General features: G+C 44.9%; 1 protein-coding gene across 5 annotated transcripts; it reads right to left on the bottom strand.

The window, feature by feature from the left end:
- Nucleotides 1-7,841: 7,841 nt before the first annotated feature.
- Nucleotides 7,842-74,937, bottom strand: BOD1 (biorientation of chromosomes in cell division 1). Of its 5 annotated transcripts, none has more exons than XM_033139964.1 (4): nucleotides 74,536-74,937; nucleotides 72,491-72,615; nucleotides 68,135-68,329; nucleotides 7,842-7,866 (listed from the first exon to the last, which is right to left on the bottom strand). In XM_033139964.1, the coding sequence occupies exons 1-4, from the start codon at nucleotides 74,725-74,727 to the stop codon at nucleotides 7,857-7,859; spliced, it is 522 nt and encodes a 173-aa protein (XP_032995855.1). In that variant the 5' UTR covers nucleotides 74,728-74,937; the 3' UTR covers nucleotides 7,842-7,856. The 5 variants fall into 5 exon arrangements, with proteins under 5 accessions (XP_032995855.1, XP_032995852.1, XP_032995853.1 ...); XM_033139961.1 differs by lacking the exon at nucleotides 7,842-7,866 and adding an exon at nucleotides 19,171-19,351; XM_033139962.1 differs by lacking the exon at nucleotides 7,842-7,866 and adding an exon at nucleotides 42,809-42,887.
- Nucleotides 74,938-144,179: the final 69,242 nt, after the last annotated feature.

Genomic DNA, 144,179 nt, shown 5'->3' on the forward strand with positions numbered 1-144,179 from the left:
TTTCAGCTGGCGTATTGTTGTGGAAAGTGTGTTATTTGGGAAGTTTGCCTTTAAATGCAAACTGAATCAATTTTTTTCCTCCCTCCCTCCCTCCTAGTAAGTGTGTAAACAACATGCATGCAATGATCAAGCAGCAGCCCAGGAACCCTTTGTCCAATCTTATCCTGATAACGAGGGTTGAGGTTGTGCTTTGTTGCTTTCAAATATGACTTTTTTCCAGCCTAGTATCACTAGTAATTTCTTGCTGATGTGCCTTGTGGCATTTAAATTCATCCACCCATGTACGGCTTTCACACCCATACATAGTGGAGAGTGATTTACGAGAGTAAGCAGTGGAGCCCGAAGGCCAAATTACCTTTTGCATATTTGGCTTCCCTTAATTTACCCACCCCGGGATCTGTTTGCACAATCCATTTAATCCCCACCACTGTGGCGCAACCCTATTTTGGTGCAACGGGTTCATGCACAGAGACATGCCAAGGCTTAATCAACAATCAGAGATGTAAAGGAACATTCAAAGTGCTATTTGGCGCCATTATTGCTGCTGCTACAGTAATGTCCTTTTGCTCCCAGAGTACAACCTTATATTATGCAAGTTTTGTTTTTGTGTTCAGTGAAGAGTGTAATTGTCCCTTGTTTGACATGGAGTACCAGGAATGTTCAAAGACCAAGTGGAGGCACAGGGAGGGAGAACCACCCTAAATTGAGCAGGTAAGTGGCCTGTTTAGACAAGGTTCATGCTGATGTTAGTTTCTGTTTATATTGTGTAACCACCTCTAATACAGACCATTCCAAGTCCTGGTTCCTGCTATGAAGATGGCCAATAAGATGACTAGGGTCTCTTAATAAACATTTAGGATTTGTTTCCATTTCTAGTATTCTGTGACTATGAAGATATTGTTTTGCACAGCCAGTGCTATTTTTCTAGAAAAAGAGGTACCAGAACTCACCATGTACACCTCCCTCTTAGAACAGCAATGGTGCCCACCTGAGAGGTGCCGGAACTGAGTTCAAGCGGAAAACCCCCCTGTGCACAGCCCGATCTCTGTGTGGTGAGAAACTTTAGGGGCACCAGCACATAGCTTGGGTTCAGTTTCCTTGGAATATAGGTCAATGGAGACTTTATTATATATGAGTTTATGTACACATACAGTGGAACCTTGGTTCTCGAACTTAATCCGTTCCGGGAGTCTGTTTGACTCCCGAAATGTTCAAAAACCAAGGCGTGGCTTCCGATTGGCTACAAGAGCCTCCTGCACTCAAGCAGAAGCTGCATCAGATGTTCGGCTTCCAAAAAACGTTCAAAAACGGGAACACTTACTTCCGGGTTTGGGAGTCGATTTGTTCATCAACTAAGCAGTTTGAGAACCAAGGTTCTAATGTACAGTGGTACCTCGGGTTACAGATGCTTCAAGTTACAAACGCTTCAGGTTACAGACTCCGCTAACCCAGAAATAGTACCTCAGGTTAAGAACTTTGCTTCAGGATGAGAACAGAAATCGCATGGTGGTGGCAGCGGGAGGCCCCATTAGCTAAAGTGGTACCTCAGGTTAAGAACAGTTTCAGGTTAAGAACGGACCTCCAGAACGAATTAAGTTCTTAACCCGAGGTACCACTGTATATACCGGTACAACCTGAGCAGAAGATGGAAAGGGTCACATGAACACATGAACTCTACAACAGAACTTGCTTCTAGAAGTTGCTTTCCTATTAGGTTTCTTGTTTGGTCACCAAAGTCATAGCTTTGGTTTCAGCACAGAACACAAGTCAAGGGTTTGACCACACTGGAGCAAAAGGTGGATTCGCACCCGCCTGCCTTTGTACCTGGAGCACAAACAACTAGCAAAATATTATGGTGCAGGTTAAAGCGATTTGAACATCAGACTGTAAAAACTAAACTACATATTACTCAAATCACATGTATTCTCCAGGTCTCTTTCTCATCACCTCTTTTTCCCATGGAAGTTGCAATCTGAAGCAGAAGATCAGTGCAGAAAAGACAGCCAGCTTATAAAAAATGGGAGAGGGGAAAACAACAGAGATAAAGGAGACATAACTGAGCATCGTATGTTAAACTTTGGTACATAATGCTGTATACACTTACTTGGGCGTCAGCCTCATTGAACGGAGTGGAACGTAGTTCTAAAGTAAATAAGCTTAGGACTGGGCTGTGATTTATTCAAAGGAACTGCAGCGTGCTTAGGACTTTTCTAAAGAGGCAACTTTCTCAAATCCATTTTTAGATATGAAGCATTATCACTTAACAAGCAAGGTTGCTTATTTGTGGAAGTGATGCTGATAGGTTTGTCAGCACAGTGTGCTGGAGAGAGCAGGTGGGGGAAACTCGGCGAGTGTTGGTCAGATAGAGCTGGGTGTTGGGAGTTGCTTAAATTTAGGCATTTTCTTTCTTAGAATCATAGAATTGTATTCTTTTGGCAAAGGAGAGTCAGTGAATACATTCGTCTCCAGTGATCTGATTTTTCAATTCCTTGTGCTTAAACCTCCCTTGCAAGGACGTATGGCAAAAGTATCCCGTGTAGTTCCAGTTGATTCTTTTTCATTTATTTTTATTTTTCATTTATTTTTCAAATAGGAAAACAAGCTGGACCATGGTACAACTGCCATAACTGTCCATGCTGCCATCTGAGAGGTACCTGTCTGCTGACAGTTTCCAGGCAGCCTCAGTACTTCCAAAACCGTAACGACTGGCCTCTACTTAAACTGTGAAACTCTTTATTAAATGTTCAGAGTCTTTCGAAATTAGTTAGGGATTTATGGGACTCAGATCATGTCGCCTGTTTATTTGCACACTGCAAGGGTGGCCACAGAGTTTGGCAGCAAAAGCCCCATTTGCTCACTTCTTCAGCAAGCAGGTGACGCTAATAGAAAGAAAGAAACCTCAGGTTTCAGCGTGCTAGAGCCTCTTTACTCAGGTTTTGGCTGGCGCAAGGCACTGTGTGCCAGATCGGAATAGCTACTTTGGGCCATCTTTCTGCATTACAAATGCTTCGGGTGAGAGGTGTGATGTAGATGTTTCTCTGGCACCTTCATCCTAAAAATCTGACGCTGTCATCCTATCCAATGAGAAGCTGGCTGGCGGATTATCATGTGTGGCGGCCCAGCAATCTGAATGTTGGAGGGTTGTCATATCAACGTTTTTCTTTTTCTTAAAATTGCAGGTACAGAGAGTCCTGTCGATGTCTAAACTAAACACAAGCATCACACACACACACCAAATAATGGAGCAAGTGGGACCAGCTGAGCTTAAAATTGCAATTACTTTTGCAGGCCCACAAGCAAGAGAGACCAAGCTTGAAAAAGCGAGTGCTGTCAGTCTGAGGTAATATTGGTGAATTTCCTAGTGATGCAGTGAGGACCTCTTATTAAGTGGGATTTGCAAGTTACAAAATACTGCACTGGAGAGAGTGCTCCTGTTCCCATTCAGGTTTCCAGCCAACTCCCTGTGATCTCCCAATACTCCTTTCTCTCTCCTCCATTTTCCTTTCTTTTCCAACTGGTAGTCAGCACTCTGTGGTTACTGAACAGGGTCAGTCTTCACATTGTTGTTTTTGGGGTGTTTTGTTCCCCTTAGGTTTCTTTTTTAAAAAAATGATCTGTGCCCCCCAATTTTTCCTTCCTTTGTCTTCCCTCATGTCACCCTCATTTTACCTCCATATTTATTTTTATTTTTTTTGCTTTTCTTCTCCCCCCTCTTCCCTCAGCAAGTAATTTCCCCCTCTTTTCCCCTCCACAGGCCAGATGCACTCACTTGTTTCGAGTGAGTGGAGCAGCTTCGCATTTCCAGATTCAATCTCTGCTTTGGTTCCTTCCTTCTGCACAACAACACAAATGCAATGAATTTCTATTTTCTGGTTTTTGGTGTGTGTGTACTCCCTTCCTTTCACCACTGCTGGTGTGGGTAGACCAGTCATGCCAGAGGCTGTGAAGGAGGCTGCCCTCTAGCTCCAAACGGGAGTGCTTTCTGGGGAGATAGTTACAACGGGAAGCAAAGATAACATCCATCTTACCTGTCCCTCCCTAGAGACCAAAGTAATTTGTTTTTCTATGCCAAATTCCACTCCCTCACACACACACATGGTATGAACTAAGTGACTAGATATGTGAGAGCTTAGAATAACCCAATAGTTTTGGTAAAAATCCATGCAAAACCCTAACGATGGCATTTATTATTAATAATAATAATAAAAGAAAGGATGAGGACAAGTGGAAGAGGGAGAACGTTGCTTTGAGAAAACAACAAAATATCACATTTTAGTTCAACTCTATCTAGTCATAGCTACTTGCAAACAGGCCTCTGGTCTCCTCACATGTAGCAGCGTAGATGGCCAGTTGAGGGACTGAGACACAAAAAGACTGTGGACCACAGACCACTTCAAAGAGTTTTGGTCTTGACTGACAGCTGGCACTATCCAGCCAATCGCAAGGCAGTCATGTAGCCAGGGAAATGCCTAGGTGCTTGGGGCTGAAACACTCAGGGTGACATTAGGCCAGAGAGGGCCCATCCAGGTGAGGAACAGTCGCCTTTCCTCAGTTCCTGGATGTGGCTACTGCATTTATAGTAGATGGAGGACTGGGGAGACCGAGTAATTTTAGAGTACCAGGTTGGGGAGAGCAGAACAGAGCCATATATATTTAATTTATTTAAATGTTTATAAACAACACTTTCACAGGAAATATAGCAAGGCAGCACACAACGTAAAAACATAATGCAATAATAACTGGTTAAAAAAAACTTCAGTAACATGTCAATAAAAACTAGTTTTCTAAAATGTCAAAATCAAAATTTCTGTCTAAACAGTATGGTTTTAAAAATATGTCTAAAAGAAAGCAAGGATGGCTCCTGCTGGACATCTATTGGCAGGGAGTTCCACAAGGCAGCACCTGCCACATTAAAGACATGGACCCTGACCAAGCCTCAGGAGACCACTAAAAGTGCCTTGCCAGGGATTAATGTGGAGAATAAGGAATTCAGCAGCCCTTATGTGCCCCAGTTGTTTAGGGTTTTGTGAGTTAACCCAAGGATCTTGAGCCTGTTTTAGTAGCAAATTAGCACCCAATTAGCAATTGTATCCCCTAAGGAATTGTTTTCTCAATATTTCTTTTTTCTATTTCTGTAAACCTTGAGGTTCTGTGAACATTATGTCACATCACTTGTTTTCCTGGGTTTGTAATGATTAGTGTGTGTGTGTGTGAGAGAGAGAGAGAGAGAGAGAGAGAGAGAGAGAGAGGGAGAGAGAGAGAGAGAGAGAGAGAGAGAGAGAGAGAGAGAGAGAGAGAGCACATCTCTCTGACTATCAACTTCTTTTGTTATTGTTGTTGTTGTTTAGTCCTTTAGTCATGTCCGACTCTTCGTGACCCAATGGACCAGAGCACGCCAGGCACTTCTGTCTTCCACTGCCTCCCGCAGTTTGGTCAGACTCATGTTAGTAGCTTCAAGAACACTGTCCAACCATCTCGTCCTCTGTCGTCCCCTTCTCCTTGTGCCCTCAATCTTTCCCAGCATCAGGGTCTTTAAAACTGGCAGTGAACTCTGTGTTCATAGAGCACTGATTCCTCCCATTCCCAGAAGGCTGATCATGGCCCTTTGTCTGTATGGGTTTCTTCCTTCACTCTGTTGACAGAAGTTTTTGCATGTCAGCCACACTGTACTTTGAAAATATTTATAATAATCTCAAAGAGGAAACTACAATTTGGCATTCCCAATGCACTGAGGCAGAACAAGTTCACAGACCTATGCAATGCCCCTCTTCCGCTTTATAGTTCATTGGGTGCTCACGAAGGACTTGTCCACACTTTCACTTTACCTGTAACTTGATTGTAGCATGTAATGATTAATTCCCCTGGATCCAAGTATTTTTTTCTCTTTGTTCCAATCTTACCTGCTGAATGGGAAAGAATTTATCAGGTGCGTAGAAAATCCAAATGGGTATTTTGCTTCCCAAGCTTCAATTCCACGGGCAAGATCAGATTTTTGCAAGGCGCAGCCATGGAACAACGAGAAAAGCTCTCAGACCTGGGAGAATTAATCGGTACACAATACGATAAAAATACAGGTGAAGGGAAAGTGCGGATGATCCGTAAAGGTGTTGTGTGGCTTGAAGAGATCAAGCAGGCTTAAATGGACATGTAAGTGGGCTGGGAAAACTATTGTGTAGTAAGTTGTGGAACTGAAAACCTGAAAATTCTCCAACTTTCTTTTGTGTGTGTTTGAAATGCAATCCTACTGGTTAACCGAAACTCTTCATTGGTCTGGTATCGGATCCAAACGAGTTGCATGTGTGCACATGGGCTGTTTTTCTCTCAGAGCAAGCAAAGCTCTGGCTACCATGGAAGAGAAGGCATGGTTGAGTTTTAAAAGCAGTTTTTTTTTCTTATTTTCTGCAGAGTGGAGGGTTCTCCTGTGAACGAGCGTGACCTTTCTCTGAATCCTGGCCGCCTTATGTTGCCAGTATTAAGTAAGCAAACAGCAAGAACTGGTATAAAAATGAGTTCCTCATTAAGATAGTAAAATGTAAGATTTGTTTTATTTGTTTTGTGGCCTGTTACCCTTCAGTTGTATTTTTCCTACTTTCTTTACAACCATAATGGCTAAGAAGCCCTTTTCTTTTTTCTTTTATATGAAATTGGGTTAGTCATGATGACTCCGGGAACTGAGGTTTTCAGAGTGACGCCAAATATCACAATAAAATGGCGAGGGTTGACTGCCCCTTTGTGAATCTGGACTTTAGCAAATCATTTTAATGTCAGTTTACTCACAGTTTTTTTTGTTAGGCAAGCAGATTGTTGCGTAATGACCCCCCTGTCAAAATTGCCACATAAGACAGTCTGCCATGCTGAACACATTAAGTGGGACGAAGCGCTTTGACTAATAAAGGAGGTCATGCTGAGCAACAGCTGGCTGCCCCTGTTGCAATTTGAATATATATATTTTTTAAGACTCCAAAAGGAAAGTTTGCATTTTTAGGAGAAAAGGAATCTGCAGCTCATCAGCATTTTAATGTCGCATCTCCAATGAAGAAGTTGGAAGATGCTGGTTTGAAGTGTTTGTAGCTAAGAAAAAAAACACATAAATGACTCTATGAAAAGGGAACTCAGTGGGTCCATATTTTTAAAGCTTAAAACAAAGTTAGACGTTATTTAGGACTGTATGTATGCAGTGATTCATTATCACCACCATCATTAATGCAGGACATCTTACTTCGGTGTAATGGATTTAAGATCAGGATGTAGGACTGCAATTAGCAAACTGCTGGTTTAGGGCAGGGGTGGGGAACATTTCTTTTTAGCCCAAAGCCCCATGCACTCGTGGGCAATTTGGGACGCGGGTGGCGCTGTGGGTTAAACCACAGAGCCTAGGGCTTGCCGATCAGAAGGTCGGCGGTTCGAATCCCCGCGACAGGGTGAGCTCCCGTTGCTCGGTCCCTGCTCCTGCCAACCTAGCAGTTCGAAAGCACGTCAAAGTGCAAGTAGATAAATAGGTACCGCTCCAGTGGGAAGGTAAACGGCGTTTCCGTGCGCTGCTCTGGTTTTGCCAAAAGTGGCTTAGTCATGCTGGCCACATGACCCGGAAGCTGTACACCGGCTCCCTCGGCCAATAAAGCGAGATGAGCGCCGCAATCCGAGTCGTCCGCGACTGGACCTAATCTGGTCAGGGGTCCCTTTACCTTTACCTTTACCCATGCACTCGTGGGCAATTTGCTGGGGGCCATATACCTGTGGTGGGCTGGGCCAGATGCAAAGATGGGGTGGGACAGAGGTGAAGCAACAATGGTGACTATTAAGCAGTAGGCTACATTCCAGCTGGATGAAAGCTGTACATCTCATAGATTAGAACCTCATTCATGCCTGCAAGACGTGCAAGGAAAGCATTTGTAAAGCATGTTCAGTCTTGTGGCAACCCATCACCACATGGTGCAGGCATAGCCCAGAAAACAAGTTTACTTCTCAATGAGAAGTAGCCATCTTAAGATAAAGAGGATACATCAAGGGATGGTGTAAGAAACTTGTGGCAATGGAGGAAATACTGGTTGAAATGTGATGTCAGATTCAGGTTAATGTCTCTATTTTTTTATTATTATAAAGGAGATGATAATGAAGAACAAAAGGCTAGGGTTAGTTTTTAAAATAAACTTCCCAAGCACTTGTGGTTCCTACCACAACCCTATACATTTCATTGAAAAATGAACTCCACTGTGTTGTGTGGAGCTTTTTTATGAAAGGAAGCATTAGCCACTCCCCTGTGACCTCATTGGCCACCCCCTGTGACCTTGGTGTCATGCCTCCCTGTCAACCTAGCAGCCCCACCAGGTCTGTTGGGTACCAGTTGCCTCTGTATTTTAAATATTCTTTTGTATGGGCCTTTATGTATGCTGCCCTTCAGCATGGTTCATACCCTGGGGGCTTCCCCATTCCATAATGATAATATTGCTATTTATACCCCACACATCTTACTGGGTTGCCCCAGCCACTCTGGGCAGCTTCCAACATATATAAAAACATAATAAAACATTAAACATAAAAAACTTCCCTATACAGGACTGCCTTCAGACAGCTTGAGGGTGAGATAATGCCATACCTTCCAACATTTATCCAATATAAATAGGGACATCCTAAGGAAAAGTGGGACATTCCAGAGATGTCCGTGGAAAATACACACATTTGAAGGGTCTGCATAGCTTACATAATCAAAATATAATAAGCCATTAAAATACAATTAAAATAAGACACATAGCTGTAAAAGCAGAAATGTTTACTCCTATATAGGATATAATCTTCATAAATCACCCCCTCTCCATGCACACGCGCACACACACACACACACTGAAATTTAGACTTTAAATGGTGTCATACTTTAAAGACGACCCCTAATTTCTGTGAGAGTACATGGGAGAACTACAGAAGCACTTCTCCCTCAGTTCCAAGGAGCCTGGGAACATTTGCAAACGCTGGCAACAGGAGAGACTGAACTATAGAAGCTTCCTTTTCAGCAGCAGGGAGGGAAAAAATGCATTCCCTTCCTCTTTGGCAAATTATACATGTTGCACTTGGCTATTTCTCTGAGGGGGGGTAGGGAAGGGGGGGTCAACCAAATCTAATTAAAGCAGCCTCGGATGAATGGCTGGTCTGTCTGATAACCCCTTGCCAGCGTCTCTTCAGGTGCTTTCTCACTGCTCATTTGCAGAAGTTGATGCTTATCACCTGTGCTGGGGGAGGGGAGCGGGGGGACTCAGAGCAGCTGCAGCCGTGGTGCCTGGTGTCTGGCTCGCAAGCGCTTGCCCGACACTTATTTCGTCATACTCCGCTTGTTGGCCTTGGGTCAGGCCAGGGCTTCCCTTGGGAACCATTGTAATAAAAGGCCCTTCACATCATCCACACAGCTGTACAAACTGCGGCCACCTTAGCCCTCTTGTCTGCTCTGGAATGTGGCTGGGATTTGGGAGGCTGTGTCTGAGCGCAGCCTTTCGGATTTGGCCTTTGGAGAGACCGGGTGATTCCTTTCAGTCTTCCTTATCCGATCTCTGCAAAGGATTAGGCTGAGCTTTTCAGACGGTGTAAAAAAGAGAGCAGGCAGGCAGCTCTAATTCACGGGGTTGAATGAGCTGTTTCAGTCCTGCCACATCCTGCTGTACACATGTGAGCAGGGTGAACATGAGGTGGGCTGATGGCTCGGGTTCGGAGGGAACATTGGGCGGTGTAATTTAGGGTCAGCAAATTTTGATAGTACTAGCATTCCTATTCCATGTATATTCCCTAGAACTCCTCCTTTAGGATGGCACCATCTGTTGCTGTAAAGCAAGGGTGGCCAATGTGGTGCCCTCCAGTTGCTGCTGGACTACAACTCCCATCATCCCTCCCTGTGTCTAATTCCCCTGCTCCCTGACTTGACAGTTGGAAAAGGGGAAACTGCAAAGAAAATATATAGGTCTGGTGCAATCCTGGAGGCCCACCTATCTCCACACTGTTGCTGTTGCAAAAGAGACCAAGCAGGAGCAGTGTGTCTGTGTGTGATTATGGAGGAGATGGATCTGGGTGGGTGGGTTTTTGCATCTTAGTTTTGAACCTCTTTTAAAAAAAGATTTTTATTTATTTTGCAAAAAATACAAGAAACAAATTATAACAAACACAAATTATAACAAACACAAATAAAGAAGGCTGATCGCCAAATAATTGATGCTTTTGAATTATGGTGCTGTAGGAGACTCTTGAGAGTCCCATGGACTGCAAGAAGATCAAACCTATCCATTCTGAAGGAAATCAGGCCTGAGTGCTCACTGGAAGGACAGATCCTGAAGCTGAGGCTCCAGTACTTTGGCCACCTCATGAGACAAGAAGACTCCCTGGAAAAGACCCTGATGCTGGGAAAGATTGAGGGCACAAGGAGAAGGGGACGACAGAAGATGAAATGGTTGGACAGTGTTCTCGAAGCTACTAACATGAGTTTGGCCAAACTGCGAGAGGCAGTGCAGGATAGGCGGGCCTGGTGTGCTCTGGTCCATGGGATCACGAAGAGTCGGACACGACTGAACGACTGAACAACAACAAGGTGCTACTGGAAGGAATTTTTTATTTTATTTTGTTTGGCAAATACAAACACAAATACAAATACAACATTCAAAAAAACAAAAAACAAAGGAAGTTCTTATATATCCCTAACATAATTCCACTTACGGTACATCTTCTAGGTGACTTCCCTCGATCTCCTCCCTCTGGATTTCATTATCAATCTTTGTTGGCAGTTCCCAATACATATTATCACCTCCTATTATTATATATTATCTCTCTATTTTATACAAACCATTTCAATACTGAAGACCTATAACTAACTCCTTAAGGGTATATAAATTTAAATAAAACAATATTTTTTCAAGTAACATCTAAATTTTTTCCAATCTTCCTGCACCAATTCTTCTCCTTGGTCACGTAGTCTCGCCGTCAGGTCAGCAAGTTCCATAAAGTCCACCATTTTCATTTGCCATTCTTCTACTGTAGGAATGTCTTGGCTCTTCCAATTCTTGGCAATTAACATTCTTGCTGCTGTTGTGGCATAACGAAAGAAAGTAATGTCCTTTTTGGGAATTTCTTCCCCTATAATTCCCAGTTTTGAACCTCTTTTAGGGAAAATGTTAAGTTTAGCCTTCGTGGGCTCCTGCTGTTGCATGCAGCTGGCACAGATCAGCTGGCATGGGAGCATCAGAGGTTTTCTCCAGCAAAGCGAGTTCTCCTTCATGGAGAGCACGTGTTGCGGTGGGGGCCAACAAGACACCCCTCTGTTGCTGGGCGGGATCGTTTAGATGGCCAAGGACTGTGATTGGATTCTGCGGGTTGTTGGGGAGAATTTAATGTTGCAAGTTTTGATGGACAGCCCAGAGGCTATATATGTTTCTGGCATGCAGCGTGAGCCCCTCTTCGCTGCGTGCATCGGATCACCCTCCCTCCCTATATTTTAGGCTTCTGTGTTGACCTTGCTATGCCTGTCATGGGGTCGTCTGCTTTTGGGGCAGGGGCCTGGTAGGAATTTTTCCATTTGGCTGATTGGCTGGTGCCATTTGGTTTTCGCCTACTGCGTAGCAATTAGTCACAACTTATAAGGTTGCGGTTAGGCATTGGTTATTAAATTAGTTGGTGGAGGGGAAAGGATTGGCTGTGCCTGCCCCTCCAATGCTGCTGCTGCGCGGGGAATTCCATTAAAGGAATCCAGGGGCTCACCATGCTTTTGTCCGTACCCCCTGGTCAGGGGCTAGGGCCAAGCAAGAGCCCCTGGGAACATTAGGGGAGAGGCAAGGGTGTGATCCCCCGGCCCCCATTCTCTCCCCAAAGTGTTTTCCCTTTACTGACTTCCGCAAGGTGGAACCAATGCCTAAGCAACCACTCACATTTTGTATTTTAATAAAGTTATGGCCAAAATTATGCCAAAAACCTTAAACTTTAATTTCTGTGTGAAGTGTGTGTTATTTGAGGGGTGGCTTGGGGACCTCGACACGCAAAGGAATTTCAATGGGAGACCTTAACTGGCTAAATTAGAACTTGTCCAGAAATTTGATTCTTGTTGTTCAGGCTTGACTCCGGACAATGGTTTCTTGTGCTTCTGCAGGTGTTGAGAAGAGCCTGCTAGATCAGGCCAATGGCTCATCTACCCAGCATCCTGTTCTCACAGTGGCCATCCAGGTGCCCCTAGGAAACCTGCAAGCAGGATTTGGGCACAAGAGCACTCTCCCCACCTGTGGTTTCCAGCAACTGGTTTTCAGAAGCATTACTTTCACCAACTGAGAGAGAGAACATAGCTACCTTACCATGGTTAGTAGACATTGATAGCCCTCTCCTCCATGAATTTGCCTAATCCTCTTTTAAAGGATATCATAGAATAATAATAATAATAATAATAATAATAATAATAATAATAATAATAATATCCCACCCATCTGGTTTACAGCATATATAAAAACATAATAAAACTATAGGCTTCGTGAAGAAGTACTTACTTTTATTTGTCCTGAATCTTCTGACATTCAGCTATGTTGGATGTCTACGAGTTCTAGTGTTATGAGAGAGGGATAAAAATACTCACTATTATAAAATAAAATCAGAATGAATGCTCAATGAACAGGTTGTCTGGAAGTTTCCTGTGTCAGACAGCACTAAGTAATTGCTGCTGTTGTGAATGGCCACTTTGCTTATCTTTAGCTTTACTGAAGATAATTTTTTGTCACAGAAGGTACTTACAAGCTTGTATGTACACCAAACATCTGATGAATTACAAAAGCTTAAGCATGATAAATCTGTAATTCTTGACAGTTCCACAAGACCCTTGGCTGTTTTTGAGGCAAGAGACTAATGGCCAAATTGGAAGTGATGTTAATTGAATGCAATTAACATCTAGGTTTTTGAAAAGAATTAAATAGCACCCCTCCTCAGGGTAAATAGCAGCTTTAGCAGCTGATTTTTATTGGGACTCCCTCTCCATCCCCTGCTATTTGGGTGCTGTTGGTCCAGGGCCCCTGCAGCTATTTAAATTTTAAAAAAATGAGAGCACCACTGGCATCCACACAATTAAATTCTCACTTGATGCTAATATGCCTACCACTCTGGAAGTTAGCTCCATCAAAGCCACTTTTGATCAGCAGAGGGTATGACATTTTGGCTTTAATAAATCTGGCACTTTTGATTTCTTTCATTAACTCATAGCTGATTTCATTACCATGTCTGGCAAAATTACAGTCTTGAAGTTGCAAGCAGAAAGTGCAACTTGATTCCACTCAAAGCTGAGGAAGAAGGAAAATGTGGTGGTTATGGTCTTCAAACTAGCAATTGCTTAATTAAGTCTGAGCTTATCTTTCTTATCTTGTCTCCCCTCCCTTCCCCTGCTGGGCCCCTGGTAACATGTGGCTCAGTCAGACACTCAGCCCCAGTTCTGCAGGGAAATTTACGGTTTGTGTTTGACAGTGGCCATCCATTACGCTTCTGTGCAGCTGTTCATGTGAAGACAACTTTAAACTCTTCCAGAAATTGCTTGCATTCATCTGTAGGCATTCCTTGCTGGACCAGGAATGCGGGAAGCTAACTGCCTCCTCTTCCCTGGCAAAGAAGAGCAAGCTTCTGTCCCTTGCATCACTACAATTGTTCATTGACAAGGATGGACGTGGAGAATACTCTGTCATCCTGGGGGCTGCACCCTTCAGAACACAACTGCCTTACGCAGAGTCAGATCACAGCTCCGTCCAACTCAGTCTTGTCTGCACTGACTGCCAGCGATGCTCCAGGATTGCAGTCAGGGGCCTTTCCCAGCCCTTCCTGGAGATCTTGGGGATTGAAGCTGGAGCCTTTTGCACACAAGGCAGATGCTCCACTGCTGAGCTATGGTCGTTCCCCATTGGCACCTCCAATTCAGGGGTCTCCTTTCAGCTTGACATCAGGTGGCTTTTATAATGTAACACCTATGTTTGTTTTTATGCAGTTCATAAAAGGCACACAACTACATATTCTTACAGCACTCTCATACCCATGCACACACTTGAAGTTACTCTACTGGTGAGGCAATATTTAGACAACTGATTTCTCCCCACTATAAGATTATTTTTGAAGTTGCTTTGGGTTTCTGTGATGCAAAGATACGAAAGCCACAATGAACACTTCTAGTGTGCTCCCATACTACCACATGAAAACTTGGGGTTAGGAAGCCCAGTATATGTTGCACTTGGATCTTAAACTACTTTGTGCCTTATAGTTTCAAAATTTTCAAATGGAAAGGTATGTTTTGTATGTGATATAGTATTGATAGTTGATGTGTGGCATTCCTTATTGCAGTTGTTTTCAAAATTTCTACATTCAGGGATTACTTTCGTACTGATATCTGCCAGGAGACCTTCTTCATTTTAGGTTTTAAAACAGAGGTTGGGTGGCTGTCTTCCAGGGATTCTTTAGCTGTGATTTCTGTATTGCATTGGGGTCTCTACCAACAGGTATGAAAGTCTAGGGATCTTCCACAGAATCTGCTTCTGGGGATTCTGGGGTATTCTCTAGGACATAATGCTCAATGGCCCACTGTGAACAGGTCCACAGCCAGGATTCCCCTGTGGCAGAAGTGGCAGTCTTTCAATATTGAGCAAACTTTCATAAGCTTCTAAAGAGTTCTCTAGAAAACAGTTATAAAGCCAATGATATTTCTTACCTGACCGTTATCTGATGGAAACCAGCCTAAAGCCAGCCCAAAGTCAGCTGAGGAGCAGAAATGCCACTTTGCCCCACCGTGTGCCTGTGGAAAGCTTTGTGGGGGTAGGCATCCATTCAATGGCAGTTATCCCACCATCGGTGAGGGCCAAAATGGAGCATGTTGGGGCAGCCAAACACCTGCCTCCTCTCTCATTCTACTGGTATGCCCCAAATGATGTCCAAAAGTTGGTGTAGTCAATAACTGACCAGAATGGGAGGAATATTAGAACAAAGAGAACCAGGGAGAAAAGGGAAGGAAAACATCACCCCACCATCACCAATACCTCCCATTCTGGCTGCAGCAAGGTATAGTCAGTGGTTACTCTACCACCACCAGATCGTTCTCTAAAACTTGCAGCCTGTCCATGATTAACCATTTTAATAGCGCCTTTTCAGTATCCAAAGTGCTTTACCATTTTTTATCACTTTCCTAGCTTATTTGGAATCTGGCAGATTTTGCTTGCAAGGGAGCTGAGATTTCCAGTGAGCAGATGGGAACAAAACTATCTGGCATTTCTGAAGTTTATTTTTATATAATCCTTCATTCTTTTTATATACATTTGGAGCTTTCCTTATGGCAGCCCTTTCTCCACTCAGGAGGTGATGACAGTATACGAGAAATCAATATTCATAAGCACTTGGGGCAGATCATGTTAAAAGTAAGCATGATTCAGCAAAAATGCAAGCACTTTCAATGAGTGAAAATAAGTCTCACAAGGCCAAACTACACATTATGTTAAATATATGGTTTGACATCATGTGAGTCTTCCCCTATCCTCAAATTAAATAGCTGGGGTGGGTGGGAGTCAGGATTGGACCGTTGTAAAAAGGAGTGATGTGAGCATTTTTATGTATTCAGTGGTCTGTGTTTGCCTGAGCTTGAGTTTGGACTAAGGATTCTGAGTTCCTGTGTTCTGATTTGATACATGATGTCCAATCACAGAACATTTCAGGATTTGGGCCTCTGTTATTGGCCCTTGAACTGTGAGTCATGATTCGCAGCTTGGAACTTTAGACAGCCAATCACATTGGGAGTGGCCCAGGCTTTCAGGGTTGTATATAAGCAGTTGCTTTGCCCCTGTTTACCAGCTATGTAGTTCAATACAGGTTCTTGCTGTTATCACCGTGTCTTGCCTCATGGGAACCCACCTACACTTTAGGCATGTCCGGTGATATATTCTTTCTGGTCTTATAGTCAGTATCCAGGCCCATGCAGAGGGAGGCACAGCTGGGTACATTTGCCCCAGGCGTTGGAGGGCTAAGTTGACCAGGGGCCTCCACCAGGGACCAGCTGCATTTTTGTTTGAGTTTCTAACTTTATTCTAACAAGACTCCTGCCCCAGGCCTCAGACAAGCTCTGCATGCGCCTGTCAGCATCAGTTTTGTACTAGTGAAATCCTTGATACTTGCTGATGTCCGTGCACTTTTAAATTATACTCTTGTAGTATGGGGATCTTGACCTGTTCATAGCTTCCCTGAGTAATTCAAGCCCCTTCGCCACGACAAGGCAGTGATCCATGAAGGGGAGCAACTGACTGGTTCAAAATTGGGAAAGGAGTACGACAAGGCTGTATATTGTCTCCCTGCTTATTTAACTTATATGCAGAATTCATCATGCGAAAGGCTGGGCTGGATGAATCCCAAACCGGAATTAAGATTGCCGGAAAAAATATCAACAACCTCAGATATGCTGATGATACTACCTTGATGGCAGAAAGTGAGGAGGAATTAAAGAACCTTTTAATGAGGATGAAAGAGGAGAGCGCAAAATATGGTCTGAAGCTCAACATCAAAAAAACTAAGATCATGGCCACTGGTCCCATCACCTCCTGGCAAATAGAAGGGGAAGAAATGGAGGCAGTGAGAGATTTCACTTTCTTGGATTCCATGATCACTGCAGATGGTGACAGCAGTCACGAAATTAGAAGACGCCTGATTCTTGGAAGAAAAGCAATGACAAACCTAGGCAGCATCTTAAAAAGCAGAGACATTACCTTGCCGACAAAGGTCCGTATAGTTAAAGCTATGGTTTTCCCAGTAGTAATGTATGGAAGTGAGAGCTGGACCATCAAGAAGGCTGATCGCCGAAGAATTGATGCTTTTGAATTATGGTGCTGGAGGAGACTCTTGAGAGTCCCATGGACTGCAAGAAGATCAAACCTATCCATTCTCAAAGAAATCAGCCCTGAGTGCTCACTAGAAGGACAGATCCTGAAGTTGAGGCTTCAGTACTTTGGCCACCTCATGAGAAGAGAAGACTCCCTGGAAAAGACCCTGATGTTGGGAAAGATGGAGGGCACAAGAAGAAGGGGACGACAGAGGATGAGATGATTGGACAGTGTTCTCGAAGCTACTAACATGAGTTTGGCCAAACTGCGAGAGGCAGTGAAGGATAGGCGTGCCTGGCGTGCTCTGGTCCATGGGGTCATGAAGAGTCGGACACGACTGAACGACTGAACAACAACAACAAGTATGGGGATTAATGGCAGGACAACAAAAGTGCATTTAGTGAACAATGATGGTTGCTAAGACACTTATACTTTGAGTTGGAAGGATAAACAGTCACTGTCTATTATGCAATAATCTGAAGGCCTCACTGACCTTGCTGCATGTGAACAAATTTATTATAAACGTCAGTCTTGTCTGAATACCTATCTGGAAAGGTGGGTGGCCTATATCAGCATATATGTTTAAATTAAGATGGGTGTCTTGATAGCTATTGTATTTTTGATGTGAGCTAGTGTGTTGTTCCCCCCTCTTTTCTACCTCCCTGTTTTTGTTTTCTTTCTTTTTTTTAGACTTATGTATATTAAACAAACAGAATCTCAGGTAAAGCCTTTTGGGGGGTGAGGGTGATACCATTCTCAATAGAAAATTCCACCACAGGCAGCTATTTGGCCTAGGAATATTTGGCCTTGCCGTTGGAGGTGGATCTCCAAGCACAGCCATTGGAGGGGGGAGTGTTATGTATTGAAGTTCTCACCCTGGGCCACTAGGGGTGTTGTGTATATAGTTTCACTCTGCCTACCCTGGCTGCAGTTCTCACTCAGGTCCACACATGCAAATGAGGGATTGAGATTGCAGCCCACGGATTGGGTAGCTAGAGAGAGAGTTGCTACTGTTGCGTGTTACTGAGTACTATATAAGCAGGCTGGCTCAGCCTTTCAGTTCAGTTCTGTTCCAGCCTGAGAATAAAGAGAGCTGCTTGGAGAATCACTGTGTTGTCTGCTATGTCCACCCACTATTTAATAGGGAGGCTTCTCCAGGAGGGAGAAGACCTATAGAATAGGAGGAGGAGCACCATGGTGGTGTGACACTCTTTCTCAAGTATACACTGACTCCCAACAAATTATGGGAACTGTCTGTTGCAGTGGCTGTCCATGGCATATTATTGCCGCCACCACTCTCCTGTGTTTCTCTTGTCTCCCCACAAAGCCAATCGACCTGCACAGGGGCAAAGGCTCTTCTTACCTCCAATGCTATGGAAATCACAAGCAAAATGTGCAGCAGCAGTGACAAGTGGGAAGCCAACTCTCTCGCTCTCTGTGGAATTCTAGCAGGGCTCCTGCGCCTACTCAGATTTCATGGCTGGTGGCAGTCTTTCATTTATGCACTTCATTCCGAAATAAATTTTAAAAATATTTTTTGGACAGATCATTTCATTGCTATCTGTTAGTGAGAAGGCCTTATCATTAATCCAGATGTAACATGACTTGTTACCTGGAAATGAAACATTACACAGAGAGCACTTGTGCAGAAAACTGGAGGGCAGTTCCTTAAAGCAAGGTTGTCTAAGGCTACAACATTCATTTAATGCATCGTTTGCTGTTCCTTTTGAGTTATAAACCACAGCAGGATGTAATTGACCTGCGCTGCAAACTAATATTGACAAATAAACAGTGAATTTCTTTCGTCAGCGTTCCTTGTTTTTTTGCATGCGTTCATACTTGCTCATTTTTCTAGCCAGCACTCTATTGATTTGTTAGCCAACATTTTCCTTCTTGAACCACCATTCAGTTAAGGCCTCTAAAGTATCCAAGAACATTTACATCTAATCTCATGCCGGACTTTGTGCAACTGGTATCAAAGGCGTACCCCGCGTTCACCACGTGTGCTGTGGGTTCTTATATAATTAATGCAAACGATATGCTCATATAAATATGGGAAATAACCACATTCTTCTGGCTCAAACACTGGCCACCTGGCCTCTAGCAAACTGCTCACACAGAAACAGAGCATCATTTGAAACTTGCAGTGCCTCTGAATAATTTCTGAGAGAAGGTTATCCATTTCCCTGGAAAGTTAAAACTTAGCGGAGCTGTTAAGTGTGCTCGTTGACATATTGAGTGCCATCCAGAGCAAAGAAGAATGCCCACTCTGTGCTACTTGGTTAGTTCAGTCCTGACAGAGGTTTACACTTCTTTAACAAGAATGGAAATGACAATAAATAGGCACTTCTCACCTTGTCATCGCAGTTGCACCACTGCTATATCCCAGTAAATTCGGTGGTTTGAAAAACTTGCAATAGAAGAGCATATGTTCCTGGTTGTTGTTTTCTGTGATGTCTCTTTCCAGGTGGAATTCTTGAGCCATCAGTTCCCATGAGAGTTTTATGCCACATACACTGGTAAGGAAAAGAGGAATCCTCTCAAAGGAATCCTCTCAAAAGTCAGCAGCAGCACAAATCAAATATGTGGCACATTTTTAAAGTGCAAAGTGGGGGGGGGGGAGGCACTTTATAACAACACTTATCAGCAAGTAAATATTATTCCGATTTTGCAGAGTCTGAAAGATGGTGATGTGCCCTTGGATGCTCTCCTGAGTGCACAGGTAAATAATATATAGCTAAAGCTGGGACAAGATGTCGCAATTCTTCCCAGTATGTTGACTACTTGAACTCTTTACAAACTGGCTACAATAGATGTTGCAAAAATCAGCTCCCATCATCCCTGAGCATTGCCCATTCTGCTGGGAGCCAATGGTATGGAGACGTTTTAAGTTCCCCTTCCCTCCCACTACAGTCATAGGAAGCTGCCTTACACCAAGTCAGATCATTGGTCCACTTAGCTCAGATGGCCTTCCCCAATCTCCTAGCTTGAATCTCCTGTTGCTGTTTTAATTGTGGCACTGTTTTAATGGGCTAGTTTTATTTTACATTTTAATTGCGGGTGTCTAATTTAATGTTTGGGTGAACTGGTTGTATTGCATATTTTAAATTATGTGTGTTTATAATTTTTTGTAATGTGTTTTATTCTTGTAAGCCACTTAAAAGTCACACTGGCAATTAAGCAGTATGATAATGATAAAAATAATATTATAAAGTGCATTGCCGATCCGCAAAATAACCCAACTCTCTTCTCCCACAGCTATTTTGCATTATCCAGTGAAGTTGATCTGTTTCTGCCTGTTTGCTTTATTTGTCATATGGCACTGGTAAAGCTCAGTGGTGCGATTGACGGAACAGCCGTGCTGGCAGGAGGAATGCCCAGACAGTTCCTGAAGAGCACCATTCATATATGTAGAGGTACAGGGTGTATTTTTCCTTGAATGCAGGGTCTGTGTGGGTGCACTGCATGTGTTCCTGGGAAAGCTGTCTGAGTAGCTGACGCATCCCAATTATACATATGTTCCTGAGGAAGAACTGAGCATCTGTGAAGGTCCACTGAGAAAGTTAAAAATACCATGCTGGTCTCCTCTGCCAAATGAAAGCACACAGATGTTTCCAGTATCAGAGGGTTAATGCTTTGGCAGAAAGTCCAGTCTCCAGAAGCAGGAAGAGATGGCCCAAGGCATCCCAGTGTCTGAGGCAAAGAATGCAAATGTTGCCACACCACTCTTGTGGGGAGAAAATGCAAAGTGACAAAGCAACAGGGCAATCCTAGGGATCTCTACTGACCCCCACGGAGTTGACCAGGGCTTACTCCCAAGTAAATGGACATAATGGATTGCAGCCTAAATGACCCGTCATTTTCGGTCCTTTTGCAATGGCCCTAAATGTTCTGCCTTAGGGAGGGTAATCAAAACAATCTAAGGGAATGGATCATCTTTGGTACAAAGGAAGGTGGGAATGGTTGGGACTTTTTAGAGCAGAAACAAGATGACTGAGCGGGAATATTGTAGAGGTTTGAAATATGGGCTCCAAGAGTATATAATTACTGCAGAAGAAATCTGAAAATATGATGGGGTCATCCAGTCCATAGGCAGGAGGGCTTTTGATAAAGCAGAAATACTCCTTTGAACAATGCATGAGAACCAGTGGGCCGTAATGGTTAGAATGTCAGACTATTGATACCTGGGTTCAAATCCTATTCCACCATTAAGCACACAGTGTTACCTTGGGCTGGTCACTGTTTTTCACCCTAGCCCACTTCATGGGATTTGTTGTGAGGATAAAAGGGGAGTGGGCTGAGAGAACCGTGTATGTTGCTCTGGCTGAATTCTTTAGAGAAAGATGAGATAAAAATGTAAGGCGTAAATTACAGTTGCTGTGAGACGTTAACATAAATTTCTTTTTTGCCACTATCATGCCCTAACTGTGAACTTCCTGGGCAACTGGCCCCTGTCTGAAGGCTGGGTTACACAAGCAACCACTGCGCTGACCCGCTGTGCCAACCATTATGCTGCTTTTTTTCTGCGGCTTATGAGTCTAACCCTCAAAACAACAGGCCTGGCATAGGTTTTGCTAGAGCCCTGGCCATTTGTCAGGACTGTGGATACCCAAAGATTTCTGAATAATGGGACTTGCAGTTATCAGGAGACTTGTTTGTTGAGCTGGGCAACAGGAAAAGGAATTAAAGACGGACAATTAGAAGTGGCAGATTTGCTTGGCAAACTGAGCATCACCAAAGGAGCTTTTTCTGTATATTTTGGGTGGTGGAATGGCAAGTCAGCTCAACCACCATGAGGTGTCTTCCACCCATCCAAGAACCACACACTATTTATGAGGAAATTGGATGCTCTAAGTCAGGAGCAAAAGCTCTTCCCTTTTGTAATCTGGCTCTTTGCCAGTCTTCTGTATCTGAGCCTTGGCCTACGTAGCATATCACATGGGCCATTCCTTTTCCTTACTGGCTTTCATTAATGCCATTTTTGTAGAGGCACAAAGGCTGCCAGCTCAAGAGAGGGGGGGGGAAGTGGGCAATTCATGACATTTTGACTGCTGTGTCATGGAACCAAACCGTACAAGCAAATGGGCAAAAAATCTGATCCCTGGCTCCTGAGGCAAATAGAAATAAAATACCGTTTGAATGAAAACTTGCTTCTTCTGGCTTTGAAGAGTCCTAATCTCAAACAGACCCAGTCAGCCCACTTATTTTTAGAGTGAGTATTCTCAAGCTCTTGGGCTATGGAGCCTCTATAAACCGAGATGAAAATTTCCACTTCCTCAGATGTAACACTCCTCAACCTTGAGCCAGCCACAGTCTCTCATGGATGACCTGCAAAGTTAGTACAACTGTCCATCTTTCTCCTAAACCACGAGAGCCGATACATGTAGGGCATGCCCCACATCTTAGAGATGCATTTCTGAAACTTCAACCCTTACCTGGGAGCAAGGCCTGGGGAACTTCCCTAAGTTAATATGCAGCAAATGGATCAGGCTGTGTTTTATGTTTTATTTCCCCTGCGGGGATTCTTTGCTGGAGCCTCCCGTGTGCTGGACTAGGTCAACTGCACACGGGATTCCAGTTGCCGGGGATCTGCGGCCAGCACCTCACATGCGTTCCTGCACGGGCGCCGGCCAAGCCTGCGAACGGAACGGCCGATAATTCCGGAGCTTAAACTCACACCGCGCCGTTGTCCGCCAGGCTAAATCTGAAGGGTGCGTGAGTAGTTCGGATAAAAGAGTGCCTCATAGATGTACCTGCAAGCACTTGCGACCTCCTAAGTTGTTCCCTTAAGTAACGTACCCAAATAAAAGGTGGCCAAAACTACGGCCAGGCAAAAGCGCCAATAGATTACGAAAAATTAAATTAAGACGAAATAAAGACAGACAACCACTGTTTCTTTTGATGGCTTTGGCTGACCCGCATAGGCTATTACTTTTCTCTAAGCCTCAACTGTTCTAACACTACCTAGGCTAGCTGACTCTGAACCGCCAATTCTTCCACAAGTTCTAGGCTAACTAAAACTAAAGCTAGCTAAGCCTAAACCGCCAATTCTTCCGCAAGCTAACCTCTCTACCTCCTGCACACGCTTCCAACCCAACCAACCCAACCAACCCGTTCCCCAAAACCCCAACTATCTACATCTGAATCATTCAAACCCTAACTCTGACTGTCCGCCTAAAACGGGGAGCCACAGCCTTTTATTGACAACCAAGAAGCAATGTCATGATCAATACTTTTACCAATCAGAATGCTGTTGCTGCCCTTAAAAAAGGCGGGAAGCAGATTAACTGATCATTAACAAGTTTAAACCTTTGGAACTAAAAAGTCTAGGCAGAGGGATCTCAGTGGCAAGACGCCTACTGAGCCCTGCTTTCACTTTCACATTTACTCGGAAGAATACATAAAATAGTGCACATAAAAGCAAATAATCGCGGGTTCAAAGATACCCACAGAGTGTATTCCCACATTCCCCCTTTTGTTTATCACCCTTTCCTACTCTGACCTGAATTAATATCTTGTAAATGAGCCTTTTCTCCTTTCCTACATCCTTGGCAATAGCTCTTCTGTAGAGTCCATGCACTGCATGCAGAAAGTTCCACATCCCACCCCCAAAAATCTCCAGATAGGGCTTGAAAAGGATCTTGTCTGAAATCCTGGAGAGCTGCTGCCCCTCAGCAGAGTTAGGCAAATCTGTCAATTTCTCTTTCTCCATTTCTTTCTGGGGCTTTTCCACAGTCTGAAGTTCAATGCTCCATGTTTCCACACCAGCGTGCGATTTCTTTTTAAAGTCTTCATGAAAATTAATCAACATTTTGATGCAATTTTTGCTAAATATATCCATTTTAATGTAATTTTGCCCAACATGTACATTTTTGCAAAAAATAAATAAATCCCAATAAAAATGCTGAATTTCTGCATATTATTTCGATTAGTATTTGTATTTTTATCAACACTTTACCCCAGTATATGCATCTTTGTACCTATTACCTAGCTGGGGAACTACATTGCAAAATTCAGAAAACTGCAAATTTCAAAGAATGGCTGTGTTTCAGGAAGTGTGAATTAGGCAGATTCTTCTTTAAATGTGAACTTAATTAAATTCATCCCCTACCCATACCAGTCAGTGGGAAGATAAATTTCATTCCAATAAAGCAAGGATCTGACTCAGTATTAAGCAGCGTCCTATGTTCTTTGGAAGATGAGTGTGACGAACCTCCACCTCAAACTCTCCCCTTGTTACTAAGTTACGTTTTTACTCAGGTGTTCTGGGTTAAATTAACTCTCACCCCACCTGTCCCTTTGAGGTCTGTCTGTTACTGTTTTTCCCTTTATTTAATAAACTGGGGATCTCTTAGTAACAGGGGTTTTACTGTCCAGCGGACGTGGCCGGTTATTTCCACTGCTCTGGGCTTTGGGGTTAAACCTCTCTTTTGCCTATAGTTCGGGGCCTCTCTTTATTAGATCCCCTCACTATACCAGTTGACTAAGCCCTCTTAGCAACTTTGTGGCAAACCCAGGTTTCTTGCCCACTAGCCCCTCCTGAGGGAATTCTAAGACACAAACTATCTTCTTTCAGATTAGTTTTGCCCTTTACCTGAACTCCCCTCCTCAAGAGCTTAGATAACCTGCTGGACCAAAAGAACGACGACTTGGCTCAAAAACAAGAGATCTTTATTTAGTACAAAGCATAGCGGTTGCGGTATAGGTTCATAAGCTTAGATTGTTATCAGTGTCTATTCTTTGTTTCATCAACATAAACATAAACACATCTTTAATGTTCCTAACCTAACCTAAACCTAACTTCTCCACACACCCTCCTTCTTCAGTCACCACTCTCCAACCCCCCAATCAACCACCCTCACGGCTGCTCCCTCCTTTTAAAATGCGGAATGTCCCGCCTCTCAAGGGTGTCTGTCACTCTACCTGGGGATTCCATTAACCCTTAAAACTCCCTGGGTCTCTAAACCGCCCCTAACTATAACCTGATTCATCACAATGAGTGCTCCCCTCTCACCAACTCAAGAGTACAGTGGTACCTCCTGTTGCGCACGGGATCCATTCCAGAGCTCCAGTGAGATCCCAAGGTGTGTGTATCCGGAGGTGCCGCTTCTGCGTATGTGCGTGGCACGGTTTAGCGCTTCTGCGTGTGCGGCGAAACCCGGAAAAATACTTCTGGGTTTGCTGCACATGTATCCCGAAGGATACGTAATCGGAGGTGAACGTAAGCAGAGCTACCACTGTACACATTTATCCCCTTCAGAGAAATGTGAGCCTACCTGCAATTGAGAAAGGTTACTTCCCTTTTACACCACGTAATGAAAAGCATTTGGGTCAAAGCAGTGTTATTGTGCTCTCCCCACCCCACATCATCCAGAAAAGCCATACAAAACTGCATGCATGCAGAAGCATAGGCTACCAGTCTGTAACCCTACAAATGGCAAAAATGTTTTCCCGGTAACTTCCATTCTGACATTCAAGAGACGTACTGGATTGTTAGTAGGAAATTGAAATTGAAATTGCTTGGAAGTTACATGCACATTATTTCTGTATATTTATTAAGTCTTTTATTGCCACTAATGTTATTGTCGCCAATTTCCTTTTAAAATTCAATTGTGTGAGTGTAATTGCTGTTCCTGCGTTTTTTTGTCTTGTCTTGCTATGAGCTTAAAGCTGAAATAAACTGATTTATTTAAAAAAAGGCATAGGACACTGCCTCCAACAACACCAAGAGCTAGGCTGCAGTAACAAGTGGTGCCACTTGGCAAGATTGACAGGGGCATTGGCAGGGGCAAGGCGCATTGCGGAAAAGCACTGGTATCCTTAAGCATGCGAGAAAAGGAGCACCAGAGTTCTATCAGTCTGAAATCAATCCAGAACTGAAATATGGGTGGTGGGGTGGTAGAACCTCATCAGCTATAAGAAAGCAGCAAGAGCAGCTATAAATCAAAATGCTGAGGGGCTACACATCTGCAGAAGGGCCCGCTGTGGATAAAGCCTGCTCACATTACCGTTTGCCGCAACCATTGCTGCCAGCCTCTTGCATTCCTGTGAGATTTTTTTTTTAAAAAAGAAAAAAACTCTTCAAAAACAATAAGCATAATAATGAGATTCCAAATGCCAAGCAAACTTTGCACGCCCTCGATTTGGTGGTTCCCTCTGTGCTTCTTTCTATCTCCCTGCCCCACCTGTGCCTTTGCCTCTTTAAGAAAGAAGTGCCTGTGGGATTCTTCACTTGTGAAGCTTTTAGAGCATGATTAATTGGTAATCAGTGGCACGGTTCCCTTAGTACATAGTGATCCCGCTCTAAAATGCAAAAGGGAACTGTGCTATCAGTGTTGTTTCTCATGTGGTGCCAGCTTGCCCCGGGCGCTTATTCTCAAAGGGTTATGAGCCAATATAAATTCCTGAAGCTCCATGGGAGAGAATCCTTTTGTTTGTTACTTTCTTTGCCCTTTGCTATCAACAAATGGTACCCCTCCACACACAAGCAGAAATACATACACACCCTGGCATTTACAGCCTCTAAGGACATAGAATTTGCGCTTCCCTCCACATTTATCCAAGGTCTCCGTCATGTCTGCATGACTTCCTGCCAAAGGAAGAGTACAGAGGCCTTGCAACTGGGCCTGAAGGAGACAGTCTTGCTGTGACTCTGATTTCACGTGCTTTGCAGTCTTTGGGATTGTATACGCAAGTGCATTATTTTTTTTGGAAAGTCTCGTAAACCCTTCAGCAAAATGGGTAAAAGTCTTTGTACGGGTGGACAACAAGGACAGCATAGGACTCCAGAGACTGGGAGAGGTCTCGTTTCTGAGGCCTAAAATCCTCAAGGCGAGGCAATAATGGAGATAGTGGGCTTCATGGTCAGTGGGAACCTGAAGTGGTAGGGATGGAGGAGAAATCCAGTTCTGTTCACATTTTAATGCAACCCTACCCACTTCACACTTGTTGAAGACATATGTCAGTCAAAACAAAGCTATCTTTTGAAATTCACACTTCATTGAACTAAAACTAGTGGATTTTAGGGGATTTAGGTGGATTTTAGGGGAAAGTATGCACAAAAATCCCTGTATTAGTGAAACTAATGTTAAAAATGCATTGTGTTAGAGAACATTGCTGGCAAAAAAATGTACATTAATGAGGACTTTAAAAAACAACAACCACAAACTGATGTGGAAAGGTGGCAAACTAAATATAAGATTGCGGGGGGGGGGGGGGTGGGACACAAAGAAACTGAGAAAAACTGAAATTATCACACTCGTTCCTTGGAGGTCAACAAGTTTTCGGAGGTATCACAGCCACAGTAGCCAAAGACACAATCCAGGGCAACAAAGTACTCTTAGAACAATATACCAGGACCAGTAAAGGCAAAGGTGGAAATAGATCCCTTCTACAAGAGAAAGGAAGGGTGTGGCTATCAGTAGTGTTTTCCAGTCTCTTACTTTCCCACTTGGATGTTTACGGCATCCACAGTATTCAGTGAGGCTTACTCTCAAAAACGTTCAGTGTATCTGAAGAAGTGTGCATGCACATGAAAGCTCATACCAAGAACAAACTTAGTTGGTCTCTAAGGTGCTACTGGAAGGATTTTTTTTATTTTTTATTTTATTTTTTCTCAAAAACATGTGCACAAGATTTCAGTCATAGTTATGCCTATTTATTAGGCATTTCACAATATTGGAGAATTGTGATATGGATCATAATAAGAAAAGGATTTTAAACAGATGTTAAGTTGGGTTTTCTTAGTTCACTAGTTATTTTTAGTTAGTTGTAAAGTGGCAGCAGAGAAACCTTCACGTGGGCAGAAGTCTTACAAAGACTGAAAAAAGAAAACCAAATCTAAAGCAGAATACCAACTTTTATTATTCCTCTGGCTAAATTTGTCATAATTTACCACCAGTCTTATGATTGTTCTGGTTTAGTTTAGGCTTAAAAGCCACCATTATTATTTCTGTAGTCCTTTTCATTAAGGGCTTCATTGATTCCTCCCCCCTCCCACCCCCCATCATTTGACTTATTCTACCTTTAAAAACATTGCAATAACGTGTACAGCACTGATACCGCCTGCTCCCCCCTTCCACTTTCTACCCATTGTTAACAACAGTTACTTACAGTGGCAAATAACGGAAGAGGAACAAAGAGGCTTCGCAGCAGCATGTGGAGAAATGACTTTAGAAAGACGATGCTAACATTAAATGGGCTAACATTAAATGGGAGTAAAATGCCTAGTTGTCATTAACAGACAAAATAGTTCCCTGAACAGTGGTGGGTTAACTTGGACCATTTTTATCTATTGACACTTTGAAACAGTTGTGGGTGCGGAGGGGGGAGTTGTTTAGATGGGAATGTGTATTACTTCCCTTGCTGTGGAGTGTTGTAAGCAAGTTCTGCTGCGTGTTGTGTGTGTGTGTGTATGTGTGGAGGTTCTCCTGCCCCTTCTGCTGAGAAGGTCTCTGGACACGTGGCCCCCAAAGTCCTGTCTAGCAAGTGCAAGGGTTCTCCTTGCCTCCCCAGTTTAACACTATAGCTGAGCTGACTCATGTTTAAAATTGGGCCATGCTGTTCTCTTCTGTATATAAAAGCAGGTAAAGGTGTTTTTTTTTTTTTTAAATGAAAATTATTATTGAGAAAACTGAAAAATTATCGCAACCTATTAGAATGGCCAGGTGTTTAAGAATGTTTGCCACTTGCATTTCAAGTTTGATCTCCATTTCTTCATCCTCTCCCCCCCCCACCTTCAAGCTTCTGGACTGTGTTGTCTGTTGAACCTCTAGATCTAGAATAATTCACACAGCTCTACAGATGAGCTAGTAAAGTGATCTGGTGCCTTAAACAAGGATCTGCTCCAATAGGATCTGCCCAAAGAGCACTTTACATGGCCTCTACATTCTGGGCTTAACTGTCAGAGGTCTTTTACCTTTACATTGTATTGAGGAATGGGTGGTGGTAAAGTGATGAGTCTTGATGAGGCTGAGTTAGGCTCAAAGCAGGAATTTGCAAACTGTCTCAATTCAGAGTACCTTCCACACCATGCCAAGGCGCTCTTGCACATCTGCTACAAACTGTTGATTACTGATGCAGTGTATACTAAGAAATATTCTGAGGAACACACTCCATTCATGCAAGACATTGACCAGGCCTGCTGGGGCTCACTGTTGCTCGGTGTGAGCTGAGTGCACCCTAGAACAGACCCAAAGGTTTTCATTTTTAAATATATATGTTGCCTTCCTGGACTATGTCCACCCAAGGCAGCAAATGAAAACACGTCTATAACACACCACTATAAAACTTATTAACCATTGTAAAAAGTTGGACAAACAAACAACCCAAATGATCAAGGGGATGGAGCAACTCCGCTATGGCGAGGGGTTGCAGCATTTGGAACTTTTTAGTTTTGAGAAAAGATGATATGATAGAAGTTTATATTTTTTTTAAAAAATGCATGCCATTGAGATAGAGGAAAACGAATAGAGAAAAAGTTTCTTCTCCTTTCAGCACTAGAACTTGTGGACATCCCATGAAGCTGAACATTGAAAGATTCAAGACTGATAAAGGAAGGTTCTTGTTCAGGCACCACGTTGTTTAACTGTGGAACTCACTGCCACAAGAGGTAGTGATGGCCAACAACTAGGATGGTTTTAAAAGAGGATTCTTGGCAAGTGATGCAATCAATGGCTACTAGTCATGAATGCTATGCTCTTCTTCCATTGTAGGAGGCAGCAATGCTTCTGAATACCAATTGCTGGGAATCGCAGGTGTGGAGAGTCTTCCTGCACGGTTCCTGCTTGTCGACTTCTCACAGGCTCACATCTAGTTGGCTACTGTGAGAACAGGGTGCTGCACTAGGTGGGCCAATGGTCTGATCCAGTAGGCTCTCCTTATGCTATTAAGTTCCTGCCTTGGTGTAATTTTAGCACAGCATTTCATTTCCCCAGGCTTTAATCTTAAAATGATGTGTTCTACTCCTGCAGGTGATTTTACACTGCTTTTTTCTGAATTGATTTGCTGTCTATAGATCTTGCTGCTTTTATTATGTGGTGTGTTTAAGTGTTTTTAAATGGTCTTAATTGTGTTTTCTATTTGTGTGTTGTAAGCTGTCCTGAAATTGTTTGATGGGCAAGATAGAAATCATCCTTGAGATGAAAGCAAGATAAAGTAAGCAAACATCTGCCCAAGGGTACATTAGGTCAAATTGGCTCCACTTATGAGCATAGAATGGACTTGTCCATGGCTGCAAATATATAAAATGCACAGATAGCTTGAGCAAAACCTTTAGCGACAAGAGCCATTCACATACCTAAGGCAAAAACAAGTCCCCAGCCCTTTTCTTTTCCTGCTCCCCTTTACCTTAATTGCACAGAGAAATGGGCTGTCACACTAAAGAGGTTTAAAGTTTATATTTTAGGCTGTAAAAAGACACAACTAATAATAGGTCCTGAACTCTTATCACATGATGCACTGTAATGATGAGAGCTCCTGTTATGGTACAGCTAGTGCCCAAGGAAACAGCAGGCCATAGGGCTTACCTCAAGGTTCACGGGAGTTCATTGGGCCTTGGAAGGCAACACATTTTGTGGAGTGAGTTTCTTTTGGTCCACTTCACATGCACAAAGAGCAGTGTGAAGCAAAACAAGGTTGCAGGACTGAGCTTAGCTAGGAATATTTTGACAGTTACCTTCGCCATGGTTGTAGAAAGGAGGAACCCCCCCAAAAGTCCCAAGCCACCCTGTAATAAATGTCCACATGCCCAGTGGTGTTGCTAGAGGTGCTTCTGGATCCTTGAAAGACTCGGGGGAACAGACACAAGGCAAAAACTTGCATTAAATTTACATGTTCTAAATTTGCATCTGTATGTATACAGTAGATGTATAGGCTGACCTTCAGGAGGAATGCTATAATGTAAGTCCATTTTTTTTTAAAAAAAGTTTTTTTAAAAAAATAATGTTGGGGCAGGGGTAGGAGATTCAGGCCACAACGAAAGACCTGGGAGTCCGCCCGTCCCCGCTAACCATGCCCCTATGGCCAGTCACAGGACAGGTCAGGACAGCTGCAGAAGATGCACAGCCTGCAACATGCATGGGATTCTTTCTCCCTTTGTCCTTGAAAAATGCATGTAAAAAGTAATACTCCTGACCCGAGATCAGATACCAGGGAGCACAAACTGTAACAGCAACACAATGTGGCAGCGTCAGCAAGCTGAACCCTGCTCATTTGTGCACAGCTGTTCCCAATTTAGGATTTTGCCAAAACTACCCAAATATTCAGTTCTGCTGCCCAGCACCTTATTGTGCTGGTCACCTGAGCTGTGCTCCTGGCATCCGCAAAACAAACTGTAGTAGGGAATGAAGGAATTCTTTCACTCAAACCAAAACACTCCTTCTGAAGGCTTTTTCCAATAAGTTTTCATCTTCTTTATCACATAATAAGGACTTAAATATTTTCCCTTGGCACCAAAAAAGTACAGCATGTATTTTATGTAAGACAAACCACAGAGTCTGAGAGATTAGGGGGCTGCTTTGCTTTTGTGATGCCAAATGCAATCACTTTTAATTGAGGAAAAACTCCCGTGGGCTTCAGTGACAGTTTCAGCCAAGCTTTTAAAATCTACTGTTAACGTTTCCTGAGGTGGGAAGGTACAAGGCCAGTCCAAGAAGTTCTGCTGCCTGAGGCAAAGGACGAGATGGCAGCCCCCTCCCCCACTCCACAGTATGTTGGGTAGACCGCATGGCATACACAGCTCTGTCCTCCAAGAGGAGGGAACAGCTTGGCAGGGGGGGGGGCGATGGTGGTGAGAAGAAATGGGGGGAGGGGAGCTGAAACAGCTGTCTCCCACACCATTTGTCTAATGGTAGGGCTGATCCTCCTAGCAAGCCAATGTCAGGAGTGTGTGCAGGAGCCAGGCCCTGTGACCAGCAGTGCCTCTCAGGACTGGGGCCTTCCTAAGTTTGTTCTGGAGAGGCAAGGCGCGGCCACACAGGTCAGGCTGCTTGGTAACTCACTGCACCTGGTGGCAAGAGCCGGGTACGGATATAAGGTCAGAATTTCCCTTCAGCTCTTTGCCACAGCAGCACACTTCCTGCCTTGCTGCATTTGGCTTCTTGACTCCTTGCTTCCTGATCCTCGGACCCTTGGCTTCTTGACTCCTGGCTCCTGGCTTCTGGACTCCCGTTTCTGCTCCCACCTCGCCATCTTGCCCCTGGTCCTGACGTCCTCTGCTGGGGGACCTGTAGACCAGACCATGACAGCTAAAATCATGGGATATGGATGCAACATCTGCACATCAGAAGCAGTGTTAAAAAAGGCAGATGTTGAGCAGTGAGCTTCTGCCTCAGACCTCTCAGGAGAGAGGGAGGGAGGGAGGGAGGGAGGGAGGAGTGAGCCTGACTATGTGACAGGCTCTCGCAAGAACTACAAGCTCATCGGTCAATAATTTTTGGAAGTGTCTTTGTGAAACTTTTTTTATAATTTAATTTATAATTTTCATTTATATACATTGCAACAATTTGTTGTTGTTGTTCAGTCGTTCAGTCGTGTCCGACTCTTCGTGACCCCATGGACCAGAGCACGCCAGGCACGCCTATCCTTCACTTTACCAAGGTTCATGGTTCTTACATTCCAGGTTCCTATGCAATACTTTTCTTTACAGCATTGGACTTTCCTTTCGCTTCCAGGCATATCCGCAACCAAGCGTCCTTTCGGCTTTGGCCCAGCCGCTTCATCAGCTCTGGATCTACTTGTACTTGTCCTCTGCTCTTCCCCAGTAGCATGTTGGACGCCTTCCGACCTGAGGGGCTCATCTTCCAGCGTCATATTGCAACAATTATTCAACCATAATTTTAACAATTCCGACTTCGACTCCCTTCCCCCTTTATGCGGCTCTTTACATTTATTTTTGTCCTTTCCTGAATACTCCAAATTGTCTTAACTTATTCTTTTATCCATCTATTCTAATATATATATATATCATATTTTTTTTGAAACTGCAGGTTTTTACAATAATCCTTGCAGCTGTGGTTGCACACTTAGATAATTTTTTATACTGTTTAGGTAGCTCTGTACCCATACTTCCCAAGAGAAAACATTCATAAAATAAACACCCAGAAGCTTATCTTAAACATTGTTTTCAATTCATTATATATCATTTCCCAGTAAGCTTTAACCTTATTGCAAGACATATGGAAAAAGGTACCTTCTTTCACTTTTACATTTCCAACACTTACTCAATTTTGATATATACATTTTTGCCAATCTTCTAGGTGTTAGGTACCATCTATATAACATTTCACTTTTTTGGGTTCCACGATCACTGCAGATGGTGACAGCAGTCACGAAATTAGAAGACGCCTGCTTCTTGGGAGAAAAGCAATGACAAACCTAGACAGCATCTTAAAAAGCAAAGACATCACCTTGCCGACAAAGGTCCGTATAGTTAAAGCTATGGTTTTCCCAGTAGTAATGTACGGAAGTGAGAGCTGGACCATAAAGAAGGCTGATCGCCGAAGAATTGATGCTTTTGAATTATGGTGCTGGAGGAGACTCTTGAGAGTCCCATGGACTGCAAGAAGACCAAACCTATCCATTCTCAAGGAAATCGGCCCTGAGTGCTCACTAGAAGGACAGATCCTGAAGTTGAGGCTCCAGTACTTTGGCCACCTCATGAGAAGAGAAGACTCCCTGGAAAAGACCCTGATGTTGGGAAAGATGGAGGGCACAAGGAGAAGGGGACGACAAAGGATGAGATGGTTGGACAGTATTCTCGAAGCTACTAACATGAGTTTGGCCAAACTGCGAGAGGCAGTGAAGGATAGGCGTGCCTGGCGTGCTCTGGTCCATGGGGTCACGAAGAGTCGGACACGACTGAACGACTGAACAACAACAATATAACATTTCCATATAATTTGCTCTTAAACCATAACATGTTGTAAATTTTCCACATTCCATAATCGTTCCCATGCTTCTATTGCCCGATGTATCATTGAAGATTTCACTTGTTTGTCCTTTGTCTCTCATTCCAATAGCATCTTATACATTTTGGACATCACTTTAACATTACAGTTTAACAGGTCTCTAGTTGTGATAGCTGTTCCCCAAACCCCGCTTCATATCCTTTTAAAATACTTCATTCAAATGATGATATTGTAACCATGTTGTTAACACCCCTGATAAATCCTTAAAATCTTTTAATTTAAATTCTCCACCCTCCTCTCTTAGCAAATTTCTATAGGTTGCTCATTTTTCCATCATATTTTTCTTTTTCACTGCTATGGCTTCCAGAGGTGAAAGCTAAAGTGGTGTTTTGGTCTCCAATAAGTTTTTTTATATATATTTATCCCATATTCTATACATTTTTTCCTAATTATATGGTTTGTGAATCCTTTGTGTACTTTCGCCTTTTCATACCACAAATAAGTGTGCCAACCAAAAATATTATTGCGACCTTCCAAATCTAAAATATGTGAATTCTTCAATAGTAACCATTCTTTCAACCAGCATAGACAAGATGCTTCATAATATAATCTCATTTCCTGCAGGCAGAAACCTCCCCCCTCTCTCGTATCTATCAGTATTTTATATTTTATTCTTCGTCTTTTCCCTTGCCAGATATATTTAGAAACATATTTGTCATTTGTTGAAACAATCTGTCTTGCCAATCACCAGTATTGAAACAAAAATAACATTCTTGATAATACATTCATTTTTATGGTAGACACTCTACCCTACAATAAAAGTTTCATTCTACCCCATATTTGCAAATTTCTTTTAATATCCTCCCGTTTTCAGATAGTTATCTTTATACAAATTTATATTTTTTGCTGTTAACCATACACCTAAATATTTAACCTTCTTTTCCATCTTTAGACCTGATATATTTTGTAGTTTATTATTACTCTCTTCATTCATGTTTTTTTTTTTTTTACCAGGAGCTTGGTTTCATCTTTATTAATTTGAAGACCTGCTATTTCTCCAAAATTTATCTCTTCTAGTGCTTTCAGAATTGATTCTATTGGTTCTTCTACAGATATCACCATGTTGTCTGCAAATAATTTTAATTTATATTGTAAAAAGCTAAGCTAAGCAGAAGACCTGCTGGTGAAACCAATTTTCCATGTGTTTTATCTTCATAGTTACACAGCTGTGAACCTAGACATGTTTTAATTAGATTTAGTATAGACTTTGCTCTTCTGATTTCCTCTGCAAGCCACCTTCCAAAGTTAAACTGACAAAAAGCTGTCTTTGAAACCTAAACCTTTGTTCATTCCCACTAGCAGAGGTAAGTTCAACAGAAGGCATCACCATTCCAGTTTGCTTTTTGCTTCCTCTTGACTCTGTGCAGCTGTAATTATCTCTGCAATAAAGACAGATGTGGGTGCCCTCCAGTGGGCAATCAGGAGATCAAACAATAGAAAAGAAGCTTAACATAATCATCATCATCATCATCATAATATTAAAATACAGTAAGAATAATAAACAAACTGGCAGAACATATCACCTAGTGCAATGATATAAAACCTACATAGCCCATTCACTGGTCATCCTAGGATAATGTGGGTAACTCTAGAGGCCTTGTAAATTTGACTAGGTGCTCATCCTCCACTGCTCTCCTCTAGTCCTAAATGGACACAGGTTACCAGTCATTATTTAATGAAAGCTATCTCTGGAAGATTCTTTATCATACTCTGCCACAGCTTCCTCTGATGAGTCAGCAACTATCTCAACAGGCTTAGAGGAACTTAAGCAAGAAGCAGATTGTGGGTAAGCTGGTCAATAAGTGACTAAAATGTGTCACATTTCTACCTCCTCTAGAATGCTCGCCCCAGGGAGGCTTGCGTGGCACCTTCATTACATATCTTTAGGTGGCAGGCAAAAACATTTCTCTTCAACCAGGCATTTGGCTGATTGATGTTCTATGGCTTTTTAAATGTGTTTGTGGGAGGGGGATCATTGGTTTGTTTTTGTTTATGTATTTTGTGTTCTCATTTTGTATTTTTATGTTGTGAACCACCCTATGATATTTGGATGAAGGTCAGTATACAAATTTAACAAACAAACAAACAAACAAACAAGTGGTGTGTGTTTCTTTGTACGCATCCATGGGAAAATAAATATGGTTATCCACACAACAAAAGGGTCTGCAAACTGCTGTTGGTATTATAAGGTTTGGCAATTTAAATGTTGCAGATGTGTAAATAACAGAACACATACAGATAAGTGATGGCTGTAATTAGTGTGGGTGATATTCAACCAAGTTGTTGGGTGCATGAAACAAGGTTTGCTCCTGCAACAGATCTTTTACTCCTCCCCTCTCCTTGCACCATTTACTAAATCTGCTCTGGAGGTTGGGGGGAACCCCTGGAGATGTATGCAGCGGGTGGAGAGGGGGAGAAGTATTGTTGCATTATGTTGAATTCCACCCAATTTAGGGTTTTATTCTGATGACCATAGGCATGCCATAGCTACACAGCTCAGGGAGTGTGCAGTTTGTCTACCACCAAAGGTTACTGGTAGCTGAAGACATAGAACATATTGGGTGGTAGTCAGCTAATTTTTTCTCAGAGTAAATCCACCAAAATTAATGGCCCTCACTTAGTCATGTTTATTAATTTCAATATGACTGCTCTGAGTAAAACTTAGTTGAATATCACCCATAAGGCAACATGCAATAGATTTAGATTTAGGAAAGATCCAGATAGTCAAAGCCTACATACAGTAGTAGATATTCTTGTACTGGCCTGGCAGAAGACTTATATGCTATGGGACTCATTGTAGTGTTCCTCAAGGTACAGCAACTCAGTTAATGAGTGGTAGACTAAGCTGAACCTTCAGTTTATTTCCCACATGAATATCTACATGAAATCAGCTGAAGCCAGATACCTAATACTTCATGGCAAGATGGCTGTTTCCATTCTGCTCTTTCCAATGTACAGTCTATAGCAGGACATGGTGGGGCAGTCACCTTTTGGCACTGCTGATGTAATGCTCCAATCCAATGTCACTTCTGGAAGTGTTCCAGGCTATGTATGGGAGATACAGCAACTCCAATGACATAAGAGGCTAGATATAATCATGGCCTGGAAGATGCTTCTTAGGCTTGGAAACTCTTTGTCCCTTCCTTCCTGTAAAACCTTTTTTTCATAGGGTTTATGAGATCACATAAGATAAGCTAAGGAACTGCCTTGGATGATGAATGGGGAAACTGTATCCCACTCTTTTTGCACACCTCCTGCAAAGGAATTTGTAGGGGCTGGGTTCTCAATGAATCTGTCTCTAAGGGGTGTCTTGAAATTAGCTGGTCTTTTCTCCCATGAGTTCTGTTGAGAATGTTTTTTATAGCCTGAAGATTGTCCTGGTTCCTTTAATTAGCACGAACACCATCCTTTTTTAATTTTAAATAATAATAATGATATCACCAGCTTGTGAGGCTCTTTAGAGTGACATCTGTTTATTCATATTGACGTTCTATTTATACAAAGAGCATCACTTCTGAGAAAAGCTACTGGATGTTCAAAATATCACCTTGATGCATGAGCCTTTTTAAATTTGCGCTATTTAATTTGTGGCAGCCAGACGAAATATGATTAAATGGTAAATCATAATCATGATGAGACTTCAAGCATCATAGTAAACAAGAGGCTGTGCTATGAATCACAAAGTCCCTTGTTGAAAACTTGCCACTGCCATAAATTCACAGTGCTGCAGTCTTTGTTGCAGGTCTGCAGTATGGGAACAATAATACTGACTGACCTTATGAGCTTGGTATAAGGATTACAGCAGGCTTCCTCAACCTCGGCGCTCCAGATGTTTTGAGACTACAATTCCCGTCATCCCTGACCACTGGTCCTGCTAGCTAGGGATCATGGGAGTTGTAGGCCAAAAACATCTGGAGGGCCGAGGTTGAGGAAGCCTGGATTACAGTGTAATGGATGTGAAGGACTTTGAGAAGTCTAAAGCACAAAATAGATGGCAGTGATAACTGTCACTATGACCTGGATCTCACTGAGATGGTACACCAGACCTGCTGGTACATACTGACATGATAAAGGAATCCCTGCATAGGGAAAAATATATGTCAGAGAGAAGGATTCTAGATTAGCTTCCTCCCTGATGTGCTAGTTTCCTTTGTTCAGGGACTTCTGTTCAGTCATGAGAGTCTCCACTTACAGTCTCAAGTAGCACAGCCCAGAAGCAGGTATGTTAGTAAGAAATGAGCCTAGATTGAATGCCTTTCACATTAAAATGGCTTCCCAATTATCAGCTCTTCTGGAAACAGAAACCTTGGCATCTAAACCCTCCAAGTAAGTCATGTTCTTTAAAATAATAATAATAATAATAGGCTAAACCAACTCAAGTGAGTTCTCAACTGGGCACAAGGATCTGTCACCCCAAAGTGGACAAAAGCCAGTGTCAGGCAGGCTTCTATAGGCATTGTGGTTCTCCAGGAAACAGCAGCATCAAGGCTTGCCCCGAACCAAAAGCCCTTCAAAATGTGCGAAGAGGGGAACCCCCCCCCCACTTCTTGCTTCTGAGGAGTCATACCCCAAAGGTCGCCTTGCTTTGGTGCTCTAGCCGACAAATAACCACGAGACACTGCATGTCCAAAAATTAACCAAATATGTAGAATAAGAACATAGGTTGTGCAGGAGGCAACAAAGTACAAATACAGTTTCTATCCTACACATTCGTCCCTAGTCTAAGGAAATAACATTCTAGTATCGCCCAACATAAGCAAACTACAGTATGGGGGAGCTGCCATCTCTATCTCGCAATAATGCACAAGGGAATGCAAACATTTCAACGGCTATTGACTTTTATCACTAAACCTCATAATCCTTCCACTTTAGGGTGGCCGAGTAGACTGCCTTTCCCCCCTTGGTCATCTCTCTAGGAAAATTCTAGTGTAGCTCCACTTCTGCAAAGGCTGAATACATATTTGTGCCAATCCACCTTTCATATGCCGGCTGCCTAACTAGTCTGGCAGCTTTGTCAGGAAGATTGGATAGATAGGAAAATAAATGAAAACTACACCACAGGATGAAGTGGCACATTTATAAATGAATGAATTCATTTGGGCACAAGTGCAAGACATACCACTTCCAGCGCATGAAGTGGACAATAAAAGTGTTGAAAGCACACACAAGGGATGATGGTAGTAGAGATTTGCAAAAGAGAAACTTGTGCCCAAGGGACACAGAACCGTTAACCCAGTGGTTTCTCTTCAATCACATTTCTAATGCTCATTCTGTGCCCATACACATTTTCTTACTTAGAGAGGATGTCCTCAATACAGTGTAAAAGAAAACTGTTGGCAGTGACATATCATGTTGGGAGAGGTGAAGTCAAACAAACTCTTGATAGCTGCAGCAGCAGTAGCAGATGCTATTGAGCTCAATAAGGTTGCCCAAGTTCAGAGCTGGCGGCATAGGGTGCTCGGGATTTCCCAGGCATCAGCTGCCCCCCAGCTTCCAGAATCAGAACATTTTTTTTACTCCCCACACCCCCAGCAGCCTAGTAGATGGAGGGGGAGATATCAACCAGGAAGCTGTCATGTCTTTTTGCAGATTGGGGACTCAGGGAGGATAGTTTGAAGCCACTGGTCAGCTCCTTGAGCCAATGTCAGCTTGACCTCACTCTAAGGGATTAGTTGTCTCAGTAGCATGTTACAGGGGCCTTCTGAGGGCTGCCTGACAATCTACATCCTATTAGCCCCACCGTGCTCAGTTAAAGGGCTATTGCGCTTTCCCAAACCACAGGTTCCTACGGTGTGGGGACTGCACTGGAGGGGTGTTCTTGTGACCCAGAGGAGCCAGACATGATCATATAATAGAACCTGAATGGTCCAGGAGCAGGGGGGTGATGCCTCCTCTTCCTCAATGTGAGAATTGTGGCCACAGAATATGACAGGAACCAACAACAGTCCCAGCACAAATTTGTCATACTTCCGTCAGATTTAGAACCACAGTAGAGAACCTGAGTATTGACATTTGGCTCACAGTCCTAGTAAAAATACACAAGGACCTACTGCATATGTAAGAGAAGGAAATGAGGTTGATGATATACCCTTTGCACCTATATACATATAAGCACAGCACAGCACAGCCCCTGCTCTTAGTGTTTCTTGTGCGATTGGGACAGCTGAAAATTCTCACACGTTCCATTAACTGGATCAGATTCCAGCAGTGATGGGAGGGCAGGGAGTCTTGGTGAAACAGCTCAATAGACCCAGGCCTCTCCTGAGTCCTGACATTAGGCCAAATATTCTGGGTCACATAGTTGAGATCCTCGTGATGAAACCCAATACAGAGGTGGATCAAGCGGTGCTCACCACATGGTGTTAACGTCCTCCTGAACTGACAGGCCTGGTATGCCAAGCTAAGCTGTTAACCATATCAGCTCCACAGTGGGCCAAGCTAAGCTGTTAACCATATCAGCTCCACAAGATCAAGGGCATGACAGCTGGTGAATGAGGATCAGGGGCACACCGAGCCAACTTGGCCTACAAATGCTCCAGACTTTATAGTTACCTCATGGTTTTGGAAACCAACACAGGGCAAACATGATGTCACCCGTGTTACAGTTTTGCTGCCACTTAACAACATAATACCCACCCTGAAAATTTCCAGAGAACTTTGTTGTGTGTTCTTCTACCGCCTTGTAACCAGCGGCATATGAATGTTGCAAGGTTTATTTTTAAAGCACTCTTCATATTTCCTGTTCCTAAGCAATGACTAAGAGATGATTAGCACTCATCCTCAAATGGACAGAGCCATCCAGACTTTTCAAGGGGGTTGGGGGGAAAGAATACTTCATTAGTTACCTATAAAGTTCCCATTACTTTGCACACCCACCCACACCCAAGCACTGTCCATTCTGAAATATCACTGTAAATACATGGAAAAGCAATATCGCCCTTAGGAAAGTACTACCATGACATTAGTAATGTATTAAAGTGTCCAGTTGCAAAAAACAACAGTGCTACAGGTGTCTGTCTCCTCATTTCCCAAGCAATGAGAAGTTCCAGTGATAGCACTGCTTGGAAGAGAGATCACAGATTTAGGAGATTTAGCTCATATTTTTGTAATGTTATTACAGTATTTTTATTTTGCAAAAATAGGAGCATAGGTGGAAGCAAACAGCACAAGCACTCCTACCAGTTACAAGATCCACATGAGACCCCCAGAGAGCAATACCTACACCCCAAGGTACCTTCAGTTCACAACTTATCTCTCTTGCTCCACTTATTTCACTGTCTCAGAATGACTCTGTTCTCCAAAACGGCAGCCCTCCCTACACCAAATGCCAAGAGCACCCTAACTGGGGGATGGGTGTGGTGAATTTCCTTCCATAAAATGGCTCTCACTTTTCAGAGATGATCAAGAAACTATCCCCTACCAATTAGTTCCCTAAACCAGGGATGGGGGTCCTTTGGCTCTCCAGATGTTGTTGGACTACAACTCTCATTATCCCTGGCAATCGGCCATGCTGACTGAGCCTGATGGGAGTTGGAATCCAAGAGCTTCAGGAGTGACACTGGTTCCTCATTCCTGCGAAAGACAAATATCTAACAACCACCCTGAGGGAGTAACCTGCAATTTCCCTAGCAAAAGATGTCACCGTCAGCATTCAGAACAATATAATTATTACCACTGGAACACTATGGATCACTTTAAACTCCAATTAGTATCTCAGAATTTCAGCTATATCACATTATGTAAATCAGAAGAGATGTTCCTTTTTTCAGACAATCTTTGAGGAGTGTATTTGGAATCAAGGATAGCTCCAGGTCTTCAGCTCATAGGGTGGGTAGGGAAGAGCTGCTAAATTATTTCCCCCACTTGTCCCTTGGAGAAATATTTTCTTGCAATTCCACTTCAATTTTCATTTGAATCGGCAAGTTTGATATTTTGTTATATTTGATTTATTTGTTTACTGGATTTTTATTCTGCTTCTCAGCCAAAATTCCCCAAATGGAGAAGGAATATCAAGAACTGGCGCCTTGGGGAGACGGATACATAAGTAAGAACAATACTGATTTCCTGTTTGCTGGTAACGACAGACATGCTGTGGTGCATGTGTGTGGCCAGGGATTGTGCCAAAAATGTTTTGAACACGTCTGTCAAAACTGCATTTAATCAAGCACATAGGGCACAATTCAGACAGAGTTAATCATTTTAAAAACTCCCACTTAACTCTCCCCCATAGAAATCAACAAGGCCACAAGTGCTTAACTTTGGATGGGCAATGCTGGTAAAGTCTATCATAATTTCTGTGCAGATGTCCTAAAGTGGCAACATCCAGTGCTGTTCACCTCCTTCCACAATGGAAATCCACTTGTGCAACAGGACCTCCAGCTTCTCTTCTTCCTCTGTAGCCCTTGTACCCTCCTTCTCCAAAATCTGCTACCAAGTGTCCCCCAATCCTCTGGAGAAGTTTTGGAAGCTGCAGGGAGGGGGCAGAGAGGAAGGGAAAGGACTGCTGCACAAGCCAATGTCTGCTTGCACTACATTGGATTTCACCCATATCAACAGTTCCAGAGCATCTCATGGAACTGTTGATATGGTTTTTGAAATGTTGAGCTTTTAGTAGCAAAATCCAGATCTTGCTGAACTCCTCTAGGTACATACCTGAGTAATTGTAGAAGTGACCGGAGCTTAGGGGTAAAAGTAGAAGAGAATGTAGCTAACAAAACTGAATTCAAGATCTAACAGAATACATCTAAAACATATTGAGAGTCTGCTCTGGATCAGTTTCAAAACCTCAGTCAAGAAGAAATGGTTGTGGGAATGGGAGAGGTAGGGAGGGAGGAGAGAAATCTAAGTTTTTAGATATTACCCAAATCCAGACTACGGAATTGATTTCTGTATTCAGTTCTTATAGAGCTAATAATTTTACATGGGCACTCTGGAATTAAGTGGATCTTATATTTTCCTGACTCTCCCATAATTTTATACTAGAGCTCTGTGCTTGGTTATTAAAACAGAAGAAAGGTTTTTCTAATATTCTCCTTCTATCCACTTTGACCACTGATAGCAGTAAAATGCTTCAGATGGGCAAGGCCTGAAAAATAGGAAAGAAAAGAACATTTACCTTTCCACCGTCAAATCCTGGAATCAAAGCCTATTAAATGGCTATATCTGGGTAGGAAAAAAGCATATTCCTGTATTTCAGACAGAAACGATCCTACTACAAAGGATTGATCCTGCACCAAGAATGTAAAATTGCCAGTCCCTCCACCCAGAAAAACAATTCCCACCTCCCAATCAGTTCCAAGACCACATTCTGTTTCCAAAGTTTGGGAATCGTGTTAAATTGTTCTCTGTGGCATACTCAATTTCCAGCATTTAAAAAATAAAAATAGCTTTCCTTCCGACAGCTGTGGAAGTCCAGAAGTGCTAAGTGCTATAACATCACTATGGTTCAACATCCCACCAACCTGCGAGTTTTATTGCATAGTCATATTCGATGTCACAGAGTAAAGTTATTTGCAGCCAAGTCCTCAGCGTGTTTATTCTGAAGTGTCACGGCTTCAATGGCACTTGCTCCCAAGAAAGAATGGTCAGAGCTGCAGCCTCAGCCGGATGAGGTGGCTTCTTTTTTTGGGACAAGTCGGCCATAAAACTTTGCAGACTTTATCTGCCACTCCCTGATGAGACGGAACATTTTTAACAGTGGAAAAATTAGAGTTACTAATGAAACTCGATGCTATTTTTAATGGAGAATAACCGTTTCACCTAATAAAACATCCAAAGTCTTCAGAACCTTCAGAACTTCATGAAACTTTATGGCTATGCCTGGCCACTCTTATTACAGGGTAATGAGAGACTATAATGTATCTTGATCATGATGATCATTGTGAGCGTGTAAATTCCAGCCACGTTAGTAATATTTGGTTTTGGAAAGGAAATCTGACATCTGTTAAAAGGCTTTGAAATTACTTGAGGATAGGATACGAACTGGTACAACACAGAAATGTGAAGACTCCTGTCCATGCATCGTTAGGAGTTCACCTAGGAAGAAAGTGAATGTAGCCAAGAGATATAAACGATCTGTTAATAAACTGAGGCTGGAGATCAGGAGATCTTTAATTATTTTAATAAAGTGAAACTGCAACACTGTCTTCAGAGGTGTCTTAGCCATAGAGGCTACTGGCGCGAGGTGCCATGGCGCCATGGCCAGGAGGGCGCCTCCGCCATGCCACACTGCGCCAAGAGCTGCCCTCCAGCCCCACTGGCAGCCCCGCCCTTGCCCACTTTTTCTCAGACTGTGGGCGCCCTCGTGGAGAAGCCATCGCATGGCAGCACGGGCTGCGGTGGATGCAGAGCCACTCCTCGTCTGTGAGGCGGCGGCGGCGGACGGATCTCCGCCGCCACCTCCTCTCCCTTGGCCACTGGAATCCCCTCATCCACCGCCCGTGGCGTGAGTGGCTCCTGAGGGGCCTCGTCCTCCACATCACCGGAGCCCGCTGCCCCCAGTGGTGCAGCTAACCACTTGGGCTCCCTGTGCGTGGGGGCCAGGGCGTGGTGCCCTTGGGGCAGGACGGGCCAGGGCACACCAGAATTCTGGTGCCCGAGCCGTGTTCTGCTCTGGTGCCCTGCAGGCCCACGTTGCTTTTCCAAGTGGCGCGGAGCCTGCAGGGAGTCCGCCTCTCGCTCAACTGTAGGGTGGCAGCTTGAGGGAGAGGCAGTGGGCCGATGCAAGCGCCATAGGCAGGGAAAGGGAGGGGGCACCGGAGCGATCTTGCACCAGGGCGCCGGTTATGCTTAAGACGGTCCTGGCTGTCTTCTTCAAATAGTCATGATGACAAATATATTTAGTTTCTAAGGGGTACATCTGTGGCAGGGATGGGGAATGTTTTCCAGCCCAAAGGATGCAGTCCCTTGTGGGGAAACTTGGGGTGTGAGGGTCTGCATGCCAGCGGCGTGTGGGACCAGAGGCAAAAGTGGGTGGAGCAGGCAATGAATGTGACTCTTACCCTTCTACAGCAGGATATATTTCAGTCTTCTGTAAACACATAAAGCCCTCTCCAAGGACACATTCCAGCTAGGTAATAGCATTCAAGGAGGACATGGAGAAGGACCAGTGAGGGGTGTGGCCTGAGGAAGAGTCCCAAGAGCTGAACGGAAAGTCCTGGAGTGCCACATCAGAGCGTGAGGTTCCCCACCTTCGTGTGGGAATGTTCAGGGTGGCAGGAGAGGATATATTTATTAATATCCCTCCTAACTTGCACTAGCAAGTTCCTTTACTTAGCAGAGTGCATTCCCCTTTATACTGCAGAAAACTAGTTGCAAACTTGTGTGTGAGTTTCTTAAGACAATACACAATTCAATCTGGCTTGTCCAGATTGAAATGTGTTCTAATATTTTCCTGGTAAAACCTCTTGAATCCCTCCTAAAAGAATAAAGACACCACAGTCTTATTCATAAAGTTTACTCACGATCAGGCAGAGCACACAGTGTGATCCCTGAAGGCAGGCTTATGTTACAAGCATATACAAACAGGTTTACCCCATATGTGGGTTGACTTAATGACTGCAGTTAGCAGTCTGGGAAGTTCGCTGGATGAAATGAAGATGGAAAAGAGAGAGAGAGAGTAGCAGCATGCCTTGTCCTTTTTCCAGGTCTAGAAAGGTCACACCCACCCACTAGTCACATGCAAGGAAGGATGCTCCAGGCCAGGAGGAACAGGAAGTTTCGACTGGCTGGACCAAACATTCCCTTGCATGTCCACTCTAGTAAAACAAGGAATGTTGTACTTGACTGCTCTCAGTGGATTACATCCCACACGTCACCTATGGGATACAGAAAGGCTTCTCCAGATATGCTGGGATATTCCTTCTACTGTGAGAAAAGCAAATGTTACAAGAGATGCTGGTGCCACTCTTTGCCTTTCTCTCTCCCCAGTCCCCTTCCTCGTGGTGTCTTGCATCACACAACACATGGCACAATAACATTACCATTGTCCTGCCCAAGTCTCACATCCTTAGGCATCAGCAGCGGGAGCAGAGAACTGGACATTGCTGCCATGTCACACATTGCTTTATACTAGAGATTATAAGGAAGATGGGTAAAAAGGAGCAGTACATATTAGCAACATCATATATTTTGTAACATCTAAGGTTGCTTTCACACAAGTGGTGTAGTGGTTAAGAGCGGTAGAATCGTAATCCGGTGAACCGGGTTCGCGTCCCCGCTCCTCCACATGCAGCTGCTGGGTGACCTTGGGGTAGTCACACTTCTTTGAAGTCTCTCAGCCCCACTCACCTCACAGAGTGTTTGTTGTGGGGGAGGAAGGGAAAGGAGAATGTTAGCCGCTTTGAGACTCCTTCGGGTAGTGAAAAGTGGGATATCAAATCCAAACTCTTCTTCTTCTTCTCTGCCATGATTTGCTTGCTCACTTTGCATGGAAAATCCAGACAATGTCATTGGCAAATCACCGGCTGCCTGCATTGCTCTTCCATATTTTCCCCATATCTGATTTGTAGTTATTTAAATTATTTTCCAACACAATTGCAACGTTCGCCTATCCAGTGTTGGTAGGCAAAGCTGGTTCCTGTGTCTTTAATTAAAAGCTTCTTAGTTGACAGTTCTACACTTTTAGTACTTCCTGTTGTGCAGTGTGATTGCTGATAACTTGCTTGTTAATTGACTTTCAGATAGCATTTCTTAATTGCCTCTTAAGGTCAGTTCCTGGGCAGGAGTGCTTGAAAACTACATTTCCGCCCATTATATTTTGTTTTCACTTCTATATACTAAAATACTGCTATTTCACTGTAAAAAGGAAAAGGAAAAAATGATGAGAAGTTAAAGCCTCTTCTAGAAAAGAAGCTAACGAAAAAGGGCAATTACGAAAGGCTGTTCAAGAGGCAATTAACAGACTCAGTCAATAATCCCTCTGATCCACTCAGTAGGAAGCCATCAACAGTCGTAGTTGCAGGACATCAGCTTGAAGTATCCTTCTTGCTTTACAAATGTCCAATGGCACTCAATGCTGTAATCATTCTCTTACCTAAAACTTAAGAACACGTTCTAAAACATGTATGAAATGGATTGCCAGCCAGTGTTTCAGGCTGAGACTACTCACTCTTAATGTACTTTGAGCCTGGTCACACAAGTTTTTCGTATGGAATACATTAGTGCATTCAATTTCCTCAAACCACACAGAGCTCACCTTGACCCTTTAGCAGTCTGTGAAGTTGGCAAGAATGACATGGCAGAAAGGCATGCAAAATCCCATTAATATATGGCCCCAATCCCACACTCCATCAATATGCTACTGCTTCCAATTATTGATATAAAGCGGTGCTAAACTGAAACTGCAGGACCTTGTTTGTGGGCATGTGATAGTGTATGCGCACATATGCATGATTGCTACCATGCCACATCCAGAGCAAGGACAAGCTGCAATATATTTGGCTAACACTATCAAAACAGTAAGCGTCACAAGTTTACTAATATACTAGTCAATTTGCCATACAATGGATAAACCTGAAAATAAATTATATTATGTGTCTTATAATACAGATATACAGTGCTATATGTGACATTATTTTGCAGTGCAGTAATAGACAGAAAAGTCACTCTCTAAAACCGATCTGCTCACTATGCACATGATCATAGCCAAGTCTCCTTTCTACATTTCTTGCAACACTTAATCAACTCAAATCACACAGAATTAATGCTTTGTAGAGGGGGCCCTGTTTGCTCCTAAATTGTGCACATTCCACAGAAACATTTAATTCCATCTGTTAAGTATTTATAGATCATAACAAATATATAAGCCATGGGAGTGATGGGTACCCAGCTTGTCTTTCAGATCTCTTAGCAAAACTGGATTGCAAGGCTATGACATTTAAGAACGTTCAGCAAACCCAGTGGTCTCAGAGAATTGACTTTAGAGAAAAATCTGTTATTGTTTTCCATGCATATAGCACTTATCTGATTAACCTGACTTTAAACTGATGGACATATTATCAAATCTCAATGTAGGTTTTTTCTAGAGATATTAGAATCATAGAACTGGAAGGGAGCCTGGAGGTCCAGTTCAATCCCCTGCTCATTGCAGGATACAATGACTACAGTTTCCATTACAGGTGGACCATTCAGCTTCACCCCTGCTTAAATTCCTCCACAGAAGAGGAGCCACAAGTCCACCACTTCTCAACACACCAATTTATGTTCTCAAAATATTCTTACTAGGAGTGTGCACTGGCATCAAGATTCAACTTGTACCTGTACCTGTAGCTTTGGAAATGCCAATTAGGGTCACTCTGTGACTTTGCAATTCAACTCCTTATTTAGGAGCAAAATGAAAAATTGTTTCCCCCCTCCTCCATCCACTATAATGGGGAATCTAAATATGGCTATAGCTTTTATTGTCACAGAAGTGGATGAAATTTGGAGGCTCAGAAGCCTCAACAGGATTATATCTTCCAATTTTATTTATTATTTTATTTGATGCATATTCTGCCCTTTCTCCCAAAGAAGCCCAAGTTCAAGGCGTTTGTAGGGAGAATACATCCAGGGGTGTGTGCAAGGCAGCTTTACAATTTGATTAGAAGAAGAAAGTCTATTTATCCGGCACACTTACCGGTAGATGCAGACATGGCAAATGCTTCTGAGGCAGGGAATTAAAAACAAACAAACAAGACAAGGTGCACACAGCTGTCTGTGTACATGTCTCACTGGTACTAAATCAGCATAACAGAATCAACAAATTAGAGGGGGAATAAATACAAAAGGAAACGCCTTTTGGCACAAACAAGAAATATGCAAACTGCTCCACATAATCACATTCAAATATAAGTGGGTGGGAAACTCTCCTGTCTAATTCAAGTGGAGGAGGAGGAAGTGGATTAACAGCTAAATAATGCTCAAATGTGGACATGCCCTTAGTAAATGAAATCTACAGTTCCTTATTAGAAGTCTATTTAGAAAATTTTAATCCCCCCTTTATAATAAAACAACCTAAAAAGCCTTAAAGAGTATGCAAATGTTTTCTTTACTTTCATCCCCAGTGTTTAAGAATGGTCCCCACTATCTAATCAACACCGAGGTGCTTTTTCATATAAGAATCATGCAACACCCGAATTGCCCTGAACTTGCTTACACTGCTAACTGAGCCATCCAAGAACAACACAGTCTAGGGAATGGGTACCAGCTGGAATTAAATTCTTTTGGGGAAGTCTGCTGGCCTCATTCTCCAGTCATTAATGTCAACGAGTCCAAAATGACTGCCCTTCTTTCATCAAAATATGCTTTTAAACTAATTTCCCAGTCTTTGATGCAGAACGACATGTGTTTTGACACAGATTGCAAGAGGAGGGATATTGTGTTATGCCTAGGAAGCATCATTTATCACCATCTGTGGTCGATAAATCCAGTGCACACAAAGTTGTAGTAAACATCCTACCTAGGAGCATCCATGTCTGCAATCGCAGGTGACAGCATGAGCAAGACATGCAGCAGTTATGAGTTTCATCACATTTATTCCCCCAATTCAGCACCACTGGTCAAATATAGTTATTGACATCTCTGCATATACATATCCAACAAAGGCTGGAACATTTCTGAAAGGAATGAGAAAGTCCCTCCAACTGATGATCCTCATTTAACTTTTGAGAGAAGTTAAAGCAGTAATGAAGGGATGGGAAACCTGTGGCCCAGCTACAATTCCCACCATAACTGACCACTGGTCATGCTGGCTGAGGTTGATGAGAGTTGAAATCTGACAACATCTGGGCAAGCCACGGGATCAATGACTATTCAGCAATAATATATATATTGTACCGTTAGTACTCCCAGGCAAATACAGTGTGGTGTAGTGGTTAAGAGCGGTAGACTCGTTATCTGGGGAACCGGGTTCGCGTCTCCACCCCTCCACATGCAGCTGCTCGGTGACCTTGGGCTAGTCACACTTCTCTGAAGTCTCTCAGCCCCACACACCTCACAGAGTGTTTCTTGTGGCGGAGGAAGGGAAAGGAGAATGTTAGCCGCTTTGAGACTCCTTCGGGTAGTGAAAAGCGGGATATCAAATCCAAACTCTTCTTCTTCTTCTTCTTCTTCTTCTACTGACTGGGAATGTGTGCTGGTCATGCACACAGGATTTCCCCCACCTTAGGGGGGGCAATATTAACACATCTGTAATACAGTGGTACCTCAGGTTACATACGCTTCAGGTTACATACTTCGCCAACCCAGAAATAACGCTTCAGGTTAAGAACTTTGCTTCAGGATAAGAACAAAAATTGTGCTCTGGCGGCACAGCTGCAGCAGGAGGTCCCATTAGCTAAAGGGGTGCTTCAGGTTAAGAACGGACCTTCAGAACGAATTAAGTTCTTAACCCGAGGTACCACTGTATCTGAAACAACTACAGTTTTGGGGGTTGAGAAGGTAAGGTAATTGAGAGTGTTGTCATTCGTGGCTGAGACTGGTCATCAGGGTCGTTTCAAGCCTGAGTTGGGGACAGAATCAACTTTAAGAGTCATGGCTTCCCTCAAGGAATGTTGGGAACTGTAGCTTGATGAGAGTCTCCTAATACCTCTCAGCTCCTTTAACAAACTATTTGCCAGGATTCTTTGGTTGAAGCCATGACTCTTAAAAGTGAAATAGGAGTGCTTTAAATGTGTGCTGTAGGTGGGTCCTAACTCCGAGGTTGGTTTACCTCATAGACTTGTGAGGAAAAAAGGAGAAAACTATGCTTACTACCTTGCATTCCTTTCAATGAGTGGGCCAAAAATATGACAGCGGTTGCCTCACTTTTTGGACATATAATATGGATGGTCGCATTTAGATGACTTATGTTTTGTTTATTATTATTGTCATTCTCGTTGTCATGTTCATCATCTAATTGCCTTTCATCATGAGGTCCCAGGCAAGTAACAACCATTAAATACCATATTAAAAACAGTTGAATCAAATTACAGTCAAAAGAATAGGGTGGGTCCTAAAATATATATCTCATGCCATGCATCAAAGGTCAGGGTAGAGGTTACTCTTCAGCATATGATAAAAACTACGTAATGGATGTTTCCAGACCCAACTCTAAAGGGAGAGAATTCCCTGGCTTGGGCCCACTGTGGAGAATGCCCTCTCCTGGGCAATCCCCACCTCAACTACTTCTGAGGGTAGTGGAACTACCAAGAGAGACATCTCTGCTGATCTTAACACCCAATAGGGACTGTAGAGAAGCAGGTGGCCTTTCATATATTTGGGACCTTGGTCATTTCAGGCTTTTAATATTAATGTAAACCTCTTAAAACGGATCCAGAAACAAACTGGCAACTGATGTAGCCCCTTTCTTCTTGAGGTTTTGAACTGTCGCAAGCTTTGTTTAAGACTGGAATTACCGGTAGTTCAGAATCTGAACATTTGCCAAACTTTGGGCACTCATCACAGAACTAATTGCCAGTACATCAAAGTTTATAGACAATCACCAACTCCGTCATAAAAGGCCACTGGGAACAATGAGTCTAGGTTTGAGTCAGATCCTGTGTTTGGTTTTCAGCACTTATGCCCATTGTTTAGCACAGCTCTTTTGAGATCCAGTAGCAGGACAAAACAGTTCCTTTCATTCTTTTCCCTTCTTTCCTCATATCCTCTCACATTCTTCCTTCCTGTTCAGGTTACTCAGACAAGCTCTCCTCATGGCTTTCTGCTGAGAAGTTCTAGGGTAGATTCAGATGCAGTCAAATTTGCCAACTCTCAATATCTGAGCCACAGCACTGAGCCTTTATATTTGGGAGGATGGTGCAGAAAGTGTTTGTTTTAGCCTCTGTCCTTTCAAGCTGATTGGCCAGCTCTTGAAATTCTGGGTTCTGAGGACGGTTTCATTATACCCACCAACAGACAGATGGTTTGGGATTAATATGTTTGGGAGGTGTGTGTCACACTGTCTACACAGAATTAAGCCCCATTGAGTTCAATAGGACTTATTCTGTCCCAGATAAATGTGTACATCATAGGAAATGAAAGAATTATTTATGGTTGTGAAAACCTATTTTACATGCTTTTAGATGCTCTCATATTGTTTTAGGTTGTGTTCTTGCTTTGTGTTAATGAATATGGATTCATATTGTACATGGTTGACGCTGTTTAAAAGCAGAATATTTTAAAATCTGTAAAAAAACAAACCAATAAAATTATCATCAAAGATCCACTCCCATAAATCCCTTCCTCCATACTGCAAATAAATGTTTTATACAGAAACTTCCTCCATATGTACAAGAATGTGCAAATTAACTTACAAACACAGTCTAATGCTCAGTGCTTTGCAGATCCCACATATAACCCTGCAGCAGGATGACCATATAGATCAACATCATTTATTTGTGGAAATACGCACATACCACAACATTTCATGAAAAAAAATATCAAAGCAGTTTACAACAAATACACACAAACACAAGCTCACATAGAATCAAAGATCGCAGATCAGCTAACTATTAGAAAAGATGTTTTCTTAATTGCATACATAAGCCTGGCAGCACAGAAAATTTTCCAGGAACTGTTTATAGGTTAAAATAGAAGGCGCCTGCTGAATCTCTATGGGAAGAACATTCCACAGGACTGGGCCAATGACACAAAAGGTTCAGTTTTGTGTTGACGTCGAGTTAGTGTCACCAACACGGGGGACGACCAATGAGTTATAGTACTACTTGGAGCCAAACATCTGATGACTGGAATACTTGGAACATCTTCTAACTTAATATGGCTATTTTGTTTTTAATTTAGTTATAGAAAAACATTTCTATGCTGCCTTTCAGACCTCTAAAGGGCCCACCAAGACAGTGTACAATGATAAATTAGTCAAGGGGTGGGCAGCCTTTTGTCTTCAAGGAACACATTCCCATGGGGTTGATCTGTCTGGAGGCAGCATGCCAGCAGTAGGCAAAGCCAGAGCTGTTGATGGGGTGGAGCCAGAGACAAAAAAGTGTTATGCATTAAATGATTCCAAACTAAGAACCACACAGCTTCCATTTTCACCATGGCTACCTAAGATTAAAATTAAAAATCAAAGGCATGTGTACGCAGAAGTAAACCCCACTGGGTTTGATGGGGCTACTCACATTAAGAATATAGAGGATTTCCCTTTCTTCCATCAGTGCAACAAGTTAGCACAGAGGAAAGCAAGTAAAAGCAATCCCTAGGTAAACACACGTGTGTATAACTGAAGAGTGACATGCCGTACAACAAGGAAAGTATGTTTCTAAATGAGTTATCGTGGAATAAAAAGACTGCTGATTGTCCTGAAATGACATGAACTGTACTTTTAAAAACCAGGAGAAGTAAAGCAAGAGCCCACAGGGAGGAAGGAACTCTGATGGGATGGAAGGATGGCATTAGAAAATGGAGGTCAGGGCCACAGGTTGTCCGCCGACAAAATTTGGCTAATTTACCACAGCACATTTAGTGTTTAAAGTTAATCATGCTCAATGCATGTTCCCTTAATAATGCCACTACAACAGTACATGTCAGCTACTTAAATGAAGCCAGGTATGGTACAAGATGGAGGAAGGAAAAATCAAGTGATATCTTATCTCCCTCTTATGGCTGGTTGCAGTACAGCTGCTCATGACTACAGCTATTCTTTAGGCTTCACAATCAGATAAGGATTTCACCAGAGTAGCAGTTTTTGTTTTAGAAAGGGGGAAATGACAAGATGGATTATCACAGCGAGGAGAAAGTCCCTCCCACAAGCAAAGTTTGAAGTATCTATCCGTGAGGAAGAAATCACTTAACAGCTGCCTCCGTACTCAAACATAAAAACATGCTATTATCTCACTGAAACAAGAGCCCTACCAAGATGTTATGTTCACATAGGAGTCCCAGTGCATGGGTGCAGAATGGGGCTTCAGCAGGTAGCCGCACTGACATTGCACACTGTGCAGACTAGCCCTGCAGTGGAGGAAGTCTGTGTAGGCAGGCCCCATCTTCTGCATCAACTAACCCACCACACGGCAGCCTTCATGTATGCAGCTGTTCACATGTAAAGGCAACCTTCATGCAGCAGTTCACACTGCACTTTAGGATACGGGGGTGATGTTGGTGGCCACTTGGCACAGCTCCCCATTCATGCATTAGCCTGATTTCTGAACAGGGCCAGCGCCTCTTGCATATGGAAAAGGAAGAGGAACAATGGTTCCCATAGAGAATAGAACCAGAGAATGGTAGAGCTGGAAGGGGCTTTTGACGGTGATCTAGTTCAATAACAACAACAACAACAAATTGTATTTGTACTCCGCCCTCCCCAGCCGAAGCCAGGCTCAGAGCAGCTAACATCATACAAATAACACAGTATACATACAAACAGGCATCAATTAATTAAAATACATCTTAAAATTAATTCAGACAAATTAAAATCTGGACAAATGGCAGTCATCAGGTTAAGACTGAGAGCGGTTAATGCTTGCCAGGACCAACTGTTTTCACTGATCATATAAGGACCTGTGAACAGGCTGGGAGGCCTCCTTCATGCTTGTACTTATACAAAGGAAAATATGTCAGACTGCCCCCTGGCCAAAGGCCTGGCGGAACAGCTCCGTCTTGCAGGCCCTGTGGAAAGATGTCAAATCCTGCAGGGCCCTAGTCTCTTGTGGGAGAGCATCCACCAGGCTGGGGCCATGGCCGAAAAGGCCCTGACTCTGGTTGAGGCCAGTCTAATTTTCCTGGGGCCCAGGATCTTCAGAGTATTGTTGTTTGCAGACCATGAGGTCCTCCATGAGGCATACCAGAGGAGGCGGTCCCATAGGTACGAGGGTCCTAGGCCGTATAGGGCTTTGAAAGTTAAAACCAGCACCTTAAACCTGATCCTGTACTCCACCGGGAGCCAGTGCAGCTGGTATAGCACTGGATGAATGTGATCCCATGGCGAGGACCCCGTAAGGAGCCTCGCTGCGGTATTCTGCACCCGCTGGAGTTTCTGGGACAGTTTCAAGGGCAGCCCCATGCAGAGTGAGTTACAACAGTCAAGCCTGGAGGTGACCGTCGCATGGATCACCGTGGCGAGGTCAGGGCGAGAGAGGTAAGGAACCAACTGCTTAGCTCGGCAGAGATGAAAAAAATGCCGCCTTTGTCATAGCTGTAACCTGTGCCTCCATATAAAGGGAGGCGTCGAAGATTACACCCAAACTCTTGATGGAAGGCGCTGGCACTAATTGTGCCCCTGCAAGGGATGGGAGCTGCCCCCCCAACCCCATATGTCCTGACCCAGCCAGAGGACCTCTGTCTTCGAAGGATTTAACTTCAACCCGCTCCCACATAACCATCCAGCCACAGCTTCCAAACACCTGATCCGTGTGTCTGGGGCTGGCCCAGGGTGGCTGTCCATCAACAGATAAGAGTTGGGTGTCATCAGCATACTGATGGCAACCCAAAACAAAGTTCCGGACAAGCTGGGCGAGGGGGTGCATAAAGATGTTAAAAAGCATCGGGGAGAGAATTGTGCCCTGCGGTACTCCACACACCAAGGAGTAGCGTGACAGCTCCCCCCCCCCAGCGCCACCCTCTGTCCCCGACCAGAAAGGAACGAGCGCAGCCATTGAAGGACTGTGCCCTTCAACCCCTTGTGACACAGGAATGTCAACTAAATCATACATGACAGATGCCCATCCAACCTCTGCTTAAAAACCTCCAAGGAAGGAGAGCTCACCACCTTCCCAGGGAGTTTGTTCCACTGTTGAACAGCTCCTATCACAAAGTTCTTCCTGATGTTTAGTCGGAATTTCCTTTCTTGTAACTTGAATCCATTGGTTTGGGTCCTAGCCTCCAGAGCAGGAGAAAACAAACAGGTGGACTCAAATGAACAGGAACCAGAACCACATGACAACTGTTTGAAAGCTTACCACATAGTAAGAGGCAGTTGTTTATAGTAGCTTCCCACAAAATTTCTGACTGGCTTTACATCCAAATGGTAAAAGGAATTACCAACACAGGCATCGGGTTTCCAGCTGCAGGTGCTCACACGAACCCTTTGAACAGCTTTCCCTGAAAGGTATTCTTCAATGAGAACCCTAGGACTCCTCATAAATTTCAATCGGGGGGATCCTCAATTAAGAGATTCACAATGGACAAGCTTGAAGCACATGATCTGAGATCGTGTGAAAGCCTACATACCCGTGAGATAATAACATGAAACAGTAGTCCTATCAAAATGAGAATCTGTGGTACAGCGTGGCGGAGAGAGATGCTTGCCCTGATGGAACAATCAGGGGTGTAGCAAGGGGGGGTGGAGGGGCCACCCCGGGCAGCGCCCTGCTGGGAGTGACACTTTGGGCGGTGGCCCCCCCCCTGGGCTTTTCTTTCTTTCTTTTTCGGCTGTGCCCCGGCAGTGCTGAAAATAGCCCCCCCTTCCAGCGGCTATTTTCGCCGCGGCATGGAGGCAAGGGGCGGGCCACACGAAGGGGTGCCGGGCAGCAACTTACACCTGGCATCCCCGGGTGTGGGGTGTTGTGCTGTGCACATGCGTCATGACTCACGCACACGCCGCAATGCCCCGCCCCCAGGGGTGCCTCTTGGCTTCCCGCCCCGGGCAGCAAAGGGGCTAGAAACGCCCCTGGGAACAATCATCTTAGAGCAATGTTGAATTCCTCCCATTATATTTGTTAAAGCAGATCCTGCATTTTACAGCAACCATAGACCCCCAACCCCCTTGCTCAGTCTATATGAATGGCCTACATATTACTCCAACTACTATATAAACTGCCTGATACTATTCAGTCAACCATTGTGTACGGATACTTTGATTACATCCTCAAATGTGTCTTTCCTTCCTATGCCTGCATTTTTTAAAAAAAGACCCTTCAGCTTCCCCCACCCATTACAACATTGTTCTAGATTTTTAAATATTTACTCTGGCCACTTCTTCAAGTTGCCCATTGCATTCAGATACCCACAACCAACTGCATGGAGCTGCACCACTGCAGTAGACAACCCCAAATACCCTCCAGGGAAAAGGCAATCTTGGTTTAATTGAAGCTAGGTTTGGGGAAGGAGGGGAATCCTAGGAGATGAGCATCATAAAAAAATACCAGTTTCTGAATCCACAACTCAGCAACAAAGCCGCAGAAATGTGGGTCTGGTGCTTGGCTTCCAGCTGACTCATTTCTGAAGGCTGTGCTTTTGCCAAGAGAGCCAGCTGGAGAAAGTTGATTAGCATAACCCACTAGCTATCACTGTGACATCCTTGACCGAAGTGTAACCCACTGTGGGGTGTCAGAATGTGCATCCCAGCAGCTGAGCCGGTGTTGCCGCTGAGTCAGCACATGCTCTCCTTTTAATAAGGACAAAAGATACCAGCTCCTTTCTATTCTTAGCCCTCTCTGCACCAGTGTTAATTCCAGTCAAGTGTACAATAACCTGCCCTGTTACAGGGTCATTATTACCCTGAAACAATGGGTATCTGTTGCCTGAGGTAGCAGATTCCAGATAAGGTACCGTTTCCCTGCTTCTAACCCATGTATTGTGCATGAGGAAACATAATAGGATAGTCATTTTGACTTTTTGCTTTAGCTATGAAATGCCTCCTCCACCCACTTCTCCTCTCCCCACTGATTGTTTTGCTGGCCCATGAATGAGGACAGCATTTGTGGCCTTCAGGCCTCGCTCTCCCTTAGCAAGGCCTCGCAGGTAAGGTGAACAGAGCGCTGCTGTCTTGTCACAGCAGTTAGAAATTGTATTTTAAACTTTTTTTTAACCCAATTTTAAAATAACTTGGGTTAAACTAGTCTAGGGCTTGCCGATCAGAAGGTTGGTGGTTCGAATCCCTGTGACGGGGTGAGCTTCCATTGCTTGGTCCCTGCTCCTGCCAACCTAGCAGTTTGAAAGCACGTCAAAGCGCAAGTAGATAAATAGGTACCGCTCCGGCGGGAAGGTAAACGGCGTTTCCATGTGCTGCTCTGGTTCGCCAGAAGCGGCTTAGTCGTGCTGGCCACATGGCCCAGAAGCTGTCTGCGGACAAACACTGGCTCCTCGGCCAATAAAGGGAGATGAGTGCCAGAACCGCAGTCGTCTGCAACTGGACCTAATGGTCAGGGGTCCCTTTACCTTTAAAATAACTTTGACCAAAATTTTTACAAGCTATGGGCAAAAGCAGTGGTAAGTGAGCTGCTCTCATGAGTCACCATGCTTAGAATACCTCACTCTGAGGCAACTGCAGTATTTGGTTGGTGGCAAGCAAGAAAGGGGGGCATTAGGAGTGCCAATCTAACTTTCTTCAGGTACTGCCACTTGATGCAATTGTCTCCATATGGCCTTCAGGAAGGTTCTCCAAATCCTTGCAGTACAGAGGAGGGGAATGAATTTTTGTGTGCACCCCACTTATCCAAATAGTTAAATACCTGAATGTTTGGGGTATTCTGTCAGCCACTTGGATCTGATAATATCTTCACAGCCTGGGGAATAGGGCATCTCTCAGACTATTTATCCCCCAAAAGAAAAATATTAAAGTCTGCAAATAGAAGGTACCAGGGAGAATGTTGATGAACTTCATAAACATTATAAATTTTGCATTCCGGTGGCTTCAAATACACATTAGCATCATTTGTCACACTTAAAATATAAAGGGAAGGACAAAAGATTTCCTTAAAGTATGAATGAGAAAGAAGTAAAAAAAGGGCATCCTTCAATGAGATTAAATTTTCCATTTGATGTACCAAGAGGTTTTTAGCTAAAGATCTATGGCCTTGTAATCAGCAAACACTGAAAGAATTATGCTGGTTTTTGGAAATGCAATTCCCAATCACTGGCTGAGCTTCTGCAAACAAACAAACAAACAAACAAACCAATCAATCTATCAATCAATCCACAGCTGGTCTGCTGTGACTTGGCAGGTTAATACATACGGCCAGGATAGGAGAAAGCTGAGAAGGCAGAAAATCCTTTAAGCCCTTTCACGTTATGAATGTATCCGATGAAAAAATGCAGCAACTTCCTGAGGCCTATTAGCGTGCTCTTCCAAATGAGCACATTCAAGGTATTAAATGACTGCTCAAAGAAACAGGAACCATTTCAATTAGAACCTAAGAAATATTCTAGGAAGAAAAAGGCCTATTTGATCCTGTGAGCCACAACCCATAAATATTATCTGTCTGCTCCTCAGGCACCTTTTCCAAGGAAAGCAACCAATTACCTCTTAAATTACACCTTTGATAAGACTCGTTCATCTTTGCAGACAAGCCGCAGTGCTCACATGGCTTGTCCTATTTAATTTAGGCCATTGCTAAAAACCAGACAGACAAGATAAATGGCCGATTCACCAGCTGCCCAGGAAATACCAGTGGGGGGGGGGGGATGGACAGAAACCCTTCCCACTCCTGAGCTGTGCTGAAAAGAGAAAAACCCAAGAGAACATCAGAGACGCATGTAAAACTGCCAACTCAATGACCTTCTCTGTGTGATGGCTCCACTTACTTTGTATACATGGCTCTTGCTCCAGAAATATCATGTAAACTGTCATTCTAAGCACACTTGCAAGTCCAACTGAAAAAATAATCAATGAGACTTACTTCCATGTGAGTATGCTTAGTTTATGGAGCTAGAATTCACTTGGCATGACAGCCAGCTAAGAGTACCATGACAAATACAGGTGAAGTGCAGTGGTATTTCGTGAAGTGCAGTTAATGTTAAGCATTTAAAGAACACTGGGGTGCATGGGGTGTTAGGGGAGGGGTAGTACCTCTGGTGGGGGACACATCATGCTCCTGGGGTAGTCTGTACACCTTTGGTCTTCATCCTGCACTTAGCTCTCACCTGAGGTTCCTAGAAGCTGTCAGTATGCAATAGCAGCCACACCCTGAGAATGGCTTCCACTGGCCAGCTACACCAGGAGAGGGTAGCTGATGGGTCTCAAACCTTTGGTGAGTTAGGGACTTCCCCTGCTTGAGAAGACAGGCTCTGTTGGACGAAACCAAGAGTGGATCCAATGGTCAAGTAGGCCATTTCTGCACACACTGTAGAGGGAAGAGAGGGGCAGATGGGGCTTGTCAACTGGGAAAGTAGCCCACCTAGAAGGAAAACTCTGATCCTAAACCTCCTCTGCCTTGCAGGATATCTTCAGGACAAAAAAAAAAAGCTAAGGAGTAAACCCTACACAAATCCAGAGTGAAGTCCCTAAGATGGTTGGATGGTGCCTTGCACACCTCTTTCGGGCAACTCCTGCAGCCAAGCTGCTACCCAATGTATTGCTCTGCTTTCCTTTGGACATCGGGGAGGCCAAGAGGGGGGTCTTGATGTCTGGGCAGCCCAGGGCCTCCATACACATTGCCCAGGCTTGTGCCCTGGGGAGATCACTTCGGTGCTGCTAATACAGTGGTTTGACTTCACCCCCGGAGGTGCACTCCATTGTCTTTCAAGACAGACAGATGCCGACAACAAGGCACATTAAACCAAAGAGTCCTTGAAAGCTTTCTATCCAGATTTCCAAGAAGTCACTGCTCCTATCAGAAGGCCTGGGGTCATGGAGGATGCCTTTAAGGTTACAGTGGCACCTCGGTTTACAAACGTAATCCATTCTGGAAGTCCGTTCTTAAACCGAGGCGCGCTTTCCCTAATGAGGCCTCCCGCCGGCAGTGCCCTTCCACTGTTCGGATTCCGTTCTTAGACCAAGGTAAAGTTCGCAAACTGGGACACTACTTCTGGTTTTGTGGAGTTCGTAAACTGAAGAGTTTGAAACAGGGCTGTTCTTAAACCGAGGTACCACTGTACAAGATTCACAACCTTGGAAATAAAAAAACTTCAAGGATAATAATCTAATCTATCACCTTCAAGTATTTCATGTTACCCAAGAATACATCTAGTTTAAGACCCAAGTTTCATCCATTTTGTATCTCCTTTGTCCCTGGGTATCACAAAACACACCTAAGCACTTTGCTCCCAGGAGTGCCAGAAAAAGTTACCATCATGTCACCCGCGAGACCTCCTAAATATTTCTACTATTGTCAATAGATCAAGTTGTACCAGGGGTTCCCAATCTTTCTGACCCAATGGAAATATTTGGAATTTTGAAACAGCGCTGAGGGCATAGCCACAAAATGGCTGTCATGGCAGCTGTGGGGGTTCAGCCTTTATAAAGAAAGACAAATTCAAATGCTGTAAACTTACCTACCTGGGCCCAAAATCTTCAGGGGCTCTTTTCAGAGTGCCCTCCATTGAAATATGACTGGTGGCTACAAGAGAAAGGGCATTTTGGGGTGGGGGTGCCCTGATTATGAAACATTGTCCACAGAGAAGCTCCCCTGGTTTTTTGTTACAACGTGAAACCTTTTTTATTTCCCCAGGTACTTTTAAGATCTCCAGTACTTAGCTGTGCTGCGTTAAGTTTGCTGCTGGTGGTTTAATTTATGTATTCAGTTTTTTTTAGCATGGGTGATTTTATTAACTTTTAGGAACTCTTGTTTGTTTTTGTGGTTTTTAACTTATTGTTAAACACTCAGAGGACATTAGCTGGGTGGTATACAAATGACACAGATAAATAAAACCGGTTGCTCTAAAAGTCCTTCACTGTTGCCCTAGGCAATCCACTTGGATGGATGTAAAACAAGCTTCCACTGTCAATGTTAAATATTTAGATGTTAAAATATTAAACTGCATCATGTTTTTCATTGTGGAATAATTAGGGATGTTTTCCAAGGAGACAGAAGAAAGTCAGCAACTTTTCCAAGATGCTTCAGTGGGGGCTAAAGGCCAGACAGAGTGGGTCTATTACTTTTTGGCTTTGCACTGCATTCTTAAGCACATTTGCTTTTTTCCAATAAATCGAATTCAATGGTACTTTCAATTAAATATAGTTAGGATTGCAGCCTTAGCATGCACACTGATTTGGAGGCAAGTCCCAGCGCCTAAAATGACTTATTTCTAAACATGTGTAGGACTAGGATTACTTTCTTAAACTGTGAGGCAGGTATACTCACCCAGGATGATTCTTTCAAATGGTAACATGTCAAAAGAATGAGGAATCTGCCTTCCTCTCTTCTCCTTGGCAGAAACCCATGAAAAGGGGTCTCCTTTTCTTCTACCCATCATCACATGGGCCTACCACGTCTAGTCATTTCACCTCCAGGATGTCCTCACCCAAGCACTTACCATCTAAAAATATGACAGGACAGGGTAGAGGATGGAAAACGTGGCATCAACTGAACAGAATAAACTCCTCTAGGCCAAGGGCAATTTGTTGTTTTTTTTGTAAATAATTTTTATTGATTTTATAACTGATTAGAACAGAAAAGTTTACAAACAAATGGCCAAGGGCAATTTGGGTAAGAATGACTCTTAACAAAGATACTGGTAGGTAGCTGAGACTCAACTCAAAAGACAGCATGACTGTGCCTAGTATAAGATACCATCATTGGTGCAGTTTAGCTTAGCTGCTAATAATGTGTGTCCAGGTTTCCTGGTAATGTGCTCTCAAGTGTTTAAAAGAAGTATGTGTGTCCTTCCAAATTTAACCCCCATTAATTAATACTGGTGGACATGCAGAAATGCTCACTGTGTGAAGTGTGATGCTGCTTTTAGGGATAGACTTCAGCCAACAGCCAGATTTACAACGCTATTAAACCCTTCGCCGCCATCTGCACAAGGGCCTTGGAATACATTAAGTTCTAACTTATTCCTCCTCCATGCCGTAGAAATCCAGGGTCCGATAAAAGATCATGCACAACCACCTCCCCAATTCTGCTCTTTTGACTAGCAGCATGGAATAAAGATTAAGGAAACCTGATCTGCATTCATTAGTTAAATGCAAGTCGGCTTGTTTGGTGGCTTCTCATCAACACTGGGTGCCTCTGTTTGCTTATTTCCTCAGAGGCAATGCAAGGTGGTGTCAGAATTTTTAGATGATTGCATTTTGCCCCTTAAGAGCCAAAGTAAATAACCAATGATTCATAGAACACCTCCACATAAAGCTGGAAAAAGACACCTGTCTGAAACCCTGGAGAGCCACTATAAAGTCAGTGTTGACCAGGGCTAAGGAACATATGGTCCTCTGGATGTTGGAACTACAGTATAATTCTCACCATCCCTGACCAGTGCTCATGCTAGCAGGCACTGATGGAAGTTGGAGGAGGACATGTTCCCTACGCTTAGCACAGGCAATTCCAAGCTAGACAAGGCAACTTGCAATGTTCTTATGACCTTCCTCCAAGTCTTCTCCTCCTTCCTCTTAAGCCATGTATAGCCTTTCAACAGCATTGCTTCCTGCATATGCTGGGAGGGACAAAAGGAAATCCCAAGTATAAAGCCAAGGTGTCATCAGGCTCCTGTGAAAGCTGAGTATTTGCACTCTATCTCTTTGCAAGGATTTCCCATACCACCCTAGCGAAAGATACCAAGAAAGCAAAAAATGGCACAGGAAGCTGCCTGCTGTCAGGAGCTTCTCTGCTAGGATAGTCCAAGTCTCTGCAGGATTCCCACAAGTTGAAGGACCATGCTATGAAAGGACAAGGAAGGGAAACAAGATTGAATAATGATCATATATGGGCGGGGTGGTGGTGATGGAAATAGACTTGGGAGGAGAAGCCAGGTCCGTGGACTGGATATTATATTCAGCCACTGGGGCCAGGTTACACAGGTGAGTGAAAGGGATTGGCAAATTACTGAGACACTTTGTAATCTGTCAAAGAATTGGCTAAGGGCAACCAGTACTTTCACATGGCTCACGTGAGTCAAGAAGTACTCCCTTCTCCCCAGTTTTCAATTCAAGGTTGCTGAAGCAGAGATTTGAGGCTGGCATAAAGAAAGCATGTATAAGAAAGGATGAAGTGGATGAGTATCTTTTACAAATCTAGTGCCGGTGCATTATGCTTCTGATACAGCAATTTGTACTTTTATAAACCAACCCCCACCCCCATTTCTAGAAATACCCTAGCTCTGAAATGAAATCCAAATTAAAAACAGATGTATACACTTCTCTAACTGAATCCAAAGCCTTCTACCAAAATTAGAATATCACTTTCAATACAGAAGAAGAGGGAGTTTCTTTTTGAGGTCCAGCATTACAAATACTTACCGGTACTCTAGTATAACACCGTCAAAAACAAACCTAGAACCCTGAGACCCACCAAACAGAAGCTGGTATAAAAGGCACAAACTTAGAATTAAAGAATTCCAAGCCTAGGAGTGCCAGAACTAAGCAGGACTCAGTCCTTCCACACAGAAATCTACTCCTGGTCAGACCAAGCTTTCATACTTTCATTTCAGCAGTATAATTTGGGCAGGGGGCCAATTTGTTCTACCTTTTGCCACTATTTATTGGATTTATATTTCAGTAATTAAATTTATCTCTCATCGTCCTCCCAAAGCAGCCCAGGACAGCAAATACACAAGCCACAAAACAATTAAAACATTTAAAAAACATTTTTAACACATGCAGACTGGGAAAGCCCTCTACTTAAAAGAGGAAGGTCTTCAGTAGGTGCTGGAAAAAAAGAACAATAGAAAAGGCACCTGTCTAATATTTAACAGGAGGAAATTCCAAAGGATAGGTCCAATCCTAATCTTGGACCTCCTGGTAAGACAGTATCTGCAGGATGCCCTCACCTGCAGAGCACAGTGATCGACTGGATATATAAGGGAATGAGATGATCCTTCATGTCATCATTTGGCACTAGGTGCACAAATTTCAGGTGCATGGGCAATGACACGTCTTGACAGAAACTCTGTTGGTGTCAACTGTTTTCTGGGCAGATACACAAGAGCTTCTGTTACAAGTGAAAAGCAATAGCCATCTCCCAAAGCTGCTGCTGCTGCTGCTGCTGATTATTATTTCAATTTATTACCTGTTCTTCACCCTAAGATCCCAGGGCGAGTTACAACAATTAACAATGTTTAAAACAGTTCAGAACACAATAAATAAATACACTGTGGGAAAAACATTGCTTGAAGCGTAACACATTCCTTCAAATCCGTGTCAGGAAGTTTCACCTACTAAACACCTGCCTCTTACATTTAATATTTCCAAAATTTGCAGCCTCTTAAATTGTTAAAAAAAAACCACCCTTAAATAACACCTCTGTGCGTTCTTCTATCACTTGCTTCCTTACAGAGCAATCCTAAACCCTGAGACCTGCGCTGCTGGAAGCATCCCTCCACTGGGCTCTGCCAGCAGGGCCCCACCCCACGACTGCAGAGGCCACTGCTGTGCCCCCTGAAAAATGCAGGCAGCTGAGGTAGCAAGTGTAGGTCCTTGACTTAAATCATTACAGGGGCAGGGGTGGAACAGTCAGGCAAGGAGCCAAAGCTGCTCCATCTCCCTTGAGAGTGGGCCCAAATGGGGTCTCTCATTTCAACCTTGGAGCTGGTGCAGCAAAAATCACTAACAAAACTGGCTGGTACAAGTGGCAGAGCTTCAGATGTGGTTGCTGGTCCACTGCTCAGCTCTGCCTAACTCCTCCCCAGCCAGGGTTTGGATTGTTCTGTGAATATTAGAAATATTCATGCGCTGCTTTCTATAGAGAGCACTATGTTCTAGTCACAGTGAAGGGACTGCTATAAGGAAACACAATGTGATGAGAATAGTAATTCAAATGTCGAGAAGTTGATTTTTTTTAAAGCTTTGCAACCTGACAGACTCTGAAGAAATCCAAGGTGGACAATAATATTTCAGTGGAGACCACTGTGTGCACACACATCACCTCCTGGGTATGAGAAGAATTGTATCGAAAGAAAATCTCTCACACAACTAGGCTTTTCTAGTATTTTATTATAAAAAAAAAATTCTGGATATTTGCTAGTCAAATACTTGAGCACAAATGCCTACTTGAGAGCTTATGCAACCCTCTAAGCAGCTTCTAACAGGCACCTGAAGAATCTTACAGACAAGAGAACATTCCCTCGGTTGAGAGGCTCACAAAAGAAGTCTCTTGCTCCACACTCAATTTGACACATTTTCTTGATCAGCCTGGCCAAAGAGCTGAGCTGCACGGCATGGCGCATACCACTTCCAGAAATCTGTCAGAGGCTTGATTGCTTGCCCCTAGATATACCCAGAAAGCCAACAATGGACCATTTATGCAGTTGTGTCACGAGGTGGGCAGGCACTGTGAGTTATTACTGAATTTAAGTAAGCATCTAGCACTCTGTGATCCTTTGCTGGTAAATGATCAGCTTCATGCTCATACACTGAACGCTCCCTTGTCCAAACCCCTCTAGAAAGGTTTCCAACAGACTGTAGCCTCCCAGGAAACCAAAGCACACCCCAAACCCCCTTATTCCTATTGCTACATCCCAACCACCATCAATTTCACTAATATCACACCAGAACCATTTTTCACCCTACTGCTTCCACAAAGGTGGCAACAATCCCCCAAATACAGAATTAGTGAAGACACATGCTACTTCTGCCCATAGCAATACATTTTCAACATTTAACCAATCCCTCCGCACTACGTAGAAACCACATGTGACTTGCCAACACCTCCCTTCAACCACGGTTGATATTAGTCAACAAACTGTATTCCTGCAGATATGTATGTAGCCCACTGCCAGATTCAGTCTGGGTTTTGCAACTGCAGCTGCTTTAACGTCAAAAATGCACTGCAAAAAGAAGAGACAAAAATTAGTGCTTAATGTAAAGTTAAAAGACAGTTGCTGGTTGATTATAAAGTTACTTGCACCAATTTTGTGACTGCTACCTTTTGGGATTTAAAGTTTTAGTTGGGAGTTTCATGTGAGCATACAAAAATTGAAGCCACCAAATACCACAAAGTTGCATGATTTAAGTTTACTAGTGGAAAAACAAAAGGAGCCTTGAATCCACCTTAAACCTGGTTGCACAGTTTGTCTTCAGCTTGATCCTGTGCACCACCATGCAGTGGCAATAAGACATAATTTCAGCACTGGCACAAGGGCAAAGAACCACAGATATAGTCTCTCCAAAGTCAGAAGCTGTGGTTATCAGTGAGGGACAGGATCCCATGGCAAAGAATGAGAGGCTTGAAAACAGCAAAGATGGCAGCTTCAAAGTGCCCCCAATGCAGAGTGTGATGCCAGGGAGAATCTCCACCCTTCTTTTGAGGCCAGAAGAGGATCTGACCTTGCACTGGACTTTGGAGGCACATAAAGCATGATGTCAGAGACCAGCCCTTTCCATTCTCTCACCACTTCTGGACCTCTGCACACTAGAACATCTCCTCTGCATTGAAGAGTGCCAGGCCCTGTGCCTGCCCACTCACAGTCAACCCAGAAGGGCAAGTCTGATCTGATGAAGAAAGGACATCTGCTGGTAGGCTTCTATTAACAAGCGATGGCAAACTGCCTGATCCATTTCTTCCATGGCCATTTGGGCTTCTGCTGAGGGCATGCACCCTACAGTAGCCTTCTGCAACCCGGTGCCCTCCAGAAGTTGATTTACAGCAACTCCAGTCATTCCTGATCACTGGCTGGGGCTGATGGGACTTTTAGCCAAAAACATCTGGACAGCACCAAGCTGTGGGAGGCAGACCTAGAGGATAAGGTGGCACAACCTCAGAATGCCAACATGACCAGGAGAGGATACAAAGCAATAAAAATTATGATCCCCTGCAGAATCCATCACTTCTTATTTTATTTCATAAAATTTATATACTGCTTGACCCTCAAAGCTGTTTACTTCTTGATGCAGAATATGGAGTTTTGCAGTGCCAAGTATGGCGTCTTAGGATAGAACAAGCACCCCCAAACTCGGCCCTCCAGATGCTTTGGGACTACAACTCCCATCATCCCTAGCTAACAGGACCAGTGGTCAGGGATGATGGGAACTGTAGTCCCAAAACATCTGGAGGGGCGAGTTTGGGGATGCCTGGGATAGAAGAAAGCCACTAGCAATTATTATTTGGACAGCTTGCCTGGCCTGTAGCTTTACATCCATAAGACTGCCCTTTAAATCAACCAAAGCAGGATGCCTCTGCAAATAAACTGAAGTAGCTCTCCCCATTTTCCAAGAACTGCTTGGTCCACAGAATTAATGGACTCTCAATAGAGCCAGCCTCTGCTCCCAGATCTTTCAGATAGCACCCCCCTCATGCATATCTTTTACTCTTTGGTGCCCGAGCAGTTCCTCAGTAATCCAAGTAGGTCCATAGCCTATTTGAAGGTGCATTGCTGCTAAAAAGAAAAGCCAAGAAGAATAAAGCGAAGTTTCTAATCATATTCCATTAAGGAGGCTTGTGATCTTGAAAGATCACAGCTTGTTCTTTCCTTTCGCAGCAATTCTGGCACTAGCCCAGCATGTTCTGGCCTTTTAGCTAGTGCCATTGACATTCTTCACATGAGTGATGACACAAAAGGGCTACAAGTGCATGCAAAGGGGGAAGGGAGAGAAGCGGCAATACCAGACCTTACGAGGCATCTTGAGATGGAGGGGAAGGATCCTGACTCTCCGGCTCCGGGGGAGGAGCTGGCACCAAGTCCTCTTTCTTCTGTGCAGCCAGGAAATCATGAATTGCCTTCTCTATCTGCGGCCTGAAGATGTGGTTTAGTTTTGGATCCACCACCTGAGAAATAATTCTGTCCACTCCAGCTTCCAGCATCCCCGACCTGGGGCAGAGACAAAGGAGTCATTCAGCTCCTCCAGAAAGCTTCCCTTCTTCCCCCCACTGGAGCTCTCCAGAGCCGTCATGTCAGCTGCAATTAGCATTAACATGGTGTGAACTATGGCTCTTTTGGTAGCTCCTGTATCACTAGACAGGCATTCCACCCAGTGCAAAGAAAACCAAGAGGTTTTGAACCAGCTGCCTTCAAAGGCCCCAGCAGAACCTGCAGCAGACATCTGCTCACCCAACTGCTTAAAAAAAGTATGCTGGGTGGGAGCCACTGCAGGGTGTCCATGGCACACAAAGCAGCAAATAAAACCTCACTTGGCATAAACAAGAGGAAAAAACACAACACTGGAGGAGATAGGTGGGATATGAGGGGAGGTGATCTTTTTGGCTAGTGCTCTTATGACGAAAAAGCAGAAAGGCGGCCTTCACCCCAGGACCCGCCACGATCAGCTGCTCCCCACATCTGCCAGTCTAGACACACCGGCACTTTTTACAAGACAAACAAAAATAAACACAAGCAGCACAAGACAAAGAGCTTTTCTGGGAACAGTGTCAGAAACCAAAAAGCGACTTATTACTTCAAGGCTGTGCTGGATAAAAAGAGCAGGGCATGGGCTGTCTGGTGGGGTTAAGTCATGTCTGCAACAGGCCAGGGGAAGCAAACACAGAGACACTGCGCAGCCATTGGGAAGCAGCTGCCTGGGTAGAAAAAACACACCCATACAGCCAATATTGTTTTGAGTCTATGTGGGCACTTAAGAAGATCTGAAGTCTCTGACACTTGGTCTCCATGAAGGGCATGCCTGGCCTGGCACAAATTCCAGGGTCAGATTGTTCTGATGCTCTTCCAGCTCCTGCAGCTTGTGCACTGTGCCACGTACTAAAAATGGCAGCTACGTGCAATGCAGGTTGTGCTGCTGTGCTGCCAGCCTGGTGGGCAAGCCCTCTACAGCTGCAGCAATGCTCTCATTGCAGGGCCCCCCGGGCACTTAGAGTAGCCGATGGAGACACAAGGAGCTTCCAGGCTGGCTGCTGGAAAAGCATTCATGCCTATATAGTCATGCAAAACTTGCACAGGTTATACAATGCCAGTTTATTGAACGTTCATGTTTGTGCGGAGGTTATACGGCACTGCCAGCTAGGGGTTGTCGTCCCACAATTTCTAGCCTAATTTCCCATCACTTTTCTTACCAGACTTTTTGCAGTGAGAAAAGTGATGTGCTAACTGCACTAGAAATGGGGTAACAACCAAATTTGTACATTTAAACAGGCTGTCTGGAAGTGTCTGCATTTGAGCATCCTCAGAATTAATGGAGGCAAACAAAAGAAAACTCAGCTGGTGGTGTACACAACACGTTTCGAAAACGTACAAAAACTGAGCAAGGATGTCAACCAGGACATGACGAGCTCAGCATGTCTCCCCGCCATTGACTGCTTGCAGCAAAACAACCTGTTACAGAATCAATGGAGCACAATGCATAAGCAACTTTTGCTCCATGGCTGAACCACTTCAGAGGCACATGAATCTGACTACAAGATGGCCTGGGGAAAGCTCTCATAGTAACCACTGTCTCAAGGCTCATCCACACCTGCTACCCTGCTGCTTTCCCCTGAGGAAATCCACTGTTTACTGCTGAATTGGAGCAAACGTCAATTGTGTTTTCTCCTATTGGCATTTGCTCCAATTTAGTGATAAGAGCAGGATTTTTTTTGGGGGGGGGGAGAGCAAAACACTTGGACCTGTGGATGAGCCCTCACTGTCTTACTTCACAATTGAAAATTATGGAGCTAGAGTTTTTAACCTGAACATGCCTCCATCAAGGAAGATGGCTTATAAATGCAACTCAGGATGTTTCAACAATAACTTACCATGAGCTTATCATACAAGAGAAATACCTAGCATGTAACCTGTGCTTTATGTTGATGGGAGTCATACAGCCATTGAGACAGACTAATGTACAACCCTATAGGTTCACTGTCCGCAACTATGGACAACACTCATAGCTTAATGCCAACACTCAATGCCCAGATGTCAGGTATTTTAGCAATATTGCTTTGTGAATGGTCCCTGTCATTTTTACATTTAAGCTTCATCATAATTATTACAGCCCATGTTCATTTACTTTTGACTGTACACCCCAATGAAGGCTTCTCCAGTATTCATGCCAAGTCCACCTCTAGATTTCATGGTTTTCATGGCAGCCATGGGGCTGCTTCAGTTTGACATTAATCAATACAGGTAGAAGGGCACACTCTCAACTTAAGTCTTTGGTGATGATGAAATGGGTGGTTTGAAAACAGAGGAAGGGTTGTCCAAGCGATCTCATTGTCATGGTCAAACCACTTCCTGGTGAAGTTTCATATGATATTGCCAAATGTACAGAACAACCAGCTTTCTCTTTTTCATCCAATGGAGGTAATGAACCATTGCTTGAACACTATGGCAGATTGTATGTGAACAAAAAAACCCGGTCTGTAATCTAGGAATGCAGCAGCAACCAAAGCATCCAGGAGCAGTGCCAGATCAAGGAACACCCCTAGATTATGGACATGATCCTTTAAAGGAAGTGCAGTTTAAAGGGAATCTGGCTATTGTATGTCTCTGCATTGATTCAGCTAGCGTCCTGGCTGCACCCTTTTTGAAGAAGCAGAAGATATGGCACACCCAGGCTGGATTTTTGCAACATATTTCATGGGAGGCTCTCCTTAAAAATTGTTTGGAAGCTTTAGCAAGTACAAAAGGTAGTAACCAGGTTACGGGCAGACACTAGCTTTTGATCTCTTTCCAGGAACAATTTAAGGTGCTGGTGATTACCAATAAATTCCTAAATAATTTGAGGCGAGGCAATTCAAAGGACCATCTTCCACCAGAGTCTGTCTGCTGTTTATGACTGTCAGAGACCTTGCACTTCTTGCTTTCAGAGGTACAGGTGGTTGGCAGGAAGGGCTTTTTCAATAATTGTACAAAGTCCCAGCTTCTGCCAACCTAGCAGTTCAAAAGCACGCCAGCGCAAGTAGATAAATAGACACTGCTGCAGCAGGAAACAGCGTTTCTGTGAGCTCTGGTTTCTGTCATGGTCCTCCATGTGCAAGTAGCGGTTTAGTCATGCTGGCCACGTGACCCGGAAAGCTGTCTGTGGACAAATGCCAACTCCCTTGGCCTGAAAAGCGAGATGAGTGCCACACCCCAGTCACCTTTGACTGGACCTTGACCGTCCAGGAGTCCTTTACCTTACTTCACCAGGCACTGGGAATCATTTTAACTTTGAATCCTGCTGACTTTCAGTATTGTTTTAGTTTTAAACTTGGTTCTTTTTAATTTTATTGTGCTATTACTGTGATTTATATGTGTATTTGTTTTTAACTTATTTTGTACGCCACCATGCGGCATCTTGTAGCCAAAAGGCAAGCTACAAGTCTTCTAAATAACTAATCTGCCATAATACCGATTAATAAATTAAGGCTGCAACCCTATGCACACATATATGGAATAAAGCATCTCTGCATACAATGGGACTAACTTCCACGCAACATCACAGAAGCACTCTGTAAAGCTTGCAAGCCACCTCCCGCTCTCATTCTTATAACCATTTCTTGAATCCTATCACTATCAGTCAGGAACACAGCAGCATATTATATAAAATTAAAATTATGTACATTGAACAAACAGCTAACCCAGCCTGGCCTTCAACAAAATTAGGGAAGAATGTGTTTGCAAAGAACACATTGTGTTTAGTGAACTGGATTAGTTACACTACAGCAATAGTTCAAGGAGCAAAACACTACTTCACTCTGCTGGACAGCACCCCAACCCCAGTGACATTAAGCTTATCATGCTACTGTATCTCATGCTGGAAGTTGGTAAAAGCAAACAGAACTAAGACTGCAAGTTCACCAGATGCTCTTTCCCTTTTAAAGCTGTGGATGCACGCAGATCTCCATTAGACAGCCACAAGTGACACTCTTGGAGAAACATGGTATTGATTAGCAATGAGATTTTAAGTAATTTCAATGGATGAAGAGCCACAATCTACCAGGAGCATTTCTTAGACAATCCCATCAAAATTTAGGGGTATTGTGCAAATGTAGAAGGTTACCTTCATGAGTTAAAAAACAATTCATTATTGTCATTTATATTTTAGCAGCTTTTACTTACTTAATAACGCTCTGCCTCAAGCCATTCCGCAACTGGTTTTTGTTCATTGCTGGGTTCCATTCCTGCTTATCCAGGTGTGTAGACACAAAGTTGTCCACTTTCTGTCTCAAATTCTGGTAGGCTGGCTAAACAAAATAGCTCAATTAATATAATCCTGAAGTGTTTCTTTCAAAAACCACACAGACCACTGACAGCACACTGAAACACACTTGTTTACCCTACAATTAAATTTCAACAGGATTGGCTTCATTTGCCTTTAGCAAGTTTCTTTTTACCTATGAAAAACCAAATTATGAATGTACCCGTCAAAAATTACATGAGCATACACACCTTATAATAAGCATACTACAGCTGGAGTTGAGCACGTGCTTGACAATCATTATTCTGAAATCTCATACATAAAGTAAATATGCATAAAGTAAATACAGTGGTACCTTGGGTTACATACGCTTCAGGTTACATACTCCGCTAACCCAGAAATAACACTTCAGGTTAAGAACTTTGCTTCAGGATAAGAACAGAAATCGTGCTCTGGCGGCGCAGCGGCAGTGGGAGGTTTCATTAGCTAAAGTGGTGCTTCAGGTTAAGAACAGTTTCAGGTTAAGAACGGACCTCCGGAACAAATTAAGTACATAACCAGAGGTACCACTGTAATTCTGATACACCAGAAATATCCCACAAGCAACATGGGAACCACACCTGAAGAATCCTTGACAGATGGCAATTCAACCTCTGTTTACAAATCTCCAATGAAGAAGATTCCACAACCTCCTGAGTTAGTCCATTCAACTGTTAAACAGTTCTTACAGATAGAAAGTCCTTCCTAATGTTTAGTTGGAATATCCTAAACTGATTTTTCCATAATCAACTAGCTCTGTCATTCAAATACTGGAATAAAACTCCAGCTAGACTCCAACCAGTGTCTGCAGAAGATGCCATGGTAAAATTCAGTTGTTGTGGGTTACACACCTAAATACCCTGCTCAATGAGATTCAGCCAATATCTATGTACCTGCATCCCCCAGAAAATCTTGATGGATTACACAGGACCAACAAAGCCTCCTCCTACTTATTTATAAGTCTTAGAGAGACTACCATTTATGCCTATTTACATGTAGGCCACTGAATGCAGTGGGGTTAACTTCCAAAGCAAGAAGGAATAAAACCATCTTGTTGATGTGGACCCCACCATGTGATGCTTGTCTGCTCAATGTTCATAGAAGGCTGCCTTATGCCAAGTGAGACTAGTGGTCTACTTAGCTCAGTATTGTCCACACTGATTGGCAACGGCTCTCCAGGGTTTCAGAGAAGAACCATTCCCAACTCTACCTGGAAATGCCAGGGATTAAACCTTCTGCCTGCAAATCAGATGCTCTAGTTCTACCACTAAGTTATAGTCCTTTCAGTGGTAACATGGGCTGGAATGCATTTATTTTGGTTTATTTTACGCTTTTTGAGAATTGCCTAGTAATAATAAAAAAATAAAGCAACCCCCCCCCCTAGGAAACAAGGAAGTTATAAGCCAAGGCCAAGCTACAAAGATGCTCCAAAACCTCTGTGACCCCCATAAGAATGTTAACATGGGTGTATCTTGTACTGAGACTTGCACAAAACACAAAATCAAGAGTGCAAGCCATGTGATCACCAAAGGAAAATAACTGTTTTGCCTGGGGTTGTGTATACCTTTCCCAGAATAGACCACACCACAAGAGCCAGCAAAGCTCCCCCACCTCCGGGAATTTGGATTAGAGGAGATACATTGCAGGCTATGAGATGGTTTTCCTGCGATCTCGTGTGTCGGCTCCTACACATAACCCCAGCCGAAGACCTGATGCTGCCGACTGCAACTCTCGCCATCCCTGACAGCTGACCCCGTTGGCTGGGTCGAGTTCCTCCATAACGGGGCTGGGTGGGGACTAGGGAGAAGAGAGGATAAGGGAATAAAAAGAAAAGTCCCTGTAATCCTGGCAACTCTTTAGCCGAGGCCTCTCCTTACGATCCTGCAGAGAGACCCTCCGCGGGGCTGGTATGGGGAGAGGCTCTTACCTTGGTGTCGACGTCGGCCAGGCAGTCCCTGCGGAAGGCGTCGAAGAGGCCGCGGCTCTTGAGCTGCCCCACGATGAGGGCGATGAGCTGCGCGTCGCCAGGGGGCAGCGAGGCCGGGTCCGTCGCTCCAGGCCCCGCCGAGCTCCCGCCGCCTCCGCCCGTGCCGGACGACGCCCCGCCCGGCTCCGCCATCCCCCCGGCACGGCCTTCCCAGCGCCGCCCGACGGGCCGCCGGAACAGCAGCGCCGCCGCCGCCTTCGCTCCCGCCAGGTGCTGCTGCAGGGGGCGATGGTGGCAACGCCGCCGCCGCCGCCGCGGCACCCTCTGCTGATCGCGCCGCGGCAGCTGTCGGTGACGTTGCCGTCGCGGAGCATTTACGTCATACCTTTCCGCTGCATGCTGGGAAGCAGAGGCCTCCTCGCCCTGGGCTAGGAGGGCGCAGTCTCACAGGAGGCTTTTGTCGCGAGAGCCATCTGGCAGGCTCCGTTTGGACGCGCTAACAGCTGCCCCAGCTGGAAATGCCTGCAAAAATTGTGGGTTTGTTGTCGCGGGGTCATCGCGCTCCGCCAATATTCAAGTCCGGGTGGGGTTCTAGATGAGTTATGGGAAGGGCAACGGGGATAAGGAAAGCAGCCTTGAATGCTGCAATTGTTGCAGAGACGGGAGAGACCCCCAAGTCCTGGGGCCGCTAGAATGACGGGGCAGTGCACTCCCTCCTCGACCCCCGGCCTCATGTGCCCGCACTGCTCGTTTAGCAGGAGGATTTCCTGGTTGTCAGTCCCTTGCACATAGGGTTGCCATATGTCCTATTTTTTCCAGGACACGTCCTCATTTTCTTAGGGATGTAAAATGAGAGTCCTCATAGCGATCCATAGTTAAAAGTGGAAGTCGGCAAATGTGTCCTCTTCAAAATAATGGCAGCCCTACATCACAGTACCCATTTTACCCCCCCCCCCTTTTGCCTTTGGGGATGCCTTGTTACACTTCCATTAGTGTAGGTTACTAGAGTAGTCGTCCCTCAGGTTCTCCCCCAAAGAGGACAGGGCTACTGGTATGACAGACTGAAATGTTCCATTCTGCACAACTGCTCAAGGTGCGGGAACCTATTTTTCACCTGGCATCCCTCTGAAAGACAAATCCCTTGAGTTGGGGAGTATTCGTGTGTGTGCATCTTTTTCCCCTAGCACTTTTATCCATGCATATGCCCACAAACGTTGCATATGCGCTGTTAGGGTGGGCAACCCTACAATCATAAACATGCCTGCTCAGAAGTAAGCCCTGTGGGACTTCCTGTTGCACCAGGAGCCCTGTCTCTAGTCTAGACACCTGGCGGAGAGTTCAGATGTTTGGTGGGGGATTGTGGATGGTCAGTGGTGAGGCAAATGTGCTCCATATACATTTAGAGGCAGTATCTTGTTACTGGCATGCACGTACCAAAGCTGAGCTCTGCAATTCAAAACATTCCCAGTTCTGAGGCTTGGTGAGTCACAATGAAACTTAGCCCAACATCAGGCGTCCTAAGTCACCAGGACTCTCCAGTGTTGACATCAGCTTTGGGCCCTCCATGCTGTGTGCCTCCATTTTAATTTCCAATGATGCCCCAGAATGACACTGTGTCAGGTGCTCCAGGGCATTGTGGGGAACTGAAATCGGAGTTGCTAGCTACCCTTGGACTGCCAGCTAGGGCCATCAATATAAGGGGGGCCCCGCCAGGACTTGGAGCTGACTTAAAGTGTTCTCCAAAATTACAGATGGAAACAGGAACACATGTAACCCCCATTTTTTGTAGGAAAGTATGACTACCTGAGCCCCTCATTTAACGCTCGCTGGAGGCTCTTCTCTGCCTGCTATATTCATTTACTCTGCAATAGCTTGTCTTGCATTGATTTAATAGAAAATTTGGTGTTATTTGCTTTGCTTAAAAATTATAAAAACATGCCTGGTAATATGCTACCAGCTCAAGCAATACCTCAGCAATTGTAGTGTGTGTGAACCAGCAGGCTGAGCCAGAGTGGTGTAGTGGTTGGAGTGTTGGACTAAGACCTGAGAAATAGGGGTCCAAATTTTTAGTCTGCTATTATGCTCAGTGACCGATTATGGGCCAGTAACTATCTATCAGTTTAACCTACTTCACAGGTTTTTTTTTCAAGGATAAAAGTGTGGGGAGGGCACCATGTACACCAAGCTAAGTTATTTCGCAGAAAGGTGGGGTATATACAGGTATAATAAATGTTCCTAACCGCCCTCTCCCAATTAAAATCCATTTTCTTAATGCCTAAACTCAACCTAAAACATTTAGAGTCACTTAATCTACACCCAAAAAATTTTCTAATGTACCCACAGCAAAGCCTAAATGCTTCTGTGTTTGCTCACTACATTGTGCTGCCTGAAACAGAACCCCAATTCCACTCCACTAGAACCAGCTCTTTAAAAGTCTTGCCATGCCATTCAGACATGAGTTATTGCCTGCATCTTTCCACCCCGACCACTGTGCTTCAGGCTGCTTCACTATAAAATGAAGACTAACTGGGAGTTGCAGCCATGGATGCCATTGGGTCACCCTTCCTCTCTCAGCCTGAATCATCTCACAGGGTTACGGTCAGGTTAAAATGGGCTAACCCTCTGATCTCCTTGGAAGAGAACTAAATTAACATGTCTGCCATATCTGCTGTTGTCACTCAGGGATCATCCAGACTTGTGCCCTAAGTGTGATATGTAAACTGGCCACAAGAGGGTACTACAGCTTCACAGTTGTTAAATAAGGTTATTGTGTGGAGGGCAGGCTTGCTCTGAATTAGCTTTGAGAACAGGTTGAAAAATACTGTAGTAAAATTCACCTGCTTTCGCTGACTTGTGCCCTTGATCTCCTGTAAGCAGTAAATAGGGCTGCTTTACAATTTGGGGAGATGTACTCTTGTGAACCCCCACATTTCAATCCCAGCAACACAAAAGCCAGCTTGCTTTTAACTGCCTTTTGGGGTAATTTGCATGTATAATAATGCGCAAATTATCGCAGGGGGTACCCAGATGATTATGAGTCACGCGAATGTGCACTTGTTGCATGGCAACTAATCTATGAGAACAAATCCTCCAAATATGTTGCAAGAACAAGATGAGTGAAATGCAAACACTCAGCCAGCTGCAGCAGCACAGCTCAGCAACCACAGTTCTCCAACTCCCTTGACACACAGGAACACTTCCAACATGGCTCTTACATGGTTGATGGAGGGGATAAAGCCCTGCAGGGAAGGGGGTGTGTGCCTCAGACAGAAGGGTATACCTCTCCCACTATTCAGATGTCTGGATTCCAATGTTAACACTGAAGCACACAATGCTACCTGGCAGCCCACTGAAATTATTGGAAAAATCAGTGGTAGCTGGTACCCCTTGGGAATGATCCGTTGAAAGGCAGAGGTGCCAGCAGTAGAAGGAGCTAGAGCCAATTACATCCTAGTTTTGCCACCCACCCTTCTTCCATCTCAGTTCTACAAGGGGCAACACTGAGACTAATGAGTAGTAAAATTACAGGCAAGGGCCATTCCCTGGACTCATTGAAAATAGTAAGGCAGGATTATGAAGGTGGGCTGAGATTTGTGGAAGAGTGCCTCACCCATTTGCTCAATGGGCCAGTCTCAACTGGAAAAGTGAGTTAGTTTCTTCTCTGCCAACCAAGTCCTTGAAAATTTTAGGCTTCAGTTATTGGTTGTAATGCGCAAGATCAGCAGGTCCTCCAGATGAGATCTACTGAAGTTTTGTTCCAAGGAAAAGAGCAAGCTTGACACTTCTCAATCCCATGGGCACTGATCCATCATTCCTCCTGGGCTGAGTCAAGACTTTAGGTAATAGAAGAAAGGGGGAAGGGATTTATGTGAACTAAACTCTTGTGCCATAGGAATGGATGTTTTCCTAACCAATATTACCACAGACACCATCGCTCGCAACATCCGCCCGCACAAGGTTTTCCTGAGTTGTTATTTCTTAATTGCAGGTGTTTCACAGAGTTTCATAAGCAGCATGCAGTCAAGACTGTTGCCTGCTCTCCCTGAAGTTCACAAGACATTCTGGTTCTTCTCTGTCACAGAAGGTAAAGCTAGTAGGGTGATTGGTTTCTTGGACTTTTCACCGATATTTACTATAGGCCAGCTCAAACATGCAAAATAAACCTCCCACATGAGAACTTACTCATGTGGATAATTCAGTGCATGAGTTCACAGCTTCCTGGTGGCAATTTCTACTGCCATGCCAGCACATTTTCCTGCTGTGGGAGTCACTTCTAGGTATATCTATTCCCATGACTAGATGTCATTGTAGCTGATAGACCATTAGCTCAAATGTGTACATTAAGTACAGGAGTAGCATCTCTTCTGACTACTGAAGCAGGTGGCAGGAGGCAGAATTTTGCATGCAAGCACAGTCCTCGGTGCCTGATTAAAATTCAGCTGCCCTGAGAAGCAGTGCAAGCTACCCAGTACCATCTGCCAGAGAGAGGGGGGGGGGAGATATATATACTGAACATTCAAAGGCATAAAACCTATACACTGAAAAAGACTGATCTGAATGCAAGTGTTGGCCTAGGCTACAAGGGATCTGAACACTTTATAATTACTTATCTGCACATGGGAAACTCCCATTTTCACTTGGCATTTCAAAGGGTCCCATACTAGGCCTTCTAATGTTATATTTGCACAAGGGTTTGCGTTGGTGTGCATGGGGGAGGGGGCAGTCCTGCAGGCTGATTCTGCGCATTTGACACACACCCCCAGGTTGCACCACATCTGTGCCAACTCAGTGCCAATCCTTAAGAAGTCCAAACAGAAGGATCCATGGCTTCAACTGAGACTTGAGGGCACAGTCCACACAACAGAAAGATAAACAAATCCCTGAAATTGGCAAGTAGAACTCCTTTCCCCATCTATGTCAGCTGCTGTCCTCATGTCTTCTGGGCTGTAGCCAGAACTTAATATGATTGGAATCATGGGTGATGGCATCAAATGGGCAATCTCATATCAAGTTCTCCCTTCTTTCCTTAGACAGTGGCAGCATGATGGGCTTAGGGACAGGGGATAGACTTGGTTCCGTTCACATTTAAAGCCCAATCTACCAAGTTATCTATCAAATGTATTAGTCAAAATTATAAACAAAAATGTGTTTGTTGGGATAAATTCACACAAAATCGCTGAAGAATTTTCATGGTGGTTTTTTTTTAAAAAAAATTGGAAATGTGGAGAAATGAATTTAAATTTGGAAAAATGAGAAATGGAGAGAACCGAAATTGACAGATCCTCACATCCCTAGATGGGCTCAGCTAGAATTGACTGCAGAGGTTTCCCAGCCATGAAAAGGAGAAGTGTTGGTGGCAGTGGTGAGCGAGTGTGCCATGTAACTTCTAGAAATGAGAGTTGTATCACTCCTCTCAGCCCTGAGCCCACTACTAACCACTGTTCTTTGAAAGCCTGAAGGTCTTTTTGATCAATGATTTCCTGAACAAGAAGGAGAAGGAGACTTGCTTGCTTATGCAAGGCATTTGTGGCTGACGCAAAATGATCCTTTGGGGACTTTCCTTCTGTAATCATTTCCCATGGACAGGACTGGTGTCTGGCTCAACAACAAAGCCATTTCTCCAGAGTATTGTGTTGGGTTTGTCCATTTTACCAGGAATCTGGGAAATAAAAAAGGGCCCAATCACAGAAACTGCACGGAGGAAACTTTCGTGTTAAAAGATGTGCTTTATTTTATTTTATTTTTAAGAAGGAAGGAGACCTTTTTGAACTGCTGCGCCTCACATCGGTAGTAAAATTGTGTGCCCAGGAGAAATAATTGGCAGGTTTTCCTAAACTGTCTTGACAACCTCTGGCCATGAAATTGAAAAGTCAGTTACTGACTTTCAAAAGGCTTTGTCCTTGCCAATGATTAGACAGAGAAATCTGGAATAGGTGGCTTTAGCCAGGCATAGTATCTGCTGAAATGCAGACTGAATGTCAATAGGAAATCGTTGCAGAAGAGGGAAGGTTGTGTCTGCAACTCTGCCCGTAATGCACCCACACAAACACACTCAGTCACACACAATTATCGAACTCTGGCAATTTCAATCGACACATTCCTCTGGCGCTGTATCTGGGAGGAGGAGGATTGTGCTGACAGGTGGGGCTGTGAAGCTGCAATCTTAACATTTCCTCTTTAGTGCTGCAGGCATTATTTACTTATTTTGTGAAGGTATCAGTCACCTTCTGTACCGCAAAGGTACTAGCAAGAGCTGCACAGCAATAAAAAGCTGAATAACAACAAAGGCTGTGGACTCCTGAAGAAAAGGTATTCTAAATGAACTGGGTGTGTGAGGAGGGGGAAACTGTCAGCAGAGATACAGCAATCCTAAAACTGATCTGTTACTTGTGAGTTGATCCTCCTGGCTGATGACTGCTTTGAGCCGTTCTGGAGTAATGCCCATGTTTATTCAATATAGATAAAGAGAAATAGCAACAGAGGAAAGGGCATCAGCCGTGTTGTCAGGGTCACCTTCAGACTCCAACAAACTCTTGGCATGGTATTACCAATGGTGCTCCCATCGCCTGCCCAGCACCCTTTCACACAGCCACAACCACTTTTGTACTCATAGCAGCAGAAGCAGCAACGCCACTCATTGCCCTCTCTGCTGGTCTTGTGGGTGCCATTTTAGCAGTGGATAGGCAGCCCTGCTGCTTTTGAATAGGAGCCCCGCTTGTGGTGGCTGCTCACCATCTTAATTTACCCATAATGCAATGCCTTGTTCTTTGGACGCCATCTATAGGTCAGGGTAGCCCAACTTTTCATACCGCAAGGTTCAATCACTAGCATCTCCTAGTTGGGCTGAGAAAGACTCTCTGCCTGAAATCCTGGAGATCCACTACCAGCCATTGTTGCTGAGCTAGATAGACGAATAGTGTAAGGCAGCTTCCTTATGTCCCATGGCTATTCCTCATTGGAGGGATTCGAAACACCCACTTTTCCTGATTGTTCCTTTGCCTCTTCTCTGTTAGCTATGGGTAACTTTACATGTTACTCTCACACAGGGAAATCTATGTAATTCTTTTGTTTACCTGTTCATTCACATGCAGGTGGCAAAGGCAGAGAAAGCCAGAGTTCAGTCACTGGAGAGGGGTTATTCTCAAATACCGCTTAATAGTGATAGATTTTAATTAGTAATATGACCACACTTCAGTTCCAAAATTAAAGTGGTTAAGCAGGGGTGTGGGTGGGGTGGGTGGGGTGGAACTGATGGGTTGAATGGCTAGATATTTTTCACTGTTCCTGATGTGGAGTGGTAATTTAATCTGTATTCATGATTGCAAGAACCCTCCAGGTTAATTAAACCCGAGCACAAAGACACCCTGGATTACCAAAATACTACTGCAAGCATGCATTGAAAAAGGCAAGGAATTTCATCTTTTATCCGCATGGCTTTGGTAAATAAAAGACTGCTCAAAATGTGCTCACTACTTTTTGAGAAATTATGGAAAATTTGCTTCCAAGTGTTGACTCTAAACCCCATTCGTAAGGGGGAACAGTGCTGGAAGGGGTTAATCTTAGAAGCAATTAATCGAGAATAAGTGTGTTTTTCCTCTGAAAGGCTTTTATTTTATTATTCATTATTTGCTCGATTTGCAGTTTTTGCTGCCCACTTATGAAGATTCTCTGTGTGGTTTAGGGTAAAATTTAAAACCATACGAAGAAAACACAAACATGAAATTTACAAAGTAAAACCAGCCACAGCAAACATAGTTTCTAAACATCTAAAAACATATAGCCTACAAATTGCAACAGAGCCTGTTATCCTCATGTTGCTGGTTTGAGAAATTGTGGCTGAGAGAGAGGCTGTAATGCAACCTAGGATTAATATTGTAAATTTTGGGTTAAGCTGAAGCAATGAAAATGGTTTACATAGCCTGGTGCTGCTATATCGTTATCATTTTATTGATATGGGGGGTGGGGGAGTGTGCTGTGTCAGTGTGAATAGTGAGGGGCCTTGTAGTTGTGCATCAACAGTCAGCATCTGGCCAGCTGACTGAGCATGCCCACAAGTCACCTGATCTCTGTTTACCCCCTCTGTGTGCAGAGATATATTTCATTTCTATTTAAATTATAGCAATGATTTCTAAATGCACATCTCTCTATAAATTAACACAGGCAAATTTTATGCAAATGTTCCTTCTTTCCAGTGTCACGTTTTCTCCTTTTTGTGATGTGTGTGAGACCACTCTATGATCAGCTTCACTAGGAAGATCAGATTCTTTTAATGCTTCCATGTCTTCTTCCATTTTGTAAATCAGCACCAGTTGAAATCATTCTACTGAAAACATAGCGGGCCTTTGCTGCTGTGTTACTTCTGTTTCACCACTGCAGGTGTAAGAGCAAACAGCCGAACCATGTTCTAAATAGATCTTGGAAGCGTTCCTTTAAGTTGCTTACAAATTTAAGATTTTGAAAGACTACCACCGCATGCCTATGAATGATTTATAAGATGGTTACTTTTCAATACTGCAGACTGCAACTGTGAAGGCCAGTTTTGAAAGGAAAAAACTCATAACATCCCCAAAGCAGAGAAATAGCCCCAGGATGCTTCCAGGATCTTGCTGTTTTGCGGGTGGGATTCAATCACAAATTCAGGTTGTACAATTAAAGTGCAACAACACCCCCCCCCCCACTCCAGCAATTGGACTTTTTGCAGTTGTGAAAAAGGCAGGAATATGCACTGTAAAGTGTGGAATAACAAGTGATTTCCATACCATCTAACATCCCCACAAACAAATAAGAACGAACGCTCATCAATAAACAGTCAGTGTCATAGGACCTCTCACATTTACAGCACATGACTTCCCTCAAAGATTCCTGGGCACTGTAGTTTGCCCTTCACAGAACTATAATTCCCAGCACCCTTAGCAGGGCTGTCTTAAGCATATGTGGCGCCGGGGTGCAAAGATCCCCCCCGAGGTTGCCCAGTCCCAGGCGCGCAGGAGGGCGGAGCTGGCCAGCTGCCTCAGCATCTCGCTGGCTCAGTCGTCCTTGAACTCGTGGTGCAGACAGGCAGGATCTTCCCCGGACTCAACTCTCGGGCCCCGGACTCTCGACATGGCACCCCTGACAGCCCAGCGCCCGGGTGCCCCGCACCACTAGCGCCTATGGGTAAGATGGCCCTGACCCTTAGCAAACAACTGGAGGCAATTGCACCCCATCAAACAGCCACCCACACCCACACACCATTTGGGAGCTACATTTAGCATTATATTGGCAGATTCTATAAGGCACTCTGCCCCTGGAATTTTAATACGATTGAGAACGCCAGCAGATGAGACTTCTCTCCTTGCTGCCCCGTGATGATATGAAAAGTCAAAACTCCAGCTAGTCTCCCTACTACAATTAAAGGCAAAGAAACCTGGACCGTGGGCAGTTTGGCAACCCTACAGGGGAATCACAAATGAGATAAGGCATTTTTTTCAGCAAGGGATACCTCTGAAAGAAACTCCTTGCAGCTTCTTTGCTATATTGGTGGGGAGGGCATGAAGGGAAAGAGCTTAGGAAAAGAAGGAAGAGGGAGAGACCGTTGATGGAATGTTTGTATTCCTTGGTTGTATTTACATCCGTATAGAGCCTCATAGGGGCTAGGGAAGGAGGGGTGCAAATGAGGTCATTCCAGAGAGCTCTTTGTTGTTGACAAATGAGCAGTGTTTGCAAGCCAAGCATTGCCTTGTGCTGCGGCATGGGAACTTGAAACTGCAATTTTGACTCCTAACAAAGGTGAATGGAATCATAGTGTGGATGAGACCCAGCCAGGGTATGAATCATACTGTATCAGTTGGCATCTGTTTGCCAGTTGTGGGCTGCAACAGTTACCTTGAGGCTACCACCCATCTGTTCCCACTTTTGCCACGTGACAAATCATTGTTTGGCACGTTTAGGTGAGTTTACACGTCTCCGGTGCAACAAGGCATGCACTACGACTGCACCTTATTTTCTGCAGCCATACCTATTTAAAAGATTTGGCACTTATTTTCTCCAGCTCTGTACCTACAATTGTTGGCACATATTTAACCGGTTTTTGGAGTTCGCTTTACCTGTGGTTAGAAGAGATGCTCTGAGGGTTAAAGTTCTAAGATAGGTTCAGTGTATGGAAGCTAAGCCTGTATGCCACTCTCCCTTCAGCTTTATACCCAGAAATGAACTACTGCAATCAGGGCCGGCCCATTCATGAGGCAAGGTGAGGCATTGACCTTGGGTGGCAGGATTCACAGGGGCAGGAGATCCAGCCTCCAAGGAATGCATCACCCACTGCTTCTGCTGCTGCTGCAATAGCAATGGCTGTGGCATGCTCCTTGGAGGCTGGATCTGCCACCTCTTCAGCAGCCTCTCACCAATGCCACCACTACAGTAGCCTCTTAGTGAATAGGAAGCATCACTGTTCTCCTCTCCTTCCTTGGGAGGAAATGGTGGGGGCTGTCCCCTGGCATTTCCTGGGCACTGCATATGCCTGACATGATTCAGAGCAGGCCCCTCCCCCCCCAAAAAAGACATTTGAACCCTACTTCAGCCACTGGGTAAGGTTGATTTGATTCATCCCTTTGTTCCCAATCTAGATCTTCATTTCCCCCCTTCTTCCTGATGTAGAACTTCCCTCTCCCCTTCTTCCCTGGTGGGAGGCAGGCACCATTTTCTGTTTCGCCTCCAGTGCCAAAATGTCTCAGGCCAGCCCTGTCTGCAAGTTATAGTTGAATCTATCAAACGTTTTGAACTTGAAAGTCTGCGCCCAGGCAATCAGACTCCATGCCAAGGAAACCTGAATGCTGCATCCTAAATAAATTATGCAAAGTATGCTGCCGCTGCTGCTTTTTGTTCATACCTTATACTGTATTCCTTATTGTTTTGTGTATTTTTCTGTTTTTGAAAGCCCTGTGTAAATGCAAGGTGCACAAAAGCCTGCTTTGTTGTTTTGAAGTGAAGGCTGAGACTCTCAGGAAGTCTAGTCTTGTGCTCAGTAACACATGCACACACCATCCTGACAGTAGCTTTAAGGGCCCTTGAACAAGAGAACTTGTGATCTAACGTGAGTGCACTTTATGCTTTCATAAGCAGGAAGTATGTTGATTAGCTGCTTTAAAACCAGAGATTGCAGCCACAACCATACAAGACTGCCAACTGGCCAGAAAAGCAGCTCCCTGGCCTGCTCCTGTACCTTTAAGAGCAGCTTGATATGCAGGAATCAGCAGGTGAAGCATCGCAGTGTGGGATAAAATCACCCCAAACATGTACTGATCAAGCAGCAATTAATGGTACAGGAGCAGAAAGTTGTTAAACATTTGCCAGCCTGAGAACAGAGGTGCTCAGTTAACTGCTAGGGCAGAAAACAATGGGATTTCCAGGTGAAAAAGAGTCCAGGGCTCCTGTGCCTTTAATAGCCAAGTCGAAGATGGAATTTCAGCCAGTGTAGTTTGCATGACAAGCTACTTTTACAGAAATTGCGGCTTGTACACCACTACTCAAGATGCAGGAGCTCTTTTTCAGTTGCCCACCCTACACAATTTTTTTACCAGTATATCAGTCAACACTGTTCTCCATGGTGTGTGAATGCTATTTAATCTCCAAGCCATATATCTCTCTGGTTAAAGTAACGTGTGTTTCATGTTCTGAGAGGCTGGGGTCAAAGCCATACTTAGCTTTCCTTGGCAACTGGTGGAAGCAGCAGAGTTTTCAAGAACCTGGAGATTTACAGAGTGAGCAGCTTGGCCATAGAGGTGGCAAATCACTGCAACAGTTGAGAAGCTGAAGGAATGTTTGCCCAGTCCATAATTCTCTCCCAAAGAATGTAGAGCTTCAGTTGACCCTGCCTGCCTCTGTTAAGATTCATAGCTGGAGGAAACAGTGTTATGTTCCTCCCTTGGTACATTTGTCACTCACGTTGTGGGATATGCTCTCTGCACGTCTTTTGCAGTACCCTTCAAAAGCATTTCAGAATCTTCTCAGCTTATGCATGTGTTTAGCTTTCTTGATCTGAGTAGTTCCATATGTTTCCCTATTGGCTACCCCATGAATGAATGCAGGAATGTGACCTAATTTGCTTCAGTGTTTGTAGGGATGAGGCCTGTTGGGTTTTGTTTTTTTAAAGAAACTGACAGTCAAAAGTGACCCTGATTTTCCCTTTTCGGTAAGGTATGAAGCAAGGAAAAATTATTGTAATATACTAAGGCATGGACGGGGAACCTGTAGCCCTTCAGGTGTCATGGAATCATAGAATTGTAGAGTTAGAAGGGAACTGAGGGTCATCTGGTCCAAGTGCATGCAATGCAGGAATCTCCACTGAAACATCCATGACAGATAGCAGCAATACCAACAAAGGCTCCCCTGCTGATCTTAACACCTGAGCAGGTGTTAGAGATTTGGGACCAACGTCATTTAGGGCTTTCAGTGGGCTTGGCAGTGAATTGGCAGGTAGTGTGAATCTTTCGAGACTGGTATAATATGTGTTTGCCCAGAAATGCCCATCAGCAGTGTTGCTGCTGCAATCTTCAGCACTAGTTGCATTTCCCAAACCATCTTTAAGGCCACTCCAGGTAGAGTCCATTGCAATGGCTCAGTCTGGAAGTTACCAACATGTGAATCACTGTGTCCAAGCTATCCCTATCCAGGAAAGGCTGGCAAGCCAATCAAAGCTGAAAATAAGCACTCCCAGTTAGCCTTGCTCATCTTAATATCTGGACAGGTGAATGCCTCTATGCCTCGAAGACATACATGGATCAAGAAGCACCCCCAAGCTAAGCATCTGTTCCTTCCAGGGCAGTATAGCCCTGCGCAGAACTACCCTCCCTGCCTCCCAAACTCAACAACCCATCAAATGTCTAGTTCCACTCTGACACACAAATTTTGGCCAAAGGAAGCTACTTTCTCCACTTATCTTCCTGCCAGGAACAACTTCATCCGAACAATTTATGTGCTGCAGGTTGCTGTGTTCTTTACATAGTAAAAGCAAGGATCTCTCTTTTTTTTATTACTGTAAGAGTGTAAGCAACTTCATTCGTTCAGAGGGCCTTTATATATGTAAGAATATACAAGACCTGGGACCGACTCTGGGGATCAGGCCTTTCAGTGGTTGAGAGCCGTGTTCATTCTTGTCATGCTCTGAAACGGCACAAACATTTTGTTGTTACAGTTGTCGTCATGCCCTTGTGGGCTCGCTTGGCAGGTCTCGGGGAACTGGTGTTCTTTGTGATCCTCCGGCCCTTTGGCCCTGACACAATGCCCGTTGCTATGGAATGACGCTGACTATCCAACAGGCAAGTAACCCAATCCTGCTGAATTTTAAATCAATGAATTCCAGTGATATCAGAGCTGGGAAGTTGATACACTTGAATACATGCTAATGGGGACTGAAAAGCTAATTAATTAATGACTGGAAGGGAGGAGGGAGAGGTAACAACCCCTAGAAACCTCTGGTTCTTCAGCACAACCTGTAGAGGCACAAGTAAGTCTTTCTTCAGGACACACAGTAATAGATAAGATACTCCCCTCACCAAACTATTATTTGCCCTTCATGGGGAAACATGTGTGTTTTCCCCTGCAGGCCAAATAGCAGCTTTGGGGAATGGGAAGGGGGAAGATTTTTTTTAAAAAGTTCTCCCCATGTTGTGGGCCCTATACAAATAACCTTTCTCCTATGGTTGCTTACATACATGTGTGTGCCGCCACTGGAAATGGTGCTCATTCTGGCACATGACTGCCTTCTCACATTTCTAGCTGGGAAACCTCTGCCTGAGACTTTGGAGAGCCAATCAGAATAGATGTCACTAGGCTGGATGGGCCAGTGGTGTGATTAAGTGTAAGCCAGCTTCGCGTGTTCGCATATCCCCTTCTGACATGTCATCTCTGCCAGCTGTTCACAGGTTGCCCTTTGCTCCTCTGGCTAGCATGACTGAATGTTGGCTTCTACTAGCAGAATGGCAACTTGCACATCACCAAAAAAAGAAAGAAAGAAAGAAAGAAAGAAAGAAAAGAAAAAGAAAAAGAAAAGAGAGAGACGCTTCATAGCACCCAAAAGGGCACAGATCTGCATAAAATTTGCATATGCTAATTTATTTGTAGAGATGCACACTTAGAATTAATTGCTATAATATAAATAGAAATGCTATACATCTCAGCACAGCAGGAGGAGACATGTGACTTGGGTGCCTGATCAGCCTGCTGTTAAGGTGTGGATTGTTACTTCAAGACCCCCACTCTCTCTTCTTAGCGTTCTTTATCTTTAAATAGTGTTTGGACCATATAGTCCTTCAAAAAGAGAGTGCCTTCTAACCTCTGGAAAGGAGGATGTATGGCTCACTCTCCCTATGAGCCACCTGAGGAATTTACCATTCAACACAACTCTCTCATTGCCAGCTGACCTTTGGAACATGACACAGTCATGGTACTAGCAAGACCTTGATGTGATGTGATGTGTGTGTGTGTGTGTGTGTGTGTGTGTGTGTGCAATTAATTATCTGTCAGAGCTGCATAGGCCCATAATTAAACAGTTGCTGATACTGTCATTTAGAAAGAGACAGTATCAAGATTGTCAGTGGCTAATTGCTCAAAAAGAAAAAGTGCTCAGGCCTAGTAAACAAGCCACGTTTCAGGCTTTTGACATGCAGACGGCAGAACCTGGGACACTTTGGAGATGAAAAGGAAGCATTCAAATTTATCCCAAGGTGAAGTGCCTCTGGGCAGTCCAATTGGCAGGACATCAGCAAACCCCAGTGGAGAAAATAAAATTGCCTCCCGCTCTGGAGCTATACGGCTGTGCTGAGGCTCTTCAGTCCCACACCATGGTAGTGATGATGTTCTTGGTTGTGTGACACCACTGTCACATGGCTACATAAATATTGCAGAGTCTTAAGGCATGTTTATCGGGACACAGGTGGCGCTGTGGGTTAAACCACGGAGCCTCTTGGGTTTGCCGTTTGAAAGGTCGGCGGTTCGAATTCCCGTGACAGGGTGAGCTCCCGTTGCTTGGTCCCTGCTCCTGCTCACCTAGCAGTTCGAAAGCATGTCAAAGTGCAAGTAGATAAATAGGTACCACTCTGGCGGGAAGGTAAATGGCATTTCTGTGCACTGCTCTGGTTTCGCCAGAAGCAGCTTAGTCATGCTAGCCACATGACCCGGAAAAACTGTCTGCAGAAGTGGATAAAAGGTGGCTCTCTCGGCCTTTAAAGTGAGATGAGCGCTGCAACCCCAGAGTCGTTCGCAACTGGACTTAATTGTCAGGGGTCCCTTTACCCTTTACCTAAGGCATGTTTTACTTCAGCAAGTAGCCCTCCCCCCCTCCCTCAAGCAGAGTCTAATGAATGCTGCTAGGAATGTAAAGTTCACTGCAGATACCCAGTGCTGGAACATTCTGCTGCAGTGTCCTTGAGTGCCCTCCTCCTACCCCGAGCCCTTCTTTCTAATGCTTTCTGCTTTTCTGGCTTAATCCATTTTATGCAATACTCCTTCCCTGTGTCTCTCTGCCTTGTCAACTCTCTCTGCTCAAGCTTATAATGTCTCCCTCTCTCCCTTAGCCCTGCCACATTGTCTCTACTTCTGCTTTGCCTCTAGATGAAGCTTTCTTGTATTTACTATAACATCACTGGGTGTCATCCCCCCCCCTTCCATTAAGCACTTAAAAGCACAAGGATACACAGATCTCATCCAGAAGTAATTACCATTGAGTTCAATGTGACTAACTCCCAAGGAAGCATGCATAGCCTTGCAGTCCTGATAGACATGAACTTAGCAAACTGAGGGCAGTCCAGCCATTTGCGAACATGATATCAGTGGGGCAAAATGAATTGGGCATTAAAAGGACTGGCTGCATCATCATAATCATAACTACCCGGTAATATTGGTTTGGTTGAATTATCTCACACAGCAACTCCAAATCTCCCCCCACACCCACTCAGTGGAAATGAACAATGAAATTGCAACACTGCACTTTACATTTTCTCAAAGCAACACAGGGCCAAACTAGATGCAATGAAGTTTGGTCCTGTGCAGCTGTTTTTTCCTTAACCTTAGGGGAGAAGAGACCACAATGGGACCCTGGCAAGCAGAACCGGATTTAGATGAGGAGAGGCCCTAGGCTACTCCACTTGTGAGGCCCCTCCCTATCCCCCACCCGCACAACTAGAAGAAAATGGAAGAGTGTTATAAACAAAATTGAGTGAAGCCAAGGATGATAATGGGTATTTAAAATTCTGCAATTCACAATTTCTCCTCTAAAGGACATATGATCTTATTGTTAAATACCATGGTGATTTTAAAAAATGCAAAAAATAACACTGATTTTTTTTTTGCAATAATTAAACTTTGTAAACCTTTTGTGAAATATGCATTATTATTTTTAGGAAAATGAAATTGTAATGTTATTCTTAAAAACAACAACACCACATTGAGTTTACAAATTATATTGCCTGGGAAATATAAATAATATGATCATGATTACCTGACAGTGTGGCACTTTTAGAATCTATGTTGTCATTAAAAAGTCAGTTTTAAAATCCATATTAAGAAGTAAACTACAACCATCAAATACAGTAAGGTTAAAATGTTTTCTCATAGCAAAATCACCCAAAACTTCATCAAAATTGGTTTGTCTAAGTATGTCACTTTCAGTATAGGCCTGGTGTCAGGTTTAGCACTTCTCTAACACAAGGCACGGAATGCTGGCAGTTTTACTAGTTGAGGTTTATTTAGCAATACTGTAACAGGCTTTCAGCAGTCCGAGCTTCCACTAGCTTCCAGACCCTCCCAAGGCCAGATATACGCCACATCCTCCCCTGCCTCCTGCTGGTCTTCCTTTGTTCTAATTGCTTGCTCCGCTTCCTACTTCTTGGAGACCCTGGCTGGGACAGTCTTCCTGTTATATACCTGCTGGGATTGACAGGGCATCTGACCCTCACCTGAATCTCATAGCTCTCCTGACAGGTGATTTGGTCTGCAGCCACAGTGTGGAAATAAAGTAGGAGATTGCCCACCAGATACCAGATACAATATCTCACAGGATGGGGAACTTCAATGCTCTTGCTATCCCTTTTTATGATTCCTTGTCTTTAAACTAGACTTGGATTAAATAGCCCTCAGATACAGGACACCATCAAATCAAATAGGACACACAACCATCCTATGACCTGAATTTGAGGCCCCCTGGGCTCTACCACTGAGCTCTTTCTTCAGCCAGTCTAAAGCTAATCTCCTGAACATTCCTCCAGCTACAAGAAATTATTTCAGTTAAATTAAGCTGTAGTTCTAAACACACCTACTGAACTCAGAGGGACACAGAATAACTTCTATGAGGACCAAACAAAGCCAAATGCAATGTTTTACTCAGAAAATATTAGATCTTGGAAGGGGTGCCTTGTGTTTTTTTTTTAAAAAAGTTGGAAAGCTGGAAAGATGATAAAGCGAGAAAGATTGAATAAACCCAGCGTTCTCCAGAAGAAAAGACCTGGGGACATTAGATTAGATTCCAAATGTATAAAATATTGTAATAAAAGGGGCCAAGATCAATGTTTCACTATAACCACTAAAATGGGGACAGAAATGCAATAAGATTAGTCTCAGAACGGAAGATTTGTTTTGTTTTTTAAAAAAAGTTGTCTGAATATGCACTGTGTGCTCCAGCTGAGCTCGAATACTTTCCAGAAGAGCCATAAAACTTTCCTCTTTGGGCTGGCACTGGACAGCCAGGGTTAGGGAGGCATGGGTGAATTTTAATGGGACATTTTGTTTCTGTTCTGCCCGTGTTGTTTTATTATGGACTGTACTTATTACACACCCCAAGCCCCAGGGAAGGGGTGAGATAGAAACGGAATTAAAGAAATGATTTTTGGCCTGGGTCATTGTAATCCTGCGCGTAGCACTCCCTTTTATACAAGTGCCTGCCTATCTAAACATCGGAATTATGAAACCCTTTTTGATTTAGAGAGTGGCTGGGCAGTGGAACAAGAAGTTAGTATAAGAGGTTGGGAGACCTACGTCAGTGGAAGGTTTTCAAAACAAACGAGTCAAACATGATGTCATGAATGTTTCCAATCCAATTAATCCTCCTCGGTGTAGCATGAGCTGGGCCTTGAGTCACATCGCAGCCTCGCCATTCAATGGCTTTTGAATGCCTGCCACTTAAAGCCACTCTGGCCATATTAAAATAACAGGACCAAGTTTTTACCGCTGCAACATCTGCGAAAGGCAGCTGCCAAGAGGGCTTGCCTAGCCTCTGGTGCTGCCAAATGGTCACATTACAGTACCATAGGAAGCTCATCCATTTCGCTTCAGCTTGGACCGATGTCTTCCTAGCCCTGGTAAGTGAGATGCAAGCACTTTCGTTTACATGTCTGCAGCAGATAGAGTGACCGTATGTGCTAAACTTCAGGTATGCTAAGTAGTCAGTCCATATGCATCAGTGTAATCTAGTTGGGTGTGTGTGTGTGTGTGGGTCTTAAAGAGAGAGAAAAGGATGGAGAGACTGCTTCCTCTCTTTTTTTTCTGCCAGACAATGCAATATCTTTCTGACTGATCCCTTGGCAACCTGGATTCCATTTGAATGGAGTTTATCTCATTGCTTTATAAAATGGGATGTCATTGGAGAGCTCCTTTGTTTCAAGAGCTAATGGAACAGACAACACACCCGCCACACACCCCTCTCTGTACCTTTCCTGTACTCCACTTGCATACGGTCTTGCAATGTGTTATTGGCATGGCACATCACAGATAAGGGATATTAAAGCAAGCCAAATCCTATACAATATATTTACCTGAACTCAAGATCATTAGCTACATGGAAAGGCTACAGAAATGGAGCCAGATGTCTGGCTGAACAGATTGCTGTTGGTGCTGCTGCTGTGGCCCCACTGTGTTCTGTGGGTTTAAATGATGCGGCGTCAAAATTCCTGACCTTTATAGCTGGTGGAGATTTGAAGCGTGCTTCAAGCAGAGTGAAGCTGGGGTCTGCAAACCAGCTTATCAAAATACCTCCTCTAAAGACCACCATTCTTGCAACAAAGGGCAGTCTGGGTACCACTGAACTGGTCTGCTAAACTGGGTCTTCAGGATCAAGGTTGCAGGGTCAGGATGAAGTCAGGAAAGCAGGCCTAAAACAGCCAAGGCCCCAGCTTATATTGAACCTCAGCCTGGGATTGGACATACATTGCGTGTTTGAATATTCGGGTTTTCGGTTTTAGTCACTTTTATATATTTTTTGTACTTTTATACCGCTATTTTATTGGCTTAATTGTTGTTGTTTTTAGACTGTACACTGATTTGAGATTTCTGAAATATTAAGCCATTTATATATGCTTTTCAATTAATTAATTAATTAATTAAAATAAATTATCTACGCACCTACTCCACAACGGAATGGCACTCATCAATTCACATCACATTCCCCAAGCCAGAGGCATTCTCCTTCCCCACCCCATATAGTCATGTTTCCATTGCCACCAACAGGGCAATGGGCACCAATGGGCATCAGTAGGCAATAGGGCAATGGACAACACCGGGCAACAATTTCCCAACATGCTTAGATGAACCTTGATTTCCATGAACATGGCATAACACAGGAGTGGGACACCCTTTCCAGCTGAGGGCTACATTCCCTCATGGGCAACCTCAGAGCTCTAAGGTTCATGGCTAGGCGTACGCCCCCCTGGACATATACTTTTTAAAGAGTGGGCCAGGCATAGTTGTTCACACGGTTGTCTTTCTCAGCCATGCGTGTGGGCAAGCAAGCAGACATTCCTGCCAATAGGCTGGGTCTGCCTCCACTGGTGCAACCAGCATCACATGAGTCAGGGGTGGGCTTGGCCCAAAGTGGGCCCTTCTCCAGGGGAAGAAAGCACTTCACTGTCCAGAGGTGGAGCCACAACTGGGGCAGGTGGCTCTTTCTTGGTGTCAGGGATGTAAACTGGAATTGAGGCAGGGTTTTCTTCTGACAATCTACTCAGCCATTCCTCAGCATTTTGCTCAGAGTTTCCTAAACCACTTGACCCCTCCGTTCCCCTGGGTCACCCTCCAGATTCTTGTCCCATTTTCCCTTCTCCAGCCAGCCTTGCCAAGAGTTCTTAATGGGGCTCTTGACAGTATGTGTGTGGGGTGTGTGTGCATAACCACACTTGGCTCCTAGGCCACAGGTCCACCGCTCCTGGCCTTATATGTCCAAAAGCCTTGGTTTGTTTTTTTCCCAAATGGAGAGGAAAATATGTGTTGAGTAGAATGAATTCTTGAAAGTTTCTTGCTCTGTCTTTTAGACGCCAGCTCTTAATTTAGGACAATGCATTGGTGAGGTGGCATTTTGCTTTTTATTCTTTATCTAATATCATTGAACATGTATCTTGTTTTCCTCCCATATTCTTTTGTGTTATTTATGAAGATTCCTAGGTTTTGCTTTGCGGATCTAGAAACTCTGGCCCAGGTCCACAAGCATCAGATTATATAAATAATAGTTTTAAAGAAAGTAGTTGGCGAGTCTGGAATAAAAAAAAGGAAGGAATACAGAGATCCAAACAAACTTACCTTCAGCCAGGTGGCTGTATAGCGGCCTGCATACAGACATCTTTTACAAGATGCCATTTTGACTTTCTTAATCCAGTTGTTACCACCCTGGTTGCTCAAGCCGAGGAGAGCTAAACAAGTTTGTGAAAATTCAGCCAAATATTAAATCACCCTTCCCTCCCAGGCATCCTCCTGTCTCCTGAAACTATAGACAGTAATCCCCTCTGGAGTTAGGAGTGCTGTTTCTTCTCTATCCACAGTAGCTGCTGTTGACAGCAGTAATATACACACAGCAGAAAGGAGCGTACAGTTTGATTTTCTAGGAAATTGGGTTATTATGGCTGGCAAACTTGAGCACAGAGGCAATCAGACAAACAGACACATCTGACAGGCCAATCATACAGCTAGATATCTATCTGCTTCATATGATGCATTTGCTTTGGAAAAACCACTACACAGAATCAGTTTCCGTGGAGCTCTGGGACGTCTCCATTGAGCTTTGCAGACATGCCTCTGAGACGAAATCCAAGCACAGAGGTGTCAACAGGGAATTAAATTCACACACAGAGAGAGAGGAATATAAATACCTAAGCTTCAGTGGCAAATTTGTGGGAGTTGGCATATGAATCTCAATTATTAATAGAATTAAGAATGAGTAAATGATTCTCTGAAGCTTTCAGCTGGCCGTGAGCCTGCATATATGTGTGCTTTAATGTTATCTAATAGCTATTGTTTGTTTCCTAATTTTCCTTTTAGTTCTCGTTCATTGCTAAAAATAGATACTCCCCATCCCTTGGGGGGGGGGAGAGACACTGCCTCCGATGCATTCATCAAAGCTGTGTCTCCACCCACTTGGTTACCCCCCCCCTTTTGCTTCAACGAGCTGGAGTCACTGCTGCAGTCAGGAAATTATGTTTCAAAGCCAGCGAATGCCACTGAACTTTGCCAAAAACTGCTGAAGCAAGCAGGAAAAAGTACTGAATCTGAATGCACAGTGCAGGAGCTAGGGTGCCTCGTGATCAGGTTCATTCAGGGCAGGAACAGGACAGTGACGGAGAGATGATAAAGCTGAAATAGGCAGCAGCTGATGTTCAGTTCCCAGGAAAATGGATCAAAGTAAATGCTGTGAATGAGGGGTAGCCACCCAGAGTAGGCACCCATAGATTAGCCAGTCAAACTGTCTTGCTGCTTACAGAAGAGAAGATCCGATTGACAGAGGGTATGGAATCCAATATTTCTAGGTTATTTATTTTCTGTATTAGGAAATATTTCTAGCATCATAAAATGCAGTATCTCCCGAATCACTGGAATTCTTTGACAAATTTGTATGCTCAGCTGCCTTCATCAGGACTAGGAACAGAAGGATCTGTCAATTTTGATTCTCTCAGGTTCTCATTTTTCCCTTCTTAAATTCGGTTCTCCTGCAGCAATTTGCAGATTTTCTTTTTTAAAACTTCATGAAAACCCTTCAATATTCTAGTGTGAATTTCTCCTTATAAGCACATTTTTTGTATATTGTTTTGACAAAAATATGCACAGTAATTTCTCTAATATAATACATTTCTCTATTGTTGCATGCCACCACAATCTATGAGCAACGCAAGATTCCAGAGGTTCCCGGTTATTAAAGACTGTAGGAGATCTGATTCTCCTTCTTTTGCTAGCTCATCTTGTTTTGTCCAAAGAGTACCTGTCCGTAAATCTGAAGGGCCAATAACAGCTTCAAAAGGAAATTTTTAATGGGGAAGTGAAGAAGAAGAAATTGTCATCTGGTGCTGTGGCCCTGATCTTAATCAGGAGCTGCATAGCTGGTTTTATTTTTTAGGAAACCTGCAGGAGATCCAAGCAGCCACCTAGTTTTACCCTTGGCCCCTCACCATAGAAAATTAGCATGTCAAGGAGAAGGCTACACGCATTTTCCCTGATGTTTAATTTTTAATGTGGAGGGAATTTAAAAATAAATAAATGGAGGAGCATTTTATCAGGTGAGCCTGGACCTGGGAGAAAGATTAGAGGGATTGGCTAGAGGCTATGCTTTGCATGCATATGATCCCAAGTTTAATCCCAGGCATCTCCAGGTGGAGCTGGGAGGGGACCCCATCTGAAAAACTGGAGAGATGCTTCTGGTCATTGGAGAGACAAGTCTGGACTACATGGACCAATGGTCTGAGTTGGTACACGGCAGCTTCCCATGATCCTAATATGGACACAGGCTCACTACTTCACTGAGAACTGGGGTTTATTGGCAATGGAAGAGTGGGCCAGAGGCAACTTCCTTTCCAGCTTTGTTTTCATGATACGTTCCATTCTGTTCTTTGGAATCCATACAAAGCTCTTTGCACACAGCTAGGCATCCTATGTTTTGTCATCACTGCACTGCAGCCTCCCTTGTGAATGCAGCACCAGGGAGCTTTTTACTGTTTTCAGACGAAGTCCACGATAGATATAAGCATCTCTCCACGGGCAACACTATCAGTTTGCTCCAGTTCACATCCTTGCTGTTATTTTTTTGGCCCTGTTTGGAGATGCAAATCAGTTCAGATGCACGTCCTCTGGGGGAATAAAACAGAAAACAGTCTGGCGAGCTCAATTATAGCACAGGCCCCGTAGCTCAAGCTGCATGTGACTGCGGCAGGCCCGTTTGTTTAAACCTAGGTCTGTCCAAGTCACCTAAAAAATGGAGGGTGAGGGGCTCGTTTTTTCCCAGCAAAACATCTGATTGTGTAGGATTTGTACAGGAGAGGCTAGAATGACACAGAATGGCAGCACAGAATTGACCGATGCTTCTCACTGGCTAACCACAACTACTCTTACCAGTATTGTGACACCTGCCCCCCGGTCACAATATTCAGGGCAAATTTTGCTTTTGTGACAGTAGCCACACAGGGCATATCTACACAGGGCCTGCTCTACCATTAGACAGAGAGGTGAGTGCCTCAGGCACCACATGTTCTGGGGCAGCAGTAGCAGCCCCCAGCTTTTCCTTCTGAAGCCTTCCCAGTCATTCCCCTGTGTTGCCAGGGAACCAGACAGAGGGCCTTTTCGGTAGTGGCGCCCACCTGTGGAACACCCTTCCATCAGATGTCAAGGAAATAAGCAGCTATCCTATTTTTTAAGAGACATCTGAAGGCAGCCCTGTTTAGGGACGTTTTTAATATCTAATGCTGTATTGTTTTAACATTTGTTTGGGAGCCACCCAGAGTGGCTGGGGAAGCTCAGCCAGATGGGCGGGGTACAAATAATAAATTATATTATTATTGCCACACAGCCTGTCCTGGACTCCCTCATCTGGGTTGTTGCCTCAAGCATGGTGGAGGACACAATCCCATCACCAGTTTTGAAGCAAGAGTCAACAGTACAGTCAACTTATTTACGTAGAATGGGAAGGAGGCACCATCTTGTCCTTCACTTCTGACAACCTGAGTTAACTGTTATTCCTTTCCCCACAGGGAACACTCAAAGCTGTCGTTCTGTGTGAAAAGGCCAGTGATCTCTAGCAGAGGAGCTTCAGCACGCTCATCCCCAAACATGACTTGGTGAAGCCATGACAATTCAGTTGGCACAAACCTTCTGTAGATGCATTGTTTGGATATATCCACTCATGTTCAGTTACAGCTTCAAATTCTGCTTGACTTCGAACAGTATACACATCTGCTTACATTTTGCTTTCCACAATGGCCTGAGGGTGCTTTGATCAGCATTGGCTCTTGTTTGCAAATAAAAGATAGTACACTGTTGTCTCACCTTTGCATGGATGTAGGGACATGATTAGTGGGTGTACTGCAGTTGAGAACAACTTTGATTATATGATGTTTGGCTGCCAATCTTGTGTATTGTCTGTATTGATTAGCAGTGGCTCTCCAGGGTTTCTGGGCAGGACTTGACCTAGCCTTTTCTGAAGACTAAACCTGGGACCGTCTGTGGAATGATACAGAAGATCATTGAAGGTGGGGGAAAGCACTGGTGCTACTTCTGGAGTTGTAATATGGCACCACAGATCACCTACCTTTACTGACACGGTGCAAGACGTTGCCACTGTTGCACCTCCCACCCTTCTCCCCTATCTGCTGTAGGGCGTGCACAAACCATGTGGTAATGTGCTGTACTGTATGCACATCATCCCCGTCTCTATCCCACACTATTTGCCAATCTAAACCACATTCTGATGGAAGGGCTGTAATCCATTTTGGGCCAAGAATGCTCTTGCTTCATACAGGTGTACGCAAAGAGTTCTCTCCCATGTCATCTCCTGTGGGGCAGATCTATTGATGTGGCAGGGTTGTGCCACTGGCCCCCCTCCCATGTTGAACTTGTCTATGAATGAAATAGGCAGAATAGGAAGTAATACAGTAACTTAACCTTGCCAACTCTTTATACCAATATATATCCTCTGTATATATAAACACACCAGTTTCCAGTCCCTCTCTTTTGAAAGACTGCATTAAACAAAACAAAAAAAGGTATGTGGAAACACTAATTTAGGAGAGGGGAGTAGAGAACATTGTTGCACACTAGATTGAAAACATGCCCACCTGTCCATACAGACCACGTGGACAGTAGCTGCCATTTTAGATGTTATCGTGCAAAGGTGTGTGCAGTTGCTAACCACTATGTACAAAAGCGCGCTGTGAAAAAATGACCCCTGTGCATTTCAAAGGTGATGTGTGTACACAGCCATAGACCAGAAGTATGGACTAGAAGATGCAGAAATGGCAACCTCCTTTGCTGCATTAATATGGTAAAATATAGGTAGCATCTTTGGGTTGCAAGAGGGCAACCCTAGCTATTTCTGTACTACTAGTGATTTTTGGTTCTTGAGCATATGGGGCCTCTGACTGAGTGCCTGTTTTATTAGGCTAGCTATTAATGTGGTTTCCATAGCTTCAGTGCTGAAGAGGAGCTAGAGGAAGAGGAGGAAACCCAACGTACCTTTCAATGCCTTGACACCAATACAAGAGGACTGTTTAATCAAAGTGAGCTGACATTGGCCTATTGAATCCTTATCAAGGCTGCTTAGTCATTTGTGTGCCATCATGCTTCAGTATTCAGGAGCAAAGTGTACATTCAGCCTGACATGAGCTGTTCCCATTCATTAGCATTTTCCTGACATTTGACTGACGTCTCCATTTCACCACGGTAAACAAGTCACCTCCAGGTTGAGGTGACAGTGACCTCTTCAGCGCAAAGAGGAAGGCCCAGTGAGATAATTTTGTCTGCGTTTTCCACTGAGGGATAGTAGCTTGCTGGGTAGAAGTGGCAGCTCCTCTCTCCCTTTGGATTTATGCCAATGAAAACGGTCATGAAGATCCCCCTTAAAGTTGACCAGCTGCTATATATAGGGCCTGGGACTCTCAGAAAGTGACCCTATCACTCACCCCCTCCCTGCCATTGACCCCTTCCTCGCCTGCCCCCTCACCTCCTCCCTCCCCCACCTCCTCCCTTTGTCTGGCCTCCGGGGAGCATCGGGAAAAGCGGCAACACCTGGAGCACTAGCAGAAGGCTGCCCCTGCCTGTGCCACATTGTGAGACGTGGCACAGACCTGAACAGCCTGCCAGAAGACTGTCCTGGCCTGCAGTGCATCGGGAGAAGTGGCGCGGGCTAGTGGAAGCCTGCCCCGGCTTGCACCAAGTTTCCCAATGTGGCACAGACTGTTGCAGCCTGCCGGAAGTCCGCCCCAGCCTACGCCAAGTCTCACCATGCCCATTTTCTGGTCTCTTGCTGGCGCCACCAGTGCAGGGGAGCAAAATCAGGGCATTCAGGGTTGGGAACAATAGCCGGGGCAGCTTCTGTCAATTCGTGGTGTCCCAATTAATTCAGGACACTTGAGGAGCCTGCAGCTAATCCATTTTTTGTTGTTCTGGAGTAAGAGTTCATGTGATTAGAAAGTATCCTTGCATTACTTTGACTTCATTGAATGGTATTGTTTGGATGAATTTGTTGTTGTTCGCTATTGTGTTTGGTATTCTAGTGAGTGCAATGTTGTTGTTTTTTAATGCTTTTGTGATTATTGTGAGTTGATTTTAGTAACAGCCTGAATATAACCTATGTAGGTTAAAGCAACTAGAAAGAAGAGACTGTGTGCATTAGAAATCAACACAGAGGTGTTTTATGTGCAGAACAGCAAAGTAGGTTGTATTTCTTTGTGAATGGTGACAGACATTACATGTGCAGACACATATATGGTCATAAAACCACTAATGTATTCTGCAGTAATGGTTCAGATCGTGTTTCCATAGTCCTCAGGGGGACATCAATGAGATGCTGGAATAATTATGGAAGATACGGGTATGGTTATGGTAGTATCACTAATGTAATTATAAATGGTGTTATTTAAAATATTTATTTACTGCTTTTTGGTGTACAAGAATAAAATAAAAATCAAAGTGGTATACAAGGATAAAATAAAAATCACATCACATCAAACAGGATAAATGCACAGTAAACAAAATACAACATTAAGCAGAGGACAGTTAAGTCTATATAGAAGGCAAGTAAATGTTTGTGTAAAAATAAAGTTTTTAACCGCTGGTAGAAACATAACACCCGAAGTGCCCACCATATTTGGGAAGGGAGACTATTTCATAACACAAATGCCACTTCAAGGAATGTCCTCGTTCTGGTTGCCGCTAGATGGACAGATGCAGGCCAGGACACCACCAGAAGGAGCTCCTGTGAAGATCTTAGAGTGCAGGCAGATTCATATGACAAAAGACGTCTTCTCATGTTGTTTAGAGCCTTATAAGTCAATAACAAAACTGAAATATACTCGGAGTCAAGTGTGAATTTCATGCTCTTTATTCAGCTCATAGTAGTGAGGAATGCAGTTTCCCCAAAACGTTTGCTTTATATACACTATTTACACAATGGGCCCCACGTGATTGGCTAATTCCGGGATACTCCTGTATGCCAATCGGAGTGCGGATTCACTTCCACCTGGAGCTGGATTGGGTGGCTCCTGCGGACCAATCAGACTGCTGCATTTTGGATCCTATTCAACTCAGTACATAACAAAAACCTTTATTTGGGCTAGGTAGTATATTATTAGCAAGTACTGCATTTCCTTCAGGAGAGGTGTTGCATGCATGTAGCAGTCCAGCTACAGCATTGCGAACTAGTTGCAGCTTCTGCACAAGCATAAGGGCAGCCCTGCATAGAGCGTTGGACATACAGCAGCAGGGATCAGTCGGTTTGTCTAGGAGGGATTAATTCTAGTGTTAAAATCTACTAACCAAGAGGGGGACAGGTAGTGGTGTGTAGCTTGGCAACCACACAGAATAGGACAATGTTTACTGAGGTGGCACATGCTCTAGTTCTGAGAGAGTTTTCTCTCTGAATATTTTGTTGAATGTTGTCCTGCTACATACAAGGCCTCACTGTTTATTTCTCCTTCAACTGTACAGTTTTATGTTCAGTTTCCCCAGTAAAATGATATCAATACTTTTCTCCCAGGAGTCCTTCTCTGTGTTATTTAAGTGACTTTGCTAACATAAAGCATGTTACAGCAATCCACATTTGAGTTTAGCAACGCACAGGCCACTGTAGCCAAGTTAATCCGATACTGGATTGGAAATAAATGGCATACCAGCCAAAAATGGTAAACAACACTCCTAGCCTTCACGGTCATCCAGACATCCAGTCACAGTGATGGCTCTAGGAGTACCCCAGACTATACACCTGTTACTTCAAGGAGAGTGCAACCTTTCTGGAACAGACAACTCATCTAATTCCTGGATCTGGGAACACTCACCGACAAGGCCTCCATTTTGTTGGAATTCAGCTTCAGTTTATTGGTCCTTGTCCAGCATCTAGGCATCAGTATAGGACCTGTATGGCCTCACTTGACTCAGAAGTAAAAGAAATAGAGCTGATGGCTACTTGCTCCAAATCCCTTAACGACCTCTCCCAATGGTTTCATGTGGATGTTAAGTAGCATCGAATTATTCAATGTGAGCAGCAAGAGTGCACAGAAAATGGGCATCAGGTGTTGCAAAGTTCTCTAGCTCGCTGGTCTTTCAAACAATTTATATATTTCTAACAGAATAGAGGGATTTTTGTGATCAGCTTCCCAAGATGATCCTGGTTTTATTATCCTATCTATGTATAGCCTCACATGTTGGTATGTCCATGCTTGCATATTCTTACATATACTCTACCCATGGGCACCTGAGAGGAGAAGGTGAATGGGCTTTGGGATGCTGATCACCATCCAGGTTCTAGCCATAAAAAGTGACTTGCTGTCATGGCAGAAAGAGAGCTATGCACTTGGATATATATACTATCAAACATCAAAGTGCTAATTCAAAGTGCAATATATAATGTAAAAGATGGTTATGCAAAGTCTATAGGACATATGGGTCTATCTTCCCAATGTTGGAGAAGGTTATACAAAGTCATTCAGACGTGTGGGTATGTCCTCCCGACGGGTGGCCAGCTTCAAATCTTCCCGTTTCACCAGCAGTTTTGTCAAGGTCTGGACTTTATCTTAGATAACAACAGTACAAACCATCAACTTTACTAAGCTATGAATTCAAATATACAATGGAAAGGCTTAATAAAGATTCATGTACTCACCATCAAATCAGAACTAGGATATTAAACATAGCTAAGCTATTCAAAGTGACTCAGACTCCCATCATTCCAATATACCGGTAGCTAATGTGGACTCACTCTCCAGGTTAAATACTTGCAGGCAGGCTAACATTTAAAGGAACAGATTACTATTATTGTTACTGTGTTTGATGTAGATGTTTAAAGGTATAGCTCCATTAAAAACCTTCTCCAACATTGGGAAGATAGACCCATATGTCCTATAGACTTTGCATAACCATCTTTTACATTATATATTGCACTTTGTATATTGCACTTTGAATTAGCACTTTGATGTTTGATAGTATATATAGGCTTTGCCTCTGAGGAAATATCTATGTATGCTTTTTGTATGATGATATTGTCAGTTTAGTTCAATATTTAAACACGTTTCTATCCAGAGATATACATGGTTTTGTATTTTATCTGAGGTACAGATACCGTGACTGTTTGTTGTTGTTTCTACTATGCACTTGGATATGGCTGCTAAGCATATGAGGTTCTAAAATGAGCATCGTGGCTGTGTAGGGTTTGACTGTCAGTCTCTTTCATTCAAAGCAAGCCCATTTTCCTGGGTTTTCTTTATGCACTTCGCAGGCTCCATCCATAGCACTGATGCAAAAGTTCACTTGAAATGTCCTTGTCATTGCTTGAAATGACATTGGGATGCTCTTATTTACTACACACCCAGCATGACCTAAAATGGGAATCACTTTGTCACATGCCTGGAAGACAGATTATGCTGAAATGTGCCCCCCATTATCTGAAATCTTGGTTAAATGTGTTGCTTCTCCTCATATTTAGCTGTACAGAGCTTGCCCCCATAGTCTCACTCTGGGGAGGGAAGGTTCAAGGCTATCAGTCATGTTACTTATCTGATTCTGTGTACTGTTCTGTAAACAATTTCCATGGTCAATGGATTAACCCACCAATGACCAGTTTATGAAGCCTAGATGACTGCATACTTTAGCATCAAACTAAAGGGAGCTGCTTCCTTCCAGGCCCATGGCAACATTTTACACTTATGGCATAGTGGCTCCCTCGCATGGCCTCACAGCACCTGGAGATGCGTTACCTACCCACTTATGGCATATGGTGAGGGTTTAATGACTTGGGATTCATTCCTGTCCTTTTTGATGAGGTGGTAGGCATTTGACTGAGATTAAAGAGCATTAAAGTTCTCCCTTCTGGGTGGTTTGTCAGTGGTAGGGTAATCATTGCTGGCCAGGGAGGAAAGTGTTTGACTTGATGTTTGTTGTGGTAGAGATGGTGACTGCTAGGTATGCATTAGCTGCTGCAATATTTGAATCAATTATTGAGAGGTGATCTTGTTCCACTTTCAGAGTTACACCCTGCTCTGTAAAAATCCTGATCTCTGTTGATTAGTTAAAAGGTATGAGGCAGCAGTTCAGAAGGTAGGCTACTTTGGATCCAATTTTCCTTGAGATTTGCAGACGTTTGGATCAAGAGATACCAGTTTGAATTTTGATGTTGCGTTCCAGTCTCTTGTCTGTCTTCTCAGTGATTCTTTCTCATCTCAGATGTTTGGGCCAAGATCTCAGTTTGACTTTTGATGAACCCTCAAAGCCTGCCTACTTGCCAGCTCCCAAACTGTGGAAGAGTCATGGCTCAACATCTCACCCAAAGGCTGTGTTCACACTCCTGCTTACTGTGCACACACTGTGTTTCCAGTACTAGGTTTTTATCCAAAATGCCTATGTATCCTGTATTTTGTTATGATGGGGCTGGTTTCTTAGCAAGATTGATTGAGACCCTCCCTTCCCTATTTCCCTCCACTGCAGTCTGGTGAATATCATTTATGTTTCAAGTGAGAAGCCACACAGAGATAAATGCACAATGAAACCCTCTTTAATAGCCACCTATACTTCAAGGTTTTTTTGTTTTTGTTTTTAAAAACCCACCAATGGTGGGATTCAGCTAAGCTGCTGCACAAGCAGATCAAGGTCCACTCATGTAACAGGACTTCCCCTCTCCTCCCCATGTGCCCCCTAAATCTATTCTGGAGGGTTGAGGGGAAACAATTTAGAGGAAGAACAGTGGAAGAGGTGGGAAAGTCACATTGTGGTGAGCAGACCTCCTTCTGCTAAAGCATATGCTATCTCCCATGTTCCCACCAAGGGTGCTTATGTGGGTGGAGGGACTGAGTGAAGGGCTTCCCCCTGAATATCTCAAAACCAGGGTAGGTTTGTATGAGGGAATGTGGTCTTCCAGATTTAAGCCATGTAGGGCTTTATAGGTGATAACCAGCACTTTAATTGTGCCTGGAAACAGACTGGTAGCCAGCAGAGCTGTTCTAGCAAGGGAGTTGTAATGTACAGAAGGGCTAGACCAGAATCCGCGGTGATCAGGCCCTTGCAGAGCCAGGCAGAGGCCCGGGCCAGGTAGATAATGTGCCCCCCCCTTTTTTACCCTGGGGATCTCCGAAGTCTTATAAATAAGTAAGTATATAAATAATTTTCACATTTTCATATACAATAGTGCTTTCTAAAGATACATAGGGAAAAGGATTATTTTAAGTACAGTGGTGCCCCGCTAGACGAATGCCTCGCTAGACGAAAAACTCGCTAGACGAACGGCATTCGCTAGCAGAAGGCTGCCCCGCAAGACGAAAATGTCAATGGGGCTGCCTCGCAAGGCGATTTTTTTTTTTTTAGCGAAAAACCGCTACTTGTATTGGTGCTTCGCTAGATGTAAAAATCGCTCTGCGAAGACACTCGTAGAACGAATTATTTTCGTCTAGCGGGGCACCACTGTATTTACATTTAAATAATGGTGAGCAATTGTGAATATGCTGACTGAGGCCCCCTTTGGAATCGGAGGCCCGGGCCAAGTGGCCCATATGACCCTGAAGCGTTTTTTGATTGTTGGAAAGGCTTCAAACCAATTTCTGCACACTAACGGAGCCCGGCACACTTCCTCTGCGCAAGTACCTGCCTGAAGCGTTTTTCCTTGCTGCCGTCTCCTGTGCTATTCAGCAGTTATCTTCTTATCTTCTCTCACGCAGCGGGGTGTGTGCATGCCAGCATATTACAGACAACAGAGTCCGGCTTCTTTCTAATCTAGAAGCTTTATTTTACAAGGCATAAATCTACATTCCTGGAGAGACGCAAGCCATGTTGGTGGCTTCTCCCTTCTCTCCCTTCTCCGGACAAAGAAAAAGAAAGTATCACATTACACAGTACAACAGTACACAGAGCATCCGGTGACGCTCTTCCTCCTGTGGGTGGGACAACCTGGTTGAGCTTGTTAACTCTAAAAGCTCCAAACCTCTACACCCCCTCTTGTCCCGCACACAGGGGCGTTGTAAGCTTGCAGCTTACCTCACACAAACCCTCACAGAACTCCCCATGACATTGGAAGCTCAGGGGCTTCGTGAACCCAACCCTCTGGTTCACCTGACCAGGACAGTACTTCAGCTTCTCCAAGCCGGTCTGAACGCACACGTCTCGAAAGAGAACGTCTAGGTGTTTGGGTCTGGCCTTGACTTGTCCAGACTCTGCCACCAACAAACAGAGTTGGTTGTCCTCCCAAACCATCACGGGCAGGCAACTCTGAACGCAGATCTCTTGGACCAAACACCTATAGGACTCCAGTTCCCTGCAAAGCACTGACAACGCATTGTACCTGGCTTCTGCACGAGAACGAGCAATGAGGCTCTGGCACCGGGACTTCAACCCGCCTAGAGCTCCTCCACACTGTACAACCATTTCAGACACAGATTTCCTGTCCTCGGAATTTGCCCAACCGCCTTCGCACCAGCGCGTGAGCTGGGGCTCACCGGTAGCTGACAACTCCGGGCAAAACTCCTTAGTCTCCTGCAAACTCTGGAGCACTCTCACCATGCCATTCCAGGCATGCACGCTTGGATTTGCAGCCACCTTGCTGAACAGATCCACAGCAACTGCTATGTCAGGTTTGCTCAACCATGGAGGAAACAACAGCCTCCCAGGAGCTGACCTAAACACCTCGGGGCTCTCGAACTCAGAGCGTTCCCCGGTCTGACTGTCCTCACCTAGACACGTCTCCATGGGTGTTCTGACACTAGCACATTCAGACACTCTGAACTTCTTCAACAACTGCACTACCTTGCCAGTCTGATTGAGCAAGACACTACCGTCTTCGGCTCTGTCTACCTGCACACCTTGGTAAACACCAACAGGGCTTAGGTTCCTGAGCTAGAAAGACTGACCAAGCTCCTCTGCGAACCGTTGCACCTGTCCCCTGGTCTCCACCAGGTAAAGCATGTCCGCACTGGACTGCAGAACTAGCTCCTGCTCTGGACTTACTCCTGCCAGAAACAGGCAGCTATCAACACAACTCTGGCTGACACCTAGCTTTCTCAAAGCTTCTTGCACGCCTGAGGACCAATCTCTGGCTGACTCCTTCAAGCCAGTGATTGCCTCGTGCAAACTCCACACCTGATTTGGCCCGTTGTCCTCGAACCCTGGCGGAGGTACCTCGTACCTCTCCTCATCCAGGTCAGAATCCAAACAGGCATCCAAACCAAAGTGGCTTACCTCAAAGCTGCTTTGAGTCGCGACCGCTAACAGCATGCGCGTGGTTTCACCTCTGAGAGAGGGCGCGTCCAGTACCTCGGAACAATGGACCCCCTCCTCCTGAGTGAAACCTCTGACTACTGACCTAGCCTCGCACTGCAACTCGCCAGTTGCTGCCGTCTTGAGTCTGTACACCCAACGACCTTCTGACAGCGTCGTGGTTGTGCACACACCCAAAGACCTCATTGAGCTTACCTGCTCTACCATGGCATCCTGCCATTTCTGGGCCTCACCTTGAGATACCCATTGAACCTTCACAAGGCTCGCCGGTTCACACTGAACCAAACAAGCACTCACGCTAGTGGCCGTGAACCTTTCGGGCAGAATCCCTTCAGTGGATCGTGCAGACTGCTGTGATACCACTTCAGATTCTCCCTCTGCTCCAGTTGCACTGGATTCCACCTGCACGTCCTTGACGTCAGGCATCTCACCTACAGACTTGCTGCGCCCGTGCATCCTAACTGAACCACCTAAGGATGACATTGGCGCGCCTTTGGGCTCCTGCTTCACTGCCAAAGAACCCTGCTCTTGCTCCGGGACGAGACCTGCGCCAGGCTCTCCTGGAGAAGAGTTGCCACACAAAGAGTCACCAAGCGTGGCCTGACTCCTAGTCCGTGACATAGGAGTTGTGGGTGCACTCCCAGGCTGCTGCCTTGGAGTCACCCCTAGCTGTGCTGCACCCTGGTGATGACTGGGAACTCGGCCCAAGCCACCAGCAGGTGCCAAAGCCACAGCAATACCCCCTCTTGGGGCTGATCCACCTGGACCACTGCCACCAGCAGGTGGCGCATTGGCCTGTCCAGCACTGACAGGACCATCCAGAACATCAGGGCTTCTAGGGATGTGTTCCAATCCATTCTGCTCACAAAATTCAGCACTCCTGCTGACTAGAACCTGGGTCTGGTCACTATCTGTGTTAACTAACCTCCAGCTATGCAAGCTGGGTTCGCACCCACAGAAAGACACTTTCAGAACCTTGGTATCACCCAGTTCCACCTGGAACCCTTGTGGAAGCTCAGCATCCAAGAGCATGTCTTCAGTGGCAGCATGCAGCATCCTTTGCTGCCTCTCTGCAAGACCACATACCTGTGAAGAAAGCAGGTTAGTCACACTGTGCTTACTCCCCCTCTCACTGAGGACCTGGGAACAGCCTACTCCAGTAGAAACCTGCTGTTCCACTGTAACCAGTGGTGCTGCCTCAGTTGCCTCCTTGAGCAACGCAGACCACATGTGGTGAGAGAAAGCATCAGCCAAACACTCAGAACAACACGCTCCCCCCAGGTTAGCTTCTGGCATCCCTTCAGAAACAGCCACATGAACCAGGGAAAAAGGACGCGTGGTTTCCCTTTCAGACGCGGGGTAGCAGGATGTCGACTCCTCGACCTTGCAAACCCTGCAATCAAGAAAGCTGTTACATGCCCTTAACTTGCACCCTTCAGAGAACTCAGGCTGCTCCAGCACACTGTCCCAGTGGCGACTTGCCAGCCTTTGGTACCACTGACACAAACACAAGTGGTGCATGGGCACATTGGCGCATTGAGCAAACACTGCATCAGTGCCACCTTTCCTTGTTCTTGCTTGAGGCCCCTCGACAGCAAACAGCCCGTCCTGGCTGCATTCCATGCGTAGAAGCATCTTCTGGCCCCTGCAATCAGAACAGGTGATAAGCACAAAACAAACAGCAAAAACATTGGACAGAAGGTTTGATATAAACAGATACAGAGTTACGTCAGCAACCAAAGAAAACACCAGTTCTGTCCCTTGGATCTGTCCCTTGACTGTTAGCAAAAAGTCAAGCCTTTTCTTGCCTCCAACAGTCAGTTCTCCAAACTGCTCTATAGGAGACTCGCAGTTCCTCACATGTCCACCAGGAGGAACGATGACGACGACGACGGCAACCATCACACGCAGCCCACCAGGGTTGGCCTCTCTCAGCGTTGCCTCGGTGACTGCATCACAACAGTAGGGCTTATCTCGGCTCCGTCCTTCAGTGGCATCAGGCTTCTCACACTCAGCTGGGCACGTGACCTGATGGCTGTGAGAAACGGCCTTGCCCTTATCTTCAGCCATGCACGTCAACAAAAGACCAGGTGCAGGCGACGTGACAAAACACAGCTCCACAGTCAAAACTTTTACGCTGGCTTCAGACTTGGAAACAGCCCCTCCCTTTCTGGGAGCAAAGCCCACGGCGATCTGGCCCCCCTCCTGCTTTCCATGGCACTGTTGCTGCACAACAGCCATAAGCCGAGCTGGGGGCGAGCTTTCCAAAGCCACTTCAGCCAGTCCCTCAGCCCCGTGAAACTGGGCTAGGGTCTTCTTCCAGGCTTCACAAGCACTGGCCAGACCTTCCTCCTCACAGGCGTTGGCCAGAACATCAACGCTCTCAGGGAACAGCTCTCTGCATTGAAGCTGTGAGGCTGGAGGTGCTTGCAAACAAAAGCTTCCCTCCTCCTTGCTGGGAATGCTATGGCTCCCTCCATCTTGCCCAGGGGTAGCGTACTTACGAATCTGTAGCTTCTCACCCGGCTCCACAGATGGGGGTTTCACCAGAGAGGGTACACTGCTTGGGCACACCTCAATCTGGGCTTCCCTGCTGCCTTCCAACCTCTGGCAGCAGGTTTTAGGCTCCTGAGCCATTCAGCAGACTGCTGAATGCTCCTGCTGGCAAAGCAAACTTCCCTGGATGCTCCATCACAGTCCAAACCAGGGAGGCACTTCTCAGCTTGGCACACACGTTCTGGATCCTTGGAACTGCTCCAGAATCAGTCCAGAATCGGGAAAAGCTTGAACCCATAACCTGAAGCGTTTTTTGATTGTTGGAAAGGCTTCAAACCAATTTCTGCACACTAACGGAGCCCGGCACACTTCCTCTGCGCAAGTACCTGCCTGAAGCGTTTTTCCTTGCTGCCGTCTCCTGTGCTATTCAGCAGTTATCTTCTTATCTTCTCTCACGCAGCGGGGTGTGTGCATGCCAGCATATTACAGACAACAGAGTCCGGCTTCTTTCTAATCTAGAAGCTTTATTTTACAAGGCATAAATCTACATTCCTGGAGAGACGCAAGCCATGTTGGTGGCTTCTCCCTTCTCTCCCTTCTCCGGACAAAGAAAAAGAAAGTATCACATTACACAGTACAACAGTACACAGAGCATCCGGTGACGCTCTTCCTCCTGTGGGTGGGACAACCTGGTTGAGCTTGTTAACTCTAAAAGCTCCAAACCTCTACAGACACCCCCCCCCCGTTTGGGCCTGCTGGTGATGCAGTCCCTCAGAAATTCCACCAGAGTGATGCACCCTCTCTCTGATTGGCTCCCAAGACAGCAAGCCATAGCGGGGTGGAGCAGCACTTTGGGAGGGAGAATAAAAGGAGCAGTTTCTGAGGGAGAGAGTTACATAGGGCTTGATTTGAGGTTGGAGATAAGGACTAGGGTAGGATTTGACTGGGAGAACGGGTTCTGATTTGAGTGGAACATCCACACCGAGGAGACTGTCTAAAGCATGAGGAAAGAGCCTCACAGCTTAAATAGGAAGAGCAGATTGACTGTGTGGGGAAGGTATACAGGCAGGAGTTGGCTGGAGGGCTGAGTCTGAGCCAGGAGAGGTAGAAGTTGTGGGAATGCAGACGCCCCAGGTCTCCTCCTAGCCAGAAGGGGAGAGTTCTTCTAGGTAAAGAAGACTCCCAAACCAGTAACAAGGGGTGAGGAGATCCCCTGGATTTGTTATTAGAATACTAATCAGGAGCGGGATTGCTAAGAGAGTGGGTAACTGATGAACCTGTGCATATAAGTACTTTGCATATATTCTTCTTTAGCTATAGGTTCTGCAAGTAAAAGCTTCTGAATATTTTAACAAGTACTTGGACACTGTTTTAATTTCAAGAAAAGCGTCAGTACTGCACATTGTTTGGCTTTCTAGCTGCAATTTAGCTACCTTGCCAACAATATGGTCCCTATGTCGAGCCCCAGTCAACAATCTGGCTGCAGCTCTTTAAGCCAGTTGGAAGTTTATGAGTACGTTTCAAAGAAAGCCCCAATTAGAGTGTGTGTTACATCAATCCGAACAGGATGTAACCAAGGCTACATCTCTGCTCAATGACAGTGACTCGCCCAGCAAATAAGCATGCCCACATTACCCACATGTGTAATTGATATGCCTCCTCTCCTCCCCTTGGCTTCAGGAGCTGGGAAATTTGGAGGAGATCTCTCCCCCACATTAGCCTGATGTCCTGGGAGAAAAAGGGTTGTTAATCTTCAGTGTGTGAAAATACATATGTCATTTATCATGTACTTGTCAGCTTCCCATGTACCATTATGGGATGTTAACAGGAACTTCCTATGATGACATCACATTTTTCCCATGACCCTTTGTAGGAGGATGGGAACGTGTTTTAAGTTTTACCTTGTTTATATTTACCCATTTAATGTTTCACCTCTGGGAGCAGACACAGAAATTCTCAGTGAGCCTTCTTTTAAAAATGAATGTTGAGCAAATGAGTTGCAAGGATTCACTATGAACGGAGTCCTCTAAATAGCCATAGAAGTGTGTTGTTGTTCGATAAAAGGAACAGCAAAATATTCAGGGTTGTTGTTGTTTTTTTAAAAAAAGTTTGAGAACAAAAATATCACCCAATGGTGTGAACAACTGGTAGGCACAATTCCACAGTCAAAAATATACATAGGGGAGTCATTGCCACAAGGCAAAGGATAAATGTAATATGTTTGGGTTCTATATCTTGAGACAAGGCTTAACATAGTGTGTTTAATTAATTAGTGGCTACAACAAGAAGTTTTAGCTGGACCTCTTTCAGCCAGTCAGGTGCCACTTCTGCACACTGTCCTCCAGGGATAATCTCTAAACACCCATCCCAGTGTTTCTTTAAAGGACATGTCTCTAAATTACTACAATCACTACAGTTGGGCCTAACTGTCCCAACATTCTGATCCCTCTGGTGTCAGTTGTCAAGACTGCTCAGAACTGCCTCACCCTCAACTAGTTTCCATTTTACTTATCCCCTGTTATCTCCAGGCAACCAGCTTTATGAAATGTACCAAAAACAAAACAGAAACATCTGCTCACCAATCTGATGAATATACATATATCATCTGCCGCACTGGCTTAGACAAACCCATAGAAGGTGAAGCCCATCAACAACCATGGTAAACCTAAGTAAGTTCAAGAAATGTAATGTGGCCTGTCTAGAGTTGCAGCCCATGTGAATTAGGCTGTAACAGGAAAAAACCCAGGTACCACTATGGGTGGAATTAGCATTACACTATGGCTAACATTTCGTCTGTGCAAGCATTTTACCTTGCCAAACAGACCCCCCCCCATTAATAGTTTTAAAAAATTAATATTTGTACCTCACCCATCTGACTGGGTCTCCCCAGCCACTCTGGGCAGCTTCCAACAAATATAAAAGCATAATAATGCATCTCAAACCTTAAAATCTTCCCTCTACAGGGCTGCTTTCAGATGTCTTCTAAAAGTTGTATAGTTATTTATCTCCTTGACATCGGATGGGAGGACATTCCACAGGGTGGGTGCCACTACAGAGCCAGTGTGGTGTAGTGGTTAAGAGTGGTAGTCTCGTAATCTGGGGAACCAGGTTCGCGTCTCTGCTCCTCCACATGCAGCTGCTGGGTGACCTTGGGCTAGTCACACTTCTCTGAAGTCTCTCAGCCCCACTCACCTCACAGAGTGTTTGTTGTGGGGGAGGAAGGGAAAGAAGAATGTTAGCCGCTTTGAGACTCCTTCGGGTAGTGATAAAGCGGGATATCAAATCCAAACTCTTCTTCTTCACTACTGAGAAGGCCCTCTGCCTGGTTCCCTGCAACTTCAGTTCTTGCTGTAAGGGAACTGCTGGAAGACCCTCTGAGCTAGATCCCAGTGTCTGGGCTGAATGATGGCAGTGGAGACACTCCATCAAGTATACAGGGCCTAAGCCATTTAGGGCTTTATAGGTCAGCATCAACACTTTGAATTGTACTCAGAAACGTACATGTGCTGTTCTGGGGGTGGGTGGGTTCTGTTGCCCCCACTTAGCCAATTTGGTGGGAAGGAGACGGGGGTGGGGGTCCTTTTGTGCAAGCAGAAGTCCTTTTGCCGGGCCTCCAATGGTGTGGATTATAAGGTGAATCTCACCCAATAGGATCTGTTGTGAAATGAGAGGGGGCACCATTGTGTCTTTCTCTGAAGGCAGCAAAATGGACTGAGCCATCCCTGGATATGTCCATAACCTCTGGGCTGCTGGAAGCTTTAGTTTACACCTGCAGAAACTGGCATAAATACAGAATTGTACCAAAATTCTGGAACATATATGTTGCTTGCAAATCTATGCCTCCCCAGCCCCCACCATTCAAAAGATGCAGATGGTTTGCTGTTTGAAAGATTATCCAAAACTGCAGTCTGCTGCAGCTGCTCTGAAAATGCCAAAGGGAATGCTAGAGAGAGAGAGAGACAGACAAACAGACTTCCCACACATGTAGGCCCACTAAAGAAGCACACATCAACAGTCACAAAAGGCAGGACACAATGCATTCCATCTCCCCTTCCATTTGTCTAAATAAGTTTATTTTTTCTGAGAAGCCGGCTATAGCTGCTACATCATGATAACGGCATCTGCTGTTTCAGGCTCATCAAAATCAGAGTCCCCCTTGGGTTGCCAGGCAGCAAACTGATGGCTGGAACGCCCATTGGGAACCCATTACTCAAGTCATCCTGCGGACAGGATTATTCACATTCTGCCGCTGATATTTACAGTCACAGCTGCTGAGATGGTGTTTGCAAATTTGCGCTGATTTGATTAGCTAGTTTGGTCGTCATAGCTCCTAAGAGCAGGATCTGGCCATAAAATTACATTCTGCTGTGTGTGTGACTCCATTTAATGGTGTGTCGAAGGGATATTATGTTAATATCTTGCAGATGAACAAAGAGAATAGGAATATTGCAGGGGCCAGCAAGAGGCCATATGGTGCAATCAAGAGCTTTCATTCCCTATAGTCCCAGGCAATTTTATACTCCATGAAACCCTAAGGAAGTCAAAGGACTATCTGTTCGCCCTCAACTGTACACAGCTATGAAGCTGACCGTGCTTCATTGATGGGACTGCAAATTTGTCTGCATTGTTCATTTAATTCTTCTTTGCAGGGTTCTCATTGTTCTGGATCATTTGGGGCATGGTCCTGACGTGGAATTGAAATGGGCACTTAGAAATAATGACTATATACCTGTGAAGGTACTTTACCCTGAAAAGTGGTCTGAAATAATTTAGTAAATAAATAAATTCACAGATATGACTTTCCATCATCAGGTGTCAAGCAGCAGCTTGGCCCCATCCAGGTATTTTGCCCTGAGCACTCAGAAAATGTGGTATCCACACCAAAGGAACATAGGAAGCGGGGAGAGAAAGGACAGGCACACAATTAACGGATAGTGCAAAGAAAAAAGTTATCAAGTGCCAAAACTGCACATGCCCATCAGGGTGGTAAGAACCCAGTGCTGTTACTTCTGTCTTTCATAGCTGCCCTATTTCTGGGATCTGGCCAGTCAGACAGGTTGCTATAGCAACTGAGAAGGAGTGTGGCTCCTGGCAGTAGGTTTACAGAGAGCTCTCTGCTCTTTTTCGTTGGTGTTTTGCTTAAAGTAGCCAGATGCAAGGAAGCACAGGGTTCCTGTACTTTTTCAAAGCAACGTCAAAGAGGGAATGCTTCCCCCCCCCCTTTTTTTGGGTGGGGGAAGGCGTCAACAAAACCTTAGGATTTCAGTAGGGGTACTGGTGTTAACTCATCCTAATTTTGGACTGGAATGGCTGCCAGTCTGGTATAAGCCTATGCAGTGCTCCCCCCCTAAAAATGTTTAGGGGTACTCTCATTTTGACTCAAGAAAATAACCATTTTATTGTTCAAATCAGGAAAAATAAATACAGTAAACGGACAAAAGTACAAAGATTCACAAAATGTTTAGGTGTATGCATACCCCTGCATCCCCCCCAGAAAAATGCACTGAGCCTATGTTTACTGGGCACAACAGGGCCCCACACACTGAGAGACATGCTGTTTGTTCATTCTTTTTATTTGTAGGCTGCCTTTCCATAGTCAAAACCATGCTCAAGGCAGCTTACAACATGAAAATACTTACATAATTACAAACGTAACAAAAGTAGTCATAAACAAAACGCAACAAACAGTACATAACCAGATTGAACAATCTCTGCATACATCATAATAATATCTAAAAGTAAAGATACAAAAAGTTAGTATCAATAACAGCAGAAACAGCAAACCCCCCAAAGCATCCCCTCCCAGCTTTTATAGCTGGAGTCAGTCAGGGCCGTGTCCTCCCAGGCCTGGTGGGAAAAGGCCTGCGAGGCAGGGAGTGGAGCTTCTGGGACTCACAGCCAAGACGGTCCCTTCTCCGAAGCCATACACATCCTGCCTGTGCAGCGTCCCACTCCTTGTAGGAGAGCAAAGAGAAGACCTACAAGTTCGCAACATTTCTATGCGCACATCATATTGCAGCCATTGTACCATAGCACTGAGACATGGGCGTGTAGAGTCCCGAATTCTGCAAGCGGGGAAGGGTGGGAGCAGTGGGAGAAGAATGAGGCAGCCCAGCCCCTCACGGTGGTGCAGCGGAACCTGCGGGGAGGAGTGCCAGCTGATGGAGCTGTGCTCTTCAGCTCCACTGGCCAGTATTGCTCAATGCATCCGACTATGGCGATGGTGGCGGCAGGAGTGACCTAAGGGGGCCCGGCTCACGCAAGTGCACAGGGGCCCTTTGGCGGCCATGGCGCTGACCATAGAGACTAGGTTGGTGGCATGGAAGTGCCACCTTGTAAACATCCTGCGTGGATGCTTCCTCTGATGCCCAAGGTGGGCTGATGGAAATCTCACAGTTAGACTATATATCATCTAAGGCTCCCACATTTAACCAAGGCAGTTGCTGAGACGGTATTGTTACATAGCCCTCTTGGTAACAGCCATTGGCTCAGCCAGTCCTGCCCTTTTCCAGTATTCTATTGTCAGTGTGCATATACAGGGGGCATGGAAGGAGGTGGGCACACTGATGTAGAATAGTAAAGGGACCCCTGACCATTGGGTCCAGTTGTGGATGACTCTGGGGTTGCGGCGCTCATCTCGCTTTATTTGCCAAGGGAGCCGGCATACAGCTTCCAGGTCATGTGGCCAGCATGACTAAGCCGCTTCTGGCGAACCAGAGCAGCGCATGGAAATGCTGTTTACCTTCCCACCGGAGCGGTACCTATTTATCTACTTGCACTGCATGCTTTCGAACTGCTAGGTTGGCAGGAGCAGGGACCGAGCAACAGGAGCTCACCCTGTCGTGGGGATTCGAACCACCGACCTTCTGATCGGCAAGCCCTAGGCTCTGTGGTTTAACCCACAGAGCCACCCGCGTCCCTATATGTAGAATAGGGTGTCCTTATTTTCATCTGAGGAATGTTGCCCCAGGTACAGTCTCCAGGCACTCTAGGTAAACAAGCATGTTGGTTTGCAAGACAGGGGAAGAAGCACTTTGGAGAATCATTGGAGAGATGCTGCCAATCAGACAGACAGTGCTGGACCAGATGGATCAATAAGCCGCCTCAGCACAAGGCAGCTTCCTGCTCTATTCCCAGCAAATAATGCTTTTGTCCTGCAGGGGCTACCTGTAATAATAATGGAGCAACGATGCTGGCTCTCCCAATAGCCTTTTCAAAACGCCAAAGCCATCGGGGTACGACAGCAGGGGTTGCCTCTGCCTCAGACATCTTTACATGTGCTGCGTTAGATCAGGGTCTGGTTTCCCCCCCAGTCAACTAGGCTCCCAGTAATCTGTTAGGAAGCATAAGTGGTTAGGAGGGAAGCCTGAAAGGAGGGGGCAGGCGCCCTGGGAAAAGGAACATGCGCCTGACGTTCTGGTGAAGCTAACAGATAAAAGAGAAGCCTGTGTTTGTAGTGGAAATTAGTTCATTAGAAGATTACGTTTAGGTTTTAAAGAGGCTATTATGGAGGGAGATGAGTTCGAATAATGAGTGCATATTTATTTAAATATTTATTTATTTTAAAGGGCAAACGTTTGTGGGTGTTAGCCTGCCTGGATGAAGGCCGCTCTGCATTTTTTTTAAAAAAATAAATAAATCCAGGCCTTCATGCTTGTTTTACACTATTGTGTGGCAAACAGCTCGGGCCATGGTGGGGCCGCTTAATTTTCTTTTGTTAATGCCTAAAATGCTGTTTAAGAGACATAATGGGGTTTTAAAAAAATAAAATAAAGGTTCCATCCTTGCCATCCTTTAGTCCCTGGATATACTGGACACTTCCAGACTCGTTTCAGGTAGGATTGAACTCACATTGCTGGAAGAACACCATAGATAGGGTCCAGACATCCTCAAGCAATTTTAAACCCCACTCATTTTGGTGTAAGAGATCCCATTTAATAGGATTTAAAAGTGCTTAACTCTGGATGGATTGCATACAATTTTACCAGCAACCAAGCCATAAATGCTGGTTGTCAGTGAAACTGTCGATGTCCGTTGGGGCACTTTGATACACCAAGACACATATAAAAGTGTCCCGCTAGGGTACAATAGTGCCCCAATATACAAGTTTGCATGAAATCTCTAAACTCATTAAATTTGATAAGAAAAAAAAAACTGTTGTTTACTACGTGGCCAAATCATTTCTAAATATAATATGACCAATTATCAAGTGTCATATCTCAGGGAAAAAAGCAGTGTTGCAAGTTTGGTCCCCGTATGGGACAGATGCATATTCCTGCATTGCAGGGGGTTGGACTAGATGATCCTCAGGGTCCCTTCCAACTCTACAAGTCTGTGACTATGATTCATCACTTATCCTTGTTCTCAACAGGTTATTTATTTAGCTAGGTTACTCTTATAAGTGTTTGGCATGCTTATTTATTTATTTATTTATTTATTTCAGGAGTTGGAGATTGGGAAAAATAAACACAGTCAATCCAGGAGCCAAATGTGGCCCTCCCAGCATCTCTATGTAGCCCTTGGGACATCTCCCAAAGCTACACCCCTTCCCCCCCCCCTTGTCAGGTCACATCCCTCACTGGCTGTGATGGCCTGGGAGTCAGACTCTGATGCTGAACCTGAGGGATCCCAGCCTGCACAGGATTCCCCGCCTCCAGAACCAGCTGAGCCGGGGCCAGGGCTTGAGCCTGAAGGATCCCCACCTGTGCTGGATCCCCAGGTGCAGGCATCAGCAGAGTCTGCTCTGGCTCCTGATGGGAGGGAGGACCCATTGCCTGCAGGTGCTCCACTCCCAGCCTCTTCAGAGGAAGCTGAGGCATCCCCTGGGTCCAGTAACCCACCAGCCTCTCCTGAGCTACAGAGGCTCAGGGCAGAGAGGCGAAGGGAGTTAAGTGTCTGCAGGAGGAGTGCTCGCCTCCAGGCCCGGAGGAGAGGCGAGTCTCCGGAGGATCGGGACCGCCCTAAGCATAGGGCCAGATAAAAGCCAGCCAGACCCAGCCCAAGTTGCGTGAGCAACTTAGTTGCAAGCGTGTGCTCAACCTGCAACCTTGTGCCTGAACCTGCCTTGGACCTTGACCTGCTCCCTGCCTTGCTCCCCGCCGGATTGACCTCCTTTGGACCCCTAGACCCAGGACTGGACTTGGACCTCGCTTCATGGACAAACCCTTGGGGCCAGCACAGTTTGCTCACGCCACACCCGCACTCCCCCTTCGCTGGGGTGCGTTCGGGAGGAACTAGTAGCCATGGCTGACCAGGCGGCTGCGCTAGTGGCATTGGCCCAGGAGAACCAGGCCTTGACCCACACCGTGCAGCAGCTAAGCAATGCGGTTACGGCGCTTCAGCAGCGTTTGGATGCCCTACCGGCTCCTGGGGCCGCCGCCCCAGCTCCTGGCAAGTACCCAGTGGCCCTGCCAGAGAAATTTGATGGGTCCCCAGCCAGCTTTCCCATGTTTCTCGCCCAGGCCAAGCTGTATATTCAGGGGCGAGCTCGGGATTTCCCTGACGACCGCACCAAGGTGCACTTCCTGATCAGCTTGCTGAAGGACCAGGCGGCCAAGTGGGCGTTGCCGCTGCTCCGGCAAGACTCCCCCTTGCTGACAGACTATACGGGGTTTTGCAATCATCTGGAAACCACGTTCGCCAACCCTCAGAAGGGGAGTCAAGCCAATCGGGCAATTCGGCGGTTGAAACAGGGCAAGTCCACAGTGGCCACCTACGCCACGGAATTTCGGCTGCTGGCGCAGGACTTGACCTGGAACGACTCTGCCCTGCGGGACCAGTATCTCGAGGGACTTTCAGACGAGATACTGGATCAGCTGGCCACGTTGGATCGCCCTGCCACACTGGATGCCCTCATCCAACGGAGTCTGCAGATAGACGATCGGTTGGAGGACCGTCGCCAGGCCCGGGGCCGCCGGCACTCCGGGCTCCCGGCGCCGGTGCTTCCCTGCAGTTCCGTGGCCAGAGCTGAGTCATTGGAGGAGCCGATGCAGCTCGGGGCAGCGCGGCCTCGCCTCTCCCCCTCGGAAAAGACTCGGCGTCGGGAGGGGAACCTGTGTCTCTACTGCGGTGGGAGTGGACACTACGCCCGAACCTGCCCTGAGAAACGCCAGCCGCAGGGAAAACTGCCAACCCCAGTAGCCGATGGCCCAGGCTACCTGGGGACCCAAGCATCGCATGATGGGCCCTCACCAGTGGAATTGCAACACCTCATGATACCGGTGCGTCTATACCCCCCCGGTGGGCCCTGGATTCTCACCCACGCTCTGGTGGATTCGGGGGCAACCCGCTCCTATATGGACTCTGCCTTCGCCACTCAGCATCAGGTGCCGCTTCAGAACAAGCCGGAACCAGTACAGGTGGAGGCAATTGACGGACGGCTCCTACGCTCGGGCGCTGTTACTCGGGAGACCCAGCCCTTGGTCCTGTGCTACCAGCAGCACCGGGAGGTGCGAACCCTGGACATTGCCACCATGCCCCGGTTTCCCCTGGTGCTTGGGATGGACTGGCTGGAGTCACACAATGTTCAGATCGACTGGGTCAATCGGACTGTACGCTTCCCAGACCCGGGTTCCCGTGCTCAGTCCGAGTTAGTAGCAGCTGCCCCCATGGGGCAGGCTGTGTCAACGCTCCCTGCCGTGTACCAGGACTATTTAGACGTGTTCGAGGAACAGGGAGCCGACAAGCTGCCGCCTCATCGGTCCTTCGACTGCGGCATAGACCTACAGCCTGGGGCGCCCCTGCCTGTGAGCCGCCTATATTCTCTTTCGGAGCCAGAGCGTGAAGCCTTGCAGGACTTCCTTCGCAAGAACCTGGAACGTGGGTTCATTAGACCCTCTACCTCACCCACTGCCGCTCCTGTACTCTTCGTTAAGAAGAAGTGTGGGGAGCTTCGCCTCTGCCATGACTACCGGGCCCTGAATAAGATCACCATCCCAGACCGGTACCCCTTGCCCCTTATTGCAGAATTGCTGGAGCGGGTGCAGGGGGCGCAGATGTTCACCAAACTGGACCTCCGAGGGGCCTACAACTTGATTCGGATCCGTGCTGGGGACGAGTGGAAGACTGCATTCGGGACCCGGTATGGGCAGTTTGAATACCTGGTTATGCCGTTCGGATTATGCAACGCGCCCGCCGTGTTTCAACGGTACATCAACCACGTGTTCCAGGACTTGCTAGACAAATACGTGGTGGTGTACCTAGATGATATTCTGATTTATTCCCGTGACCCAGCCCGTCACGAGAGTCATGTTCGGTCCGTGTTGCAGCGCTTGCGGGAGCACCGCCTGTACGCCAAGCTCAGCAAGTGCGAGTTCCACCAGCGGTCAGTGGACTTCCTTGGACACCGACTCTCCCCTGACGGGGTGCAGATGGACCCTGGGAAGGTGGCTGCGGTTCGAGAGTGGGCAGCGCCCCGGAACCGCAAGGACTTACAGCGGTTCCTAGGGTTCGCCAACTATTACCGGACCTTCATTGCAGATTATGCTCATCGCACCACCCCATTAACCCGACTGCTGCGCCCCAAGACGCCCTTCTCCTGGGATGAGGAGGCTGAAGTGGCATTTCAGGGGTTGAAAGCCTGTTTCCAGAGGGCGCCGATTTTACAGCACCCTGATCCCTCTCGTCCCTTCGTGGTGGAGACTGATGCCTCCAGTACGGCTCTCGGTGCCATCCTGTCTCAGCAACACGGACCCGATGCGCCACTGTTACCCTGCGCTTACTACTCCCGGCAGCTCCTTCCGGCGGAGCGTAACTATACCGTGTGGGAGCGGGAACTACTGGCCATCAAGGTGGCCTTTGAGGTCTGGCGCCATCATCTGGAGGGGGCACGACACCCGGTGGAAGTGAGAACGGACCACCGGAATCTGGAGTACCTCCAGACCACCCGCAAGTTGAACCAAAGGCAGATCCGGTGGGCGCTGTTTTTCTCCCGGTTCCAGTTCCGGATCCGCTACATCCCTAGCTCCCAAAACCGGAAAGCGGATGCCCTGTCCCGGAAACCTGAGGACGTCACAGACACTGTACAGCAGGCAGTACCGACGACTATCTTACCACCAGCCGCATTCCTGGCCACTCAGGAGGCCAAGCCGCTGCAGGCTCGGGTGCGAGAACAGCAACGGGTCGATGCTTGGGCACAGGAACGGCTCCGGGAACTGTCTGACGGGTCATGCTCTCGATATCCGGGGCTGGCCCTGCACCAGGGCCTACTGCTGCACCAGGGTCGTCTATACATCCCACCAGGACCATTGCGGGCTGAGGTTCTCCAGATGTCCCACGATGCCCCAGCAGCAGGGCACTTTGGGCGGTACCGGACCACCCATCTGGTAAGCCGGGAGTTCTGGTGGCCCCGCCTGAAGGCTGATGTGGCACGCTATGTTGCTGGTTGCGACGTCTGCCGGCGGGCCAAGGGTCCTACCGGGCGACCCCCCGGTCTGCTCCAGCCATTACCAGTCCCACCGCGTCCCTGGCACACGGTCTCGCTGGACTTTGTGGTGGACTTGCCCCCATCTCGTCACTGTACCTGCCTCCTGGTTTTCACGGACCATTTCACTAAGATGGTGCACTGTGCCCCCTGCCCGTCCATACCCACAGCTAAGGAAACGGCTCAGCTGTACTTGCAGCACATCTTCCGCCTGCATGGCCTGCCCGAGCGTGTGGTTGCTGACCGCGGCGTCCAGTTCACATCCCACTTCTGGCGAGCCCTGCACCAGACCCTTGGGACGGAGGTCTGTCTATCTTCGGCCCACCACCCGCAGACCGATGGCCAGACGGAAAGGGCAAATGCGGTGCTGGAGCGGTACCTCCGGTGTTACTGCAGCTTTCAGCAGGATGACTGGGTCGATCACTTGCCATTGGCGGAGTTCGCCTACAACAATGCAGTGAACGCCTCCACCCAGCAGACCCCGTTCCAGGCCTCCTACGGCTACCATCCACGTTTGTTCCCGGACGTGCTGCCAGCTTCCGCGGTCCCCGCAGTGACAGACTGGCTTCAGGAGCTTCAGTCCCAGCAACAATTATTGATGGAGCAACTGCGCCAGGCCAAGGACGCATACAAGGCCCAGGCTGACCGACATCGTCAGGAGGGGCCAGAACTCCATGTTGGCGATCGGGTGTGGCTCTCTACCCGTCACCTGCATCCTTCTCGGCCCTCACGAAAGCTGGATGCACGGTTTGCCGGCCCATTCACCATCACTGCGCAGGTGTCGCCGGTGGCGTTTCGCCTCCAGTTACCTCCATCGCTCAAGGTTCACCCAGTATTCCACCGGTCCCTACTTAGTCCAGTCGCCCCGCCCGACGAGTTCCACCCGGACAATCCACGACCGCAGCCAGTTTTGGTTGAGGGGGAGCCTGAGTACGAGGTGGAGCGCATTCTCGACTCACGATACCGCAGGGGGAAGCTCCAATACCTCATCGACTGGAAGGGGTATGGGCCTGAGGATCGTTCATGGGAACCAGCGGGAAACGTCCACGCACCTGCCTGCCTCCGTGATTTCCATGCAACTTACCCCAGCAAGCCTGGTCCGGCCCCTCGGTTGAGGGGGAGGCCTGGGAGGGGGGATGGTGTGATGGCCTGGGAGTCAGACTCTGATGCTGAACCTGAGGGATCCCAGCCTGCACAGGATTCCCCGCCTCCAGAACCAGCTGAGCCGGGGCCAGGGCTTGAGCCTGAAGGATCCCCACCTGTGCTGGATCCCCAGGTGCAGGCATCAGCAGAGTCTGCTCTGGCTCCTGATGGGAGGGAGGACCCATTGCCTGCAGGTGCTCCACTCCCAGCCTCTTCAGAGGAAGCTGAGGCATCCCCTGGGTCCAGTAACCCACCAGCCTCTCCTGAGCTACAGAGGCTCAGGGCAGAGAGGCGAAGGGAGTTAAGTGTCTGCAGGAGGAGTGCTCGCCTCCAGGCCCGGAGGAGAGGCGAGTCTCCGGAGGATCGGGACCGCCCTAAGCATAGGGCCAGATAAAAGCCAGCCAGACCCAGCCCAAGTTGCGTGAGCAACTTAGTTGCAAGCGTGTGCTCAACCTGCAACCTTGTGCCTGAACCTGCCTTGGACCTTGACCTGCTCCCTGCCTTGCTCCCCGCCGGATTGACCTCCTTTGGACCCCTAGACCCAGGACTGGACTTGGACCTCGCTTCATGGACAAACCCTTGGGGCCAGCACACTGGCCTTGCTTCACACACCCCTTGACAGTTTTTCTGGACTGGAAATTGTCCTTGAACTCTTATAATAACTCTAGCTTGCCTGGATGGACGATGGGTGTGTAAGCCAGCCTACTAGACAAAGGTAAAATGTACATTAATTGACCTTGAACTGAAAAATGTTTCCTCATGTATTTAGAATCCATTTTAATAGAGTAGTACTCATGAAGACCTTTACAGAAAAAGGAAGGAAGAATGTAGAGAGGCAAAGATCTCTCCCCCACCCCTCTTATCAAAGCTTCACATTTCAAAAACAATTTCTCCATAGCTTTTTGGGAAAGTTTTCCTTAGGAGCGAATTGCACTGTAACTTCTACACTACTTATAAACATTCACACATTTTCGCTGGCAAGCAGGCAGGTAAAAACGAGAACTTTGATAAGCGCTATGTTATAAAGAGTGTGCTGTAAATCAGTAAATCAGCAGGAGTACCGGTATGTTACTTCATGAGTCTCAAAGAAAGCTGGCACCATGAAGGGACAACTGGACATAATGGAAGCTGTGTACACACATTTTATTCTAGACTCAATGGAAACTGTGTACTTGCTTCCTCTACATAGTACACACACAGTCTAGATCTACTGTATCTTTTTTGCCCCTGATAAGTGCTTCCTACGAAACTGTTTTCATTTCAAAAATAAAAGCTCATTGCAGATTGAATCTGAATTATCGCACGGTGGGCCAATTTGAAAACAGGTGTAGTTGGTCCAAAGAATTGGGAGGGGGGCATCCACACCTGCCCAATGATACTGTGGGTCATACCAAGATCAAAATCACCACTTCCTTCTTTGTTTACTAGAGGTATATGCAGGGAGGAAAAGGCATAGATAACCTAGTCAAGGGTAAGGTTTTCAAATGTGTATCAAGTAACCACACCCATCTTTGTGGGTGGCAGGTTCTAGAATCTATAGATTGAAAGCAGCATGAGGAGGATAAGCGTGAATAGTTCCAGACTGAGAAAAACTACGTTTTTATGCTGCAAACTCTGTGTATGCAGCTGTATACTTCAAGGGTGAAGGTAGATTCAGCAGGGAAAGGCAGAGGAGCTCCCAGCATAATTCCTAGCTGCAGAATATGCCAGGCTTTGCAAGTGAAATGATGGAAGTGCCTACAGCAAATCAAACACTGGCTTAGTTTTCCCACTCCCTCTATGCTTCAGGAAGGTTGATTGATTAAAATATATATGCCTAAGCACCCCATTGACATGTATCCATTGTTGCCTTGCTCATTAAAAGAAAGGAAACCGTTTAAAAGAAGAAGTAGTGAGACACACTGTTCCAGGAATTGGTGGGAAGTCTATGGAAGGCAGCCAATCGGTGCCCTTTACATCCATCTTCTGGGTAAACTTGAAAAACTGCTTTTCCACCCCTGGAATAGATATGTTTGGGTGGAAAGCAGCGATGGTGCTTCCAGATTGCTTCTGCTTTCTTACCTTTAAGCAGCTAGCTTGCGCAGAAATAGAAAGTGCTGCTCTCAGCTTACGATGCTGCTTTGCATAGGATTGTTTTTTGTTCTCTGTTTTTTAATGGCAGGGTCAGACGCTTTTTATTTCCTTTCCAGCCTTATCCATCAGGCTGAAGGGTGGGAGGAGGAGAGATCTCTGGGAAAAACTGCCCAGCCTTCAAACCAAGTTCCTCTTCTGCTTATCCGCTTTGCACAGCTTGTTTGCCTATAATATGAAGCAATTCCCCCATCTCGCCCGCATTAACATTTCCTGATGAGCCAGGGTGTTAATTTTGTGCTCCAGTGTTTCCGCTCATGGGCATCTGCTGGCAAAGTGGCTGCCTTCCCCTTCTGTTAAAGAAGAGCAAGCTATAGGGCCACCAGAGCTTACTCATGGAGGCCTTTATTTAACAACCCTCCCTTCATTCCTGAAGAGGACAGCAAATGTCCCACCCCTCTCCACCCCCAGTGTAATCAAAAACAGAATAGGGAACATTTGTGCACTGTCTCCTATATTCAAAATACACATTTAATGATTATTCTAAATGCAAGACAGTTTAAAAGCAACTCTTTGGCATTCTATCAAGCTACAATGTCTGAAAATCTGAAGGAGAATCTGCCCTTTAGTTTATACCGTCAGAAGACTAAATGCTAAGCCAGGCTATGATGCCAGAAGGGCACGGAGAATGTTTGCAAGGGAGAAGAAGAGTAGTGAAATTGGATAGATGGTTATACTTCTGTTGCTACCCTAGTTGGAAGCCCCAAAGAAATGCAGGCATGGCTATTTATATAAATGCTACTGCTGATTGTAAACTCCTCAGGGCAGGGGATTGTCTTTTATTAATGCAACTCTTTTAGGAACTAAGTATATTGATTGTGTATTATTATCATCATCATCATCATCATCATCATCATCATCATCACCATCCTAAAGCAAACAAAATAGAAAAGCATGGGCAAGTATTCCAATTACCTAGTGTTATGAGTTTGTTGAGTGGGGTGGTTTGACTGACTGACTGCCTGGGCACCCTTCTCATTCTTGGAATAGCCAGGCTAGCTTCCTGGGTGATGAGGCATTAACAGGAACAAAGGAAAGGGCTCTGTGCAAGACGGCAAATGAGTGGGGAGCCCTCCCTCAACTCGTGGGTAGTTAGAAGGACAAAGGCAGAGTTGAGAGTGGAGAGTTGAGTGATGTGAGCTAGAAGCTAGGAGCTGGAACCCAGAGAGAGATGCTTGATTTCTGCTTGAAGCCAAGGCTACAGCTACAGGGGAAGTACAGGCCCTTTTGGAGTGTTAATTCCCCCAGACACAACCAGGAAGTTCTGAAACAGCATTAGACACAGAAAGAAGCTTGGAATATTAGGTGATCTCCTAAGTAAGCACTGGGACGATGAAAAAGAAGAGTACCACTATGTGGGTCAGGATGTAGGAGGAAGGGTTTTTAAAGCATAAAAATGAAGGCTGCATACTCCTGTTTACTCTTCATTCAGTTCGCTTCCACCACTGATTGGGGAAGTGGTGTACACACATTAGCTACAATTGTTATCTATCCTGTATCTATCCTGTTTCTTATTAAATACCATGTTTTGATGTGATTCTCGCCAAACCAGCTTCAATCCAAATTGGGGGGGGGGGGAGAACAAATTAGCTGTATTTTAAGCTGGTGCTGTCTACGGAGCCTATGGCTGCAATCTTAGTAATCATTTTTTTCCTAGGGAGTAAATTCTATCAAACTCACTGGGACTTATTTTTAAGTAAGTATGCTTATCATAGCTGTCAATCTTCCCTTTTTTGCGGGAAATTCCCCTATCGGTACTATACTATAGACTATAGTACTACTGATAGGGGAATTTCCCGCAAAAAAGGGAAGGTTGACAGCTATGATGCTTATGGCTGCCCTGCATGCTTACGAAGATGCCCTTACATTTTCTTCTGTAAAACATAATGATTTGGAATGAAAATGAAGCTGATCTTTGTGGGTTAAGATGATGGAGAGGGGATGCAAGATAAGCAAATGACTTTAACAATACACTTTGTCACTGCAGTGACAACATATGGATATTCTGTGTGCATCGTTAATTTTGGGGAGGACCAGGTGCACACCATGGGGGATGGGGGTGCCATTTGGATTTTCTGCCTCAGGAGCAAAAACATATTGGGTTGGCTGTGTCTGAGGTGCTCATATAAATCACATAACTCTGGGACATGAATCTTTAAGAGGAAAAAACAAGCACTGTTAAGAGCTGACAAAACAACAGAGAATCAGTAAAGAGAACACACAGTGTTCAACTTGATCAGGATTACTCAATATTGTCTTTGCTGTGCTGTCCAAAATCTTGTTGTATTTATGTGTTTTGAATTAAAACTCATGTATACATATCGGGTAAAACACTTGCCCAGTTCTGTTTCAGACAATTTCATCTAGCCCAAGGACAATGACGAAGGGAACACCCAGGATTGAGGTTAAACCAGATCACAACGTAGGGACAATAGATCAAGTGAGACAGGCATGAGACCAATAAGGGTATTTTTACACATTAGGCTTAGGTAGCATATCTCCACGTCGGATTGTGGTTCTCTTCTCCCAGAAAACCCTGCAATTAAGTAAGAAGGCTAAGGAGACCCCTAACAGAGAATCTGCCACTCCCTTACCAGTTTGCTTCTAGGATTCTTTGGGGGAACCTTGACTTATATGTGTTTGTAGTGTAACTATGCTCTCAGATCAGTTCTGGCTTCAGCTGGGTTTGTGATGAGAATGTGAAGCCAACGCAGGCCAGAATGCTTATCCACAGTACAAATGTTTCTTCCCCATTTTCTCTCCTGCATGTACCACACCTAAAACATTTCCTAATCCATGATTAAAACAGCCGCATCTAGCAGAGGTGGATTTAGGGCAGTGTGACTGGTTCCCCTGCACCAGGCACCGGGCTGAGAGGGGTGCCTGCAGGGCATCACAACTATGATATCGTACACAAACATAACGGAAGGTGAGAGGCCTGGGTGGTGAATTTTGGCCTTACACAAGGCACCACTGAAATTTGAAGGCCAAAGTCCACCCTTGCGTCCAGCTAGATACAAACTATCACAACCAAGGAAATGTCCCCCCCCCCCACCGTGCCCTTAAAAAAAGAGGCCAGCTTTAATGCTAGTCAATGAGTTATTTTTAAATGAACATATCTTCTAACAAATTAGCGCATACAGTTGAGCGCCCCTGTATATATCCTGATCTATGTCAATTGCTAATACTGTATACAGTTTGGTGCTTGCACTTGCAAACACAGCAGCAGCAGTACCAGATTGGCTCCACTAGCATGTTTGCACTGCACCAACCTTCCTGCCGCCTTACCCTTCCCAGTAAGCAATGTGTAGTTCTGCACCAAAAAGAACTACATTGCTGTAATATATACAATGTTGTATATTAAGAATTTTGGGGGATTACGTCTGGAGAGAATGAGAATGAATGTACAAGCTCATATTGCATTTATGGTGTTTGCACTGGAAAAGGCTTAAGGAGCATGCTTAATTTTTCTGTTTTGGAAACAGTGTGATGCAGCAGCAAAAAAAGCTAACGCTATTCTAGGCTGCATCAAGAGAAGTATAGTGTCCCGATCAAGGGAAGTAATAGTACCACTCTATTCTGCCTTAGTGAGACCACACTTGGAATACTGTATCCAATTCTGGGCACCACAATTTAAGGATGTTGACGAGCTGGAACATGCACAGAGGAAGGCAACCAAGATCATCAAGGGTCTGGAAATTAAGCCTTATGATGAGAACTTGAAGGAGCTGGGTATGTTTAGCCTGGAAAAGAGGAGAATGAGAGGAGGTATGATAGCCACCTTCAAATATCTTAAGGGCTGTCACATGGAGGATGGAGCATGTTTGTTTTCTACTGTTCTGGAGGGTAGGACCCAAACCAATGGCTTCAAGTTGCAAGAAAGGAGATTCCGACTAAACATCAGAAAAAAACATTCTGACAGTAAGAGCTGTTTGACAGTGAGACAGACTCTCACAGGAGGTGGTGGACTCTTTCCTAGGAGGTTTTTAAGCAGAGGTTGGATGGCCATCTGTCATGGACGCTTCTGCTTTGGAGAGGGTTGGACTAGATGACCCTTGGGTCCCTTCCAGCTCTAAGATTTTATGATTCTATAGGAGTGCAGAACCTGGATCTGTACAGCTGGGCCAGATGCACAAAACTAAAATTAGAATGGGGTGCTGTTGTTTAGGATATTACAGAAAGCTTGCCTTCAGCTCAGGTAATCTCATTTCAGGCAAGAGAGAATCCATTCCCGTCCCCCACTTCCTCCTCTTGTCCTTTTCTTTCTGAGGCAAGGCTAATAAATCAGCTTGCATGGAACAAATGCTGCACTCCACCACTGATCCACTGGAGGGTGCGTGACTGTGTGAGAGTGGGAGGCAGAGGCAGACAGGCTCCCTGCAAGCTGGCACTGTCAGCAATCAGCTGACATTAAAACAAACACCCTCTATGCAAAGGGCAGGCTGAGCATTTGGTATTTGTAATTAAAGCTTCTGGCTTGCTCACATGAGTCACTCTGAGGGTTGCTTTACCAACCCAGCGTGCATAACAACACCAAGTCTAAGGCAGTAAGACCCACTTTTGAGCAACAGAGTTTTGCCCTACTTATCATTCCGACTAGTTTTTGAGGCCGCGGTCAGTACGGTCATATTCCTCCTCTGTCGGCTAGTCTCATGCTTTCATCTCACGATTTACACAAGCTTTTCAAATCTATTTGATCAAGTTCATGACAGATCAGAACTCTGAAGATGGTAAATGCAAAGTCACAAAGTGGGTAATGCATTTAACTGCTGCTTTTAGGCCTGTTTCACAGTCTAGCAAATTTCAGACATTAATGACTCCTGAGTAAATCTGTTGATTTCAGTTTTTCTAAGTTTCATATTTTGCAAATCTTAAGTTCAATTTGCCACACTTCTGCAATACTTTGAATATTTTTTTAAGTCAGCATTTTTGTGCACATTTCTCTTGATATGTATATTTTATGCAATTACTGTATGCCTTTTTGCAAGGGTTTTTCTTAATATGATGTATTTTCGTATGCTATTTTTTTTTGAACATTTTGGACAGTACATTTCCCTAATATGCAACTTTTTCTACACCTTTCCTGGTTTGATAACTGCATTATAAAATTCAGAGAAATGCCAAATATCAAAGGATAGCTGTGTTTCAGTTCATGTATTTTTCAGGAAGCATGTGTTAGGTTCTCATTAAAATGCGAACCAAGCTGAATTTTAACCACAACCATAGCCGGAGATTAGGCCTGATTCTATTAAAACCATTTTGGTGAAGTGGCTACCCTGCACATCTAGTGCTTTCCATTACTCCACTGCAAGCTGTTTGATGTTGGAAAGAGGCTCTTTGCAGTTGTGTTGAAACAGTTTTCCATGTGTACTGGGCTTAGTGAGTGACAAGTGTGACTGGTTCACATGCTAGCGGTCGCAGTGAACCATTAGGGTTGCTATGTCTGCCAAGAGTTGTTAGCCATGATAACAAAATTGAACTTTCATAAATAGAGGCAGTAAACTTCTAAGTCCCTAATGCCAGAAGAGAAAAAACAAGGGCTGGTTGCCTTCACAGTCATGCTTTGTTTTTGATCTTACAGGGGCATCTGAGCATAGGAAGCCGTCTTATACTGGATCAGACCATTGGTGCATATTGCTCAACGTTGTCTACACCGACTGGCAGAAGATCTCCAGAGTTTCAGGCAGGCGTCTCTCCCAGCCCTACCTGCAGAAGCCAGGAATTAAACCAGAGACATTCTGTGTGCTAAACAGATGCTCTACCATTGAGCTATGTCCCTTCTGACACCTGGTTGATGCTGGACTATGTGGACTGCTGTCTAATTCAGCAAGGGAGTTTGTAGGTTATTTTTCATTATGCTCTGCCATGTCAAAATATTTGTGTGTAAGACTCATTTTCATCTTCAGCCCACTCAGGCAGGCATTGGATGCATGTACTGTAATGTGACAGCAGTGTGTGTGTGTGTGTGTGTGTGCATGTGTGTGTGTGTGCGCGCGCATGACATTTTCCCCAAGTAAATCTGTGCTCAAAGTGGTTCACATAAAAAAAATCAAAGTAATACAAACACAGTAATACAAAATAAGACGTATAAATATCACGACAGCACAAAACTAAAAAATCAATAATCAACCATTAACAGTTCATTTAACATACATAAACATTTAAGTAAGCAATTTCTTGTTGTTGTTTAGTCATTTAGTTGTGTCCAACTCTTCATGACACCAGGCACTCCTGTCTTCCACAGCCTCCCGCAGTTTGGTCAGACTCATGTTGGTAGCTTCGAGAACACTGTCCAACCATCTCATCCTCTGTCGTCCCCTTCTCCTTGTGTCCTCCATCTTTCCCAACATCAGGGTCTTTTCCAGGGAGTCTTCTCTTCTCATGAGGTGGCCAAAGTATTGGAGCCTCAGCTTCAGAATCTGTCCTTTCAGTGAGCACTCAAGGGCTGATTTCCTTCAGAATGGATAGGTTTGATCTTATTGCAGTCCATGGGACTCTCAAGAGTCTCCTCCAGTACCAGAATTCAAAAGCATCAATTCTTCGGTGATCAGCCTTCTTTATGGTCCAGTTCTCACTTCCATACATTACTACTGGGAAAACCATAGCTTTAACCTTTGTTGGCAAGGTGATGTCTCTGCTTTTTAAGATGCTGTCTAGGTTTGTCATTGCTTTTCTCCCAAGAAGCAGGCGTCTTCTAATTTTGTGGCTACAGTGTATCAATAGGTGAAGAGGTGGAACAGCAAGTGCTGAGCTGTCAGCAATTCACACTTAGGAACTATAGCTGTGTGTGTTTGTGTGTGTGTGTGTGTGTGTGTGTGTGTGTGTGTGTAGGCAAGCCCAACTGGTACTTTGCCCTCTCCCCTCAGACTCCTTCGACAGGAGAAACACCAACTTCTCCAACTAATTGAGAGGGCCAGGTGCGACGTTGCACGACATCCTGATGTCACGCGTGTGGCGTTGTGAGGATCCAGGGGCAGACTCAAACGCCCTTTGAAAATTGATGGGGCCCAGCCCCCTTAAAAAAATACATGGGGGGGGGGGGAGAATGCCTCAGCCCCTAGGAATCTGCGCCTATGTTCATTGGCCAACCTGGCATTCCATCAGTGGCCAGCCATGTTAGATGAAAGAGGACGGTCGGTACAGTGAGGCCCCTTCTGTTGACTTGCCTTGACCTATTCATATTTTGTTGCCTTGAGTTTTTCTGTTGAAAAAGAAATAATAATAATAATAATAATAATAATAATAATAATAATAATAATAATAATAATACCCTGCTCATCTGGCTGGGTTTCCCCAGCTACTCTGGGTGGCTACCAATAGAATATTAAAAAGACGATAAATATATCAAACATTAAAAGCTTCCCTAAACAGGGCTGCCTTCAGATGTCTTCTAAAAGTCAGGTAGTTGTTTATTTCCTTGACATCTGATGGGAGGGTGTTCCACAGGGCGGGTGCCACTACCGAAAAGGCCCTCTTACCTGGTTCCCTGCAACCTCACATCTCGCAGTGAGGGAACCACCAGAAGGCCCTCGGAGCTGGACGATGGGGGTGGAGACACTCCTTCAGGTATACTGGGCCGAGGCTTTAAAGGTCAGCTTTAAAGGTCAGCACCAACACTTTGAATTGTGTTGTGGGATACGAACATGATATTTAAATAACAGAGCCTGATTAATCTTCTATTGCTGATACATCATAAAAAAGTAATTCCTGACAGCACCGATTCCCTATCAACCAAGAGTTCCAGAAACTAGCGATCTTTGGTTGTTCCAACCTTTGTACCTCCCCTTCCTCTGCCTTCTTCCTTCTGCCACTGAACTGTGAACAGCCGCTCCTCTGTGGTTCATTCACTAGCTGGCTTTCTTCATTTGAGTTTGTAATGCTAGGCCGCTTGGGTTTGCTTGTCTAGGAGACCTTCTTCCTCCAGCTTGAAGGGCTTTGTGTTTTGTTTGAATGGCATATTAATGAGCATGTGGCTATGTATACAGTACACCTAAAACGGCAGAATCGCAAGCACAGCCAGGATATGAACAACCTCCTCATTAAGCCCCTGCACTCGCAATGGAGGCACATAAAGAGACACCGACGTCACATCACAGCTGCATACAAAGCTCTTCTCGGTGCTGCATAAATCATGTATGGCCACATAATCTATTATAGATTCACAAAGCAGTAATCACTAATTATACCGAGGCATATTTAGTTTCCTATGGGATCTGGCTTGCAGATCTTTGGGCTCTGGTGTTAGCTCGATGCATATGCAGTCTGTTTTTAATTTAATGACAATTTAATTTTACGGCTCTTATGCGTGTCTCCTGCACCACAGTGTCAAGAAGTACACACCCAGGCTTTCCATGCTCTTGCTGCTACAATGTTGGGGTGATCTGGGAAGGAGTATCGTCTACTGAGTGGTGGAGGAGCTAACATAGAAGAAATCAGAGTGTCTTGCGACCTACCCACCCCTTACATCTTTCAGGGGATTACAGCAAAATTCTAAACATGCTTACTCAGAAGTCAGCCCTACTGAGTTCAATGAGGATTACTACCAATATCTGGGTCTAGGATTGCAGCCTGATGCAAAAACTCACAAAGAAATATGAGTACTGATGGCATATTGCAGACATTTAGTCTTTATGTATATGGTGCAATAGAAAAAGCAGAATTCCTATTATTTTGATCACCTGAGGATGTGAAGAGGGAAACCCAAGCACATAGCTAAGGCTGCTTACACACCATACATTCAAAGTACATGACTTCCCCCAAATAATACATGGAACTGTAGTTTATCACTCACAGAGCTAGAATTCCCAGCAAAAACAAGTTCTCAGAATTCTTATGGGGCAGTCATGCACTTTTAATTCTAAAATGATTATACTCCAATTTAAAATTATAATAAACACATAATCATACTACAAGCAGCAAAAATAGTCCAGAGACTCAGAGAAAAGCATACAATAATTTAAGGAAAAGTCTTCAACTGCTGGTGAAGCATAAACAAAGCAGCAGCTTATCTATGCACTTGGGGCAGTAATAAGGTGCTGCCTCAGAAAAAGCTTCTTTTTCAATGGCTATAAATTTAAACAGAACTTGGGAATTTTCAGTGTATCTGAAGAAGTGTGCATGCACACGAAAGCTCATACCAAGACCAAACTTAGTTGGTCTCTAAGGTGCTGCTGGAAGGAATTTTTTTATTTTTTTTGTTTTGACTATGGCAGACCAACACGGCCACCTACCTGTAATTGGCTACCTACCTGTAATTGGGAATTCATATTTACTAACTTTAAGACCTAGCCTTTTGCGACATGCATCTGTTCAGAACATTTATATGGATATTCAGTAGGAGGGGGTTGGTTTTTTTAAAAAAACAAACAAACAAACAAACACCTGTCAATATTATTTAGGAAGCTTTTAAAATAAACTATATGTTATGGCTGTTGTGTGACTCCTATATACAGTGAGTTGTGCAGTCTTCATTGCCTCTGCCCTTCTGACATTCCTATGGTTGGCGTCTTCATTCCCAACCACAGAAAAGTCTAAGTATACCTATAAGTGTATTTCTTCACATTTATATATGGCATTTATGTCCCGCCTTTGCTCCAAGGAACTCTCCCCACTACATTTTATATCCAAAACAACAGATTAGTCTGAGTGGCTGGATCAAGTTCATTAGATCTCTAATCACGACATTGCATTGCCTTGCCTTTCCCAAACCTTCCCTCCTTCTGTTATCTCCCTGTTGTGAAACTGAGAGTTCTGTAGGGTGGAACCTTTGAGGGCTGGGCTTATGTACACTGATGCTGCTTGCATGGATGTAAAAATATGTATGCAGAAAATAGGATATTAATGTTCCCATTTTACTGATAGGAAACTGAGAATAATAATCTACCACCCACTCAGAGAGTTCATGGCTGAAAAACCCAGATCTGCCAGCTTCAACCCAATATCCTGCCACTGAATAAGAACTAAGACGAGAACTGATCTACACTGCTGAGAATCAGTAGTTTTGCAAACCTAAAATCAAGGCAACTTGTTTGGTATTTTAGTGGACAAGTGCACAGAATGTTATGTTAGGTAAACTTCTGTTAAGGATTTACCTTTAGAGATCACTGACAATGGGGCCTTTGAAGTCCATTATAAATCTGTACTTCTATGAGACTTTTATTCTACCCACAGACTGAATTCACAAATGCATCTCTAACTCTTGATGATGACAACATCACATCACCTAAAATACGTCTGAGACAATTCACAGTACCAGTGAAGAGGCATTGGGTGATTTGATGTCCAAGAATGCCTGTGTGAATCAATCCTGCTTTTCAGCAAAATATTATCTGGTCAGGCTCAGTAGAGCTATAACAAAACAGATTTGCAAGCTATGCTCCTATTTTTGGCCTCTGACTAATCTGCGGGTTCTGAAATTTCTCTCTGCAGTGTTTTGCCTCAGCACTTGCCTTGCTTCGTGTCCTAGTGATTTGAGGCACAATGACGTCACAGGACTTGGCCATGAGATAGAAAGCATCAAATCAGAATTTGTACTTTGGCACAGGCTGTTCAACCATTTCATTCAGCAAATTTGTCTGGTACGTTTGGACATTTTGATGAGTAAACACCCATGAGGCCATTGTTGACAAAGCTAAAAAAAACACCAGGAAAGAGCTCCATTTTTTTGGAATGAAGCCATTTAAATTAGCTAAACTAAACAGACATGAACTTTCGTGAATACATTTAATTAATCTGTAATGCTCAGATGCTATATTACTAACAGATGTACTTGAATAGGCAGAAGATAACCATATCTTAAAGCAAAAATACCTGCAAAATACAGCAGGCTAAGATATATGTTATAAAAATGGAAGCATATGCTAAAGAACTCCCTGGCCCATAATGCTGAGATTCAAAATGTTATGACAGAATATATCACAAGTTTCAGGGGTGCGTGGGTGGGTGTCTGTTGTGGGTGTTTGATAAAGGAAACAGAAAATAAGAAAGAAATAGAGCACCCAAAAATGCAGATAGCATGCATTCTTAGACATTTCTTAAATAGAGGGCCACCTTATTGTTGACTGAATGGTTGTTTTCTGCTTTAATATAGTCAACAACAATAAAAGGGGGAAATTGTATTGAAGCCTAAAGAAAAGGTAGAGTGAAATCTGCAGAACTATTTTTCCCTTGCAGGGAGCGGGGCGATTATGATACTAGTTGGCATCGATGTGGCAAGATGAGATGGCGATAGAGTTCCCTTGAACACTTTGAACTGAAGGGCTTCTGTTTAGAAGGGGGCCAGGAATTAGCGCACCAACGTATCAGTCATTACACAGAGCATCAAGGAGAGAATGTGCTCCATTATGTGTTTCCCACAGCCTGCTCTGCCAAAGAGTCCTTTAAGGAACACTGGGCATCAGATAGCATCTCAATCGGTTCCTTCCTGCTCCACCTGCTGGCACCAGGATCCCTTTTAATAAACAAACAAATAAAAAATAAATAATGTAACTTACTCTTCCTCACACCTCACCCTGCGCCACATCCTCTGTTGCTCAGTTACGGGTGTGCATGTGAGGAGTTATTAAGAGAATGAGAAGGCAAGTGGGGGGGGGGGGGCTTTTACTGTGTGAAATGCATCCTGCCTCTCAGTTCTTTGGCCTGCGTGTGGAGGGGAGCACAAGTACCGTATATACCCGAGTATAAGCCGACCCGAATATAAGCCGAGGCACCTAATTTTCCTACAAAAACCTGGGAAAACTTATTGACTCGAGTATAAGCCGGTTCACCTTTGCCGCTGTGGAGGAGAAGGAGGAACGAGCAGCCCAAAAGCAGCCCTTTGGGCTGCTCCTTCCTCTTCCTCCTTTGCTGCTGTGGAGCTCACCCCGTTGCGGGGATTCGAACCGCCATTCTTCTGATCGGCAAGCCATAGGGCTCTGTGGTTTAACCCACAGCGCAATGTTCCCTTGTGTTATACAGAGAAGGCTGGGATCCTGTCCTGTTTAAGCAGGAGCCAGGGAAAGTGAGCACCTGTGGGGTTTTAATACTTCCTTAACTGATAGGCTTTCTGCCTTCTGGGGTCTAAAGTTTGCATTTATGTGAGCAGTTCAGGAATGGAACAAGCTGCCTGGGGAGAGTAAAGAACCGCCGTTCTTGTATGCTTCTTAAGGAATGGTTGACTGGGGTGAGCAGGCGGTGGCATGAGCGGAGAGAAAGGGCTTCTTTCTCGCTGCCCCCACCACCCGCCTCACTCGAGTATAAGCCGAGGGCAGCTTTTTCAGCACAAAAAATGTGCTGAAAAACTAGGCTTATACTCAAGTATATACGGTAAGCAGAAAACACACAGCAAAGGCATTTCTGGTGCAAGGACATCTAAAGCTCATTGTCACCTTTGACACAAGCAGTGTGGAGACCCTGATTCTTTGCTCCACCCCCACCCCCCAATCCTAGCTTAGTTCTGCTTTCTTTGGCCGTTCTTAGTCATATTTCAAAGGTGGGCATTGTTAAGTTGTGGGTGGACACAGCAGACGACACAGAGATTTTCAGGCAGCTCTTGTTTATTCTCAGGCTGGAACAGAAGGTGAGCTGAAGGGCTCAACAGCCTGCTTATATAGAACTCAGCTACAAGGCAACAGTAACAACTTTCTGTAGTTACCCAATCCCTGAACGTCACTTTTTAATCCTTCATTTGCATGTCCGGACCTGAGTGAAAACTGCAGCAGAATGAACTATACACACACACACCTAGTGGCCTAGGGTGAGAACTTCAATACATAACAGGCATCCTTTCACTTTCTCCAAGCCCACCAATATTGCTATGCCAGGCTATATGGTGTGTTTGTTTGCATGCGAGAGAGGGAGAGGCATGCCTGACAGGCAGTGGGGCCTTCAAGGGAGAACTTGTGGGCAGTTGTCCAGGGCCAACACAGCACAAGGAACAACAGGGCCCCCAAACATAGAACGCCTGGCTTAGCCATGTTGAAATAATGCTCATTTGAAGAGCCCTCTCCCAAAAGATTATGAAATCCAGAGTCTAAAATTACCCAAGTGCAGCACTGCTTATAGGCAGCTTCACAGTTAGATACAGTGGATGCAAGATAACAGAGGACCAAGCAGCTGCATCCAGGTCTTCTGCCCATTTCTGCAGGTAGAATGTGTTGAGTACTGGCTACTCATTGTCCTACCTGAGTGAACTAGTGGCCCATGTGTAGCAAAAAGAAAAGGCCCATGGTGCCAGGTTTTGGTCCTTACATTAAAAGAAGATTCACTCCAATGAAGGAACCGTCGATCTTATTTGCTGCCCACCCTGCTTATCTGAGCTCTAGACACCGTCACATTTTACTCTGGACTTTTTGAAGGCATATGGTTTTACTCTGCCCTCCTTCCTCCTCTCAAGCGATTCTGCACACTCTCCATGCATCTGGCCACCGGCCAAAACATACAGCGTTGTGCTTGAAAGCCTTGAGCATTCCCAGCTCTGTTTGAACTGCCAGGGGCCTGCTTTGTACTGCCTATCTCTGCTGCACAAGCCGCATTGAAGCTCCCTGTTTGAAAGAAGTCAATCCCTCGGAGGAACAATAGCAAAATCTATCTCCGATGAGATCATCTCCTTGGGACAGAGCAAACAGTTAATCTCCAAGCTGCTTAACCATTGTGTCAACAGAAAGGGCTGACTCGCAACATGAAATGAATGTGACTTTGGCAACATGACCTTTGCCTTTCCTCCCACCCCCTGCCAGTTATCCACACCAATGTAAAGTTATTAGGACTGTGTTTGTTTCCCTCTCCTGGCAGTGGCCGCTGGGGGAGTGTCAAAGGCATTGGGAGAGGCTTGCATACTCTGATGTACCACTGTCCATCAACAGAACAATTGAGAAGAGACATTTGAAACGAGGGTTGCTATAGCTATCCTGCGCATACAGGAAACGTAATACTTATGTCTCAGCATTGCTGCTGTCAGATTTCCCCCCCCCGCCCCCAGCTATTCACTGCAGAGAAAAGAGAAATCCAATAGATGAGTGTGGGATCCTCATCCTCATATTAATACAATGCAAAGGGGATGCATCTAATATTCCCATAAAATGGTGCTAGAACTTCTATTTTGGCTGGTTCTCAGTGACAAGGGATTTATCCACACTTTCCTCCACACTTTCCAGGCACAGTCCATGTTTTAAAGCTCCGTATACTGCCCCCTCTTTTTTGCTCCAGAACTTTCCCCGTGAAAACCCACTCTTTAAAGCTCAATCGGCAATCTGCAGAAAACCCAAATTGACGTTTGCTCCGATTGAACACCTCCAGAAAAAGGGTGCTCAGACATGCAGCTTTAAAGCATGGACCTGTGGCTGGAAAGAGTGGGGAAAGAGCAGGGCCAAAAGTAAGCGTGGGCAAGCCCTAGAGTTAAGTGAGTGGCTGGGTTTTAAGCACATCTTTTATTTTAGTCCAGGGGTAGGCAACCTAAGGCCTGTGGGCCGGATGCGGCCCAATTGCCTTCTCAATCCGGCCCACGGACATTCTGGGAATCAGCGTGTTTTTACATGAGTAGAATGTGTCCTTTTATTTAAAATGCATCTTTGGGTTATTTGTGGGGCCTGTCTGGTGTTTTTACATGAGTAGAATGTGTGCTTTTATTTAAAATGCATCTCTGGGTTATTTGTGGGGCATAGGAATTCGTTCATCCCCCCCCCCCAAAAAAAATATAGTCCGTCCCACCACATGGTCTGAGGGATGGTGGACCGGCCCACGGCTGAAAAAGGTTGCTGACCCCCGTTTTAGTCTGGTTTAAAATGATATAAAATAATATTGTAGATTTTACATAAAGGGGAAAGGCCGTGGTTCGTTTGATGTGTTCCTGCTTCACAAGTGGAAAATCCCCATGTTCAGTCTCTACCAACTCCGCTAAAAAGGAATCCCAAATTGCAGAGATGAGAAGCCTTTTTGCCTGAGACCTTGAAGACAGTCGCTGCTCCCAGCCCATACTGTACTTTATTACGTGTGTGTTTGTTTGTTCCCTCTGGAAAGTCAGACTGGACATTTAAATAAATATGTATGAATATTTGTTATGTCTATGTGATAACCAACCACACACTTCTGAATATTCACTGACAGTTGTACAACACCCCCATTGTAAGGGAATCACAGCACATTGTACTATTCTTACAATGGGGCATTGTGCCCTGAAGAGTAGAATGTAACCAGAGATTATATGGCATGCCACTTGTTGCCCTAATTTCTTAACAAACATTTTAGACTCCCTTGATGTTTGCTCGTTTATTTTTAGACTTTGAAACAATTAAATATGGTGGCCCCCTGCTTATTCTCTAGGCCTGTCACCCTTTTGCCCCCAACAGAAAATGCTGTGCTTGTTGAACTCTAGACAGGAAAAACAGCCTTTCATTTTTTATATTTTAAACCCTACACCCCAGCTTTGACTATACATTGACGGATTTCATCTTCACTGGAATTTCCTAATGGTGATTCTGCTCTCTCCTCCTTGTTTACCTCCAATTTATTTGGAATGAATAGAACAATTTCTTCTGAAGTAGGAGTAGCTTATTCTGAGCCAACTGAGTTAACTGGTCTCCCGATGGATCCACAGTCCATCAGAGAAAACTACATTTTCCAGTGTACCTGGTGCCTGGTTTGCTGCCATAGCAACACTGGACCAGCACTAGGGCAGGGGTAGCCAATGTGGTGGCCTCCAGTTGTCTTTGGACTACAGCTCCCATTGTCCTTGACCACTGACCATGCTGGGATGTGCTGGTGGGAGGTGTAGTTCAACAACATTAGCTACTCCATTACTTACTTTCTTCTCCTAGAATAAAGGGGAAATAAAGATATATACTTCCCCCTCTCTGGAGCACCAGCAAAATAACAAAACCAGTTGGAGGAAAGATGACTGCAGGTGCGCTCACCCATCAATTGGTCATTACCAGTATTTTAAAATATATGCCCTGCCTTTCTAATATAACATGTATTGCAAAAAGTGGCTTACATCTATTAAATCACAGTATGGAAACATGACCCCACAATATAACAGTCACTAATTAAAAGTATACCAAACCTTCACCAAACAGCAAAAAAAAAAAAAAAGTGATCAAAGCAGGAGTCATCTAAACCTCATAGGGGAAGGTGTTCCATAACATCGATGTGGCCATTGAGAAGGCCTTATTTGTCCTGATGCACCTCATTTCCACCATAGGTGGGACAGAGGGGAGGGCCTCCCTGCTAAGTCCCAATGGGTGGGTAACAGGTGAAGATAGCCCTCAGCTTGGGACTCAACCCATGCACAGAGTAGTATTTTTCTAGAAAAAGAGGTGCCGGAACTCACCATGAACACCTCCCTGGTTGTCTTATAATGGCAATGGTGCCTGTGATGGAAAGGACTCATTCCAGTCAGGAGGGGAGAGATTCTTCTACAAAAAGAGATGACTCCCAAACCAGTTAAGAGGGGTGTGGAGATCCCTTGGGTCTGTTACTTGCAGTACCTCAGGAGTAGGGTTGTCAAAGGGGTGTGTAGCTGACAGGAAGCACCACCTTGTTTAAGAACCAACGTATTAAGCGTTCACAGCTGTGCAACAACTGAGAAAGCACTGAAGTGAAATAACATAATCTGAAGTATCCTATGTTTTACTCACTTGTGTCATAAACTTCCCTTGCTAAATAAAATCTTTATTGATCAAATCCTGCCTGAGACTCCAAATTATTAAGTTTTCCCTCACACAAGTCCCCCACAAGATAATCTGGGGTAGTTTGTGGGAATTTGTGGAAGTGGTGTACTGTGAGGTGGGTGCACTTGTGAGGGCAGGCCCAATGGTGCCAGGGTGAAAAGTGCCGTTGCGGCGTCTCAGTGCTCACCTGAGAGGTGTGGGAACTGAGTTCTGGTGAGTTCCAGCTGGGGGAAAAGGGGCCTACATGCAGGGATTTAAAAGTAAGCATCAATTCGTACACATAGCTTAAAACCTATTACCCCAACGATTGCCTTCCTTCACATGAATCTGCTTGGACCTTGAGATCAACATCTGACACCCTTCTCTGCCTCCTAGAGACATTTGGAGGTGGTAAGAAGAAGAAGAAGAAGAGGAAGAGTTTGGATTTGATATCCCGCTTTTCACTACCCGAAGGAGTCTCAAAGCGGCTAACATTCTCCTTTCCCTTCCTCCCCCACAACAAACACTCTGTGGGGTGAGTGGGGCTGAGAGACTTCAGAGAAGTGTGACTAGCCCAAGGTCACCCAGCAGCTGCATGTGGAGGAGTGGAGACACGAACCCGGTTCCCCAGATAACGAGTCTACCGCTCTTAACCACTACACCACACTGGCTCTCAGACAAAAGCCCCTTTGTGGTAGAGCCCAGCTTGTTGAATGCTCCACCCAGGGAAGCTTGCCTGGCACTGACATTGTCATCCTTTTAGTGCCAGGCAAATACGGTATGTATTTGGACAGCATTACGCATTTGGCTCCTAGTACTGTTGTGTTTGTGTGTGTGTTGGGCAAGTTTGGTTATCTTTGTGGTTGCATGCTTTTAGTATACTTGTTTCCAATATTCTGTTATAAACTGCATTTCTGAGTTTTTACTTTATTTCTGTAAGTCACTTCAAGACTCCTTTTGGAAGTGTTGAACAAATTTAGTCTACTAAACTTTACTAATTGTGCCTCTCCACCCCCACCCCCCGCCTGCCAAATAAAATAAAAGAAAATGGTGATTTGAACCTTTTCATGACTTCAGATTCCAGGGAGTAGATGGAGCTACATTGCTCACTCTGAGGTAATTATTAGGAGTTGTCTTAATCTACTATCCAA

This window comes from Lacerta agilis, chromosome 2 (assembly GCF_009819535.1).
Source record: "Lacerta agilis isolate rLacAgi1 chromosome 2, rLacAgi1.pri, whole genome shotgun sequence".
NCBI classification, from domain to species: Eukaryota; Metazoa; Chordata; class Lepidosauria; order Squamata; family Lacertidae; genus Lacerta; species Lacerta agilis.

What these genes read in the sequence shown, in the direction of transcription:
- BOD1 (XM_033139961.1), bottom strand. Translation starts at nt 74,727, where the DNA reads ATGGCGGAGCCGGGCGGGGCGTCGTCCGGCACGGGCGGAGGCGGCGGG. An exon ending in TGGCCGACGTCGACACCAAG is followed by an intron (nt 72,616 to 74,535) that starts GTAAGAGCCTCT and finishes TATTTTGTTTAG; the next exon opens with CCAGCCTACCAGAATTTGAG. An exon ending in TTGAGGCAGAGCGTTATTAA is followed by an intron (nt 68,330 to 72,490) that starts GTAAGTAAAAGC and finishes TCTCTGCCCCAG; the next exon opens with GTCGGGGATGCTGGAAGCTG.